Source organism: Eumetopias jubatus, unplaced genomic scaffold (assembly GCF_037043125.1).
Source record: "Eumetopias jubatus isolate StellerSeaLion01/CBP00866 unplaced genomic scaffold, mEumJub1_p1.0 scaffold_4, whole genome shotgun sequence".
NCBI lineage: Eukaryota > Metazoa > Chordata > Mammalia > Carnivora > Otariidae > Eumetopias > Eumetopias jubatus.
In genome coordinates, this window is record NW_028274810.1 from 28,540,971 (window position 1) to 28,662,061 (window position 121,091).

The window sequence follows — 121,091 nt, forward strand, 5'->3', positions numbered from 1 at the left end:
CAGTCTACACTTCAAGGCTGGTGTTTTGGGGAGATACGAGGAGAACCAAACTCTAGAACCCGGCAGAGGAGGGCAAGGCAGGTCACGCCATGTAAATGTCGCGGGGGATTCCGCGAGGCCGCGCGAATCGGCTCGCCGGGGTGGGGCCGCGGCGCCGCAAATCACCAGTTGAGGGCTGGAGCGCGCGCCGCGGGCTCAGAGCCGCGCCTGCAGCCGCCGGGGCGGGAGACGGAGCCGCCGGAGCCGCACGGGTGAGCCGTGCCGCCGGAGCCGCACGGGTGAGCCGCGCTCACGGGGCTTCTCTGCGGGCGCGCCCCGCCGACCATGAGCGGCCAGTGCCCCGGGAGCAGCCGCGGCTTGGGGGGCCGCCGAGCGGCGCCGCTGAGCCCCTAGCCGGAGAACCCGGGCACCGAGCGCCGCGCGGGGAGGTGAGTGTCTACCGCGCGCCCCGCGTCTCTTGTCCCGCGGGGCTGCTGCTCGTCCCGGGGCGCCTCGGCCTCCCCCCTCCTCTGGGAGGACGGGCTGGGAAGTTTGTTAGAGAAAGTTAGGATAGGGGGAAAGTTGAGCCAGCGCTCCCCCTGCCCCCAGCAGAGTTGGCGTTTAGGGGCGGGGGTGGCTGAAGTGCGGACGCCGCTTGTGCCCTCGGGGCCCTCGGAATTGGCTGATACCCCCCAGACGTGGCCCGCGGCGGGAGCCGCTCAGCGCCCAGCGGTGAGCATCTCTGCTCCTTGCTCTCGAGCGACATCTTCCTGGGCGCTGGTCTCTCCCGACCCCCACTCCCCACCCCCCCGCGCGTCCCGGCTACTCGGCCCGCCACCCTTGCTCGGCTGGTCCCGTCCTTCTTTGCCGGGGGTCGGGGGGCGCGGGGGCCTAGGGGCTCCGCTGGAAGCCCGGGGCTTGGAGGAGGCGAGTTTCTCCACTAATCTCTTGGAAACTTTGCAAAGAAAGCGAAGGCGCCTGCCCAGTAACTGTTGACAACATCCCCCTCCCTCTCTGCCTTTGTTGAGAAAGAATGAATAGTTGGTTGTGTCTCTCCCTCTGCGTCGGGGAGGGGAGGGAAGGGGAGGTGAAGAGAAGCACGGTGGACGCGACTGTAAGACGTTCAATCTCAGCCCCTCTTTCCCTAGCGGCAGCGGCTGCCACCACGTTAAAAGTTTGATCAAGTGTAGACGCTTGTCTGGCAGCGGTCGAGTGGACTCCGAAGCAGCTGGGCAACACGGTGGTTCGTGGCTGGGGTGGAAAACTCTGATTTTGGTATTAACTGCCTTGAAGAAAGGTGCGAAGGGGCAAGAGCGTTTGCCTCACCTCGCCTGTGCTTTCGCCCAAAGCTATTGGCTGGGATAGAGAGTGGAGCCAAGCGCTCAGAGATTTCTTTTAAACCTTGACTCTTATCTCCCAAGGCTACACAGATCTGTCCAAGGAAAATACATTGGCGGAGGGAAGGTCAGTTTGAGAGCGGATAATCTCCCTGCACGTTGCCAAGGACAGAGGCGGGAGGAAGAGGAGGCCTCGGTGCTGGGAGAGGGGGTTCAGCAGAGCATCCGGGCTTAATAGTGGAGAAGCCACAGGCCAAGCGGTTGTATGGGGTGTGCAGGGGAGTGAATGGAGTATAATGTAAAAGGCTTGCCATGCCAGGGGCTCCCTCACCTTCTTGACTCCAGCTTTCTCTAAACCTGCTGAGAAGCCTGGCATTTCCAATGACTAACCAAGATTTCAATCTCCTATTCATATAGAAAGGACTACTTGTCAAATGAATGCTAAGCTTAAGAACTTTATCATGTAAATTCTATGTTGTGTTGCTTGAAATACAATCCATGGAAGAATTATTCATCCTTCAATCACTTGGCTAGACTTCATAAATTTACTTCGAAATTAGGGATACTCTTAATTTCTGCACTGAAGGAAAACTTCATTCTAAGTGCATAAGCCAAGTTTTAATGTGTGGCGGTTCCATCTTCTCTTTCTGTCTGACTCTGCAGAGAGGTTATAAACCTATATATCCAAATGAAAAATTCTCTGTTGGGGTCATAATTGGGCAGCTGAGGCAGTTACATTTCCAGAGTTTCAAATATGACAGAAAGTTTTTAATGCCCACATCAGGTGACCATCTGTAAGTTTAACTGGGAAGTAGCTCATTTTAGAAATAAACTGGAAAAATCCAAACAAGTGGGCTGCCTGTCTCTGCCTTGACTTGCACGTGCTCATGCGTTTCTTGGGGACACCTGTGCAAAGCGAGCGGGTTGGGCTGCTCTTACCGAGCACTTCGAAGCACAGCACGTGAGCAGAACCAGGAAGGTAGCACAGAGATTGGGAGTTTGTCAGGCTCACTCTTGTCCCTATTGAGATTTCAGCTCTTTGACCATTCACAAAGGTCTCATATCTTCACGTCAAGATACAGAATCTTTGACCTTTGTATATATTCCAAGGTCTGGCATTAGACTGAATCAGGACACCGTGTCTGTTTACCTGCATGGTGGAGAGAGGTGACGTCAGGTGGCCAAAGTCTCACCTGGACTTTTCTTTTAAAGACTGCGTATAGGCTCTCTCGGTGTGCCTGTATGGGTCCGTGTCTATGTCCTACTTGGTTTGGTGTTTATGTCTATGGCTCTGAGTTAAAACATTTACCTCCCCATCCTTCCTGGCTGCAGTCTTTCCCAGAAGCAGTGACTTCTTTGTGAACTGTCTTTGTACTAGGAATACGATGACGAGCAAGACAGACCTGGTCCCTGACCTGCTGGGGGGAGACCTGCTATTTATTGAGTGCTTGCCGTATGTCAAGGGCTTTCCATACACAGTCGCATTTACTTTTCAGGGCAGTCCCACAAAAGAGGTATTTTTTAATCCATTTTTACAAATGAGAAACTGTCAGAGAGGTTGAGTAACTTGTTCCAGGCCAAGGAAAGAGCTTCCTAGCTTGCACACGGCTAGGAAGTAAATGGCAGAGTAGGGATTTGACCCCGTGAATGTCTTACTTCAAAGCCTAGGTTCTGAGTCACACCATGTTTGATTACAGAAAAAAAATCACATAGTACATAAGAAGTACGTAATGGCTAGGAACGTTGAGACAGAAGCATCTCCAAGTAGAGAAAACCTGGGAGCCAGGAAGTGGAGATTTGGGGTTAGTCTTCACCATGCTTTTCCAACTACATATGCCCACCTCATGACCTTCGATTTGCCCAGTCCCCTGCCTGGAACTCCATTCCCATCTTCTCTTGACCGGTTCTCTTTTTTCAGGAACCTTTTCAGAGAAGCCCTCCCATACCACCCTAATCTAAACTAGCTCTCCATCCCAACCAGTATGTTCTGTCATTTCATGCTGGTTTGTTGTTCTTTAGGACACTGACGCTGGGATACCAGATAATTCTGGTTTGTTTTCTTGTCTGTGTTGATTGGAACCGCCCCCCCAACTCTGCCCCACCATCCTACCCCATCACAACTTAGGCTCCATGAGAGCAGGACCTTGCCTAGTTGATTATGTCCTCATACCCGGTACACTGTGAGCCCTCAGACAATATATAGTGAGTGAATGAGCATTTACTTCCTTTCTCTGGGTTTGATTCTCTGAGATCCTACCTACATACAACACTCTGAGATTCTGCCTTGTGGAGTAAAATGTGGTTAAGTGGCTTTGCTCTCAAAAATGAAAGGTACTTGGGGCACCTGGGTGGCTCAGTTGGTTAAGTGTCTGCCTTTGGCTCAGGTCATGATCCCGGGTCCTGGGATCAAGCCCTGGAGCCCCAAGTTGGGCTCCTTGCTCCTTGGGGAGTCTGCTTCTCCCTCTCCCCCCACCACTCCTGCTCTCCCACTCTCCCAAATAAATAAAATCTTCAAAAGAAAATGAAAGGTACTTACCTTGGACCTAGATGCCACCTACACACCATGTACTTCTATCCCTTGGATTTGCCTTAGGTTTCTAGAGTCTGGAAAAGATAAAAGCAAATAAAGCACAAGTAGGAAATACAGGGACTACCCTGTAGTAAGGTTGTAAATGAGTTCCTTCCACCTATGGTTCCCCTTCTACCCTCTGCCCCCCTTTTAGCTGTATGTTTTAGAAGTTCTGTCTCTAATCTGCACCCACCTCTGCCACTCTTAGGCTTATTCAAGCTTGACATAAGGCCCAGGTTGAGCTAGTCTTCCAAGTGAGTACACACAGGGCAAGTCTGGATTTTAATGGGGGAAGAGTCCCAGTTTAGGGACAGTGGGTTGTAGAGGGGAGCCCAACTTACATATTTCTAATTTGTCTGCAGCTGAGACTTCTCTGGAGGTTTCAGCTTGAACAATCTTCTCCCGCCAGTTATTAAACTCTGCTTCACATCATCCAGCTCAGCATCGCATCCTCAGGGAAGCCTTTTCTGGCCACTAGCTGGGTCTAGACCCTGGGCCCCACTCTGTATGCTCCAGTAGCACTGGGAGTCACCTGCACGTGGTCTGTCTGCTTCCACCACCGAGTAGTAACCTCATGAGTACTGTTGTTTGACACTGTCCCCAATACCAGTCACAGTGCCCGCCATGTAGGAGGCCTTACATACATGTGTGGTGAAGAGAAGAATGAAGTGATGCTTCTATTTCCTGACCCCTCCTCGTTGTCATTCTGTTCTGTCCTCGGGTAGCCAAATCTGAGTGTACGGTGCTCGGTACCAAAGAGACGTGCTTATCCGGTGGTCTTCATCCTGGCTCCACTTCGGACAGTACTGGTGGCTTTCAAAAGATCAATGCCAGGGTCTTACCCACCAAGGTTCTGGTTTCGCTGGGTGTCGGCATTTTATTTATTGAGAAAGAGAGAGCGAGCAAGCATAAGCAGGGGGAGGAGTAGAGAGACAAGCCCACTCCAGGCTGAGCGCAGAGACAGATGCCGGGCTCGATCCCACCACCCTGAGATCATGACCTGAGCCGAAATCAAGAGTCAGACGCTTAACTGACTGAGCCACCCAGGCGCCCCGGGCGTCAGGATTTTAAAAGCTTCCCAGAGGATTCTTACATGCAACCAGCTTGAGGACTGCCCCCGCTTCAGGTTTTCAGAACTCAGTCCTTGCGTTGGGCTTGAAGCAGCCATGGTGAGAGAGAGCAGAGAGATAATTCATGGATATTGTATGGTTCCTGACAGTTTAAGAGGTACCTTCACACCTGTTATCACAGCTGATAATAACAAGCTAAGGGATCTACTCTCTGGTTTAAATATTCCCTTTATGTTGATGATTCTTAAAAAATCTACATCCTGTCCTGGCTTCTCAGCGAACATACCAGTATCTTACCTCCTAGACTGAACTGCCCCATCGGCTCCTCACACTCCCCAGCTCAGTGGCCGACTTGTCAGCCTCCCTCCCCCAGGAGTCCCCTTCTTCACCGCTTAGCATGTTATGGCGTCCTACTGTCCTCCGTGGGTGTGGCCTCAAGTTCCTCCTCCTTCCCTCTGTCCCTCCTTTGCCTGGCCACTGCCCGAGGACAGAGTTTGAAATCCTTCCTTGCTGCTTGTGGCCAATAGCTTGACTGGCCTGCCTGCCTCCCTTCTTTCCTTTCCAGAAGTACCAGAGTTACCTACCCGGGCACGGACTGGCTTCTGTTGCTCCCTTCCAGATCTTCTCTGGCACCTACAGTCCAGTCCAGACCCCTGGATGCAGTCTTTAAGACTTCATGATATAGTCCTAAGCTGGGCTTCTAGGAAATGCTTCTTGACGTCTCCATGTGAGCCACACAGCCCAACTTGTGGTTCGTGAGCCCTTGGAGGCACCTCCTTGCCTCTCTGCATCTGCCACGCTAGCATCCTCTCAGAAGGCTTTTCCATACAATTCTCGACCTTTCAAAAATCCCTCCAAAATGCTTCATCTCCAGCATCGCCCTCTCTGAGATCCTCCTCAAGTCATTCTGTTCAAAGTAATTATTCTTCCCTCCAGCATGTGAAGGGTCCCTATTGATGAGTCGTAGGATAGAGTTCCTAGTCAGGGATTGGGGCTTATACGGCATTGATTCTCTGAGTATCTTATATAGAGGAAGTATTTAAGTATTTGTTGAATTGAAAGTAGGCAGGGCAGGTGTTAACCCTCAACTCAGAGAATAAACTGAGGTATGGAAAACTCGCTGAAGGGCATTCTTGAGCACTTTGGCCCAATCTTGAAATCGAGATCTTGGATAAGCAGAGAGGAAACCTGTGGCCAGAAACACCAGAGCCAGGGCAACCTTTACCCATCATAATAACCTGGAAATAGTTGATGAACACTATGGCCCTTTGCATAGAAAGAGATTCTGTGGGCTGCTCTGGGCCTCCCCAGCAGGTTCTTTGGAATGATCTAGGCCTCCCTCTGAAGAGGGTGCTGACAGCTTGGACAGGCAAGCATTCACAGCTGTGGGGGACAGGTGTGTGTGTGTGTGTGTGTGTGTGTGTGTGCGTGCGCGCGCGCGCGCGCGCGCACAGGGTAAGGAAATCCTAGTCAGCTTACATCACTGTTGGTCAGGCGGGGAGGGCCAGGGAGCTTGGATTTCTTTTTAAATAATGATGACTAACATTGAGTAAGTGCTGACCGTGTGCCCGGTACTGGCCAGACCCGGGAGCGGCCCTCACGGGGACTCATAGCCCTATTGGTCTGCCCCCTCCGTGAGCCAGGCCTTCTGTGTGGTCACAGTTAGACGTGGAGCGTTCAGGCCCCAGAATGACCAGGTGTGGGAAAGGACTGAGGACAGCCTTAGGATTATATACCTTGAGTGAAGGATTTCCTGCCCTCCAGCCCCCAGCGCTTGTGTGTTTCTGTCTGTTGCAGGTGAAGCGCCCGCTTGTGGATGTTTTTGTTGTCTGCTGTTTCCCTTGCGCTACCTTTATCCCGGATCTGCGTGCTACCCATGAGCTTCTGGAGCAGTGTTCTTGCTTGTCTTCAAGCGGTGTCACAAGGCCCCAGTTCCTTTGTGGAACTGACTCTGCAGGGGTACTATTAAGTAATGATTTTCACTCTGAGCTGTCCTCTTCGCCCTGGAAAGGGTGGCCTGTGAGGAATGGGGGCTACGGGGCTTTGAAACAGACTACAGAGCAAAGGAATGTTCTGCTTCCCAATCTCGGGGAGGCCAGTGCATCAGGCAGGCCGAGTTGTGCTGCTGTGTTGTCCAGACCAGTCTGGTACCCTGGCGGGTGGGACAGATTCTGGATCCTTAATGTCTCCAGGGACTAGTTCTAATTTTTATTCAGGCATGTGTTTCTTCTCCTCTACACGCTGGCCTTAAAAATGACATATAATTTGGCTTAGGTCAAAACCATAGTTTGTTTATTGGAGGGAGGTGAGTGCGTGCTGTCTCTTGCTCGGGGCGAACATTTCTACTAGTGATCATAACTGGGCATAATTGTTGGGTCTGCTTTTGCATACGACCTAGTACACATTTTCCTTTTCCTTCTGTGCTCTCCCCTCTACCCTCTTTTTGTCTTATTTCTCTTCCTTCCCACTCCTCCCTGACTACACAGGCACCATGCGTGTTGCTTAACCCTGCTGGTGACAGGCAGGTTCCCGACCCCTCTGGGGGACAGTGTACATGGATCCCTCACCCCAGTGGCTTTCCTCTGCAGCTGAGTCCACTGATGTATGGAGGAGTGACCCACCTCCTCACCCCTGACCCTGGCCCGTCTTCGTTAATTAGAGTACATTGATTTATTTGTAAGCACCAGGTCTTTGCCGGAAAAATTCTGCCCCGTTGCCCTGGGTAGCACAACTGAGGGGTTGGTCTGGCACTGAAGGCCTTCTAGCAGCTGAGGAATTCCAATAATCTCCACCTGTTCTTATCGTGTACAGGGTGGTGGGAAGACATGAGCTAATTATCTAACATTTATACTGTGTTCTCTAATGTACTTATATCGAAACCTTGAGTACTTCCTCAATAGTCTTTTTTGTTAGTCATGCTTTTCCATCAGCTTCAGTCATCTGAAATAATAAAATGGTTCATGTGCCTCTGGAGTCTCTGAAACATGGTTGCCCTTTTCCATCCGGGGATCTGTTGCGAACCCAGGAGAATTCCTCTGTAGGATCAAAAAAGGGACATGAATAAACTTCCCATTTGTATTAAATTTCACCACTGATGCCATGCACTGTTTGTTAATGCTCCACGAACCTGTTCTTTTGTTAAACAGTACATTTCCATTTCCTTTTGTGAGCAGGAAGTCAGTTCTTGTGATGGTCTAAGATTCATGCCTTCACTCTTTCTTTTCCCCTTAGAGGAGTTGAGAGCCATGGCTGCGGGAAAATTTGTGAGCCTTCCCAGAAACATGCCGGTGAATCACCAGTTCCCTCTGGCCTCGTCCATGGACCTTCTGAGCAGCAAGTCCCCTCCGGCTGAGCATCACACAGATGCCTATCAAGACGTGTCTATACATGGTACCCTCCCACGGAAGAAAAAAGGCCCTCCTCCCATCAGGTCCTGTGATAACTTCAGTCACATGGGGACCCTGCCCCATTCCAAGTCCCCACGGCAGAACTCCCCTCTGACCCCGGCCATCATCCAGGAACACCCCCTGCAAGACTGGAAAGGGGAAACCTTCACCTTCGGGTAACTTCTTTCTTTATTGTTATTTATTTATTCATTTATTTTTTAGAGGCCCTGTGGGGAGGGGATGGGGTGGGTGCAGAGGGAGAGCGAGAATCCTAAGCAGGCTTCACACCCAGCGTGGAGTCCAGTGAAGGGCTCCATCTCACGACCCTGAGATCATGACCTGAGCCAAAATCAAGAGTCAGACACTCAACAGACTGAGCCACCCAGGCGCCCCTTCAGGTAACTTCTTTAATTCCACAAGTGAAAATGACTTGGCTTAAAGGGCTGTTTAAAAAAGCCTTTCTGGGGGCACCTGGGTGGCTCAGTCGTTGAGTGTCTGCCTTCAGCTCAGGTCATGATCCCAGGGTCCTGGGATCGAGCCCCGCATTGGGCTCCTGCTTGGCGGGAAGACTGCTTCTCCCTCTCCCACTCCCCCTGCTTATGTGCCCTCTCTCGCTGTCTCTCTCTCTGTCAAATAAATAAATAAAATCTTAAAAAAAAAAAAAAAAGCCTTTCTGTTAGGGAATATGTCAGCTGTACAGAGTAGAGCAAATAGTTTGACTCCCAAAGACCCACCACCCCACTTCAGCCACTCTGGGCCTGAGCCAGTCCTGTGTTGTCTGTACTCCCGCCCACTTTCCTTTCTCTGCAATTATTTTGAAGTAAATTTCAGCCCCTGTTTTCTCTGTAAATATTTTGCTATGTGTCTTTCAAGGATAAGTACTCTTATTTTTAAAAAAATATAAAAAACTGTAACACCTAAAAACTTAAACCATTTCTTAGTATCTAGTATTTGAGAGCATTTTTACAGCCAACTTCCCATAATATCACTAAGTCCCTCAAAAGGAAGCACAAGGGCATTTTTTTTATTATTATTATAACATCAGATTCTGAACTATGTCCACCCAATTCTGTGGAGATGCCAAGATGGCTATAAATTAGGAACTGCTTCTCCAGCATGCTGAAGCAAAATTTGGTATGGCTACATCATCGGGTCAGCTTCAGAATACTTTAGAACAAGGATTGATTTCTCCTACCCACAAGGGATCTGGGTAAATACGCCTTATGGTTATAAAAGCTTCTTGTCCGGGTTTGTATTGGGCCTGGCTGTGATTAGTTTCTGCTTGTTAGAGCTGGTTTAGAAACTGACTTCCCTTTCCTGCTGGGGAAGATCAGCAGTCTGTGATGTTATCTGTCAGAGAAGGGGCTGGTTCCTTCTGTTGTATCTCCTGGTGCCTCTTTTTGTCCGACCCTGCAGCAAAGAAAGCCACTTTGATGCTAGCTCATTTCTTTGTTCAATATCTATATATTGAGCATGTACATTGATTTTGTAAACACTGGTGCTTCACCAAGAAAATTCTGCCCAGTCCCTCTTAGTATCTGAACTGAAGGGCTGGTCCAACCTTGAAGATGTTCTGGCAACCACATCGTTTCAGCAATCTGCTCTTGCCCTTTTATAGGATGAGGAAGTATGTGAACTAACAGGATAGCAATGGGGCATCTGACATGGTGTCTTCCCAGAGCTAATATTTTAGTGAAAGGCCCAGGTAATAAACAAGTTAATCGCAGATTATATTAAGTGCTATAGAGGAAAGTGTGACAGACTGAAGATTTATTAGGCTTGTATCTTTTTTATAATGTGGACAGGTCTCTGAGGAGATGATATTCGAGCTAAGACCTGCATAATGAGAGAAGGCAGCCATGGGAAGAACCAGAGGAAAGTTGTCCCAGGCATAGGGGGAGCAGTGCAAAGAACTGGGGTTGGGAACAAGTCTGGCATGTTTGAAAAAACCCCAAACGAAGCTGGTGTGGCCTGTGGCTGGGGTGTAGCAAGTTGAGAGGCAGACAGTACAGATGTTGGGAGAGAACTAGGCAGGTAGGAGCTCAGAATTCGTTTTAGGTGCGTAATTGTTGTCGTACAAGAAGAAAATAAGTGGAGGCCCACATAGTCTCTGTAGAAAGCGTCGGAGAGCCCTGAAATGTTTCTGACATCAGCTCAGAAGGTTCCCCAGGGTGTCCTGGGCATTAGAAATCTCTGCACCGGCTCTGCAAAGTGTAGGTGGGTGACCTCCCAGCGCGGAGAGCTCACAGCCAGCCTGCTGGGGGCCCAGATCAGTGTGGAGGTGCGTACCTGTGCACAGTATTGTTCATATTGAATCACTGGCATTGAACAGGTAGGGATGCGGAAGGGGCACTGTCATCACTCCCTCTTGTGAAGGTCAAGAGGCAGCAAAGAGAAAGAGCTTCTGGCCAGCCAAAAACAAGCACTCATACCAGGCTGCACAAGGTGGAGTCGGAGCCAATGATTCCATGTCTTACTGTAGCCACTTTTTATTTGGTCAGTTAAACTCTGTAATGAGCTACATATCTACTCTGTGCCATATGGAGGTGATGCATAAACCCATTCCTTGAAGTTCTAAGGTCCTGGCTGGGTGTCAGCTCTCACAAGAGGGAAGCTCTGGGGAGCCGGGGCTGGCAATGGAGTTGCCCTTTCAATCTTGAGGAAGCTCTTGATAAACACCCAAGGTCCAAGCCGTCAACCTGCCAGGAGTTCAGAGCTTTTTGATTTGAAAATGACTTGGACAGAGGTCAGATCTCTGCAGAAGATCTTATCAGGAGGTGGGCACAAGTCCTGAGTTTGAAGTCCAGGCTGTGGAAGACTTAGCAAGCACCACTGGATTACGTTTGTTTATCATTCAGAACTACATTCATCCAAATTCACAACTTTTTCCCTTAACTTAAAAATATCTCATTGTTAAAGGTGAATACAGGAAGTAACAAACGCATATCCTTCAGGATTATGCTGAGTGAGAAGGTCATGTCAAAGCATCCTAAAATCCCATTCTGCTCCCTGGTCTTATTAATAGATTTTGTTATTTTTAAAGTTTGTTTACCTTTTTTTTGAGTAATTTTATTTATTTTACTTATTATTTCTACCCCCAACATGGGGCTCAAACTTACGGCCCTGAAGAGTTGCATGCTCTATCGACTGAGCCAGCCAGATGCCCCTATAATTTGTTCATGTAATACACTTTATTTTTTTTTAAGATTTTATTTATTTATTTGACAGATAGAGACATAGAGAAGGAACACAAGCCGGGGGAATAGGAGAGGGAGAAGCAGGGTTGCCGCCAAGCAGGGAGCCTGATGCGATGCGGGACTCGATCCCAGGACCCTGGGACCATGACCTGAGCCGAAGGCAGATGCTTAATGACTGAGCCACCCAGGCGCCCCCATGTAATACACTTTAAAAACTGTCTGGAGGGGTTCCCAATTTTGAGGCGTTCAGAGTACCTTGTATCATTATTTTCATCCTTTTAAATATTCCTAGTAAGATTATTTGCCTCAGTTCCTTTTTGGAACAAGCCACAGGATCAACGCATTAAGCTTGTGCATGTGAAAAGTAAGGGACAAAAGGTATGAATGAGAACCTGGCGCTCCGAAGAGGGAGGGAAGAGGAAGGGCTGCCGAAGTTGCCGCAACAGAACTGCTATCAGGGAGAAGTAGCATTTCTAGTCCTAACTCCGCTCTTATAGCTCAGCTGCTATGAAAACACCAGCCACCCTCCGCTCTTGCTCACTCACTCGCCACTGGAAGCTGGGAGCTTTTAATTTTTATTTTTTAAAGATTTTATTTATTTGAGAGAGAGAGAGAGCAAAAGCAGGGGGAGGGGGCAGGGCAGAGGGAAAGGGAGAAACAGACTCCTCACTGAGCAGGGAGCCCCACAAGGAGCTTGATCCCAGGACTCTGGGATCCTGACCGGAGCAGAAGGCAGATGCTTAACTGACTGAGCCACCCAGGCGCCCCATGCTGGGAGCTTTTAAAAAGTTAAGTTTTGCATCTTTGACCCCAGGGAGTGAGACTAGTTAGGTCTACTTTTAACAAGATTATTGATTTTTTTTTTTTTTTTGGCTTGTTTGAGGTAAACACTTTGGCCTTACTTGTTACTTTTCATAGTGAATTCAAAGGTTAATTTCAGCTGACAGTGACTTGCCCGGATGTCAAGTCTGAAAACCTTCCATTGTTGTCCTGTTTGGTGTTGGCATGATGATAGTGGGGCCATCTGGGAAAGCCCAGATCCACTTTTCTTATATACCCCACCTACACTCAGAGGGAAACCCACTAGACAACACCTTTCTGTCTTGTAAAATACTCTGATAAATTGCAAGTTTTCCTAACAAATATATTTAGCTCATTAATCATTAAAAAGTCACCTTTACTATAATTGCATATTAATGAATATCCACCCTGTGGAAGACCCCAGGCAAAGCAGAGGAAGTCTCCCCTTTGACCTAAAAATTTGTATTACCAAGCTGTCTTATAAACATGAGTCCTAGGCACAAAAATTACTATCTCTCACATTTTATAGTTTTAAAATAGCCTCAAGGATATGTTCTTAAATTATCCTGTGTGAACATCCTAAGCCTGTGTGAGAGACATGGCAGATTTTATCACGAGTAGCAGCCATACTGTTGCTCTTATTCACAGTCCGAGAAAGTGGTTCAGGGATGTTGAGGCACCTGAGATCACACCTAGTGGGACTGAGCTAGGGTGAGAACCCAGAGAGTACTGTGGGACCTTCCCCAGACACTGTGTTCCACAGCCTCCCGAGAAGGTTGGCCTCGGGTGCGGGCATCTTCTGAGCTGTCCTCTTGCAGGGAAAGCTTGCAGTCCCCAGAGTCTGAACCCAGGGCACCTTGGACACCCACCCTGGGGAAACGGAGTCTTGGCCACCAAGAGCCAGGCAGAAGGCAAGCCTGGAAGGGAGAGTTGGTCTCTCCTCATTTGGAGACTGGATCTCTTGGCTTTTGTTGTTGTCTTGGCTGCCCTTGGATGTACTTGTGGTTTTGAAAGGTGGCCAAAGTGAGAAGCCAGGGTGCTCTTAAACCTGCTGCTTGATGTCACAGAAGAAGCCTTTGTTCTGCAGGAGAGGTCTGCAGACAGGATTTCCTCCCGAGGTTAGCGTTTGTTTGACTGCTGTCCCTTTGATTCACTTATCTTCAAGGGTGAATTTTTATTTGAATCTGGGACCTTCCTTGGGCTGAGAGGGCACCGGTTCCTGTTGTTGAGATGTCTGTGCTGTCGGGATAGCCGAAGGATCAGCTCTGGGAGGCCGGTGCGGGTCCTCTTCCTGCCTGTGGGTACGTGGAGGCATGCATTCCTGGGAACAGCTGCGGGGTGCCCAGTTCCTTCGGCCCCTTGCGCCGTGGAGGCATGTGGCGGGACAATGTGATGTTTCATCAGTTTGCATGAGCGGAGCTGACTGACTAGTCACAAGTGTTTTAACTGACGGGGGCCAGAAAGTTGGCAGAATTATCCCAAATTAAAATCCAGTATACTTTCCTGGGCCGTAAGTTACCTACCATGTTACAGCGTCTGCTCTTGTAAGTAGAAGCAAAGTGGAAGGTACAGGGTCTGTGCAGACTCTTTTCAAAACACTAATTGATCGATTGATTGTTTTTTTAAAAAGATTTTATTTATTTATTTATTTGCCAGAGAGAGAGAGAGAGAGCACAAGCAGGGAGAGTGGCAGGCAGAGGGAGAAGCAAGCTCCTCGCTGAGCAAGGGGCCTGATGCGGGACTCGATCCCAGGACCCTGAGATTATGATCTGAGTTGAGCAGAGGCTTAACTGACTGAGCCACCCAGGCGCCCCTCAAAACACTGATTTAAATATCTAACTCTGGGCTGTATTAATGCCCTCACCCAAAAAATTATTTCATTTGTTCCTCTTGAGAACCACCAAGTTCTAGAACTACTGCTTTCTCCTTGACAAATCAAGATGTTTCCCCAGACGGGCAAATAAATCAGCCTTTAGCTTGCAGTTAATCAGAGGGATCTACAATGTAAAGGTTCACATGCAAATATCTGCCTTTTAGTTATACACAGGCATGTCTGCTCTCTGCAAATTGGAAGCTTTTCGTTCACAGAGGAAAAGTTGGGTTTAGAGTTGCAAAAGTGTATGTACTAGATTAACAGATTCCATTTAATAGAAGGCACATTTATTGAGTTAGAGTAACAGTCGCTTAATAGCCAAGAATGTCTCCCCAGGCAAGGTATAGTCCATTTGTTGAATTTTTATTTTTGAAATTTCAAGTTGCGTTTTACTAACATTTTGCAGTGCCCCTTGGTGTTTGAATGCAGCTGTTGTGGATGGGGTAGTGCATTCTGAGGAATGGTGCATGTTCAGGCCCTGGTGGCCCCTGGTGCTGAGCCGGGAGCAGCTGGGTCAGAGGTGAGCTCAGCCCCTGCTGGGCATCTCCCCCCGACCCCTGCCCAGCCCCCACCAGCACCAGAGGGGTGGGGTGGTTTGAGAGAGCCCAGGGACTGGGAAATGCCTACAGGTCCACCAGCTGCCTGACAGTGGTCCTCAATCCTCTACTGACAGGGGTGATTTGAACCTAAAGTCTGGGATCTGTGCATTCTCAGCTGTTCTGGGGAAAACTGAGAGTTTTTTTTTTTTTTTTCCTCAGTGAGTGCAAATGTCAACCAAGAAAACGATGAGAGAATTACACAAAGCAGTCCTTGTTGAGTGATGCTGCTCAACATCTTCTCTGCCCCTACCCCCAGGACTTATAAATCAGGGTTTCTTAGGCCTCCTGCATGCTGTTTGGGAAAGGTCGGGTTTTCAGTCTTCTGAGAGACAGAGACTAGGAGAGTTTTTCCACACCTTTCGGTATATGTAGAAACCTATTGTAAACAGAAGGTGCTGTGCGGTTACAAGTTATTCGTGTTCTTAACACATGTGGATTTGGGAGCCTTCGCAGCCTGGCCAGAGGATCCAGGCTGGAGAAGCTGTCAGTGCTGTTTTTGATGGGAAGGAGACTCCTTCATGGGGCACGTACTGGAGCCCCAGGACTGAGAAGCCGGCAGGCCACGGCACTCCCGCGGCTGCGAGCTTTGTGGTGCTGCCATCACGCAGTCTGTCCCCAGGAGACTAGCTGCAGAGTTGGTTGTAGAATTTCAGGCTGTCTCTCTCTTTTTAGAGCTCCCAAAGATAAGTGCATGGTCTTCTTGTTTTAAGGATTCTGATGTTATTTAAAAATTATAGAAGTCTGGGACCCCTTGGTGGCTCAGTCGGTTAAGCATCTGCCTTCGGCTCAGGTCATGATCCCAGGGTCCTGGGATTGAGCCCCACATCGGGCTCCTTGCTCGGCGGGGAGGCTGCTTCTCCCTCTGCCACTCCCCCTGCTTGTGTTCCCTCTCTCACTGTGTCTCTCTCTGTCAAATAAATAAATAAAATCTTAACAAATTATAGAAGTCTGAGAAACCTTCCACAACGGACCCAGCCTTTGTGCCCCCTGGACTGTCTGTGATTCCAGATGCACCTGCAGACGTAGTAACCAAGGCTAAAATAACCCCCGTGAAGAGGAGAACACACCAGGCTCCTAACCCAGAGGTCTCAGTTCAGATCCCTGTTTTTGCCACTTAATACGTGTGTGAACCGGGGCAAGTTCTAAATTATGAAATGAGGGTGAAAATGCCTCCCTCTGAGGCGTGCTGTGCAGACTCACTGCTCCCTGAACATGAAGGCTGCCCTGAATGGCAGAGCTCCGACTTCCGCACGTGCACCTGGCCCCGCCTTCTGGGAGTCTGAGGGGAGCGGGTCCCATCCTTGAGGCCAGCTCCCACCTGAGCACCAGCATTTTATTCTCCTCCTGCGCCGACTCTGCTGTGTGACACCTGACCTTGGAGGCCACTGATGCCTTTGCCGGGATGTTGACGTAGTCGTGGATATCAAAGAATGCTGCTAGTGACCTTGACGCTGATTCAAGCAACAAGACCCAGTAGCTTTGTGACCTTGTGTAAGTCACTTTACCTTTCTGATTCTCCACGTCCTCAAAGGGCAGCTATAAGGTCAGATAGAATCCCACATGAGGGTGCCTACCACGGAACCTGGCATGGTGAAGGGGCTCAGCTGTAGGTTTCTGTCCTTCCTCCCTCCTGGAGGTTCCTAATCCTTGTGTGCGTAACCTGAGACCACGTTCAATGCCTGCAGCTTCTGTGGGAGAAAGTTTCCCACATGTTGACGGAGTCTGGCTGGAATCCTGCTCCCTGGGTCTGCCCTCAGCAGTGTGTCTTGGCCACCATTCATGCTTACAGGTATAATAGCCCCGCACTGCACTAAGAGATCAGCACACCATTCATTTTACGAAGACACAAAACAGAGCCTTGTCTTTGGTGGATGGACCCAGCCCTTTCCCACTTGTCCTTGTACTTTAGTATTAGTATCTTTGCTATTTACTCTTCAGTAAATATTTATTTATTTATTATTTTTTAAAGATTTTATTTATTTATTTGACAGAGAGAGAGAGACTTTTTTCCCCCTTCGCTCATTTGTTCTGTTTCTTAAATTCCACGAGTGAAATCATATGATAACTGCCTTCCTCTGACTCACTTATTTCACTTAGCATGATACCCTCTACCTCCATCCATGTTGTTGCAAATGAGATATCATTCTTTTTGATGGCTAAGTAATATTCCATTGTCTGAATAACATCTTTATTCATATATGAAAACATAATTTTAAGTTTTCTAGTACCGATTAAAAAGAAATAGGTAAAATTAATTTCAATATCTTATTCAAAATACCATTTTAATACATAGTAACATAATAAATATTAATGAAGTATTTTACATTCTCTCTTTTTTTAAGATATTTATTTTTTTATTTGACAGGGAGAGACACAGCAAGAGCGGGAACACAAGCAGGGGGAGTGGGAGAGGGAGAAGCAGACTTCCTGCTGAGCAGAGAGCCCGATGCAGGGCTCGATCCCAGGACCCTGGGATCATGACCTGAGCCGAAGGCAGACGCTTAACGACTGAGCCACCCAGGTGCCCCTTACATTCTCTTTTTATATTAAATCTTCAAATGTTCCCTCCCTCAGAGAGACCTTCCCTCCACCCAATCAAAGGAACTCTTGCATCTCCTCATTTTGTGGTTCTGTATTTATTGACACATTTGTCTACATGCCCCCTAAACTGGGCACTGCCTAAGGACAGGGCCCGTATCTATTTCGATCTCTGTGGGCACTTGGTACCCAGCTTCATGCCTGGCACAAAACAAATTCAATAAATATTTACCGAAGAATGGGGCTCCTGGGTGGCTCAGTTGTTAAGCATCTGCCTTCAGCTCAGGTCACGGTTCCATGGTCCTGGGATTGAGCCCCGCATCGGGCTCCCTGCTCAGCGGGGAGTCTGCTCCTCCCTCTCCCACTCCCCTGCTTGTGTTTCCTCTCTCGCTGTTTCTCTCTGTCAATTAAATAAACAAATAAAATCTTAAAAAAATTTTTTTCATATGGTTTTCACATTGTATTTCTATTGGATGGTACTGGTCTACATCTTGGTGTGAGTTGTTTAGGTTTTCTCCTGAGGGCAAAGGGAAGCCTTTAAAGAGTTTTAAGTAAGGGAATAATGTGATCTGATTCAGTTTTTAGAATATCACTTGGCCTCTGCGGAGAAGAGATTGGTGGGGCAGAGGGACTAGAGGGGGGGGCAGGAAGTGGTCACAAAAGCACGGGAAACAGGCAGAGGTCTGTGCTAGGACAGTGGTGGAGGAGGTAAAAGGGGGGGGTGGATTCAAGATCTATTTGTAGATAGAGTCTATGGGACTTCCTGAAGGTGGGGTGTGGGGTGAGGGAGGGGTACAGCCAGGCATGGCTCAGGCAACTAGGTGTATGAAGTGGGGCCATTTACTGAGATTGGAAAGACTGGGAGGGGAACAGGGCTTCGTTTGTTTGGCTGCTTTTCGTTTGGTGGATGGCAGAGATTGAGACTTCTGTTTGGGGTGTGCTAAGTTCAAGAGGCACGCATGTCAAGTGGAGGTGTTAACCGGTCAGTATTATGAGCCTGGAGCTCTGGAGAGATCTGTGCTAAAAGTTACAAAGTTAGGAGTCTGCATAGAAGTGAAATTAAACCCATGGAAGCAGATGTCCTCACCAAGGGAGAGAGCTGTGTAAAGCATAAAGGGAAGGGACCCTAGGACCCAGCCCTGAGGAACCCCACCACATCTGTTCCAAGGAGCCAGCCATGGAAGCTGAGCCTTGGGTTTGGAGGGGAGCAGAGAAATGAGGCAGGAGCTACATAGGGGTACTAGTCAAAGGAAGGGTTTTCTTCTTAAGATGAGAGACAAAACTCAATAGGAAATGATCTAATCTTTTAAGCATATAATAAAACAAAACATATTTTTTCATTACTTGAGTCTCTTTAGAAAACGTTTTTGATTTAATTAAAGCAGACATGTCCCCAGGGCTACCCTCTCTATGGGCTTGTGTCAGCAGCATGGTGATGATGCTTCCCTACAGGGGTCCCACACGGTCCCCGATGACTCTATGGACAGAGGAGGTAAATGGATGACCGTGGGGGACCTCTTTTGCCCGAGGGGTGATGGCTGCTTTTCCAAGGTTTGGGTGGGCAGCCCACCTTGAGGATGGCTGCCTGTCCTGGAAGGCAGGTTGAGGGCATGTGTCGTATCTGTCTGGCTTGGTGAAATCTTTCCTTTTAGAGGTCTCGAGGACATTATCTCAAAGCCACACCATTCTTATTCTGCCTTTGAATTCGTTGAGAAGAAACCTTGACAGAGGGCGCCTGGATGGCTCAGTCGTTAAGCGTCTGCCTTCGGCTCAGGTCATGATCCCAGGGTCCTGGGATCGAGTCCCACATCGGGCTCCCTGCTCGGCGGAAGTCTGCTTCTCCCTCTCCCACTGCCCCTGCTTGTGTTCCCTCTCTCGCTGTGTCTCTCTCTGTCAAATAAATAAAATCTTAAAAAAAAGAAAAAAGAAACCTTGACAGACACGCTGTTTTAGAGAGGATGAGAAGCGGCCGGTGGGGGTGGGGGTTGGTGGGACTGGGGGAGTGAGGAAGGGCAAATAGACACCAGCCAAACAAAGCATCTGCTTTTATCAAAAGTGCTGTGTTTGACAGACTGAAGCCTGATGAGTCACTGATGCCAGACCCTCTCTGCCTGCCAAGAGACACACTGGCTGTGATACGGTTTTTCTTATTCTTAACTCTATTCAATTTGACCGACTGCTGCCAAGTTAAGATTTGAGCTGTAGCTTTTAGCTTAATGCTGTCACTGGAATTCTGCTGAGCACAGGTTAACTAACCTCTGACTGTGTCAAGTTTTTATCAACTAGCTTAGCCTTGGATTCCTGTATAGACTCACCAGAGTGTAACATGTAGGATATTGAAATGATGCCTTTTTTCACGTGATTAGGGAATCTGCCTGAGGAGGTGGTTTAATTGCCATCCTTTTAACATACATCATGAACACATGAATCAGGCATTGCTGTATTTTCAAATGAGGTAGAAACGGACTCACAGAAGCAGGAATTGGCTGCCGAAGTGAAAGAAGCAGGAGTATTATTTTAAGTACCCAGGCCTTAGACTCTCTGATAGCCAGGGAGGGAAATATGTCCTCATCTGGAGCGTACCCTGGGCCTTAAGAAGAAAGATTCCCAAAGTTGAAGGAAATGCTAAAGCTGATCGCACGGCCCGAGGCCCTGAAAGGGAAACACAGTTGAGGACAACCATAAATAGTGCGCCCAACACAGTTCAAAGGAGGAACAGGTAGGTGACCGTCCAGGTCGTTCTTGGTTTAAGGCTGTGTCTGCAGAACTGTCTAGCTGGGTCCCCATAATGCGTTGTGATGAGCCGGGGCCATTCTGATGAATTCATTCACCGGTACGTTGAACATGGCCTGTGTGCCTGGCTTTGTGCTGGGTGGTAGAGCTTGAAAGGCACACCAGGGGCTGTGTCTGTGTGAGGAGTTCCCAGCCCTAGGGAAAAGGGGCGCCCCTTTTGAACCCTCTGACCTCACCAGCATCTGTTCTTTCCATCTTCTTTGCCTAACTTCCCATCCATGGGGTAGCCCTTCGTACCACTTCCTAGTTCTATAAACAATTCTGCTTTTCTTGACCTCTGGACTTAACATAATTCCAGGTATGCACATCCTTGACTGGGTGGTTGAAGATGGTGCTTTCTAGATAACCATTCCCTCAGGGCCTGCCTGCTCTGTGCCGACACTTGCTCTGGGCTGTCCTGGCCTTGGACCCAGGCCCAGGAAAGCTTGGGCCATGCAACCTATGCAACCAAGGGCTTTATCAGAGGGTGGCTCCGGGCTATCAAAGAAACAGAGTGCAGGGTGAGCAGAGAATTGTGAAAAATGCTAAGGGTAACACAAAGGGCTTTCAGAAATTACGTTTGGAACAATAGAACCAGAGAGAGGGGCATGGGAGAGCAACCAAACTGCTGAGCCTCTGTCCAGCTTGCATTTTTTTGTCAAGGAAATGACTTTTCTGACTGGAAAGGGTAGGATCCGGGTAAAGGAAGAGAACTGTCAGCGTGGAGCAGACGAGGCCATGGCAAGAGGCTCTAAGGCCACCAATGAGGTAAAGCCCCGGGGCCGCAGAAGCCGGAGGGAGCTTGAGGCCGAGACCCAGACCATCAACTCCGAGGAATGCAGACACACTACAGGGAAGATGTGGACAGAGGAGTATTTCAATTTTCAAGAAAGGAACTAGAGAGGTGAAATTAACCTGTAAAATGATACAGTTGACCTGATCTCAGGAAATATCTTAAAAAGATTTTTAGGACAATGAGTTTTGCATATTTGGTGGAGGAAACAGCAACTATTAGTATGTTAGCAGGGCTTTGCCAAAAGCAAGTCATACCAGATTAATTTCTTTCCTGGGGTTATTTGTTGGGAGGTTAAAGGAAGGTTGAGAAGGTGTGTAAGCAGATGTCAATCACTGGTCATAGTGTCTGGTGAGGGGCAGGCCAGGTGGTAGTAGGTGAAGTGTGCTGTGGGCTGTGTCCTGATTGACCCACGTCTTGGACCACTCTAGCCAATTTTTAAAAATCGTTTAGACAATGATACTGACACACAGATCACATTGGTGGATGACATGAATCATAGAAGAAAAATATGTCAAAATGACAGAAATGAGATCCAAAAAAGATCTTGGTGTTTGGAAAGAGTAGACCCAATCTAATTGGATAAGACTCGAGTGAGAGGCAAAGACTTACACTAGAGTCCAAAAACAAAGTCAGAGTGTGGGGTTTGGGTTATAGCTGCGTGTGAAAAATATATGCAGGATTTGGATAAGTGCAGCTCAGAATGAGTCAGCAGGGAGTTATGGTTGTTAAAGAAGCGAATGTGATTTTAGGAGCGTTAATTGAAGTTTAATATTCGGACGAAGGGAAGTGGTCACTCTTGGCTGCCCAGATCACAAATCTGGCAAATTGTTTTTAGCTCTAGACAACCGGAAATGGAAGATGCATTCCCCTAGAGCAGTGAGCTTCTGCTGAGGCCACTCCTCTGCTCTGAAGCAGATCTTTTGGTTTAATCATTAAGGAATATCCCTGAGGTTTAATGTACTGGTGAAGAGGAACTTCTCATGTCATACGTTAACCCTGGGAGATTATAAAATATGCACCAACCTTAATCCTGTCAACTCCTAGTGAAGTCGACTTTAACAAATAAGGTCAATAAATATGTTGTGAGATGTGGGAAACTCTCTTCTCATTTATTTTGCAAGGTGGTGAAACCAAATATATTTTCCTAGGTGCACATCTAGAAGTGTTATAGTTCTCTGTTTTTAAAGCTACATCCCTTTTAAAATTAGCAAAGACTTGGGACACCTGGGTGGCTCAGTCAATTAAGCATCTGCCTTTGGCTCAGGTCATGATCCCAGGGTCCTGGGATCGAGCCCCACATCAGGCTCCCTGCTCAGCGGGGAGCCCGCTGCTCCCTCTGCCTGCCGCTCCCCCTGCTTGTGCGCACTCTCTCTCTCTGACAAATAAATAAAATCTTAAAAAAAAAAAAAGACTATATACATAATATGCCCTGCCTAGAGTAGGAAAGTACCTCCTTCCTACTCTTTGGGACAGTTATGTGATTCCCAGCATCAGTAAGGAACCTGTCCATCTAATCACGTACTAGTTTGAGATTTTTCCAAGAGACACCATCTCTCTACTCACCAGGCCAGCCCTGTTTTAAGCATCCATTTCTTCTCATTTTCCCAGAAGCCGATGGACACGGCCCTGTAGTAAACTCTCTGTCCTCTTGGCGCTCTCCCTGATGAACTTCAAACATGGCATTTCAGACATGTCCAGAGAGATTCATTTTCAGCAGGGAGAGCCAGCCCCTCGATGTCACTTTGAAAACATCTGGTGTCGGGCTGGGGAGCCAGGAACAGCCCTGACAGCAGCATTGATCCACAGCCGAAGGGGTTCTGCCTGAGCACCCCCCCACCCCCCAGTTCAGGCACAGGCTTGTGGCTAAATTATCTCCTTAATGTGGAGGCCCATCAGTTAAAAACATTTCTGTCTTGTTTCCTCTTGTTCCTTCTCTCCTTCCAATGTTACCCTTCCCTTGGTGAACCCAGGGATTTGTGGCAAAGGGAAGGGTTGGGGTCTAGGCCTTCTGCACAGTGGAGAGGAAACATGCGCGCACGCGCACACACACGCACATACATACTTGTTCATTCCTTCATTCAGACCAACACTTAGCAAGCCACTGTGCCCTGGGGATACAGAGGTGAATAAAATAAAATAATAGTCCCTGTTCTCAGCGAGCTCATAGTCTAGTAAAGGAGATGGACAGGAGTACATGTATTGTTTTGAATTATTATTTGTCATAAGGTTTTATAATTTAAAAGGAGGGCTGGGGAGCTATTCTTTGAGTTGTAGGGGGCAGGGGAAAGAGTGGTCAGAGGAGGTGGGAATGAACAGGAAGATGGTGGGGACTCAAAGCCTCTTGGTTGAGGGAATTCTAAACAATTTAGATTTACTGGAATGTAAGGAGCAAGGTGAGGAGTTGAGGCTGGTGAGATGGGCAAGGCTTAGCAGCATGGATATCATCTAATAAAATATAAAATGAGAATGCTAGACTGTTCCACATATTAATTTTACCTAAAAGAACATGATCTAGTAAGAAATATCATCCAGTGGACACAGAATCCTAGGAGATTTAAAGCCTATTGCCAACTCTTCCTTCCTGCAATCCTTCCATCCCCACTTCTTCCCAGCCAAGACCCTGAGATGCTGATGGTACTTTGCGATGGAGAATGGAAGATGAAGGTTCTAGATTCCAAGGCCATATCCACACGCAAGTGGGCTGCAGCCACCAAGTTGCCAGTGGAGGGCAAACTTTGTCCCAGTTGTTGGGTTCACCTTCGCTGATTGTGGGGCAGGCCCTGGTCATGAGTTGGTTAAGAATGGTAAACCAGTAGACCTCGAGGGTGCAGTGATTTCTCCTCCTTGGCCCCACTACTTCGGGTAAATGGAGAGACTTGACCTACTGGTCCCACATATCTCTTTGTCTTGCATTTCTGTTAGTTGTTCTAGGAATGAGTTCATTTGTGATCAGTCAGCACCCACAGAGCAAGAACTCCAACTTAGACATACAAGCCTTTTAGCCCTGACCTTCAGTAAGTTTTAGATAGAAGATTTTTGCACGGTGCTTCATATCCAGGAACTTTGTTCTACTTCCTTATAAGGTCTGCATGGATTCTTTGTGTTCTAATGCAGACAGTGAGCATTTATGAATCATGACAGTTTTGTTCTCCTTTTTCTGGTTCTTATACCTTTTTATTTCTTATTTAACTGTACATGCTAGGACCTCAGGACAAGTGGTGCACAGAAGAATGGACATCCTTGTCTTGTTTCTGACTGATGGCTTGATTTTAGTAATGATTCTAATACTTTGCCGTTAAAAATGCTTCCTGAGGGCTTTCATAGATAACCTTTGTCAGGTTATGGAAATCCTTCTGTATTTCGTTTGTGAAGAGTTAGCTTTTTCCCTGCTAAGATCCTGGAAGGATGATTTTTTTTTTTTAAGTATTTTTTTCTCCCATTAATTAGATGCCTCAAATAATTTTTCTACTTTAACATGTTAATGTGGTAAGTTGTATCAATAGGTTTTCACTATTAAACTGATCCTATATTCCGGGAATGAACCTAGTTTGATTATGGTGTAGATTTATACATTATTAGAATTAGTTTCTTAATATTTTATTGAGGGTTTTTTAAAAAATACCTATTCATGTGCGAGATTACCCTATACTTTCCTTTTATTGACCTTATCTGCTTTGGGGATCAAAGTTAAAATATCCTCTTTTCCAGTCTCTTGAAGCTTTTATATCATTTTCTTTTTTTTTTAAGATTTTATTTATTTATTTATTTATTCATGAGAGAGAGAGAGAGAGAGAAGCAGAGGCAGAGAGAGAAGCAGGCTCCCCAAGGAGCAGGGAGCCCAAAGCGGGGCTCAATCCCAGGACCCCAGGATCATGACCTGAGCCGAAGGCAGACAGCCAACCATCTGAGCCACCCAGGTGCCCAATTTATATCATTTTCAAGTAACAATTCCAACATTTGGCAGAACTTGCTAGATAATAATACCATGGAGGCCTGTGGGAAGATGTTGAACTACTCATTCAGTTTTTTTCTTTTTTTTTTTAAAGATTTTTATTTATTTATTGAGAGAGAGAATGGTAGAGAGAGAGCATGAGAGGGAAGAAGGTCAGAGGGAGAAGCAGCCTCCCCACTGAGCAGGGAGCCCGGTACGGGACTCGATCCCGGGACTCCAGGATCATGACCTGAGCCGAAGGCAGTCGCTTAACCAACTGAGCCACCCAGGTGCCCCTCATTCAGTTTTTCAAATGGTTATAGGGCTATTCGGGTTTGTTTCTTTTTGAGTCTCTTTTAGTATTTTTCTAGGAATTTGCTCATTTATGTTAAGTTTTAAAATTTATTGGCATAAAGGTGTTCATAGGATTCTCTTCCTGTGCTCTCTTGCATCTATGGCAATGCCCTCTTGTCATTCCTATATTGTTTTGTGCTTTCTCTCTCTTCTCCCCAGATGACATCTGTCAGAGGTTCATTCTATTAGGCTTTCCAAAGAACAAGGCTTTATTTATTGTTCCCCTGTTGTATCAATTGTTTTATATTTAATTTCTCTGCATTATCTCTGTTCTATTTTACGTTTATTCTTTTAATTTAAGCTGGACATTTAATTTCAGTCTTTTATTAACCCTAAAAATATTATGGTTGTACATTTACTTCAAAATACCACTTTTATTGTATCCTATATGTGTTATATTCTACCTTCTGAAAATCTGCTTTGTGAGTGTAACCTAGTTAACGGTTACTGTGTTCAGTGATATGCAGTGTTTAGGCTTATAGTTTCCTCTTATTCTGTATGTCTGTACATTTTTTTAAACTATGTTTTTTTTAATTGCCTTATTTTGTATTTTTAAAAATACTCTATTTTTCATTTAGTGGTTACTTTTTAATACAATTACTTTATAAAACATAAAGTAAAACAATACCTTTGGTGTCCCATTAGTTTGTCTTTTAAAAAAAATTGTGGTAAAATACACATAATATAAAATTTACCATCTTAGCCATTTTTAAGTGCACAGTTAATGAGTGATGAGTTAATGAATGATATTAAGTCCATTCACACTGTTGTGCAGCCAGCCTCCCCAACTCTTTTTATCTTGCAAAACGAACTCCGTACCCATGGAACAACTCCCTGTCTCCTCCCCACACCCCAGCCCCTGGCAACCACTATTCTTCTTTCCGTCTCTGAATTTGACTACTCTAGGCACCTCGTGTAATTAAAATTGTCCAGGGGCACCTGGGTGGCTCTGTCAGTTAAGCATCTGACTCTTGATTTCAGCTCAGGTCAGGATCTCAGGGTCGTGAGATCGAGCCCTGCATCCGGTTTTGTGCTCATTGTGGAGTCTACTTGCCCTTCTCCCTCTATTCTTCCCCCTACTTGTGTGTGCGTGCTCTCTCTCTCTAAAATAAATAAATAGAATCTAAATAAATAAATAGAATTGTACACTGTTTGTCCTTTTGTGGCTGGTTTACTTCACTTAGCACAAAGTCCCCTGTTGTAGCCTGTGTCAGGGTTTCCTTCCTTTTTTGAGGCCAAGTGATATTCCAGTGTATATGTATACCACATTTTGTTTATCCATTCTTCTATCAGTGGATGCTGATTAGGCTGCTTCCACATTTTGGCTTCTGTGAAGAATGCTGCTAAGAACACACGTGCACAAATATCTCTTCGAAATCCTGCTTTCAGTTCTTTTGGGTATCTACTCAGAAGTAGAATTGGTGGATGATATGGTAGTTCCATTTTGAATTTTGTGAGGAACCGCCATACTGTTTCTCCTAGCAGCTGTACCGCTTACGTTCCCGCCAACAGTGCATAAGGGTTCCGATTTCTCCATCTCTTTGCCAGCGCTTGGTTTTTGTTTTTTTTTTAACTCCACAAATGACTCATTTGTCTTGTTCTGTACCATCTGTGCTGGTTCGTAGTCACCTACATGTTTACCAGTTACTGTGTGCATCATTCACTCTTAGATCTTAAGCTATTCTTCTGGTATCCTTTTCATTCTTCCCAAATGGTGTCTTTATTTATCTAAAATTGTCTTTATTCACCCTTGTTCTTGGTAGTTTCGCTGGGCAGGAAATTTTGAGCTCCTCACTTTCTTTCCCTTCTGGCTGATGAAGAGCCGCTGCCGACCTAATCCTCATTGCTCAGAGGGCAACCTTCCTTTGCTCTTTGGCTGCTTTTATCATCTTCTCTCTGGTTTCGAGGGTCTGTAGTTTCCCTGCAGTGTGTCTAGGTGAGAATGTATTTTTGTTGATACTGCATAGGATGCATTGGGATGCCTGAATCTGAGAATGGGCATCTTTCGTTTATTTTGAAGATTTCCCATCATTATTTCTTTGACGATTGCTTTTTCTCTCTCTCGATTCTCTTCTTCTGGAGTTCTGGTTAAATGTAATTAGGCCTTCTCATTCTACCTTCTACATCGCTTTTATATTTCCCATCACCTTTCCTCTCTGTGCTGTGTTTTGTATAGTGTCTTTTTATATTTGTTTATAGTTTCTTCATAGATTTGTCATATTTTCTTAGGTCATGTTTAACCTGTTATGTAGCAGATTATATATTTTAATCAGTTTTTAAAATTTTTGTAATTGCCTGTTTAGTCTGAGATCACTTTTTGATTCCGTCTTTTTTTTTAAATCATACATTGTTATTTTATAGCCTGTATCTGATATTCCAGTATCTGAAGTCTTTGAGGATCTCAGTCTATTGTTCTTTCTGCTGACTTCAGTGGTTGGGGCTTGCTTCCTTGTGTATGTGGTTATTTCTGAAAGGAAATTTATGTTTGACCACATTTGTGGATATCCTGAGTGGCATTCGGTTGACAAAATTTTCCCCCCAGAAAGTATTTACTTTTTCCTCTCTAGTGGCACCACCAACACAGAAACTTTAATTTCTCAGTTTGGGATTCTCTGTCAAAGCACGTAGTATACATTTGAATCCCAGCCAACATGAAGGCAGATCTGCAGTTACAAGTTCTTAGGGGAGACTCTTCTTACTGTCATTTTTTCCCATCAGAATTTGTGGTGGAGACAGTAGGTTTCCTTCCTGGTTCCCCTTGCTAGAGAGCAAGTTACCTTCTTAATTTTTATGTATGTATTTATTTTTGCACATTCTTTCTGTAGGGGTGGTTTAGTCCCATTCTGATGGCTTCGTGGTTAGCTGCTGACTTCTGTGGACCCAGGGCTTACCCTCCCTGCTTTGCTTTTTACCCTCTTGTTGTTCATGTTTTGTGTTCTTGATGTGTTCTCTGTTTCTGTATCTGTTTTTTATATGTCTATGTTTCTTGAGGACTTATCTTTCTAGTGACTTCTGCAATGCACTTGAAAATATATTTGTAATCTATCATTTAGTTTTCAGAGTATCTGGTCTCCCGTATTAAGCAAATCAGAGTCCCAGAATAGAAATTTCTAATTTTCTGAGGCTTTTTTTGGACTATATACAAAGGTGGTTTTTTTGTGGTTTAAATTTTCATTTGTCCATTCTTGCCCTTGTTTATTAATTGGCTGCTATGTGACAAATACAGTTTTAAGAGCTTAGTATACATTGGTGAGCAAGACAGAAGTAGCCCCTACCCTCGTGGAGGGTACAGTCCCATGGAAAAGACATAAACAAGCACTGGTTGCTCACAGTGGTGGTGGGGCTGATGGAGAAGACCAAAGGGTTACGGAAAACAGGTATTCTCGGCTGGTATCTACACAGCTATCTTGTTTTGTTCTCTGTTTCCTTCCTGAGTTGACTATTTTTGTCCCTGTGAGGGGATCCCTTAAATATTTGTTATATTTCCTCATACTTTATGGGAAAGATTTACATGTTCATAATTTGGAAGATGTGAACAACCCTTCTGAAAGTAACTTACCAGTTGAAAAGGAAGGGAGTTTATCTGAGACATTCAGTAGCTGAATGGCAGCAATCATATGTGCGCTGCTAACCATGGAAAAAGGGTGGTAATGGGGCAAAGTCTTATAGATAATTCAGATCCCGGTATAGTCTTAAAAGTTTGTGTAGTACAGTGCTTGAAGCAAAGGTTTTTGCTAGTTCATTCTTAATGAGCATATTGAGATGTGCTAGGCATCATCTACTTAGTTCCCTTAGAAAGAATTCAGCAAGTGCTCTCTCTCTTCCCTTTCCCCCACCAAAGCCAGTCATTTACCACCATCTGTCTTTTCTCACTTAGAACAGTCTCCTAAATCTGTACACCATCCCCGCTCCCTCTGTCAGTATAGCCCAAGCCTCACCCTGTCACCTAGACCTCTCTAGCATCCTCTCCTTTTGTCTTCCTGACTCTGTCTTGCCCCCCATGAATTTGTTTTCCACACCAGTGCAGAGGGATTTTTCTAAAACACAAATCTCTGGTTCTTCTGCAGCTTAAGATTTTTCAACAAATCCCATTGCTTTCCTAAGTCTAGACATGTTTACATGGCATCCAAGCCCCTTATGCTTGGCTCTGCCTCTCTTCACCCTGATCTCCCAAACCCCCACCACTCCTGAGCCTCCTCCAACCCTATGCTTCCATTACTTGTTCTTTTATTCATGAATTCAGCAAATGGTTACTGGGCAACTGCTGTGTGAAGAGCACAGGGGATACCAAGGTGAATAAAGCAGAGAAAGCCTCAGTCTTGCAGGATTATATTCCAGAAAAAAAGACCATGAGCAAATAAACGTTTCATATAATATCAGATAATATGGGAAAAAATAAAGCCAGATAAGGCCAGAGAGGGTAGTGGTGGTGCTTATTTAGATAAGTGTTTAAGGAAAGCTTCTCTGAGGAGGTGTTGTTTGAGCAGAGACCTGAATGTTGTGAGGGAGTGAGCCCTTGAGAACCACAGGGAGAACGTTCTAGGCAAAGGAACAGAAGTAAATGCCAAGCCACAGAGGCAGCGACTGGCTTGGCATGTTTGAGCACCAGAAAGAAAAGTCAGTAGGCCTTGGATGGAATGAGTGTATTAGTATGCTTTTGCTGAGTAACAAATTGCCAGAAACGTGGTGCCTTAACACCTGTTTATTACCTCACAGTTTCTGTAGGACAGAAGTCCCACAAAGCTCAGCTGGGTTCTTGGTTACGGGTCTCAAACTCAAGATGTCAGCAGCTGGGCTCCCATCTGAGCCTCTGGGGAAGAAGCTGCTTCCACAGTCATTCGGGTTGTTGGCGGATTTCGGTTCCTTGTGGTTGTAGGACTGAGATCTGTTTCCTGGAAATCTGCTGGGGGCAGCTCCCACATAGAGGCCACCTGAAGTTCCGTGCCATGGGCCTTCTCACAGGCCGTGTTGTAACGTCACACCACCAACAGGCTCCTTCATGTCCAGGCCCCCCCTCACTCTGCACGTGAGGTGAGGTTGGAGAGCTGGCGGGGACCATGCCAACCAGGGCCTCGGAGGCTCTGTTGAGGACTCCAGGGTTTTGTTCTGATCGGATGGAAGTTATTAGAGGATTTTGATTTGGGGAAGGATCATGCTGGCTGCTGTGGAGACGGTGGAGCTGGGAACGTGTTGCAGGCGTCCTGGCGAGATGTTGGTGGCCTGGGCTAGAGTGGAATTACTCCTGAATGCTGTGGTTTCCCAAGTGCACCACAGTGTCCCATGTCCCCATGTGTTTGCACATGCCTCTCCCATTGCCTGGACATTTCTCATTACCACCTCCCTCTCAGTTTCTTCACCCAGTGAGTCCCTACCCAGCCCTCAAACCTTAGCTCAAAGGTTGCCTGAAAGGCCCCTCCATGGTATTTCCTTCCCACTGACACCAACTTGAGTTGTGATGGGTCTGTTGATCAGTCTTCCCCACTGGCCTGCAGCTTCTCCGGGAGCAGAGCCTTTGTCCCTGATTCCTCTGCTTCCATTGTCTAGCCTACAGCATAGCATGTTGGAGATGCCAGATGATGTTTGTAGGATGAATGCAAGAACTATGGAGATACTGGGAATGAAGTAGACTCGCCACTACTCTTGGGTTGCTTACCTTGTTGAGGCGAGACCTTATATAAATAAATATACAATAGAATAAACCAGAATGCAAATACCATGCCATGTGCACAAAGGCGGGGTGCCCACTCTGTGGATTACTGGCGTGCATGGAGTTTAAGGGGAACCTTTATTCTACTCAGTCTGGAACAGTTGGATCTAGTTTCTCACATCCCTCTATTGCATGAAAGAATCCTCTTACTACAAATGATTCCTCTTTGTTATATCCAGAAGGACATTTGTTTGGCAACACTGTTAGCCATTAATTTATTCCATAATATTTCAAGAAGTCAAAACACTCATTCATTTAAAACATTCTATAATTTAAGACAGACATAGGGTAATTCATTCCTCATCTGTATTCCAAGCGTTCAGAAAAGATCTGGTAGTGAAGTTTGGCTTGTATATTCAAGAGGGAGAACCTCTTAACTCAAAATAGCAAATGTGTAGATCAAGTGTCCTTTTAAGAGGGAGGCACTATTAACCTGGTTACTGATGAGAAACCAACTAAAATAGTAAATACATCATTTCTGTGACTTCCAACTACACATCCCTCAGAATGAACCTAAGGAAGCGGGACCCTGGAAAGGCTGATTTAACCGGAGTAAACACAGTGATGTTATTTAAAACATAATAAACATAAGAACAAAATAACAGGAGGGTCCAGTTTCATTCTGCCACTCTCCTGCAGTCTGTGGACCATGCGCTGTAGGGCAGCATGCCTGACAGAGGGGCCGTGGGTGTCTGCCAACCTCACCAGTTGTAAAGGGAGATACACAAAACATCATGGATTCACAAGGGTAGGGATTCATAATTTGCATAAGCAAAAAAAATTGTTTTTAACTTTTCTTTTATATTGCCAAGTTCCTCTGTTTGTTTTCTAGTGATCTCTGCTGGAGAATATAAATCTGTGGCTTAAGGAGTGTTTGGTGCACAGACTTGTATGAATAATTGGATATTCTCTTTCAAATTAGAGGCTAGGGCTACAGGGCCAACTGCTATGTTTTCTAGCTCACATCTTTTGGCCAGCTGGAATGAAGTGGGGGCTGAGAAAGGCGACACAGCACTTCTGCATTTAAACATAATTTTTTTTTAAAAATTGAAAAAAATAAAAATAGGAGCTAGCTCTTAAAAATAAACATAATTTAGTTCAGGGCAATGATTTTTAAAGTTTCTGGACTTGTAACACACTCTTGGTTTTATTAGACACTCTCCTGTATTCCTTCCTTGCCTGTCTAAAAAAAAGGATGAGGAGAACGTGAGGATCCTCTAGGGCACCCCTGGGAGCCCTGAGTTGGAATTTTAGGACATTTGGATTCCCCTCTGCTCTTGTGGCAGAATGAACAAGGCTCCCCTAGCAGAGTTCATCTGGGGGGCAGGGTCGAAAGGGGACTTCAGGTTTATCTCTCACCAGAGCCTTCCAGTTTCCTTCTCTTCTGCTCAGAGAAGTGTGTGGTAGAGGATCAAAGAGGAATACAGGAGGGGCGCCTGGGTGGCGCAGTCGGTTAGGCATCCGACTCTTGATCTCAGCTCAGGTCTTGATCTCAGGGTCATGAGTTCAAGCCTTGTGTTGGCCTCACGCTGGGTGTGGAGCCTACTTTAAAAACAAAAAAAAAAAAAGAAGAAGAAGAAGAGGAATACAGGAGGTTCATCTAAGGTGGGGGGCATTTTGGAGAAGACCCCAGGCTCTTTGGTGCTGGGCTCTCTGGATGGGAGAGCACGGGCTGCCCTCCTCTAGGAGATCTTGTCTCTGCGTGGGGACTGTGCTAACCAGCGCTGCCTCAGGAGCCACCAGGCCCAGAGCCTGGCCTGGTCCCTGTTGGTTATCCCACCTCTTCCCAAGAGAGCTTGAAGGCTCTGTTCTGAGAGAACTAGCCCAGAGAGTTTTTAGGTACATCTCTAGAGAAAGGAAGAAAGGAACGTTTCAGCTTTCAGAGGTGAAAGGAGAAGGATTTTAGAGCTAAATCTGGTGAGCAGAGCAGATCCCGAACAAAATTCTAAAAAGAATTTACTAAAAGAATGACATTCGAGCACCTAAAAAAGGAGAATTAAAATGACAAACCATGACCCTATGGTCTTGGTATTTGGCAAATGTTTTCCCAAAAATGAATGAAATGAAGCTCAAGGAAAATATTTGACAGTGTGCTAGCTGCCAGTGAAAAAGTTCAAGCTTTCAAGTGAAAATTGGAAGTTTGAAAAATATGTAGCCTCCACCATGCGCTTGACACTTCCCGATGCTTAGTGACTTCTGATGAGATCAGCGACGACACTGACAAATGTGATTCTTTTTTTATATTATGATGAAATGTGTCAAAATTTAGAATATCTGCATTACTCTGTGAACCAGTATTTTCCCGGACAGTGGATACAGAATCACACATGGATAAAAGGTCCAATCAGAGTGCAGGAGAGAGATGCTGAAGAGTAAGAAGCGTGGTTCAAGATGCTGCATTACAACTAGCCTTTAAGAAATTATCACTTGTTTAGTTTTGGTGTGGTATCAAAGAAGAATAGCCATAATTACCTGAAGAGTCTAACGAAATACCCCACCCTTTTCCAGTTTCATATCTATGTGAGGATGGACTTTTTTCTAAACCAAGACATAACATACTGAATGCAGAAGTAGATATGAGAGGGGCGCCTGGGTGGCTCAGTCGGTTAAGCATCTGCCTTCAGCTCAGGTCATGATCTCGGGGTCCTGGGATGGAGCCCTGCGTTGAGGGGAGGGGCCGTGTCCCTGCTCAGCAGGGAGCCTTGCGTCTCCTTCTGCCTCTCCCCTCTGGTCATGCACGTGCACTCTCTCAGATAAATAAATAAAATCTTTAAAAAGAAAGAAGTAGATATGAGAATTCAGCTGTACTTCTAAGCCAGATGTGAAAAAGATTTGCAAAAATGTGAGTGTCACTCTTTTCACTAAATTTTTATTAAGAAAAAATAACTATTCGTAATAAAATTGTTTTATATAAAATATAATGGGTTCCTTTTTAAAACACTAATAAATATTTTGAAAATTTCCGTTTAATTTCTAATATCAGTGATCAGTAGATATAACCCACATGAACAAAAGCTCTTTGGGGTCCTTAGTAATTTAGAGCATAAAGAGATCCTGAGACCAAAAAACATTTGGGAACCACTGATTTCAGCCCCCCATACCCATCCTGTTTATCCATGCATTAATACATGGATTATGAATGTATATAATGTGCATTTTTAAATGTGCCTAAAAAATTTTGAAGATGAGAACAGCCTTTCAGTGGTTGTAACATCTTCCTGCCTTCCCAGGGCCAGACCCTGGGGCCAGATGATTAGCCTAAGACTGGATGGCTATACGCCTGAAATGTTAATTCAGTAGAAAACCAGGGGTTCAAGAACTTAAAAGGGAGCACAGCCAAAGTGCTGCCAACCAAGTTTTTCATCACTAGCCGGTGGTTCCACGGATGCAAAGCCTGATGACATCGACACGGTGTCCAGAGCGTGTGGCAGAAGTGGTGACCAGGCACAGGACAGATTCCAGTGCTTTGGGAAAAAATGCCTGATAAACGAACTTGAAGGCAGAGAGTTGTAAGGCTTTGAAAGACTGGTTTACACCCCTCTTTGATGGGAATGCGCCCAGGGACGGTGAGCTTACGCTGTTCTCAGATCCTTTGTCCCTGTGAGGGTCTCATTCCAGAACCTCATCCACTGACATGGAGAGGAGCATCTTGGATGACAGCCTACCCCCGTGCAGGTGCCCCCGTGTACCACCCTAAATGGACCGTCACACCAAGCCAAGCATGGACTTTGGGGGTTGTATCCATTTCCACAAGACGGTGGTATCCCTGAGCCATGGGGTTGGGACTCCTTGTGCTCCGGCAGTGACCCTCCCTTATCCCAGGGAGAAGTACTGCCATCTCTGGGGGTCGAGCCCACCCTTGCAAAGGAAGCGGCCCATTGGGGGGACTTGTGAGACACCCGTTCTTTCTGTAGATACACTAAGACCCTCTCCATGGAGAAGACTATTCTTACAGGCTTTAGAGCCATTCTGTCCTCTCAAAATGATGCCATCTCTGCAGGGATGTGTTGAGTTTTTGAAGTTTAAGTCTCTCAAGGCAGCTCGCTGTCTTTTCACATCCTCTGTTGAGGGGGCACCTCGCTATAACTCTGCAAGCACTGAAAATGGCCGCTCTCACATCTCCCGCTCCTCTCCTTTGCCCTAGTCGATTCTCTTCGTTTCTGTAGGGAGTCAGCCTCCTTAGGGCCACCTGCTGCTGTTTAGTTTTAATTGTCTGGTTAATCCCAACGTCATATTATGACAGACATGAGCAGACATTAGATGGGGGAGAGAACAGTACTGGGGCACCAAAGGAAATGAGGATGAACTGCTCTGCTTGACACCAGGGGTGGGGGTTAATCAAGGCAGTGATTTTTAAACAAAGAGGAGGATGTGGTCTAGGAGGAGAGCTAGGTTTACAGACTCCATCTTTTGCCCCCGCGACTGGGTGACCTTGGGCAGCCGCCGGGCCTGCGTGAGCCTCCATCTTCTTCTGTCAAAGAGGGCATAACACAGCTGTCTGGTCCAGAGGACCCCTCATCTGGGCATCCAGTCCTGCTTGACACCCACCTCTATCCTCCTTGCTGTTCTGTGCTTCAGATTTTTAGGCTAATATTTTTTGCTCAAGTGCATCTAGAATTAGCACATGAACTAGTCTAACATTTGGAGCCTGACTCTGATGAGAAAGCAGGTGGAGCTTCTAGACGGATTATGGTGGTGTCCTACCCCCTACCCCTGCCCCCAGCAGGGATCTGTATCTGTTCTAACTTCCTTATCTGTCTGCCGTGAGGATTGCCTGGGAGGTGGGCCCGTCTTCATAATTTGAATGAAGAGCGTGAACATGACGTTGGATACGTTTTACTCAGCACAAGAATGCGTTGTTCCCAATTGTTCTCATACTTATGTTTTCTCTTTCCAGGGATCAGCATCTTCTGGACCCAACTCTGGAATATGTGAAGGTAGGAAACCAGGATTTAAGGTGGAACTAGGACCCTGTGTAATAGATTTCCCATTTTTAACAGTGTTGCCAAATAATGCTGCAGTCTGGCTTGTGTAGGAAGCTGCTCAGATTGGAACAACCAGGGGGTAATTTGACTCTCTTAGGCCTTCAGTTACTTTTGTAGGGGTCTTATGTCATCCTATTAGAGGTCTACAGTCTTTTTCCTCCTATCTGAAACCCTTGGGGTTAGATGGGTTTTAAAATTCAGAATTGTTTTTGGAAGGTAATATGGTACACATATATAACATCCTCAAAGGGGTCTAGCTAGGGCCAGCACTCAGACCCAAACTCATTATTTTAGCAGTGAGATGTAAGAATATTCACACAAAGTGGGATAAATAGACTGCATATGATTTTATGTAGCTCAGCTCACGCTTTGCCACCAAAAGAGGTGAGGTTTGTTTTGCTGCCAAATGACTTAAAATTTTTCAGTTTTCAGAGTGTTTTGGCTTTTGGGGATAGTAGATAATGAACTGTGAGCCTGCGTTTATCTTCCGTGGAGGACTGCAGGCTCCCTGAGGTTTTCTGAGTCAGCCTTCCGTTCCGACAGCCACTATCCTGTGTAGTAGCTCATCTAGGACCAGGAACTGTGGTCATATGCTGCTTTCCAGTGGGGCTGACATTCAGTGCTTCTAAATAGTCAATACTCTGAAACAATAATGTCCTTCTGAGCAGAAAGAAAAGATGCTTTTCACCACCACCACCCCTATTTTTGGGGGGTGTATATGTTTGCTTTATTTTATTTTTGAGAACTGAAATCTGGTACCTACTACAGAAGAGAGAACTCTGATTTGTCACACTGTGTTTCTTGGATTTATGACAACATACATCCTTAACTTTTAGGAGAAATCATGGCATGTGTTAAATTTGAAGGTGCTTGTGTCCCAGGAGCCACATTCCATCCTCTTTATTCTAAGGGCAGTGTCGCAGTTTGGGGATATTTAGGCCTGTTGTTTTTTCATGTTTTTTTTTCTCTCTTTAGACCAGAGGATGGATGATAGAGGAGAAACCTACAGTAGAATCACTGAGTGGCTTGAAGTTGTCGTAGTAAACCTTGTTGGACGGAAGTGGGTATTAGTCGTAGTAAAGCTTGTTGGACGGAAGTGGGTAGTAGTCGTAAAGCTTGTTGGACGGCAGTGGGTAGTAGTCGTCGTAAAGCTTGTTGGACGGCAGTGGGTAGTAGTTGTCGTAAAGCTTGTTGGACGGCAGTGGGTAGTAGTCGTCGTAAAGCTTGTTGGACGGCAGTGGGTAGTAGTCGTCGTAAAGCTTGTTGGATGGAAATGGGTATTCTTTTTGCCGCCCTCTCATTCCCAGTCTATGTCTGAGCTGTAGTTATCACTGCAGCAAATGTACAGTCCTAAGCCAGCATGGCTGTCATGTCAGAATCACAAGAGAGCTTTATAAATGATGTCTAGGTGCCTCTGGATGCATCTTTTTATGCAGGTTGTACACTGCAAAGCCTTAGAGGGGTGCTATTCACGGAGACTATGATTTGACTTGAGCACGACATAAAAAAATGTGCCCTAGCATCAGGCAGTGTGTAAATCACGGCAGCCCTTTAAAAGCCACCCATGCCATGTTTCCAAAAGTGGCTGTCCCCCGCGGCGGGCTCGCTGCTGGCTCCCGCACTCCAGAAACCTGGTTTTCCTTTCTCACTGTCCAAGCCTTCAAGATAATCCGGTGATGAATTATAAAGCTAAGCATAGATTCTGGAATGATCTGTTTTAGTATTCTTTAAGCTGTTGTGTCGCATTCATGAATGTCGGTCATTCTAAGTTGAGTTGTGTTGGGTAAGAAAAGATACTGGGGTTCTCAGTGGTGTCTGTCTTGCTCGGCAGTTTTTGCCTTCCCCAGCAGTGAGAGGTGATGGGACCGTCCTTGGTGGCTCGAGGGTACTTCTTTCCAAGGACCTGTTGAGGTGTTCTGAAGGTCACTCTTTGCTCCCAGCCTTGTCTCAGTCTAGTTAGGGCTTTATAAATGAACTCTCTGTGCTCCTCTTGGATGCATATACGCATGCATATATATATATTTTTTTTTAATTTTATCCTCATTTTGCCCCTGGTTTGGAGGGATGGTTTGGGGATTTGTTGGGCAAATGTGGGGTATTTTCATTTGCTTCTATGGTCACTGAAGCTCTGAAAGCACGTTCATGGAAGCCTTTGACCTCAAGGTCTAAATGGACCCATGTGTCATGCTTCTTGGGCCAGTGCAGGCTCATCCTAGCCTTTCTCAGACTTGGCCACCCTCTCGAGCCTGGCTGACAAGTCCATGTCATGAAGGCCTTGTAAATCGGTGCCAGCTGGTGCCTAGTGATTTGGAGGGTGACAGAAAATAAGGGAGGTGAGATAGTTATAGATAAACTGGGATGCAGTTTGGTGCCCCCTGACTTTGAGCTGTTACTTCCCTCCAAGCCCTTGGTGCACTTAATGCCTCTTGGGCATGTAGAAAAGTAGAGATTCTTTGTAAAATTCATTACATCACGTAGGGTCCCCTTCTGGTATAGTCAGATTATCAGCCTAAAAAACCAAGATGCAAAGGAGCACATTTTTAGGGACCTCATAATGGGGGTAGTCTGATCTCTGATGGAGAGCTCTGGGTCTCTGTCTTGAAGTGCCTTCTCCTTCCCATGGGAGACTTTCTAACCATCCTCACTTGGTTTTCCCAGTGTCAGGGAGGGAGGGAGAGAGGGAGAGATCGATCTGTCTATCTGTCTGTCTGTCTGTCTATCTATCTATCTATCTATCTATCTATCTATCTATCTATCTATCTGGGACTGGCTTCACTTCCGTGGGCCTGGGGGAACTGAGGCACTGGGGGTGGGAGGCGCTGGGGCTGTACTATGGTGGCCGAGAGAGCTGGGTAGAGAATGAATCCAAAATTCACTTCTGTCCAGTTTGGATTCTGTGCCCTCCTAACACCGGGTGCAGTTTGTAAGGAAACGCATTAATCCCGCGTGAAAGGGGACAAGTACGGTCAGCGGTTGCTAGGCTACCAGGAGCTCCTCTGCGCGCGGGGTGGGGGGGGGGTGTAGTAGTGGAGGGAAATGTGCGCGGGGGGGGGGGGGGGGGGGGCTGACGGAAGTCCTTTCCCTTTCCGCTGGAGCCTCCCCACAGCACCTAGACCCTACTCGCTGAATTCCATGTTTGGATGTGATAAGAAAGTTAGAGCAGCTCCAAACCGGCCAGAGGATTTTGGAATCTCATTCACCACTGTGTCTCTTTAATTCTGACTGTTAGGGGAGTTTTGTTTTTTCTTTTTCTACTTTTGCCTTATTTTTCGAGCCCTCACTTCTCCCTACTCCCCACCCCACCACAGTAGCTCAAAACATGATCATCTTGAAATTCTGATTTTAACTGTTTTGTGTAATCATGAGGTCCTTTTCTGTAATGAAATACCATGGATTGTCTTTTTCACTGCACCCGAAAGAAACCACTTCTTCCAGGTTGGAAAGCGGAAACGTCCACAGCGGCTCCACCTTCCTTTAATCATTTGTGACTTTGCTTAGTGGTGTACAGCGCTGGAATTTTCCTCTGTGTACCTAGCATACCTTACTGGAGATAAAAACTTTTTTTTTTTTAAACAGAGGAAATAGTTTTTGGAGGAGATAGCCCTAGGCAAAATTGTGAGGAAGGCTTTATTTTCTGGGCTCTTTTACTTGCTCGCTGCCCCATTCGGTTCTTGCCATATTTTTACCCCCATTACAATGTATTTATTCAGTGTTGTTTCTTAGACCTATGTCAGGTAACTGCTTAGAACATTTGATGAAATAATTGTACTAAAATGTGAATGGGTGATAATAGCTCAGTGTGTTAACCTTTCCAGATGGCATTCCAATAGCACACTCCAAGTTACACAGCCCTGAAGAACCCTCAGGGAGGGGAGCCCAGCCCACTCTCTGTGACTGTGGACTTACCACCTTCTTTCTGTGGGTCCCATCTTCTCACAATTAGAACATCAGGGGATGGGTCAGTGTCCTTTGAACATTTTTAGTATTCTCTATACCTGTGATAGGCTGGAGGGGAAAGTTTTTTTAGCAAGCGGGAAGAGGTTCTTAATCTATCAGTCTTGATCATCTGTCGCTATGAGCAGAAGTGACATATTGGTTGGAACATGTGTCTCAGACATTAAGACCAAGGATATGAGAGCTGGTAACTGCCCGTCCATCATATTACCTCAAAAAACTGGGCATGTACCTCAACACTCCTACATGTGCTCTTACCATCCATTATGCTTTCACTTTTGTAACCCCTTCTTGAACCTATGAAACCTACTTTCATTTTCACTCATTATCATTCTTTTCACTCTTTTCCTGGGGCTACTTTTTTAAGTTTCCAGACTTGCCCCCCCATACACTAAATTTTATAAACTTACATTATTTTTCGTCCTTTCCCCCTTTAGACCTATCTTCCTTGTAGACTGAAGATTATTTCTAGCTTCTTCACATACGAGCCTTACAGTCATTTTAATAAAGCATCTCTTTCTGGGAATGGTTTAAAAATATATTTTTTTAGGGGAGGTGGTGATTGGGGCAGAGCTGGGTAATTTTTCTTTTAAAAGAAGTGTTTATTATAGATTTTGCATTTTTAAATGCCCTTAAAGAAAGATAAATTGGAAAATAAAGACAAGTAGAAAAGGAAATCAGGATGACTGTTTTTCAAATTAGCCAAGATGTAGGCAAGCCCCTTTCCACGGCCAGGCTGTAAACAGCACCATGCCCGCCTGTGGACAAAGGCCTGCTCTCCAGGCGACCGCAGTTAGCAAGTGTCAAGACGGAATGCAGCCTTTTGTGTCTGGCTAGCCTCCTAGTGAACAAATATCCTTTCTTTTATAGGCAGCCTGGGTGGATTCTTGCTAGAACCACTTGTGAGCTTTTATGAAATGATTTGCAGTTTCTGAGCTCCTTCACAGGCTGGGAAAGGAACAGGACTGAGGCATTATCCTGAGTGGGGACCTGCACCTCCTTCCCCCACCTCCCCCGCCTCAGCCCCCTCCCCCCCACCCCCATTGCGCAGGAGCAGCTCCGGAGCCCAAGTGCCTTGGCAATCAGTCCTTTATGGGGTTAATGCACTGAAATGCTCTTTCTGAGAGGGCCTTGCAGATATGACAGGCTGCCCCAGGCTCAGATCTCAGCAAGGCCTCTTCCTGCGGCCAGGCTGGGGCTACATTAGGTCACCCAGCAGATTAAAAGAGGAGTAATTATGCGAATTCCAGCGCCAAGAATAAGCGGGCCTGCGATTGGGGAGCTCCTGGGAGAGGGGCCTGGGAGGCTGCAGCTCTGCTTTGTGCTCAAGATGGCTGCAGCCATGGCCACGGTTAAATAGCTGCCTTTGACGAACGTCTTTTCTTCCAGCAGGGGAAACAGGCCAGTCTGCTCTGAATTAGCCAGCTAACAAAGTCATGAAAGGGACTTACAAAAACAATGGCACGCTGTACATTCCGTGCGATTTTAGCAAGTTATATGAACCAAATAACGGCCCGATTGGCTGGCTCTGCAGGTTTTTGCCTGAGTGTGCACATCCGCAGAGCCAGCATCGTGCCCTGTGGGACCAGAAGATCAAACGCTGCCCGTGGTGAATGTGAAACAGCCCCGGGGCTCACATTCAGAGGAGCCGGAGAGAGCGCCTGCCTGTCCAACTTCTCCCACTCCACCCCGAAAACGTTCTCTGTAAATCTTCTTGGGAGGTTTAATGTTACTACAATTTAAAAACAATTTGCTGAGGCAGGGTGGCAAGACACAAGACTAGGGATGGAGGACAGTCCCTCATTCAGTGGAACCCTTTCCCGCAGGGGCTTTCAAAATGTGGGCATTTACAAGTGAAATCTTGTCATGAAAATGTATGTTCATTTCAAAATCTATATGTGAATGTTGATGGTGACGTTATTTATAATTGATAAAAACCGGGAACAGTTCAGATGTCCTTCAACTGGTGAATGGAGAAACTGTAGCGCACCGTACAATGGCGTGATAGCCTAGAAAGGAATGGACTGTGGGATGCGTATAAAAACTTATTAGTGACAGAAAACAGATCAGTAGTTGAAAAGGGGTAGGGAAGAGGTCCACCTCAAAAGGAAACAAAAGAACTTTTAGAATGATAGAAATACCTTGACTGTGGTTGCTTCCAAGCTCACAGGACAGTCCTCAAAAGGGTGACTCTTAATGTATGTAAATTATACCTCAGTGAGCCTGACTTTTAAAAAGCAAACTAAAACCTTATCATATTTTAGCCCTTAAGTGCTGCCACCCCCATAGGGGAAATGTTTGGTTTTGAGACAGGCCACCTCAGACTGCTGATCACACGGAGAAAGTGCTGAGCTTGTGGATATTTTGCAGCCCTGGCTCATTCAACAGATAGTTTGGAGCATATACCATGTGTTAGTAATTGCTCAGTGGAGCGAGGGATGGGAGCCAAGTGTTATCAAGAGCCTAACCTTAGATAGTGGCAGTGGGCATGGAAAGTCAGGGCGGGGGCTGGAGGCCCTTTAGAGAATTAAGAGCTATTTTATTAGGTGAGTTGACGGCTCCATGTGGACTTAACTGGAGGAGGTGAGGGAGAGGAAGCTGGGGGAATTCCAGAGTTCACAAGAGTGTCTGGCATCTTGCCAGAAGCCAGTGAATATTTTAAGGGAGGACAGGAAACTTCCAGTTGGAGACCTTATTACCCCAGTGACATTATGTTAATTGATGAGCATTTGGGGATATCATTAGACTGGGAGGATCAGCAAACTACAGCTGGAGGAGACCAAATCTGGCCTACCGCCTGTTACGGTACGGCACAAGCTAAAAATGGATTTTACAATTTAAGTTGTTTTTTTTTTTTTATCAAAAGAATGTGAAAATTGTAAAAATTCAGATTTCAACATAGAGAAAGCTTTACTGAAACACAGCCACACCCATTCATTTACATATTGCTGCTTTCTCACCATTACCGTGGAGCTGAGTAGATAGGACAGAATGGGCAGCAAAGCCTGATGTATTTACTGTCTGGCCCTTTACAGAAAAGAGATTTGCGGACCCCAGATCTAGACTATATACATATACACTCTCCCTGTTTTACCTCCCAGTAATGCGTAGCGGGCTTTCAGCAAAAATTTTCATGCCAACACTTCATGGTGCTACCTTGCATCACTGACGTCACTTTCATCTTGCCTGATGACACAGCAGTGAGTCCTTGTGCAGGTTGTGAGACCTTGCACAATCACAGAGATGATGCTGTGGCGGCACTGCACGATTTGGACACATCTCAGCAGCTCGTGGGGTGGACCTGTCTGCTGTGAGCAGCGGCTCCCCGCTGGGCCTGTCACATCTGCCATCTTCAGTTCTGCTGGCTGAAAGGCATGTGGGGACAGCACAGGTGCTTGAATCGTGACTGTTCTTGCCTGGGGCTTGTCTGGATAATGTCCTCAGGCCAGATTGCTCTGCCAGTGCAGCCTGAGATGGGTTCTCTCGGTGTCCCAAGTCAGAAGTCAGTTCGCCCTGGGCCTCCTGAACTTGATGGTTTGACTCAAGGTCAAACCCTGGAGCTGCCCTCTAGAGGTGCTCCAAGGAGCCTTGTCTGGCCTGTGAGTGGGATAAGGCTAGATTCCTATTTGTATTCTATGCTGCAGCCTTCATCCTCGACGGAAAGTAGAAGGACACCTCTGAGATCCCAGGCAATGGCAGGTGGAGAGGTGACAAAGAGACTGGAAAACGAACATGCAAGCAGGAATTCAAGCTATGGCGTCAGACTAGACTCCATGTTATAATTGGACCTTAGAACCCTTTGTGTGTGGCCGGCCTGTCTACTCCTAACCTCATCTATTACCATCTGCCTTAGTCACTGTTCCCCCCCCCCGCCCCCGCTGGCTTTTCCTACTGCCCTGGCATGGAAGTTTCTTTTGAAGTTGAGTGGTTTAAAGTGAGTGGAATTGTGTTCCCCCAAAAGACATAGCGAAGTACTAACCCCCTACTACCTAAATGTGGCCTTATTTGGAAATAAGATCTTTGCAGATATGATCACACTAGGATGAGATCACACTGGATTAGGGTGGGCCTTAATCCAATGCCTGGTGTTCTTAGAAGAGAGAAAGTTGTGCACAGAGACACTGACACTCAGGGAGAATGCCATGCGACCGCAGAGGCAGAGATTGGGTTGATGTGTGCACAAGCCAACACCACCAAGGATTACAGCCATCACGAGCTAGGAGGAGGCAAGAAAGGGTGGTCCCCTGGAGTTTTCAGGGAGAATGTAGCCCTTGCTGACACCCTGATTTTGGACACCAAGCCTTCAGAACTGAGAGAATACATTTCTATTTTCAAGCCCCCAAATCCGTGGTACTTTGTTAGAGCAGCCTCATAAGTAACACAGACACAAAGCTCTAACTTAGCCATTTCTCGGTTGGGTGACTTCAGGCAAGTTTCCAACATTTTCTGGCACTCAATTTCCTTAACACTAGATGGGAGAATGTAGGAATTGAATTAGTTGATACATGTAAAGTTGTTAGCACAGTGCCTGACATGTAGATAGCACTCAGTAAATACTCATGTAGTAACTATCACCCTAGTTCTTTGTGTGGCTGGTCCTTCTTGACTCAGATGTCATTGCTTCAGAGGGACCTTCCCTGACCCCCCCTGCTAAGAGCTGCCTCACCAAGTCACACTATTTCATTACTCTGTGTATCATCCTTATAGCACTTGTCCCAAATTCTATTTGTTTATTTAAAAAACAAACAAACAAACAAAAAACCCCAAAACCTCTTCTCGTTAGAATGTGAGTTCTGAGGGCAAGGACCTTTTCTTGTCTTCTTAATGTTTAGTGACTGCCTGGCTGACTGATGACCATGTAAAACCAGATGCAAAGGGCATTTAAATTGAAGGAAGAAAGAATGAGGTTTTTCTAAAGATCTTGAAGTTTCCCAAAGCAGGTAACATTCCCATCTCTAAAAATTTTCCAGAAATTCCTCAGTGATTTTATTTAAGGAAAGCAGGGAAGTTCCTATAACTAACCTCAGTCTACCTTCTCTTGCCAACCTGGTATAGGACAAACACGGTGGGGTCACTGTTATCACCTTAAATACTCACACATTTAGGCAGAGGTATATATACTTTGTAAAGGTGTAGTTCTGACAGCCTCTGGCTCAGACCTTTTAGTTCCTCAGGAGATCTTGTCATCAGCTACACGGTCCCAGTAACTCTTCAGCTCCCAATTGGGAGGCCAGGCTTGTTAGCATTGGACTCGTTTGCTGTTAAATTCTGCCCTCTAGGGGTAATAAAAATGTCATACTAGTGCAGCATTTGGCTACAGTTACGTCTAATTATTCTGGGAGCTTTCGATATTAAATTATTAACATATTCACAACCTCAGAACCAAGGGCTGTGTTTAAAGTATATTTTATATGGTTTTTGTTGGCTTTATAGAATACAGATTAAAATCATTAAGGCATTTTATTAATAGAGTGAATTGTCTTACATTCTTGGGAAAAAAAGGCTCTAAGATGCTGTGAGACGGTATGTAGATTTTGTGCGAGAGGGGTTGGCATGGATCTGAAGTTTAACCTGTGGTAACCAAGAAGTCTCCTTGGAAAAAGTTATATGTGAATTGCAATTTGACAGCTGAAAAAAAAAATGTCCAGAAGGAAGCGGGTATTAGGTGAAGCAGAAAACAGATTATCGGCATGTTAGAGATTAATGGGGAAGACCCTGAGCCTATGGGGTCATGTGTACCCAGGCGGAGTGGGATAAGAGTTCGCTTCTTCCACCAAGGAACAGCCATGAGGCCAGAGGGGCTGGAAAGGCAAGTGTGAACTTGAGCAAGAGAGAGTAGCAGAAGCTGATGTGAGACAGTGATGAGGGGACACGGCAGATTGCATGGGTCCCATATGTAACTTTTGTGGAGTGAGGTGGGGAGCCATGTAGGGATGACATTGGCTTCTGTGTTGCTAGCAGACTTTGGGGGGCAAAGGCGGGAACAGGAAGAGAGGAGTTGGGAGGCCGCGGGGACTATCCAGGTGAGTCAGGGTAGTTTGGACCTGTGACTGCAGAGGAGGTGGTGAAGAAGGGACATTCTGGTCTCATATGAAGGCAGGGTCTTTAGGATTTCCTGCTGGATTGGCTGTGCGTGGGAGCACAGCGGAGCGAAGCACCATACTGAAAAGGGGTGCCTGGGTGGCCCAATCAGTTAAGCAGCCCACTTTTTTTTTTAACATTTTTATTTTTATTTTTTAAGATTTTATTTATTTATTTGAGAGAGAGAGAATGAGAGATAGCACAAGAGGGAAGAGGGTCAGAGGGAGAAACAGACTCCCCGCTGAGCCGGGAGCCCGATGTGGGACTCGATCCCGGGACTCCAGGATCATGACCTGAGCCGAAGGCAGTCGCTTAACCAACTGAGCCACCCAGGCGCCCAAGCAGCCCACTTTTGTTTTTGGCTCAGGTCATGATCTCCTGGTCGTGGGATGGAACCTGGCTTTGGGCTCAGGGGGGCGTCTGCTTGAGATTCTCCCTCTGCCCCTACCTGCCCCCCACCCCGTGCTGTCTGTGTGTGTCTCTCTCAAGTAAATAAATAAATCTTTAAAAAATACTGGAGAGATGGCATTGCCTGCAACTCAGACAGCTTGGTGCACATTTGTGAGAATTTCTGTAAGAGACAAACTGGGAGTAGCATGATTGAGTGTTGAGTAGTAAGTCAAAATTAATTTCCTGGCAACTAGGGAGTTTTTGTTCACATTTCTCTCAGTTTCCAAATTTTCTCTATAAGTGTTAGTGTTTTTATAGTAGAGTTATTTATTAAAATAAAAATAGCCCTCTGTTAGTCTACTTCATAAATATGCTAAAAACTTGAGCTTCAATCAAAATTATGTAAAATGAGTAGCTCAGGTGTATTAGAGCCAAAGTTCTTAAACTAAGCTCAGGACCCCTTTTCACTCTTAAAAATTATTGAGACACCAAAGAGTTTTAGTTATGTGAGTTTTAACTATTGGCTTATTGTATTAGAAATTAAAATATAGGAGTTTTTTAATATTTAGTTAACTCATTTAAAAATAACTACTTATTTTTGTAAAAAATAATCATTTTCCAAAACAAAATTTAATGAGAATGGCATTGTACATTTTTGCAAATCTCTTTAGTGTCTGGTCTCCTAGAACACACTCATGTGTGATTTTGTACCACCATGCATTGGGCATTTGAGAAATACTGGTTTTCTGATTGTGCAGATATTCAAAATGTTAACATATTTCATTATACAATATTAAAAACTCACTTTTGTTTATTATCACCACTTATCAGAAAAATTACTAAAGTATCGGGAAGCTGTCAAGCTCATGGTCATGAATACAAGTTTCCCCAAATTCTGATTTTTCAATTGAATGCTCAGGTTTCATCCCTGGCAACAAATACTGTCCATTGTTCTGGAAGTGACAGGCTCACTTTGTTCCTTTTTTAGAAAATGCCTGCCAGATAAATACCCACATCTGAATAACCACAGTTTGTCAGACATTCTTTGAAGTAGAAATGGTGTTCCATGAAAAAAGCAGCTAGTTGAGCACACAGTCGCTTTCCCTCAAGACAATGTTGTACTTGGGTCTGCTGGAGAAGGGCCACGTGTGTGCTCCAGATGTGGCCGCAAGAGTCCAACTATGATTTAAAGCAGGTAATTCTTACTGCGTCGTCAAGGATTTCTTCAGCGAAACCGGTGATTTTTTAGAGAAATACTTAATTGTGTTTTCAATATTTAAAACATAATGTTTTTCTAAAAAATGGTAGTTAAGAAATACAGTGACCCCTTATCCAGTGTGGTGCCTCTCCCTTGCTTTGTGCTAAGGTCCTAGCAGTGTGACCCATCATTGCTTTCACCTTATTGGCGGAAATGTCAACCCAGTGAAAAAGGCAAAAAAGTCTCAGTATTTTTTTTTTTAAGATTTTATTTATTTACTTGTCAGAGAGAGCACAAGCAGGGAGAGTGGCAGGCAGAGGGAGAAGAGCAGGGGGCCTGATGTAGGACTCAATTCCAGGACCCTGGGATCATGACCTGAGCCGAAGGCAGATGCTAAACCGATTGAGCCACCCAGGCGCCCCAGAACATCTCAGTATTGTTATGAAAATAGTTTTGGCCTTATGGACTCCCCAAAAGGCCCCTGCAGGCCCATAGGCTGCACTTTGAACATCACTGTCCGAGAGGGTCTCCTGCTACTTAAGAGCTGTTATAAAGCCACAGAAACACTTAGAACAGGAATCATCATCTCCTGTTGATCTAAATCCATATTTTTTCTCTAGCTAAGTGGGTTTTTTAAAAAATAATAACACTTACATTTAAAAATAGTGATTATTAAGACAGAAGAGACATTAAATTTTCATTTAAAAATGAGAAAAGATTGAGAATCTATCCTAGAAATAAGAGCCTATTCTTTACAATTGAGTGGATTGTGAGGCCTCAGTAAATACTCTGTTTCCTATGATCGAGTTGCTCATTATACACTGTGAGGAGCTGGTCCAGAAACAGTTGCTGTTCTGCTCTGTTTGCTTTATATTAAAACCGTGAAAACCCAAAGCTTGGTGAGGCCAAGGTCTGGTTTATGGCGGAGATGCTCAGCTTGGATGTGAAAGTGCAGTTAAGGGATAAATTTACTTGAGGCAGACTGAATATGAACATTCTCCTGGTCCTCAAGCTTTTATTAATTGCTGCCACATTTGCCCATTCTGTGCTCCCAGTGTGGATTAGCTGGCCAAGCTCCATCCGTCCTTTATGTCAGTGAAGATAAGGATGTGTCAGACCCTGGGAACAAGAACATGCTGTTTGGCCCTGCGAGGCAATTTCCTTTTGAGTCCCAGCTCTCTCCAGATGGCATCTAATTGTTTCTTGAATGACCTCAGTGTCCAGGCTGCAGGAACCTGGTCTGAGAGGGCATTTCACATATTTATTAGCCCGTGGATGAGAACTTAACTACATAAAGCCCCCATTCACACTCTCAAAAGAGCGTTTTGTTCAGAAGCAATGATGAAGCTGATGGACTATTTCCTGTGACCACCAGGATCCAGTTGGATTCTCATTTTTTCCCAGGACCAGGTGGGTGTTTTTCTGAAGCATCTGAGTCCATCATGGCCAACTGAGTCCATCGTGGCCCAGTCTCCTCTCCTCTGTCTTCTCCGGGTCTTTGCTGGACAAGCCAGGGCAGGACAGGGCTGCACCCTCTTACCTCCTGGTTTGCAGAGCATTCAAGGATTGCTTGTGCAGGTGGTAGGAGTTGGGAGTCATGTGTTCTGGGAGCCTCTCTCCATTTGGAAATCCAAGTAGCTCACAGTGGAGAGTAGAGTGCTTTTGAGGGGCTGAAGAAGGGACCAATCCTAATCCAGCTGTAGGGATGGCAAGCCTGGTTCAGCCAATGAGGATCATAATCCTCGTGTGGCAAGTCATGTCTTAGGCCTCTGTAGTTCTGAACTATTTGGGGGGGGGGGTCCCTATCTCTTTGCAATGGGAATGAATAAGAACTGTGTCTAGAAATATGCATCTGTGCTTCTTGTGCATCTTCTTTCCAAGGTATTTATGGGCCCAGATGGACAATCCCTGTGCTTTCTCCAAACATTCTCTGGCCCCTATCCTGTTCAGGCACTGGCCCCAATCCTTCTGGGCATTGGAGTGTTGACAATGAATAAGACAATAAGTCCTGAAGCAAACAGACAAGGACACGGGTCACTTTAATGAGAGCTTCAGTGTGGGAGCTGGGGCCTTCACTGGGGTAAATAAAGCAATAGCAGTAGGTGAAGGAAGCCTCGTAGGGCCACACAGACCGAGAACCAGGGCTCCAGGGCTCCGAGGCTCCTTCTGGGCCGTGTTCACCAAAGGACTACATAAGGAGTAAATTGGGGAAGATTTGAATATATTTGGGGGATAATGCAAATTTCCCTTTCTTTGACCTACAAAGAATCATGAGAGTTGCCCTCCCAGGTAATCAGTTGTCACTGGTAAAGTCCATCTGACCCTAATAAGGTACTGTCTCAGTACCTCTGGGTTAGGTCCTCTGTCTTTCCACAAAACACAATAGCCTTTGGAAATGTCCTCCAGGAACTTAAGAGGGTGCTGTTGCTGCATGAGCAGGGTTGAATGAGCCATTTGTTAGTGGTTTCCCCTAGCCTGGGAGGAGTGCTGGGTGTGGGAGCAAAACTCACACCTACATTCAGTGGCACAAGACATTCCAACTCCATGAATCCCTCTCCCTTTTCCTGGAGGCAAATTCATGTCTGCTTCTTCCTTGAGAACTCAAGGCAACTCTTTAATGGAACATCCTTGCAGTAGGCTGTGAGGCACCATTAATTTCCACCCATCACTGAAACACGAGGGAACAGCCCTGTTATTAATGGGTGTGCATTATACATGTTTTCATGTAACATCAGTTTATGTTGGCTCTTTTTGAGAATTTCTCAGATAGAGAGATCATCTCTCATACATGTGAACTCCAGTAGAGCCCAGCACAATGCGTTCTGTCTCAATCTCAAATTTTACTTAATCTCACATTGGTAAAGTCTGAAACTGATGATGTGAGCTAGGAGATTTACCACTGGCAAGGACAGGGGTGGAGTAGCCTGGCTTGATGACTATTCTGGAGAAGGAAGGCCTGTCCAGACTCTCAGTCCTTGTACCTGCTTCTCAGCACATTGGCCACATTCACTCCGATCACTTTGTGTGTATAGTGGGGACACATGGCCGTAGGCTGTACTAGGTTTTCATCTTCAAGTTTATGGCCCAGTGGGGAAAGGAGACCTCTTCCTCTGCTCTGGTTTGAAAAATCCCAGGGAAGGACTCTGATTGGTCTAACTTAGGTCCATTATGTCCACTCCTGAACCATTCAGTGTTCGGAATTCTGATTGGCTCACATATCCAAAACAAGTATGAATGTACATGCCACGGGGTAAAGCTTTTAAACATAATAACCACTATCTGCTATTTACATCGGTTTTTTTCCCCTGAATTTTCAGGATCAGAAGTATAGTGGGCTATATTTCTAATTGTGTCTACTTGGGGTACATATGTGAAATATTGACACATGAGTAGTATGTTGTGCCGAGGTACTTTCTTTTTGGTCTTTTCAAACCCTGTACTCCTCTTTCTCTGGTTTTCTCCTATGTGCTGGATACCCATTGCCTCCCAGTTTAATTGTCAGATCCACGCCGTTACAGAGAAGTCGTGGGCAACAGAGCAGAGGGGCTGTGGATTCCCCTTATAGTTTGGCCTTGGAAAAATTCCCGCATCTGCTGTCACAAGTACCCTGGCCCTGAGGCTCCTGTGGTGTTCTTAGCGATTGGGGCAGGTGGGTTCCTGCTGCTCTCTCTGGTGACTCTCCCTTCCTCCATCCTGCCCTCCCACTCCTCTGGGTACACACTGCAAGGCCAGGGATTGTATTATCCTTTGAATCATTGACAAAAGGAACCCATTGTCCCACCTTGGGCACCAGGAGTGTTGACCGTCTGGATGTCACTTCTGTAGGCGGCATTGTGCTTGGCACCTGAGTACTTAGGGAAGTGAAGAAACTGGCTGGTAATCAGTATGGTCCTTTCCATGCAACAGTCGTGTGAGTCAGCCTTTTCTTGGAGAAATACACCTAGATGGTGTTTCTGTATACACCAAGGCAGTCCCTGAGCCCTGCAGTCATCCCCTGTGCTCTAGGGCTTTGCTACCTCCTGGCTCTTTGCAGATTCTGCCTCAGCATCCATCTGTCCATGTCCTGCCCTTTCCCATCAGTAATGAATGAGGATCTCTGATGGGATATTTCGGATGAGACCTGCCGCCTCTGTTGCTAAGGCTGTCTGTCCCTCGGTGGGGCTGTGCCTTGGGGATTTGCACAAGATAAGGTACTCCAGGCAACCAGGTGGTAGCCATGCTTCCATTATCACCTCCCATCGATCCAGCCATTCGGATTTAGCGTTGGTTTAATGATTAACTCTGAGTCCTGTCTGATCTCGCATGTGACATGGAGATAATAGTCCGTGTGTCCTGGTGTAAGTATTAAAGAAGACACTACGGTGAACACTCTCTGTATAAATGCTGGCTCTTGGGGGCCTTGCACGGGGTAGGGGGGTGAGGGCAGCTCCCACTGGCAGGTGGGGTGCCTGTGACGAACACAGCCCTGAGCCTGTGGTGGGGGAGGGTGGCCGCGAGTCCACCTTGGAGCGCTTCTGCGTTCAGCTCAGCCATGACACTGAGTGCGGTGGGCAAGCGAGGCCCCGGCCCCAGCTGGGGAAGTGTTCCCCTCCTCTCACACGTGTTTAAAGCTGCTCCAACGGCAGCAAGGAAGACGGCACTGCAGGCCTCAAGTCTTTCTGTCTGCCCCTCTGGCCGCCTCAGCCCTGCGGGGCCGACCTGATCATGGTAGCTGCAGCCTCCACCTGCCTTTGCTCATGTCCACAGTGACCAAGGTTTTTCCCTCCCTCTTCTCCCCACTAGAACAAAAGATCAGGTAGGACCCTCAGAAGCCCCATCTTGAAGAACCACTGAAAGTCCTTCTGGATCAGTGGGGATTTTTAGGTCACATCACTCTTTGAGAAATGGGTAAAAGCCATGTTCTCCTCACCTCAGTGAACAGATACTCACCCAACTGTTTGCATGCAATTTCCAGTAGCTCATGGGAGCCCCACTCCACCCCAGCTTAACAACGCGTGGCCTGGCCTGCTTCTTCTAGCTCTTCGGGCAGGAGGCAGAATGCTCCACTATGTCACTGATGATAAGGCCCACGATCAGTTTATAACCATGAAAACAAGATATTTTCCCACCGAAATATTTCACTTAGGTGGTTGGAATTTGCATGAAAACAGAAGGGATTAACACGCTCATTTCCTGATGCACTTCAGCCAGCTTTCAAGGCTGGAATGAGTGCAGCTGGTTCTGCCTGCACCTTTCACCTGGGGCCGACCCCACCACGCGCCCCAGGATTCCAGCCCTCTCGGGCATTCCTTGATGCCTGTTTCATGCACTCGGACATTTGGTAGCCTCTCTAAGGTGGAAGAAGGGCACGGAGTGGCATTGGAAGAATGCACTGTAACTCTGACAGTTCCTGCCGCTAGGGTTGAAAGAGGGGAAGGGACATCGAGGCAGAAGGCAGAGTCTGGGTGGACACTGGAAATCTAAGCATCTATACCCGGCCCTGTTCTAATTCTAGAAATGGCTGGTATCAGAGGAGCCGGTGAAGAATGAAGAATGAAGGAGTCAGGACATGGGAGGTGGTCTTCTGGCGACTCTAGACTCCTGTGGAAGGTCTAGTCCTAGGGCAAGACCCTGGAGGGCTGGGCAAGGGGGCGAGGTTGGAGGAGCATCAGGCGGGACATCCAGGCAGGACAGAGGCTGGAGCCCAGCTCTGCAGCAGCCAACTCGGTATGGGGGCAAGGCAGAAGGAGGGGTGCAACACAGATCCTATTAGGGGGTTACGGGATCCCCAGTCAGACTGGCTGGGATGAGATTGGGGTGTGATATCGAGAGCTCAGTAGTTGTGGATGGACCAGGAGTTCCCCTGGGTGAGGGCCAAGTAGGCAGATGCTGTGGACATACATCCTGCCTGTTAAAACAAACAACTCTCCAAAGGACAGCAGCTCTGCAGTAGAAAATCATCTGAGACATCTGAGCAAGTGTGATTAAAACCATATGTGCAATTTTAATATGGGATCTTAAAATTTAAAGGCTAGAAATATTTTAAGACTGAAACAACTCTTAAACTCCTCCTCATTGTTCCCTGGCATTCAAGATTCAAGAGGCATTGCGGTACCAGCCTGCCGGTCAGTGGCTCAGGTGGGAGCTGGCCACGCTCTGGCGGGGGGCATGGCTCCCGGGGCCCCACAGGTGGGTGAGACAGGGCGTATGCCCTGCAGGAGGACCCAGTGGGGAGGGGAAGCTCACATATGCTGAGTGCCTACTCTGTTGGGTGCCCAGCTCTTTTTGTGTCTATCTCACCGGATCCTCACAAAGACCTGGTCAACTGGAGGAGGAAACTGAGGCTCAGAGAGGTTAAGAAATTTCCCAAGGTCCCCCAGCTTGCTAGCGGCGCAGTGAAGACTTGAACCCACCCTGGCTCTCCTTCTAACCTGCTACCTCGAGCGTCACTTCTGAGACGTGCAAATCTGTGTCTCACAGCTCAGTTTTGGAAGATGTCATTTTGCAGAAGTTCTTATGAGTTGGGAGAGCCAGGGGCGGTGGAGATGGGAGACAGTGCAGGTGGTCCCGGCTGGTGAGCCTTCCCAGTGTTCTGGCTGTGCAGATGCCCCTCGGCCCCTTTCTGCAGCTCTGCATGGGAGGGGCATCTGAGGGGCATTCGTGGTCACTATTAGTTGCTTAGATAGCTCACACCTACCAAAGTGGAAGGAAGGAGAAAGAGAAAAGTACACAGTGCAGAAAACGTAGGAGCTATGATAACCAGAAAAGCAAATGCCTGCTCTGGGTGAGGTGCACACATCATGAGGGTAGAATGGAAGGAAGCATGCAGAGGCCAGGTCATTTGGATGAGTAAGACTCCCAGGGTTCCCCTAAAATTACACGTAAAACATTACAGTATGTGCTCTTTGCTAGGGGAGGAGGGTCGATGGTTTTCATGGACTCTGAGGAAAGACGGAGACCGCCAGAGACTATCTTAGCCTACTGGTGGAAAGGCTGGAGTTACGCCCCACGCTTGTTTCCATTTTTGCCTTAATGCTAAAAACAGAAAAGTAGGTGGTGGGGTGGGGGGGGGGGAACGTATGGGATGGAATTGTGTGTGATAGAGCAAGAAAGCAAAGTCCAGGCTGGGCCCTCACCTGATTTAGCTGCACATGGTCAGTTCTACAATTTTAATAGCCAGTTAGAGAAACGGAAATTTATTGACTGGGGGCGGAGGGGGAGCATAAGACCCAGTAGAGAGAAGTGTGTTTCTGAGTACTGCCCTTTGTTCCTTTGTTGATGCGCTAGGCAGATCAATACTGCTTCCGGACAAAGGCCACTTAGCAGCCATACTCTCACCCCCGTGAGGAATCTGGGGGACTGTCAGATGGAGACGTGCACAGCAAACACTCTTCAGTGCACCCTCTGTATTCCCGGGCTCAAGTGAACATCTTGTCCACAGCAGTACACAAAGCGGCCTCCTCCTGCTGAGTCCAGGGTGCATTCCCTTCTTGAGCAAGAGGTAAACTGCGTATGCATATAGGAAAATGTATCCAGCGGTCTTTGGCGGCTTATGCAGCTGCTGAGTCTGGCGTGAGGGAAGGGGACTTCCTCCCTGACAGCCTCTCTTCATCCTCAGTGGTCTTGGGAGACCTCCTTAAGCCCTGAGGTCCTGTGGCTTTTATGGGAGGGTGGGTGCTCTGAGCCGCAGGAGCTCCTCCCCCCCACCCCCCACCCCCCACCCCGCCGCCCTCTGTGCTCAGAATCATGCAAACGGCCAGGTGCCTGGGAAACTTTGGGAGACAGGGTTGCAGAGAAACACACTTTCCCTGGCCCAGGGCTTCCCAGGCATTTTTGCCTTACTGCTTTTCAAAGGGCCGAACCTGCAGAGGGCAGTCTTGGATATTTAGGATTGGGCCAATCCAGGCTAATCTTCCCTGCTTCCTAGGACACCAGGGGAAATGCAAGTGGTAGTAGGATCGGTCTTACCCTACGTCCCCACCCCCCCCCCCCCCCCCCCGCAGCTCATTAAAGCTGTTTTTGTTCACCCAGCGTCTGATCACTGGGGTTTAGTGGAGGCAAAAAGCCGGGAAAGAGAGATCTTGCTGAGGAGGTGGAGTCTCAGTGGTTGCTATGAGAGGTTGAGCTGTTTTGACCTCCACGGCTAGTGTTCATCCCTTGACTGATGCTCTGAGTGTGTCCCTGTGGGCAGGGATGAGCCAGGCCTTGCAGCCTTAGATCAGTGCTCTCTGGTGACAGCGTGCTGTCCTTGGACTGTGGGACAGTGACCAAGAGCACCTCAGTGCACCTAAGGCTTGATGCCTTGATTCTGGGCCGGCTCTGGGGAGGAGAATGGCAGAGTATTGGCAGCTTTGTTTTCCCGGTTGCCCTGAAAACAGGTAAAAGCAAATAGCTGGTAGGCACCTCTTTCTCCCCCACAGATGTCTCCCCCAGTGTCAGGTCAAAGAGAGGGTCTGCCTCACTGGGAGCCGGATCTTCTAGTGAGGACTATAGCTCTCTGGGAGAGGGACTCTTGCACGCTTTCAGCCTCTCTCAACCCAAGGGCTGTTGCCAACAGGAAGCACGCATCTGCGGGATATGGCTGGCAGGCTGCTCCCGTTTCCATGGTTACTAAATAGGGCAGGTTAGTATTAGGGCTGCCCAAGGGAAAAATGGCATGGAGCAGGGGCCTTCCTCTGGCGGGCTTTAACCCTCTTCCCGGATGGGGTGGGCAACATTTGACCTGAAGGCATGGGAGTCTCCCTCAAGGGTCTTCCTGGCTGCCCTGCCCTGGCTTTTTTCACAGGTGTGTCCCTTGGTGCAGAGGAACAAGTCTTCCAGGAGGCCAGAGGGGGGCGCTACAGAGCGCAGTTTCCCCAGAGTTTTGTGGGCTACCCAGCACCACTCCCTCTCCATCAGTCCCTGGGGCTGCGCTGGAGATGCGGACCCCTGTCCTGAGAAGAGCACGGTGTGTAGAAAACCCTGAATCCAAATTTGGTCCTAAATCACATGCACCAAATCATCAGAGAGTGACCCCCCTGCCCCAGGTCACCACCTTTCCATGGGGCTGTGTAACAGGTTTAATTATAAAGACATTAAAAAATCTATTTGTGTTTCTGTGTGATTACAATACCAGGTTCTGCAATCACAGGCTGGAGTCCCTGGTCCTTTGTCTGTTCTCTGCTGAGTGACATGCCGTCCTGGTTTTCTGTTTCTTTGTAACTGGAAGAGAATAATCACTATCCGGAGAACGTGGGAGAATTGATCAGTGTGGATGCAGATATTGAAAAACATAACAAGTCACTGAAGGGCACTTTGCAAATTCATGCAATTATCATCTTTAGTTGCAACAACAACACGTTATTTTAGTCTCCCTCCTTGGCCATTTCAGGAGAAACTTATTAAAACCTTTGAGTGCAGATTCAGAAATTATTTTTGGTGAGGAACAAAAAAATTAAAAAGTGACAGGGCTCCTGGGTGGCTCAGTCGGTTGAGCATCAGACTCTTGGTTTCAGCTCAGGTCACAATCTCAGGGTTGGAGCCTGTCTGCTTCTCCCTCTCCCTCTGCTGCTCCCCACCATTTACGCGCAGGCGTGTGCGCACTCATGCTCACTCTCTCTCAAATAAATCTTTTTTTAAAAAGTGCTTGGGAAACAGTTCCCTAATAAGATTAACCCATTCTTTAATCCTGACAAGGAATTCTTTGGGCATTTGGGGGACATTTCTTAGAGTAAACAGAGAAAACCTCAAGTGACAAGAACCATGATTCTACAGTGACCTGAGGATCTTTTGTGTTGCTTTTACCTTGGCCCCAGAGCACTTGATGACATAATTTTCGGTCATTTACAAGTCTGAATTATTTGCATGTTTCTTTCAGGAGTATACGTCATTCAGACTTTCTGGGGGGAAGAAGGAGTTCAGAGGCTTTGGGCAATCTCTGAATTTTTGTGGGAGATTTAAGGAGCTGCTTTCTTTCCTTGTCCCACACTGGGGATGGCGCTTTTTTGTAGCCTCTCGGGGGTTTTTTAGCCTGGTGGAGCGCATCTCCTGCCAAAGGGGATGAGCAGGTGAGTAAACTGGGCCCCTTACCTGTTGACTGTAGGTCTCATGGATGACTCATCCCCACAAGTCATAGGCCCTGACTGTTCATGTGGACTCACCTTTGAACCCTCTCTAATAGAAATCAGGGCAAACAGCAAATGCTTGCTCATGGATACAGTATATGGATCTTGGAGGACTGTATCGACCCCAACTGGACCAAATCCAAGGGCCCTGTGAACTCTACCACCCTTGATGCTTGCTTCCAGGTTCTTGGGTAGACTTCCCCGGACCCAGGAGCCCCCAGGACTGCACATCTAGCCTCCAAAGTCACAGAGGAGAGGGACTGAGGGAGCACAGGGGAAGTCAGCTTCCCCTCCCCCATCATTCCTGTGGTGACAGACCCTCCGTAGCTCTGTCCCTGCATCCTATGTATTTATTAGGCTGCCCCTCTGCCCCCTTCAGGCTGTGTTCAAGCACAGAGGCTGCTCACAGGCATTGAAAAAACAAGTCTCTATTTTTACAGGCCGACTTGACCTAGTCCAAAGGCCGAGGCCTCCTGAGATTTGACACTAATCCTGTTGGATATTTCTCATACCTCCCTCATGCCTCATCTGGTGTTGTTCCTTTCTGGACTGAATAGGTTCTGTTTCTTCCTCATTACAAGTTTCTGCCTGTGGAGTTTCAGAAAGCTTCAGGACACATTCCAATTTTGAGTGGCCGAAGCCATAGAAAGGTAACGTCTGGACCAGTAGGAGAGGAAGAGCTACAGGCAGAAACCTGGGTTTGATAAAAACCAGAATTGTTGAGCATCCACTCTGACTGGAATGCAAGAAGAGAAGCATTCCCCTCCGGGACACGGGAGGCTCTGGGTGGGGGCGAGGGCCTCTTAGCACAGGAGAATGGCTTGGCTGCGTGGGCCGCCTGGTCTGAGTGCTGGGTCTGGGTTCGCCAGAGAGGAGAAGTGAATGGAGTATTTGAAGTGAAGGAGGGAAGTGAGACAAAGAGTCGAGTCAGAAGAGGGTGTACAGCCTGACCCCCGGCCTCCCAGCAGACGGCGCGGCCAGGTGGGGCGGTATGGGGCGCCCAGGGTGTTTGCCGACAGGCCTGCTAATTAAACACCAGAGGACCAGATTGCCCACAGTGATGGCCAGGCCCACGTTATCAGCTGCAAACTGGCTGCCAGGAGCATTCTAATGAAAAATAAACAGTACTGCGGGTGGGCTGGGGAAGTGGGGACAGGGACCCTGCCCCCGTTTCTTCGGACTTCTAGGATTGGTCCTAAGGAAAAGTCACACCCCAGTCACCTTGTAGGTCCTTTTCTCAAAGGAGCCTTTGTCTCATCACAAGGTGGTGTGATGTGTGCTTCCTTAACCCTTAGCTGCTGGGGTGACGAGCAGACAGATCAAGCGTCCAGGAGCTGAGTGCCTGGTGCCCTAGCCCTGGGAAGGACAGGCTGTCTGAGGGGGGTAATGATTTCTGCCGGGTCTCTAAATTGAGGGGACAGCTAAAGCCCAAAGCTCTTCTACAAGAGGTTAGAATTTCATCAGAAAGCAAGTCTGGTCACATGAGGATTTCTGGCACTGTGTGCCTGGCAGGCTGGACACCAGCCTGCCAGAATTGAACGAGTGGCTCGTATTGGCTTCAGCGGAGGGGTGAAGTCCCAGCCTGGCCTGTGAGAGTGGCTCGCTCCCCCGGCCGGCCGCTGGACTGCGGGCGGGAGCAGCGGGCAGGAGCAGCAAGGCTGCCCGTGGCGGGCTGGGGCTCTGACGCCCAAGCCCTATTTCTTTTTAACCCTAGAAAAAGGAAAGTGTGTGGTCCAGGGACCGGACACTGAAAGATGCCTAAGGAATGCAATGCCTTCCACGCCCTGTCGGCAGTCCTGTGCTGCTTCTATCACCGCAAGCCATTCCTGGGAGCCAAGGTAGGTGCGGTGTTGAGATAAGATGCATTGGAGATTCTTTTGGGAGCCTTGAAAGCCTTGGTCTTCCAAAAGGCACCAGGAAAAGTTTGCAGCCTGCTGGCTGTAAAAACAGAGGCACTTTCTTTGGCCGGTAGAGCAGGCTAAGCCCCTCGTGATGTGCCTCCCTCCCCTGGAAACGGAACCCAGCTGCACAGAAGGGGGCTCCAAGGCTGCGTTTGGGGAAGCAGCTCTGTTTTTCAGGACACCGTCAGTCTCCTTGGGTGGAAATTCTGTACCAAAGTAACTCGGTAACACGGACCTATTTTTCTTCCTTCTCTCTGTGTATCTCTCTTCCCTTGTTCGCCGTGGCTGTGAGCTGGCTGAGCCCCTCTCTCTGCTGAGCCTGCTGGGACATTATGTCAATAATGTATGTAACCTACAGAAGCCACCAAATACCGCCTTTCCAATCTCAGCTAGGTTCTGAAACATTTCAGTGTTTGGAACTGTGTTGTCTTTACTGCTCTCATTTTGAACCTTTGTTACAAGACACCAATGCCAAGGGTTTTGCGTAATAAGTCAACACACTATTTTGATGAAAATACTCGAAGAACCTCATTTGGCTAATTCAAGACAAGACCTGTGTTCTATGTTGCCTGCCTGTGACCACACTAAGAGTGAAGGTTAATACAGGCTCTCATTGATCTGCGGGTTTGTCTGCCTTGGAAAAAATCCTGTTGGCCCTTAGCTTGACCACGGACCTCCCTTATCCGTGGGAAATAGGAATCTGAAGTCTCATGCCATCCCTCCCACCCAGACGGTGGGGCTCTGTCTCCGGAGGGACTGACTGACTTCGTGCAATTGAAAAAGCTACAGCAGCCTTATGATGTTCGGCTTCCTTCTCAATAATGCTTAAAAGAATTCTCAGGAAAATGTAACAGGAAAACCTATTAAAGGGAGAAAGAGCCCTTTGTAGAAAAATAGACCCTGAGTGAGAAGAGGTTAGGTTTCTTCTGATTTTACTGCCCTCTTGGAGTGTTCAGAGTAGCTTTCTAACCATTTAGCAAAGTTCATTTTTGTCTCTTTGTCAAGGAGTTTGGAGGGGGATGAGCAATTAATCATCAGTTTAAAAGTGTTTCCTCCCTGATTGAAGAGCCCCTTTCTGTCCTGGAGCCCAGTGGGGTGATGTGAGGACCATGTGGTTTCTGGCCTAAATATGGATCATTCTAGCGTCGGGTAGATGAAGTCATGCCATTAATGGTATTTTAAAGCTGTCAAAGATAGACCAGGAGGTCCCAAAGGGACTGTGTGCTTCAGATTGGCAGTAGGTTTTCACTCTAATAGAAGTCCTGCCATAAGCCAACTTCTGCTAATTCAGAAAAGTGCAACTCAGCATTGGTATGTGAGGAAACAGCTGCTAAATATCTGGGTCTGAGTGACGAGATTCTGTGTGGATGTCCCTGTTCCTCTGCTGTTATGTCCTTCAAGGCCTGCACAGAAAGGCCACAGTGACATATGGGGGTACAGCCGTCCCTCCCTGGCCTCCCCCTCCCCTCAGCTTCTCCTTCCCTGGCCTCCCCTGACCACTCTTGGGGGTTGACTGGTCGTAGAAACACCTCCTTTCCACCCGGGGCTTCTCACCTGGCCCCCAGTTTGGTCCATCTTCCTAGCGCAGAGAGAGGACCCGGCTTGCTCGCTCACCAGACACGGATGAGCTTCCAGACCCAACCTCGGTCCTGCACAGAGCCTCGCAGTGCGCTTCCCTGCTCCGTTTTGCTTCGGTGGTTACCTGGGAGAGAAAGTCCTCCTGGGCTTAACTCCCTGCCAGAGTCGCCCCAGTGATAATGCCACGTCGCTTTATTGACTCCTACTTTAATTAGGGGTTTCAGGTCTTGCAGCTCATAATTAGTTTCCACTGCAGTTAGGGTTTCAAAATTAAATTGGGATTGATTGCCTGATAGCAAAGCGGAAATACAGCTCCAGTTCTTGACCGTGTGTGCTGCTTCCCTTGGCATGAATTTCTCAAACCAAAAATAACACTCTGGTAGCCATGGTAACTTTCCATTTGGTCTAATCCATATCATCTCGGGAGAAACTAGAATGTTATTAATAGTGTTTGTTGTATGGGAAGAAAACTAAAAATATAAAAGCTTCTTCATTACATAGGAGACCAAAACACTGGCACTTTGAGGGAATAAAATCTTACTTGCAGACATTTGCTGGAATTTGGAATGTATTTAGGGGCCTCGTGTGGACTTGCATATTAGGGCCCCGGAAAGGAGTGAGGCCAGGGTGGGGGGTGGCAAGGATGGAGAGGAGAATTAAGGGTATGCAGTCCTCGCTGGCCCCCAGGCAGCTGAGGCCAGAGATGCGATGTTCCAGCCATATTGAGGGTCATGACCTTAACATCCCAGGTGCAAAAAGGAAAGGCTATTTTGCTTATGCCCAGTGGAAAAGAGTTTGGAGTGAAGATATTACTGATCCATAACATTACTGGGGCATGTTCAAGTTCAAAAATCCCTGAACGTGGAATGTAGTAGCCCATCCATGCATAAGCACTCTTTGTGGGGTGGCGGCGGGGGGGGGGGGGGAGGTTGTTGATAAATGACAGTGGAGGCCCAGCCCCCCTGCTTTGAAGGACTTACTACAAAAGCATTAGGTCATGGTGTCATTTTGTTACATTTGCAGAAGTCTCTCCAGCTTCCCTCTGAGTTCTTTCATAAGGAATGCAAGTGCGTTGTCTTAGTGGAGTCTCAAAATGAGTGCTCCAAGTTTGGCAGGGCACCAGTTTACCCCTTCCCACAGAGGCTCAGGGAAACGACCTACCCAGAATCATTTATGTCCTTCAAGGCCTGCACAGAAAGGCCACAGTGACATATGGGGGTACAGCCAAGGGTTGAAACCGGGTTCTACCTTCATCTGGCTTCAAGCACAATGTCTGTTCTACGATACCATGTTAAGACCACTGAAACCGAAAATGAGATGATACTGTATATATTAATACTTTAGTACACAATGTGGCTGGGGAAAAACAGTGCCAACCTCAGTTTTCAGGAGAGGCCACAGGGGGGATGTCGAACTGCTTTTCGGAAAATGGGTAATCCTCCTGCAGGCAGTGGCGGGACCACCTTGGGGTCCCTCGTGAACCCCAGAAGGAATTTGGTGAGAAGCACAATAGATCCATTTCTAGAACGAGCAGTAAGAACAAAACTCCACTTCTTCTTGTCCCTGTGTCTCTGATTTTTCTTGTATGGGGACAGGGGGAAAGGAGCTGAATTTTGCCCGTTTACCAGCGGCCACCCCTAGGAAGAGCAGTGTGGTTTTAACCCAAGAGGTGGGAGTTACCTGGCAAGTACAGAACAGCCACATTTCTGTAGGAGCCTCAACAGAGCTGTTGGAACAGAGTCAGTGGATGGATGAGCCACTGAGTCTCGGCTAACCAGCCTCTGAGTCCAGTGGCTGTGGTCTTGCCAATGAGAAGTCATGGCTAGAAGGCAGTGGGTTTTAAGCACATGCTTTCCTACACATAGATTTGATCATCCTTGGGGCCGTCAAGTGCTCTATAGTGGGAAGAACTGAAATCGGGCTGTTGGCTACAGTTGTGTTGTGTTTTGCTTTCAGTCGTTGCCTTTGCCCCCACAAAAAGGATTGGGAGCCTCTCTGAATGCACATTACAGCCCGAGGGGTCCCATCTGCCCATCCCTAGAGGATTGGGTTCCTGGAACTTGTTTTCATTAGAAGCTGCCTTCCTGTGTGAATATGGTAGAGCCAACCAAGGTCCTGCTTGCCTTCCCTGTGGCCAGTCCCTTGGTGTGTTTGCTGTTGTGACAGCTTGGGCACAAGCTGATGGAGTTAGTCCTCCATCCTGGTGTTGATGACGGCCTGAGCTGTCGTAGTCAGTAGGGCCGATGCACCATCAGCATGAGCTGGTGCAAGGTGGAAAAAGCCACTCGGGAGATGTCTTTCCAAAGTGACTCAGCCCCTCCTTGTGGCAGCTGCTAGTTGCTCATTTATCTCTCCTGCCCTCCCCTGCCCCCCCCCCCAAAAAGCCTAGCACAGCTTTTTTGTAAAGAGACCTAAATGCATTCCATTGGCATCTGGGAGCTTGGGGGATCTGGTTTCAGCATCAGGGAAAGGAAGGACATGCCTGACGGCGGCTGGGTCCCAGCATCCCCTCTCCGCAGACCCCGGAGCTTGGATCCTGGCCGAGGCCTTGTTTTTGTTGGAGAGACGTGGGTGGGAAGCAGAAATGAGACTGGGATCCTGGGAAAATTCTGTTAGTGGGTTTATCACCTCCAGGACCACAGAGAAAGGGGCCTGTGCCAAACATCGGGGAGGACTCTGGAGAGTCAGGGTGCTCAGGCCACAGAGATCTTCCTGCTCTGCCCCATGAGAGATCTGCAGTGCGTGGAGGACGCAGGGCCCTGTCACTGGGTTTAAAGATGTCAGAGACAGCTCTGGGGTCTTTTAGTTGATGCATATTTGAGATGTCTCCAGGCCAGCAGAGGAGACTCAGGCTGCCCTGGTTGGGGATAGGAGGGGATGGGAGGGGAGGGGCACCTCATGGGTGTGGACTGCGGCATCTCTGTCCTCATCTGGATCTCCACTGCGTGTCCACAGCCCCAGGGGCTACTGCTGGAATCTGGCTCTGGCCATGAGAATGTCACGGCGTATTTTTCTGGCTTATAAAAGAGCCACGATCAGTCTTTTAGTTTGTATGGGCAACAGCTCTCCTCAGTGTCTGCTCTGAAACATGGGTGCCATTACAAAAGCGGTTCCGCACCAAGAAGCCGGAAGCTAGAATCCCGGTTTCGTAATAAGATGGGATCTGAGAGACCGTGAGCCAGCCTCCTACTTAGAGTTCATCTGCTCCTCCGCCACCCCCACCCCCACGCCCAGGGTGTGTGCTGAGGGGCTGCTGGGTGCTGGGCCCTGGGGAGACGCTGCAGGCTCTGTCCCTGAAGGAGCAGTTCCAAGTCCCCTGGGGAGCTGGGCGTGCACGCGGCTCTCTCCACGGTGCCTGGCAGGTGCGGGGCAGGCAGAATACCCAGTGTTGTGGGACGCCGGGCCAAGGCACTAATCCAGCCCTGGGTCAGGGAACTTCCTGGAGGAGGTAACACTGAGCGGCTGCTAAAGGAGCAGTAGGTGGAAGAGGCATGGGGGGAGAGAGAGAGAGAGAGAGAGAGAGAGAGAGAGCAAGAGCGCGCGCGCGCGCACGCGCATACAGGAGCCTCACACACTGGACCTCAGGCTGCAGCGGAAGGAGAGATGGTGGGCGAATGGATCGTGCAGACCAGCGGGGCCAGTGAACAGTGTGGATGGGGAGCGGGGAAAGTCTGGGGCTTGGTCCCTTTGCGGGGAGCATGAGCTTGAGGATCATAACCAGCATCTCCCCCAGCTCATGCTTATGTCCTTGAAGCCTCCTGTCAGCTCTGCTTGTCCCTGCTCAGCTCACTCTGGTCTGCCTCCCTCCACCTTCTCTTTAGGCCCTTTTTAAACACTCAGATCTTGTTTCTTCACAGCAGCAGTTAAGACCATCAGGCACAATATTTTCCCGTCCCCACCCCTGACCCCACAAGCCACAGCTATATCCAGATCCAGATCCTTGCTTCCTCCGAGGATGAAGCATCCCTCTCCCTGACCAAGGCTGGCCCGGCCACCTGTGCCCATGACCACCCCCTCCTCAAAGACTCCTCTCCATTGGTCTCTCCTCAGGGACCTTCAGTCTGTCTTTCTCCACCAACACTTGCCTCTTAGTTTGTAAACATGCTTCAGTCTTTCTCAGTCTAAAAATACTACTTATTTCCATGTCTTCATTTTCTGGTCCCTTTCTTCCTCCACCCAAACACTGATGAACACAGTCTCTGCTTCCTCACTTCCCAATGGCCCCTCAGCCTCTTTCACCCCACCAGCAGCCTTGCCAGGTCCAGTGGATGCCGTCCAAGTCTGATTTTATTGGAACTCTACTGCACTTGGCATTATTGGCTCTTCTTTCCTGAAAGTCTCTTCTCTTGACCGCTAACACACCACACTCTACTTATTCCCCGGGATCCTTCCTGACCATTCCCACCCTATTGCTAGGGACTAAATCTTTGTGTGCCCCCAAAATTCACATCAAAATCCTAACCTCAAGTGTGATGTATTGGGAGGTGGTAGGCGGAGCCCTTATGAACGGGATTAGTGGTCTTACAAGAGACCCCAGGCAGCTCTCCTGCCCCTTTTGCTAGGTGAGGACATGTGGGAAGAGAGCTCTCTAGAACAAGCAAGCAGGCCACACACCCAGTCTGCCGGCACCTTGATCCTAGACTTGCCTCCAGAACTGTGGGAAATGTATGTCTGTGGCTTCAGCCCCTCCGTGTATGGTATTTTTCTCATAGAAGTTCTGATAGACTAAGACACTATCTTCAGTTTCTCTTTCTGGCCTGCCTCTTAATTTTTTTCAAGATTTTACTTATTTATATGACAGAGAGAGAGCACAAGCAGGGGGAGCAGTAGGCAGAGGGAGAGGGAGAAGCAGGCTCACTGAGCAGGGAGCCCGACGCGGGGCTCGATCCCAGGACCCTAGAATCATGACCTGAGCCGAAGGCAGACACTTAACCGACTGAGCCACCCAGGCGCGCCATCTGGCCTGCCTCTTAAAATCCAGCGTCCCCTAGCCCTCTTCTGATATGCCCTCAACATCCCATCTCTTAGGTGGCAGTTGAGATAGGCTCCCCCTCAATTCCGAGGATTCCCCAGCTCGCACCCAGTCCAGCCCTTCTCCCCACAGAGCCACGCCCACAAGCACCTCAGGCTGTGCAGCCTCTTCCACACACCCGCTCCCTCTGTGCTTCTGTGTTGGCAGTTGGTGGCTCAGCATCTTCCAGGAGCTCCCATGCCTCTTTCCCCCACTCTTTATTTTCAGATCTCATCAGTTATGCCTTATGATTTTACTCCTAAACATTTCTGTCGTCTGTCTCTTCCTCCCTGACTACCACCAGTACTGTGCTAATTCAGGCCTCGCCATCTCTTGGTTGAAATTCTGTAGAAGGCTTCTAACTGGTCCTCCTGCCCCAAATCTTCATAGGAAATTATTTCACCCTTACATTTGACATTTCTAGACACGGGAGCGGACTGTGCCCTTGAGGCAATGCACTCCCCACCCCCCACGCAAACAACTCTAATTGCTAGAAGGTCCTTCCTTGCATTGAGTCAAAGTCTGTGCCCCTGCAATGTCTACATTATTCTGCAGCTAAGGGGGCATCATAGCCCTTCAGATGCATTTCTTCCCTTGCATTACTGTGAGCATGTCTATTCTGAGACCAAATTGGCTGGTATGAGTGAACACTTAGAAATAAAACTGTGTGTATGTGTTGAGGGGCTGATTCTAGATTAGTTTCCCTAGGGACTTCAACCAAGAATATTTGACCATCATCATGTGATGGCAACAGCCCAAGCCTTCAGCTATTTCCACACAGCCCTCATGTTTCTCTTAAGTCTGTGCGGTATGGACTAAACATTTCCAGTTCTTTATATACTTTGGGAGACTTGGATTCTAGTTTTTCCCTTATTCTGTAAGTCTGAGCAAATCATGAAAGTTCAGGGCCTTCACCTGAGGTTTTCTCTTGGGAGATAGAAATCTTACTACCTTTTTAACTCCAGGGATGTTATACAGATTCATCAGATCTGAGTTGTATTGTTTTATGTGTCTTGGTTCTCTGAAGTTCAGCTGCTGTTTCCCCATTCCTGCCATGAGCTCTAGCATGGTGATTGTGGTTTTCAGAAGCTTGTTAAATGAGATACGTGAGTATCAAGTGTTTTGAGCTCCTCTGGGAGAAATAAACCTTTAAAGTGATGTGTGAGTTGTCTGTTGGAGGTGGTGGAGTCGATACTTGGCCAAAACCCATCTTGTGATGAATCATTTGGTTTTGCTGAGAACCTACTGTGTACTTGGCCCTGACATATGATGTGCTTTATTCTAACACAGATGTCTGAGACAGTTGTTAGTCATGGCATGCTTTTGGAGAGGTAAATTTGGAAAAAGGCATTTATTCTACACTCCACGCTGGAAAGGTTTCTGAATCTTTGGATTTTCCTCCATGTGTTTGGCATATCTCATTTTTTCTTCCAATTACATCTCCTCGTGTCTTTCAACCATGATGCGTTTTGTTTATTCAGTGGTGCCTCATTCATTCAAGGTGAACTAAGAAAAGGATGCTACAGTTGACCCTGAACAACCCCTCCGTGGAAAGTTCATGTGTAAATTAACTACTAAGGGGGGTGCCTGGGTGGCCCAGTTGGTTAGGCGTCTGCCTTCGGCTCGAGTCGTGATCCTGGGGTCCTGGGATCAAACCCCGCATCGGGCTCCCTGCTCAGTGGGGAGCCTGCTTCTCCCTCCCACTCTGCTCCTCCCCGCCCCACTCACTCTTCCTCTCTCTTCCTCTCTCTCAAATAAATAAATAAATAAAATCTTTAAAAAAAAATACTAAGAGCCCACTGTTTACTGGAAGCCTAACATAAACAGTCAACTAATGCCTATTTTGTGTGTTTTATGTATTATACGCTGCATCCTTACAATAAAGTAAGCTAGAGAAGAGAAAATGTTAAGAAAGTCATGAGAAAGAGAAAGTACATTTATAGCAATGTGCTGTATTTACCCCAAAAGCTCTGCGTGTGAGTAGACCTCCACCGTTCTCACCTGTGTTGTCCAAGGGTCAACTGTATTTGAATTGAGTTTTGATTTTCTGATATTCTACTGAAGAGCAAATAAGACATCTGTTTTGGAGAACAGCTATGTTCCACCAAATCACTCCTAATTTGGATCGAGATGAATTAACAAAGTTGAATTACCAGCGGGAAAGATTTTTGGCTTGCACCTCCTTGCATTCTGAACTTCAGTCAGCTGGTCTCCAAACCCTTATCCTGGGTCTGCCTTAGCCAGGGTGGTCTCTGTTTCTCCTTTCCCCATAGATGGTAACAAAGGACTTCTCTTACTGAATGGAATCTCACTGCCAGACCCAGTGATTAATGTTTCACTTCATTGTCTCATTTAGCCTATGTGCCGACCCGGTGAGAGAAGTATTCTCGGAAGCCAAGGACACGGTTAAAGGGAGCAAAGCAGTGGACAGGGGGTTGTCATGGGTCGATTGGTACTCAGCTTTTATTCGAAACCTTTTATTTCACAGACCCACTAAATGATTAAGTGCAAGTGGTGACCTTCAGCCTTCATCCTAAGTGTGGCCATCCGATTTCTCATTGGGCAAAATCAGAAAACAGGACTGCCTCATGGGGATGATTTGGCTGTCACTTCTCTGCAGGCTGCCCCAGGAAGTCATCATCTCAATTCGATCGAGAGGGGAAGGTACCTTGCCAGCTTTCAGTAGGGCAAGATGCTAACAAATGGCTTGTTGAAAAATGTGATTGTGTTTCAGCTTATCTTTTGCCAGGGAAAGATGAGAGCCCCCCTTGGAGCTGAGCACTGAGTGAGTCCATGGGTGCTTTGTCGAGAGGGTAAGAACATGATGGGCAAAGCCACCGGGGCAGGCAGCGGGGGAAGGAGATCTTATGGTGTAAGGAGGGTGTGGAGCAATTTCCTGCCTGTGTAGGTAACTATCGTGAAGGAGACAGCCACATCGGTTGGGGTGGGGCATGCCGCATGCTGTCCAACTTCGAATTCCTCCTACAGTTTTTAAACTCATCAGTCTCCTGTAAAAAATAATTTTCAGTCCCTTGGTGTTCCATCAAAATAAAACCAAGCGTCAAAAGCAATAACGTCATGATCCTGCACGATGGGAAGGCATATGGAGAATGATGGGGGATAAAAGGCAACAGGGGTTGAACATCTAGGGGAGCTACGGGGCACCCGTCAGAATGGGGAGCCTAATGCCATGAGTTAAGCCTGAGGGGGATCAAGTTACTTCTGCGCCTAGGGGGTGCACCGTGTTAAGACTTCAACCTGCACAATTTAAAATGAAACTAGTCTTTTTCATTCACACACAGAAAGCAGAATTTTAATGGAAATTTCTCAGAACCTTCATAAACAAAGGAGTTCCACAGATGTTCTCTTCATATTTCCTATTCATGGTTTATGAGCCTCTTTTGATAAGTGTTTGATAAGGTTTGATAATGAACAAAAAAGAAATCTCTTGGATTTGGGCTCTCCGGTGGGTTTGATGGCAGTTTCCTGTCTGTGCCAGGGTCTGATGGCCCCCACATCATCGTCTGTCTATGAAAAGAAAAATCACATGTGATAAGAAAACGAAGCATCTTAATTCAAGAGCAAATTGCAAATCTGTTTTTAATGGCACTGGAGTAAGAATCTGCTGTTAAGTGTGATAAATTATACAGGTTTAATTATAAAATGGTAAAATGGCATCAAAAGCCATCTGCAGAATCTTTTCCGAAGATGAGATTCTTTCTAGGATTCGGAAAGGAGGAATTTATGCCATCAAGGTGCTTAAACATCAACATCAAATTAATTGAAGTGTTTCAGAATGCTAAAACTTTCTGAGATTTTATGAGCTGTCTTCGCTACTGATTCCTTTCTCACAAGGGGCTAGACCTCTCGCTGACCTCACATAAGCTAGAGAACTCTGAGAACTGCACCAAACTGCTGCTCTTCAGATGTCTTGTCCCCTCACAGAGTCTGTGACCCATCAGGCCACGGAGTCATTCTTAGTCATGCCCGCATCTCCCAGCAAATCTAGCCCCAGGTTTCACTGAGCTTTAATTTAAGGATTGAAAGGAGCAGGCTCAGGGAAAGGGGCCCCGGTGAGACCAGAGGTCCCCATTTGTCAACAGCCCAACACTTAAAAGATGGGGACATGCTCGGAGTCTCTCCCTTCTAGCCCAGAGAGCACCTGCGCGTGAACTGGAATAAGGCACCTTTCCGCAACGACTTTCTTGCCATCTGCCAGTCAGCCGTTGCAATCATTATGGAGATTTTCTATGGCTGTGTATGAGGGGCGCCTCCGTGGATACAGTGCCACTGTGTGCCACACACTGGGCTGGACCCGGCTTAAATGCCCAATTGCCCATGCCACCGTTTGCTTTTGTCTACTAAATGGGATATTTAAAATTTGAATTTGACTTTTTTTTTCCTCTTTGGGCTTTTATTTACAAAGTTAATTGTTTACTTAACTAAAGCCTTTGGCTTTAATCACAGTTATTAGCACGGAAATGCTGTTTGTCTAGCCTAGCACCCATCGGGAGAGCTGCATCAGTACATTCAAGCCTTTCCTCATTTATCTGTGCAGTATAATAAAATATTTTAGAAAAAAAGAAAGTGTCGATAAAAGGTGACACAGAACCCAATATACAAATTGTTTCATATCAAGACTTGAAGATTGCTACCAGTGCTACTTTCTCTCCTTCCACTCTGCCTCCGATGAAAACATCTGCGGGCTCTTGCTCAGGGTTGCTGGGCTTAAAGCTCGGGGAGAACTGGATTTTTATTTTTTGGCTGGTGGGCAGGGTTAAAAGTGGCAGGAGTAACGGATTTATTCATCCTGTGGGTTCATGATCATTTTATGCAGGTTTTCAATGGTAAAAAATAGCACCCGATCTTCTAAAAAGCCCTTGATATACTATGGAATTTGATTATAAACTAGTCCATTGCTTGAAATTCAACACAGGGCAGGGACTCAAAGGCGCCGAGTCCCTGACATCTCCAAAGAATCTCATTTTTAGGCAGATTTACTTGCAGGACGGTCCTGTGTGTGGCAGCCTCAGCAAGGCTTCAGAATGCTTTGTGTCATGGTTATCCAGTGTGTGCTTTTTTGACAGTGGGAGCTCAATGCCTTCGTATGTTCGTGCTTATTTCGGGATTGCCGTGACGCAGGCTCCAGGGCATTACAGGTTCGGTGGATTCGAGATGAGGGTCTGTCCTTTTGGACTCCCGCATCGTCCCATCTCGGGCCACCCGGTGGCCACTCAAGGCACGTCCCTGAGGGGTTTCTCAGGCAGCTCACAGGAGGATGCAGGCTTCTCTCAGAAAATAAACCAATTTTGTGTGACGATCCACAACACCAGGCACACTTACAGTGTTGTTTGTGATCATAATTTCTAGATTTGATTTCCAGAATCGAATTGTTTGGTGCTACTTGATGAGAGGCCTGGACTGTTGACCTCTCCCTCAAACTGAATAAACCACCCAGGGCAGAAGAAAGGAAGCTTTTGTTTGAGAGCCGGTAGATTCTGGGTGCTCTGGCTCGCCACTCCTGACTGGGATAGAATAGCCCAGAAGCTTGCTTCCCTCTTCATTCTCTCTCCCTCTCTCTCTCCCCTCCTCCCATGCCTAAGGAGAAATCGGTTCCAACTTCTAGCTTTTTTATTCCATCAGAACTCAAGTCTCAGACGCCAGTTACCTCTAAAACCTTCCGATGGATTTCATAAGTCTTGAAAAACAAATTCTCCAGTTAAGTAACTTCCCATTCTTGTGGCTACCAGCGTGCTTGGAAAGGGCTTTCCAATTCTACATCATTTCAAGCCAGCACCTGCCGGGCACGAGGCCAGGTGCTGTTGCCCGTGCTTTCTGTGCCTTAGATCAGGGAGTCCTGGGGAGTGAGATCTCTTACCCTTTTGGCGCATACAGAAGCAAGGTAGGCAACGTCTAGAAAGGTGGCCAGGGTCACCTGTTCTTGACCGACCTCCAAACTCTCTTTTTCTCCCCACCCGGTGACAGGAAGCTTGGCTCCAGTCAGTAAGTGTTTACTGGGCACCTGCTGTGTGCCAGGCACGAGGCTAGGCTCGGGGAGCCAAAGGCAGATATGGCTTGGCCTCTGTCCTCAAAGAGTTTATGTCCTGCCGACCATACTGCCTCGCTGGTTAGCCATCATTAGTGGATTAGAGAAGAACAGATTGGCTTGGTTAGGCCTTCAAGGTTCCTGCCTACCTCACCCAGCTCCTACTCTGTCCTCTCCCCATTCCCCAGCCTGGACTCCTGCCAGGAGCCTCTGCAGGGGTGACCCTGCCGACTCATGGACTCCCACTGCATAACAGCAGTACCCTGGCCCGTTCCACCAGCGCCCCCCGACCCCCGCCCCGGTCAAACCTCTGCCAGTTACTTTGTCCTCACATAGGTATCCATAGCCCTCTTGTGATCTGGGCCTTCTAGCAGATTCAGACATGGATCCCGGTGTGCAGTGTCAGTATATTGCAAAGGGGTGGTTCACTTCACTGGGGTTAAAAGAAATGCATTCAGAGTTCAGGGGTCTAGGAGGACAGGGAAGGATAGGGGTCTGTGTCCCCCAGGAACCAGGTCTGAGCCCTGGGAGAGTAAAAATCAGGCATAGGAACCCATCAGGTTTTTTGTGGGGGTGCTAGAAGAGTCTCTGGATCTCCTGTCAGCCCTCGCTGGGGCACCCCTTGACTAACATCTCCGAGCCGGGAATGCTCTGATAAGTGCGTGGCCTCATAGTGTAGGAGCAGAGACAAGGGTAGGGAGATTGTTATGAGGCTACTGCAGAAGCTCAGGGAGAACAGAACAGGGTAACCTCGGTGGGGATTAGAATGCATTTGGTAAGAGGAAGAATCAGGAAGTTCTTGATCGATGGAGCCTGTTGTGAGGGTTCTCATTTGGGTCATGAGGGCAGAGGTGCCAGTGACCAGGAAAGGGGGAAGAAGGGCGGGCTTTGCAGAGATGAGTTCCGTTTATTTATAATTCAACATCCAAGTTCCAGAGTGGATTCTGGTCAGTATCCCAGCACCCACCCCAAGGGCTAGAGAGAGAAATTTGGCCATCATCAGCACATTTCAAAAGTCTTGAACTGGCTTTGTGCCCCGGGCCCCAGCCGGGCCCTTCTGCCCACTGCAGCCAGATTGATCTGTCTAAAAGCATCTTTTTTTGTACCTGTTGCCTGTTGAAAATCTAGGCAGAGATTTTCGGTGACTCACTATCTGGAATGTGAAGGTCTAACCCCTCAGTGTCCGACTCCCCTCCATCTGATCCCTGCCTTTCTGGATCAGGACTCCTTTGGCACAGAGCAAAGTAGCTTAGGTCACAAGGGGAGTTTGCTGGTGGATGGAGTCAGCTGGGGCTTAGACGTGCGTGCTGCTGGGACACCCTCCATCTCTTGTTCCTCTTCTCTTTGTGCGCTGATTTCGTTCTCCACCCAGTCTGCTGCACATGGTGGGTCAGTGTGAGGTGCAGCAACTGTATGCTTCTAGTCTGGTGGCGCAACCCCCACACCCCCCGCGTGGGGCCACAGAGAGGTTTCTCATTGGGACAGGGAAACCCGAAGGCCAGTGAGATGGAGTAACTTGCCCAGGCTCCAGAGCAGAAGGGCAGGGATAAGTTCCGGGCAGTGTGTCTCCAGAGCTCAGGGCTGAGTTTCAACTGTTGCTCTGCGTGTGGTCTTCCAAGAGCACTGTACCCTCCTGATTGTAGGGCCCAGGGTGTCATCCCCTGCTGGCAGATAAGTTGGCAAATTGCTTGGCCGTGATTGTTGATGGCCACACAGTGGTGCCTTTCCAGTCTTTCCTGGGTGATTTGCACAATTTACAATTCTATGGGAACTGGGAAGCTTTTCTTAGAGGTAGGAACAGAGTAAAATAAAAATTATAATGCAGATGACATCTTTTTCTAATCGGCTCCACTGTCTTCTGCATACAAATGAGTGTCTCGCCTTCTCTGGGGCTTTCCCACAGCTTACTGTGTGCACACCCTCCCTCGTCCCCCAACTTAGGAGCGCAGACCTCCTCTGAGGAGGCCCGGTCCTATTGTTGTGCCTGATTTGAAATGCAGGCTCTAATGTCAGGCAGCCCTTGCAAGAGGAGACACCACACTCCATTCCTCCTGGGCTGGAACAGCTTTTTCTTTCTGGGAGAGCTGTTGAAATGTGGGTTTCCGTGTTAATCAACGTTCCCAGCACGTTTGTAGAACTGGCTCTGCACGTCCAGAATGTGTTTTCCGACCATCCCCTGGGCTCTGGCTGTTGCAGCCTGTCAAGAACAGACTTGCTCGGGCTGTGTGGGGCTGCAGAGACATTCAGTCCAGATTCAGAGCGATAGGCATGATTTTTGGAATGGGCCGCAGCAAGCTCGGACTGGTCCTGGCGGTGTAGCCGGACCAGAGGTGCTGGGCGGGCGGGCATGCGAGGCAGCCCGTGGACACGCGGCTGGTTTCCTAAACTGCTTCCCTCCCAGGCACCCACCCCCTACGCATCCGTGCATCAGACTGAAAGCACCTCCGGGGTGAAGTGTTTCTTTTCTATAACCAGATGGGTAGCATTCTGGTGTGTCTCTGATAACAGTTAACCGTGCCGTCTGTGTCCCAGGGATGTTGTGAGTGCTTTCCCAAAATGGACCCGTTCCATCCTGATTAACATCTCGTCATGTACTATCATCCCCATTTTGCAGACCAGGTCCTGAGGCTCTGCAGAGAGGTGAAGTCATTTAACCAAAGCCACACAGCTGGTCAGTGGCACGTGGCCCATGGATGGAGGGAGAGGGCTGGCCATGCTTACGTACTGTGCTGTGGCATCAGGGTTATTAAGAGGCTAGCAGCAGGAAGGAGGTAGCTGGACTCCGATTTCCGTGAACGAATGAATTTTCTAACTAAACTTCAGTTTGGTTGGACAGGTGTGGGCCTCATCCACCCCCTCCACTTGCCCTAGTTATCAACTCACCTCCCTCATCTCAGCCCCCAGAAGTCATGACTGAGACAAGATGAAATTTTGGAAGTGGAGCCATGTGAGTGGGAAACCATGATATAGTAGTTACTAACCCTCCCTCCCTCTCTTTCTTTCCTGCTCAAGGTATTCTTATTACTTAATTTACATCCATAGCCCCTTTTCTTGCACCCCTCCCCTCCCCCAAAGAGAACTCTCAAATTTCTGGTGGATCCAATTCAGGCAAAGCCTCCTAGTAGGAGACGTGGGGCCCGCCCACATCTTTCTCTCCTGGGGGCCATGGGTGGATCTGGTCACTTGAATGAACCTGGCAGAGCTCACAGGCAGAATGTTCTTGATCTAAAGCCCAGCAGCTCCGCTTTCTCTGGAGGGTGCACCCCAGCTACTGTGGGGGGTGGGGGAGCTCAGGATGGCAGGATCTGGAGCCTGCGCTGGGGGCTAGAGAAACTGGACTCTGCCTCCAGCCCACCCACTGCCACCTCCTCTCCTCAACATAAGGAGCTCGGGTAACACAGAATCAGACTTGCCTTCTAGCCATGAAGTTCCAGTTCAGGGGTAGCAGTTAGAGAACTTGAGCATGGAGGAGAAGGTGTGTTACTATAATGTGCTTGTTAGTAACATTTATAGCATCTGGGTGAGATAGCAATTATTCGTGGGTTTTCTTGCTGTCTGTCTCTCTGGTAGTTGAACATAAAATCCAAAGGGCCAGTGAGGACTGCTTTCCATTCAGTGTAAACTTGCTGAGAGAGCCCGGCTATATTGTACTGGCTCTGGGGTGCCACAGTGCTCTGTCACAGATGCCCACTGGCCTGTGCTCACAGAAGACAGAATGACTTGGGTCCAGTCTTTGAGGTACATTGCGTTCATAAGGTGTCTGCAGAAACAAATGTGAGAGCATTGGGAAAGATGAGCTGGGAGATGAGCCTATAGGAATGGGGACAGATTGGTCTGAAGGGGCTGTGTGCTCTTTACTCTCCCGAGATTGGAAGGCGCTGGAGTGCGGGGACCTGTACTTATTCTTCGGCTCGTCTCATGCATAATTCTGGGCCGGGCATAAGATAATGATGCATGTAACTATGGGAATAGGGACTTCTCTCTTCTGCTCCTTCCTCAGAAGGTAATCTCAGGAGGGCCAGGAGGCTTCTTAGGGCATTAGTGGAATCAGAACTTCAAAGGACACCGGTGACGACACTGAAGAGATAAAGCTATTGCTAAGGGCAGGGGTACTGCTGTGTTACCCTAAATTGCTAGAATTTCTTTTGTGGCCCCAAAGACCCCAAAACTAGCCTAGGCCATGCCTGAAATGGCTGCATTTCAGGGGGACATTCATATTCAGCCCAGATGGCTGTAGTTAAGTGGACAGGCGCACTGTTAACAGAAGTTCTGGTCGTTGGGGGCAAGCCGACAGAATTCTGCCGACGTCACAGTCCCATGTGACCTATCCTGTGAAGCAGGAATGTCGTGCTTGGTCCCTAAGGAACACAAATATCCATCACAGTGCTCTCAAAGATGCAAATGGATACATTTTGCCCAATTTTCCTATATGGTCACCGTTCACCCACCATGAAGTTGACAGCCCATCAAAGTACTTACATGTAGTGGCACGATCGTAGTTGGCAAGGCTCACAAAATATAGGCACTTCGGAAAAATAATTAGATGCATTAATGTGTATGATTTAAAGAGTATGTGAAAGTTCTAGAAGGCATTCACCCCCAAAATAACTACTAATTTAATCATGAGGGCGACCCTATGTGGGTGACTTTTGAATTGCCTTGTTCAGCTGTTTGAGAGATGTTGCCCACATCATCTGCTGAGGTAGAGGCTCCCGGAGGCCAACCTGGCTCTTTTTAATGTAGTAGAACCAGCTCTCACTGGTTTGAAATGAGCCCTTGCTTGCAATTGCTTGCTTGCTCTGGATCTGTCTCCCTCCCGCCCTCTCTTCCTCCTTCTCCCCTCTCCCCCAAATTATAAATCTAGTCAATTGTGTAACCTCCTAACTTTGCACAAATTATGCAAGAGCTTAAGGGCACAGTTTTTGAAGTCTGAGTTTCCATCTCAAGGGAGGGTCAGTCTTCCTGACTCCCTTTTCTCTCCTCCCTCGGTACTTTCCTGCAGTGCCCTATCATGCCCCATCTCCACAGTCCACAGTGGGCGGAGAACAATAATTGTGGATTTCCCTCTAAGGAATTAGGGCAAAAGTAACAAGATAGCAGATTTTGTATTTCTGGTAACAAGTGTACTGCAGTATTATTTCAAAATCTGGAATGCAGGATTGTTGTTTATAAAATGCTAAGAAATCTTGCTATTTGTGAAGGATGCTGAGAAGGAGAGAGGGGGTGATGGTGGGAAGTGGCCTGGGAATTGGGCATCAGGGAGGAAGGACACTGGCTGTAAAGAGAAATAAGGGAACAGCTTTTTGGGTCTGGGTGAGTACAGTTTGAGTGGAGGGCTACACGGGGCGTATGACTCCTGATGACTACATTTTCAGGGCTTGGGCCAAGAAGAAGTGGGCCCAGGACACAGTACAAGGGATTCAGGCTCTGTGTAAAGACTGTCAGGGTGGCCAAATAGAAGCTAGGGTCACAGTATGGGTTAGAATTTTAGTTCAGCTGCCAGTAAACAGTAGCAGCCAAAATATGGGCTCAAACAGGACAAAAGATCACACGAAATCTCTGGAGGTGGGCAATCTGGGACTGTTGTGAGGGATCTGGGCCTTTTGGGGCCCCTGCTGCCCCATTTGGAGGATGTGGCTCCCTCCTCCCGTCCAAGATGGCGCCGCAGCTCCAGCCGTCACATCTCAGCTTAGAAGTCCCGCTAAGCAGCAGTGCACCTTTCCTTGGCCAAGGAAAATTGGGGAATGACATCCTTTAGTTGTGTGGCAACATGCTCAGCTGACATGGGGCTTCGAATAGTTTGAGATTGAAGAGGAGAAGCTCCATAATGAAGAAAAGGCTAGAGAGACCTCATCTTGGGGTACTGGTTCATTCAGTGACTCCAGAGAGCCTAATGTGTTCAGGCATTGCTGGAGGGCGGTAGGGAGGAAGGCAGATGGGTTTCTGTTCTCATGAAACTTAAAATCCAGTGGGAGGCAAGACAGACAATAAACTATCAGTGAATGCGGCCTGGTGGACAATCTGCATTCTGGACTCAAGTCTTTCCAATGAGCTGTGTTCAGATGTGACTGGACTTAATTAATGATGGATGTGGGATGCTGCGGACGCCTGTGGGCAGCTGGCACGGCCCACGTGGGCATCTCTGCGGTGCAGGAGTCTGCTCTGTGGGGCAGAGTGGTGGCAAAGCCGAGCTGGAGAAGTGAGCAGTTGGTAAACCAGAGCCCCACCCTGAGCGGCCCTGAACCCTCTACAGCCGGCGCCCTCCTGGGCCAGTGTGCCCACAAAGACTTGAGGGCTGTAAAAATCCCAAGTCTGTTTCCTTTTCCTTGGGTGCAGAAGGATTTGGGCCTCTTCCCTGGCTGAGGTGCAGAGCAGTTGGATGAGAAATCGGTGATTCCTAGAGGCTTTTGAGGCCAAGTTGCGGAACTTGGGAAAACACAAAGACCCAGCGTTTTCCTGCTCCCATGACCTTCAGCCAGTGATCCGTGAGCCTGGTTTTGCTGGGAACCAGGCAGGTGTCCAGGTTCAGCTCCCATGTAAGTGGGCGTGGATTCTAAATGAAACCTGGAGCCAGTGAGGCCCTCCCGGACTCCCGCCCCAGCCACCGTGCGGCGACCTATATCCATGATTCTCAAACCCTCAGAGGCGAGACACCAGTTTTTTAAGTTTCAAGTTCTAATCTGTCATAAAAATGAAATATCAGAAAAACGAAATTAAAAAGACAAAATACACAGAGTCAGACTTGTGTTGCTAGATTCAAGAGACAAAATTCTTCTGTCCGCTTGCTCTAAATGTTTCTAAAGGCGAACTCAGTTCCTGACTTGCAGTTTGCCAGTAGCAAAGAATTAGGGGCCATTACCGTCGTCAGCCCGGGGACTGCACTTTGGACGGCTGTCCTTCCCGGCTCTGGACCATGGGCCATCTGAGGATGGCTGTCCTTCCCGGCTCCGTGTGTGGACCGTCTCCGTGTGTGTCCCCAAGGAGAAGGAGGAAAGTCCCCTGGCTGAGTTGTGCCTCCCTCCCCGCTCATCTCTCTCTGGCGCCCCCTAGCCAGCGCCCCTTGTCCTCAGCGGCTCTCGGAGCCCACTGATAACAGGAACAGCTCACCCGTCTCCTCTCATAGTCCCCATGTGTAGCTGAAAATGTTACTACATACTTGCAGCCGGAGAAAGGAAAGGTCACAGCTAATTGTAATCATTATCCAGGCTCCCCTACCTGCACGAGGCTTTTGGCATATCCTGGCTTGATTAGCCAAGCAGCCAACCGCGAGGCAGGCGGGCCTTTCCAGCTGGCGGGCCTGGCCGTCCTGGGCAGGGCGGGGGGACGTCACCGGTGACCCTGTGTTGCAGTTCTCCAAGGAGAGGCACGTCATGGACAGGACCCCCGAGCGGCTGAAGAAGGAGCTGGAGGAGGAGCTGCTGCTGAGCGGCGAGGACCTGCGAAGCCACGCCTGGTACCATGGACGCATCCCCCGCCAGGTACCTGTGCCTTCCTGCCAGTGTGCGCCCGGCCGGCCTCAAACGCCACCACACTGCCCACCCCGTGGGCTCGCCCTCCAGCGCCCCAGCAGAGCAAGCCCCAGTTCAGCTAAAAGCAAATATAATAAAACGGACTGTGGTAACATAGGCCTGTCTCCAAGGAGACCTTGGGAAGAACTAAGGTCAGGAACCCAAAGCACATGTCCCTGGGCCCGGGAGGTGGATGGAGGAAAGGCCGGTGTTCTGTGGTCTGCAAAGTCGGAGCGGGCCGGAGGCCGTGGCCGCAGGGGGAGCATCTGAGGAGGTACGAGGCTGGCCTGTGGTTCAGATCACTAAACTCCTGGCCGGCTGCCTGCAGCCTCCTACTGTCTGGAGCTTCTCTCTTAAGGCAGTAGTTCAATTTCAGGGGAAGAGAGCATATCGTCAGGGTGGGTGGCACAGGGCAGCAAGGCCACCCGTGCCCTCGTGGGGCTGGTGACTGTTCACACTCCATCCCTCTCCTGCCTGGGCCCCTGGCTGCAGCTAGGAAGTAGAGGAATTATACCAGCGACCCTAGCACCCCACCCCCCGCCCGGGCCTGGAATGTACTCTGTGTGATTGTCTTTTGGGGTGATAGGTGGGAGTGGTTTTTTTTAAGAGTATAGAAACTGAAAAATGTAAGTGCAGAATCAGGGTGTAGAATTTCTCTTGGGTTTTTATCGTAACCTGATCTGGCCAGTCATTCACCCAGGACAACATGACCGGAAATGGATGGGTGGGGGGTGGGGGGAAGGGCATCATATTGTGACAGTTTTTTTTAGTGTAGCAGATTTGTCAGCACTATCAAAGAAATAATCCCTATTCTAACTTCCTTTTTTTAAATTTTTTAAAAATTTTTAAAGATTTTATTTATTTATTCATGAGAGACAGAGAGAGAGAGAGAGAGAGAGGCAGAGGGAGAAGCAGGCTTCCCACTGAGCAGGGAGCCCGATGCGGGACTCGATCCCAGGACCCTGGGATCATAACCTGAGCCGAAGGCAGACGCTTAACCATCTGTACCAGCCAGGTGCCCTCCTTTTTTTTTTTTTTTAGTTTAAAATTGATTTACAGTTGTAGATTGGGTGGCTCAGTTGTTAAGCATCTGCCATGATCCCAGGGTCCTGGGATCGAGTCCCGCATCGTTCCCTGCTCGGCGGGAGGCCTGCTTCTCCCTCTCCCACTCCCCCTGCTTGTGTTCCCTCTCTCACTATCTCTCTCTGTCAAATAAATGAATAAAATCTTAAAAAAAAAATTGTAGACTATACAGAGAATAAAATGAAGAAAACGAAACTCTCACCCATAAATCTCTCTCCTGGAGATAGCCACTCTGAACATTTTGATATGATTCCTCCTCCCAGGCTTTGCAAGTATGAGATCATACCACATAGACTTTTGCAGCCCATTGTCTTCATTTAATGATGCGTTCCGGGCATTGTCTCCTGTTGTAAGATAGTCTTCTACACCAGCCTACGTCGTGTGTATGTTCATTGTATGTGTGCCCCACTCTTTGGTGGGCACCTTCACCAACATCCTTTAGGATAACTACTATGTTTATAACTATAATTATTTCCTCAGGCTCAATCCCAAAAAATGGAATTTCTGTGTGAAAACATATTTTTAAGGCAAAGATACAATTTTAAGGTAACCATGGTAGCACACTCTTCTACGCAAACTGATCCAGTGTTGGAATATCCTGGGAGAAATGTCAAAGTTTTATAAAACTGACGACTGTCCCCACCATCCTTCTCTTTATTGTGATCATAAACTTTGTTTCCCACTTGCAACGAGTATCGATTTTCAGCCACACATCATTTCAGGTTGTCTGACGGCACACTGTAACAGCAATAATGGTAGTTACAGCTAACACTTTACTCCGTTAAATCTTTGTAGCTCCTGCGTAGGTGACATTATCCCCACTCTACAGGGGATGTAACTAAACCATAAAGAGATGTAACTTGTCCAAAGTCACCCAGGAGAGCCAGAATGCAAACCCAGGCGGTCTGGCTATAGGAACGACCATCTGCAACACAGTATAGATCCTCCTTTTGCTATAAACATCAGCATCTCCATAGTTAACAATTTTTGAGCACCTACCGTGTTCCAGGCGGCTGTCTGGTGCTTTGCGTAGATTATGTATGCAAATATATAATCCGCCAGTGAGATGAGACACGGAGCTGACTTGGTGACAGGCCCTCCAGCGAGTGGCGTGCCCAGCACCGCACTCAAGTCTCTGCTTCTACAGTGCCTGGCCTCCCTTGCGTGTGGACCCCTCCTGCCAGCCAACAAAACCCGCTCCTCCGCCTGCTGGGGGTGGGGAGGGCTCAGGCTCCCTGGCCATGCCTTTTCTTCTTTCTTTCATTTGCTGTCACTTTACTTGCTTCAGGTCTGCGTACATGTCTTCTTCTTATCACACCCCCCGTGACCACCGTGTCTCAGAGAACAGCCCTCGTTCCCCTCCCAGGCACTTCTTATCTCCCTTGCCGGTTGACTTCTTCCTTCCCTTTCCAACACCTGACGTACCATACCTGCTGCTTGCGTATCTTCGCCGACGCGGCAGCTCTCCCGACGCGGCAGCTCCGCCGGTGGGGACGCCGGCCCGCTTCCCTCACTCCCGGAAGCCCGGCGCCCGCAGTCACTCGGCACACGGTAGGTGGGCGGCTAATAGTTCTAGGTGCAGGAACGGGTCTTCTAAGAATTTGACGTTCGAAAAACTGAAGAGCCGACTGAAGAGGAAGAGACAGAGTAGCATTGTCCTCTGTTGGGCCCAGAGAAGCGGAGAGCGGTGCCGCTTTGAAAAGGAATGTTCGCGGGGCGCCTGGGTGGCTCAGTTGGTTAAGAGACTGCCTTCGGCTCAGGTCATGATCCTGGAGTCCCCGGATCGAGGCCCGCATCGGGCTCCCTGCTCAGCAGGGAGTCTGCTTCCCCCTCTCATGTGCTCTCTCTCTCTCATTCTCTCTCTCTCCAATAAATAAATAAAATCTTAAAAAAAAAAAAAAAGGAGTGTTCGCTTGCCTTTCCGACTCCTCACCATTTTGTCCCCAAGGTGTCAGAAAACCTCGTGCAGCGGGATGGCGACTTCCTGGTTCGTGACTCTTTGTCCAGCCCCGGAAACTTTGTCCTGACCTGTCAGTGGAAGAACCTGGCTCAGCACTTCAAGATCCACCGGACGGTGCTGCGGCTCAGCGAGGCCTACAGCCGTGTGCAGTACCAGTTTGAGACGGAGAGCTTCGACTCCATCCCCGGCCTGGTGCGCTGCTACGTGGGCAACCGCCGGCCCATCTCCCAGCAGAGCGGAGCCATCATCTTCCAGCCCATCAACAGGACGGTGCCCCTGCGCTGCCTGCAGGAGCGCTACGGCACCTCCCCGGGCCGGGCCCCGGACGGCAGGCTCGCCGACGGCAGGCCGGACGTGAGCAAGAGGCTGAGCCTCACCGTGGGCGGCGTCCAGGCCCGGGAGCAGAGCTCGCCCAAGGGAAACCTCCTCAGGTGGGTCAGGGCCCCGTCGGGGGTGGGGGGTGGGGGTGCTGGGACCGACAGGGCCACTCTGGACGGGCCCGGCCTTAGTGAGGCCGGTGAGGAGCTCACCCGGGAACCGAGGAACAGTAAAAGATGTTACTAAGAATGCCAAGTGTTACTGGAATAGCTGTCATGAGGGATGAGTTCCCGATTGAGTTGGTGCCCACATGAAAGGACGCCGTTGCTGAGGAAGGGGAGGGTTGGCCAGGAGAGATTTGTGAAGAAAGGAGGATTCCGGCTGGTCTGAAAACTGGGGAAAATTTGGACAGACACTGCAAAGGGGAGGGTGTTCCTGGTGGGGGCTCAGTGTGCGCATGCGTGGGGCAATAGGCGAGGATGAGAGTTGCTTTGAGTGGGTAGGTCGGTGGGGCTCAAGCAAAGGGCCCACGTAAGGGGCTGGTAGGGGCAGACTCAGGAAGGTGACCCCAGCCAGATCATGGAGGCCTTAAAGCCGGGCTAAATGGTTTGAGGGAACCTCAAAGACGTTGACATGGTGAATGTCCCGAGAATAGAGCAGGGTGGCGATGTGTTGGAGGGGCAGGGAGGGAGCTTGGCGCAGGAAGACCAGTCAGTGGGTGGTGGAGGGTCGGGCTGTACAGGGGTAGTAGAGGGAGAGCCTGGGACCTTGGCTTCCTGGGACTGTTGTGCGTGTGGGGAAGGTTGGAGAAGGGGGCGTGGGAGACCACAGGAGGGCTCAGAGGGGATGGACTTCGGAGGAAAAACCAGTTGCTGCATTGGAGACTCGACCGTAGGCTTGTCTCTGAGTGCCAGTGTCCAGCAACAGTTTGGGGGTTCGGGAGGGGAGTTCAGCCTGAAGGCTTAGATTAGGGCTTGGTCCACATGGAAAGGGTGGTTGACTCGGTGAGAGAAGATGAGATTCCTAAGATGGGAGACACTGAGAGACTGGGGGGCTGTGCCCTGAACCTGGGGGTGGGAGAGAGAAGATTCCAGAGAACTGGATGCCCAGCTGAGGCGCCCTGCCCTCGATGACCAGCGGCGCATGCTGTCTTCACATAGGACCTGTCTCTCACGGAGCTGGGTGCCTGGGCTGCTCTCTGACCGTTCCAGATGGGAAAGCAGGGAAAAGGTGGGCCTGGCAGGGTGTAGACGAGCTCCAGCCCCTGGGTGACACAGCCCCCCTTCTCTGGCTCCCTGGCATCTAAACTTACACACCTAAACCAACATGTTTTATTGCATGCACTGGTTTTCTTTCTGGACAGGAAGAAACGTCATAAACTGTAATTGGTAGATTGCAAAGATTCAGAAGCAAAACACAGGAGTCTGAGTAATACAGACTAGGCCGTGTGCCGCTACAGAGCTCCCGGTCCCTGTTAGTCAGCGTCTGGCTGTGGACACTGCCTGCCTGGCCACAGATGCTGGTCCGCCACTGATCAAGCTACTTACCTTCTCTGGGCCTCACTTTCCCCAGCTGGAATGATGCGGTTTGTGAGGGTTAAACGATCCAAGACTTGCAAAGTGCTTAGAACAATGCCAAAGGGCTAGTAGGTGTGAATAATCATTATTCAATAATCATTAATATTATCTTCTGGAGGGCAGTAGAATGTAGGACTCAGTTGCAGGGAGGGAGGCAAGAACTGATACATAGAAATTCTCCTTTTCTTAGTAATAAGAATGGACTGGAGATCCCTTAAAAGTATTAAAGGGGTACTTCTTCCTCTGTTTCTTTTGTGAGTGTGGGGATTGGCTGCTCAACGGAGGAAGGAAAAGGTAATGTCCTGACCAGAGCCAGGGAGTATTGGGCAATGCCCAGAACCCCTGCCCAGTGCGGTGCTGGGCAGGAAGGCCTGCCTCCTGGTCTGCCTTCAGTGACCCGGATTTAGAATAGAAATTTATTTTTTAAAGATAAGACATGAAAGACAGACTGAGAAAGCCTCTTGGTCAATGAGGCAGGCCTAACAGAGCCAACTCTTCTGATTGCCCAGTGAAAGCAGGGCTTTTTAAGCCCTGCCACTTTTTGGGCAGCCGCAGGCCTGGGAATGTCTAACCGTGGGGGCGGGGTGGGCTCCGCAGGAAAGCGCCTCCTGCTGCCAAGCTCCCTGCCCTCCCCCTTGCGCCCTCGCCCTCAGGCGCCCACACCTTCGCTGACGTCCGGCCCGCTGGTTGGCTGGCTGGCGGGGTGCGCCCCAGGTGGGGGTTCTGGGCCAGTGGAGTCTGGCTGCTCTAAAGATCACTGCAGAAATACCGCTTGGCCGAAGCCATCGCCTTTTGGAATTTGCCCTCTGCCCTGCCTTATCTCTGAGGGGTTGCTGGAATTTCTCTGTTGCTGGGAGTTTGGGGGTTTTTTGGGGGGTTGTTTGCTTTTTCCTTTGGTGCTTGCAAAGGTAGGAAAGAACTTTTTGATTTCTATAACCTAAGCTTGTGGGAGGGCCCATTAAAGTTCATTACAACTTGACTGGTGTGGTGCAGTCTCTTCTAGCAAAGAAGAGATTCTGTTTGTGGGGGCTAGAGAAACTCCCAGTCTGACTAGGCAGGGAAGCAGAGGGGTGCCAGCAAATTGTGTGGAAAGTGACATCTCCGCTTCCGTGCGGGGCTGCACCCTGTGCCTCCCGGCACCCGGCTTAGTGAAGGCTCGGGCCCTTCCCCAGCTCAGCAGGAGGCCGGCTGTGCGGCCCTGGTCCTTCCGGGAGGATGAGAGTGGCTGGCTCCCCCGGTGATCCTGCGGATTGTCTAGGGGACATGGTGACTTGCGCTGAAATGCAGACTGCCCCACAGCTTCCTTCCTAACTGACACCACGAGGCATGGTGGAAAACGCATTTTAGTTAAACAAGTCACTCCTTCTGGGTCTGTAAGTAATTTTAAGCTCTGTTAAAAGTACACATTCCAGTTCATCAGATTTTCCTGAGAGGATCATGAAATCTTTGCTCTGCTCAACCAGCTGGAAGGGCTCAGAGGAGGCAGCCTGGGACCTGACTTTGCTGGTCCTGGGGACGCGGGGATGGAGCCCAGGGTACAGTCCTGTGTTAACCGCCCCCAGCAGCAATTTCCTCCTTCAACTGACATTACTGTTGGGATGTGCTGTACCACTCGCCTTCTAAGCAGTCTTTTCTCTTAAAAACTTTCCATGATGCTGCCTAAAGGTTTTACGATTTAATGACATGTTTCTGCTCCACTTATCTTCTGCTTCAGAAATAAAGAGAAGAGCGGTAGCCAGCCAGCCTCCCTGGATCACATGCAGGACAGAAGAGCCTTATCCCTCAAAGCGCACCAGTCGGAAAGTTACCTGCCACTTGGTAGGTCTTTGGGACTTTTCTGGGAGGAGGGTGACAGTGTTAGCCTGATTTCCTTCAGGCTCTTTCCCTGCTCTGTCTGGTCCCCTGATGTGGGGACAACACAAGGCTGGAGGGTAAAGGGTTTGTGCAGCTGTATCCAGATGAGGTCACTTTATGGGTGCTAGCTAGCTTTTAAGCCTCATAACAAACCTTCAGAGCGGGAATGATTATCCTCTTCTTGCTGAGGACACTGAGGCACAGAGGTGAAATAACTCATCCAGTTACCCGTCTTGCCCGTGGTGAAGCCAGCATTTGAACCCAGGTTTTCTGACCCACGCTTACCCGCTAACTGGTAGCCTTCACGACAGAGGTGTGCTCTCTCTGTGCCCTCCGGGGGCGGAGGGGGCTGGCTCAGTGCTGGGCTTCCTGGGGGACCCCTCCTCCTCTCCATTCTCCGTTTGCAGCCAGAGAACGAGGAGCTGTGGGATGTGGGCAGACCTCGTAAGCAACTGTGTCAGTGAGTGATGTGGTGGTTGTTCATTATTTTTATAACTGACCTTCCTTGGGACAACGGGGTGATTTTCCTAATGCCCCTTGGTGAACCACTTCTATGTGGGTTAGCTCACCATCTTGTCCCCCCGTCCTGGGGTGCCTCTGGCTCTCCCTCAAGGCTGGCTGGATCCGCCCTGGCTGTGAGAGTGACTCAGGCCCTCATGCTATGTGACTAAAGACTAGATTACTCACTGACCTCCAGGCGCCATGTCTTGTCCTGTTCTGACTGGACTAAGCTTCTCTGACCATAAAATGACACTGCAGCCCAGCTGCTGGAAGTCACTGGGATTTAGAATCCCCCCAGAAGTGGGGTGCAGCCAGCCAGCCCTGGAAATGTTCTGGACTGCGCTAGATTGGGCGTGGGGCAGTCCTACCGAGTTATCTTTGGGAAGTGAAAGTTGAAACCCAAGGGCATGAATGGAGAGCTGAAGTTGTCACTCCAGTTTTGCTTTGTGCTCCCCGAGCAGCTAAGCTTTTCCTGACCCTCTCTTTTCCTCCACAGGCTGTAAATTGCCCCCTCAGCCCCCAGGGGTGGACACAAGCCCCCGCCCAAACTCACCGGTTTTCAGGACGGGCAGCGAGCCCACCCTGAGCCCGGCATTGGTTCGGAGGGTCTCCTCGGACGCTAGGGCAGGGGAGGCCCTGAGGGGCTCAGACAGCCAGCTGTGCCCCAAGCCGCCACCCAAGCCCTGCAAGGCACCCTTCCTCAAGGCTCCCCCGTCTCCATCCACCTGGCTCAACTCAGAGGCCAACTACTGTGAACTGAACCCAGCCTTCGCTGCGAGCTGCGACAGGGGGGCGAGGCCCCCCCTCTGTGCCCAGGACAGTTACGTGGAGCTGCTGACGGCCAAGCAGAACGGGGTGCCGGGTCCCCGGAACTCCGGCACCAACTACTTGATCCTCGACGATGACGGGGCAGGGCCTTGGGCGGCGCCGGCCGTGCAGACGGACCAGGGGCCAGAGGAGGATGAGGCCCAGTTTGTGCTGCCCCGTCTGGAGACGGCCTCCTCGTTCAGACCCAATGACTTTGAGTCGAAGCTCCTTCTTCCTGAGAACAAGCCCCTGGAAACAGCACTGCTGAAGCGGGCGAAAGAACTGTTCACTCAGCACGACCCCAAGGTCATTGCCCAGCACATGCTGAGCACGGACTGCGTGGTAAGTGGCCAGTCAGGTGAGCTTGGTTCTGGCTTCGGAATGTTTGGAAGGAGTTGGAAGGCTGGCCTCCCTCCACCTCACCCCTGAAATGCGTGGCTGGGAGAAAAAGTCAGAAGATAACCTGGGCGGGGATGTATTTAAAGGGTAGGAAGCACAGGCCTGGGACAACCTTTGCCCGGGCTAGAAGCTTGCGGAACTCCCCTCGGGCAGAAGGATGGCGGGCCTGTCCCGCCTCAGCTGGGTCAGAACTGGGAAAGTCAAGTCCAAGGAAAGAGGACTGTAGATGAAAATGTACTTTCTGGCGTCACAGAGCCCAGGTTATTTTTATTTTATTATACGTGATGCATTATATATACATATACACACCCAACGTATATTTATTGTTACTAAAATGGACTTAATAGACATTTTTAAATTTACCCTTGATTTTTTTCACAAGTAATACTTGGTCAATTTAGGAAAATTATAAAATACAGTTTAAGAGAAAAGAAAAAAATTATACAAAGTGTACTTTCTTGATGATCACCATGGTTAACATTTGCTCTGCAAACAGATACATGTAAATAATTTCATGCGCATGTATGTGTTTACCACAGGCCTAAACAGATGATTCTGTTTTATTGTATTTTTTTCTAAACATACTCTTTTAAACCCAGTGTCTTTGATCAAACAACATAGCATGACTATCTTTTCATGTGACTAAATATATGTTTACATCATCAATTTTGATAGGAAGCATTTCTTTTAGATATGGGCAGCTTTTGTTCATAAGTGACCCCATGGCAAGGTTATCCTTCGGACAGATCTTTCTAGAAAGCAAGTGTCTCAGGCTGGGAGGGGCTCATCCTACCCCTCAGTTATAGAGAGATCCGTGTGTTGGAGTGACAGGTAAGGCCTTAGTGAGATTTAAACCCCTTATTCATTTGTAGCTCATTAGTTAATTACCTTCAAAGTTCAGGGCCTGTCAAAGAACTGAATTTTCCTAAATACATTTCCTGGGTCATGACTCACGGCAGGAAATGTAGTCCCTGAGCACCCCTGGGAAGTCCCTAGTTGACGGACCTCTTAGGGGGACAGAAGGCCTCTCAAAACAGCCTTGAGGAACTTGAAGCAGGTGCTAGCTGTTTTGGGCTCCACAAACCCAGCACCTGGAAGAGGCCTGGGTGATGGTCCCCGTGTGTGTGTGTTGGAGGGGCGGGGGCGCTCGCCCTGGGGAAAGAACCAGGAGAGGGGCAGTGCTAAAGAATAAGGATTTGTTCACATGGTGGGCTAGGTGTCCTTGGGCAGGGCTCACAGGTCATATTAAATGCTTACCTCACTTGAAAGCGGGCTAAATCCGTTTGGGCAGTAAGAGGATTTAAGATTCCTGTTCTGGTGGCTGGCCTGGGCCCTGGTATGCCAACGGGCCAGGAGTCTGGTGTGAGTCTGCCTGAGTTCTCCAGAGAGGAAGCTCCTTGTAGAAACATGGATCGGGATTGACAGAAGAGCCTTATTCCCAGGAGGAAATGAATCCTTCTTCCCTGTGACTTCAGTGCTTGGAGGATCTAGGAGGGTCTAGGTGGAGGTGAAATGCCTGAATACCCTCTGGCAGGAGGGTCTAGAACGTTCCCACCACCTTGGCAGCCATGAATCTAGAGCTCAAATCTGTTCTCGACTGAAGGAACATGAAGCCTGCCCTTTTTCTTGTTTGGTTTCTTTCTTTGCATTTTGTGCTCCTGGTAGGGCCCATCTCCCCTGTTTGCCTTTATTGTTATTTTTATTGTTTTTTTTTAAAGATTTTGTTTATTTGACAGAGAAAGACAGCGAGAAAGGGAACACAAGCAGGGGGAGAGGGAGAGGGAGAAGCAGGCTTCCCGCGGAGCAGGGAGCCCGACATGGGGCTCCATCCCAGGACCCTGGGACCATGACCTGAGCCGAAGGCAGACGCTTAACGACTGAGCCACCCAGGTGCCCCCGTTTGCCTTTAGGCACCCCTGGAAGAAGGGGTGGGTAGAGCCCCCTGGCAGCAAGGAGGAGACCTGGAGCAGAAGTCCACCTGACTCTGCTCACCTTCAATCTCCAAGGGCAGGGCTGTTTATAGTCTCCCTCCCTCCCGAGTCCACTGCCATTTCCTTATTCTCTTCCTGGAACCACTGGCTTCAGGGCTTTGCCAACAACGCAGGCACAATCAGTGTCTCTGAGGGAAATAGACAGGCTGTTGTTACCCACTCCAGATGCAGTGACCACCAGACAGGGCCTGTCAGAAGCTGAGAAGAGACACTGGACAGCATTTGGGCCCAAGCGCTGGTTCCCACCCCATGTAGAGCCCGGGGCTGATGCCCAGGAAGGCCGTCATGACAGTGGGTGGTCCTGAGTGCCTCAAGGCTGCCCGTCCTGCAGTGTCTGGCCCCTCCTGGGCATGGTTGGGGTGGGCATCCACTGAGCCCCTCTCACCCTGCAAGTGGGCACCGCTCTGGCCTCACCCAGAGTGCAGCATGTCTCCTGCAGTATCATGCAGTATCTAGAAGTGGGGCCCAGTAGGTAAGAGTTGGCCTCTGGGGATGAAATCGCTGAGTCTAACCTCAGGCTCTCAACTTTCTGGTTCTTTCTGCCCCCACTATAAAAGTAAGAGAACCATACCAGCTACACAGGTGGTTGTGAGGACTAAGACCAAATAAAATAACTTATGTAGAGCCCTCCACACACCATGGCTGGCCCAGAATGAGGCTTAGGTGTTAGCGTTGGGTATTGAGCCTTGCTTGAGCACCTAACTGTGGGCCTGGCTGGGCTGTGGTGGGGGACGTGGCGGGTGACAGTGATACAGGACTTCAGACCACAGCCCAGGTGGGACATGCTCCTCAGGGGAAGGCACAGGAGCTGGGGGGCCTCTGAGGCAGGGTCTTGAACGTGGGGGAAGGACGAGGGATCAGGGAGGGGATGTCTGAGATGAGTTTTAAAGGCGGAATAGGAATTGACCAGACGAAGAATGCAAAAACCCCGGTCTTCTGGGTGGCAAGCAGCAGGTGCGCAGAGACTCTGCTGTCAAGGGTTTGGCGTACAGAGGACTCGCTGTGTGGGCAGTGAAGGTGGGGATGGGGTGGGGGGAGGGGAGGGACTCACAGGTCTTTCCTTGGATGCTAAGTCTCTCCTGGGCTCATGCCAGGTTGTTGCTTCAAAGCTGCTTCAAAGCACTTTGCAGTTCAGTGAGGGAGACAGGCCCTTAAGTGCATAGAGCAGAGCAGAGTCCTGTGCTGAGGGCAGCAGAGATGGTGGGCCGAGCCAGGCAGTCTCTCTGCAGTTCAGAAGATCCCTTGGCAGCTGGGGGGAGGGCCAGGCCCCGCCAACACCCCCATAAACCACTGCAGCAGCTCCCTTGGGCAGTTTGGCAATCCTGCAGAGCGAGGGTAACTGAGATCAGAAGAGCAGAGCGGGGCTGGAATGCCTCATTGGGGAGCGCTGATGTTGCATGCCGGGTCCGTCTGATAGTAAATGCTCCAGAAGTGTCCATCCCTCCTCTCTATCTCTGATCTGCATGGCTCTGGGCCTTTTCCCAGAGGCCCAAATCCAGGTTCTGCAGCATGAGCTCAGGATCCCCTTGTCCTTACCTCAGCTTTGGGGCAAGCAGGTGTCGGCGTATCCTGGCAAACCTCCAGGAATGTGACCAGGGGGTTGCGTGTTTGTACTGAAGGAACACCGACTTGGAGGCTTCTCTCTCAGAGCAGTGATCACTCGGGTCACTAGTGCTTCTGGCACAAAACTGGATTGTGTAATGAGCCTTTGAATCTCATTACACAGACGGTGTGTGAATTGGAGGGTGCCCACCACCCAGAGGCTGAGCTTGGAGCTTCTGATGGGGCAGCTGTCTAAACAAGCAAGCAAAGTGTGTGTGACCGCAGGTGGCTGGGGTATACATCTGGGCCGTCTGGCCATGGTCAAGGTGTAAATCCCTTTCCAGAGGGAAATTCTTCCCTGTTCTACATGCCAGTGGTTCACAACTCTTATTTTCAAATAGCTTTAAAGTCATTTGATCCTTTGCAGAGTCCTTGGGAGAGGCGAACTTAGCAGCTGCGTTAGAGAAGGGAATACTGAGGCCCAGAGAGCATAGTAGGAATCCTGCACTCTGCTTCCCAGTCTGCCCCTGGATAGCCAGTTCCTGCAGGTCCATTTCCTCAGGGCTGACAGTGGTTCCTTTGCTCAACCACAGAGGTTAAGGGTTAGCGTTAATAATATCAGCCAAACTTCAGATGTTTTTTGTGGCCTGTTATGAAGACATCTGGACTGTTCCGACGCCTGGGATGATTATAGTCGAGGACAACTCCAGCAGATGGAGGAGAGGAATCGTCCTGTGCCGGCCACGTGTCCAGGGTCCGTTAGACGCACTGTGTCTGCTGGCTGCACCGTTAGACGTCAGTATGCTGCAAAGCGTCATTAGCCTGGTGCTCGAGAGGCAGTGAGTCGTTTGTAACAGTTCGAGGCAGCATGTATTAAATACAAATGGTCGGCTAATACCTGGTGTCGATGGCCTGTGATTACACACTAGAAGCAAGACGGGAGAGCTGGCTGGGACAAACAAAGATTTTCTTTAAGGAAGGCCTCCTGGGGGAGAAAAGGGTGTGCTTGAGACCTCGGGTTTCAAATCACTCTACGTGTTTCTAAAGGTTTCCAGACGTATGGTGCCTTGACTGAGCCCAGGAGAGGGGTAGTTAAGGATACCTTAACAGCCTGCCCGGCCGTTAAGTGAGGACACGACCAGCAGAGTCGGCAGCAGAGGCGCGGGTGCTCGGCCGCAGTCGCTGTCCCGGCCTGTGGTGGCCAGGAGCTGGGAGGGCGACGCCGTTCTCCTGCCGGCCAGAAACACCGGATCTGCAGATTCTGCAGGCCGTGCTAGGTGCTTTCCTCCCCGGTCTTAGATTCCAGGGGTGTCCTAGAATCCTTGAGATCTCCTCTAAAAAACTGTGCGTGGGGACGCTGCTGCCCCAAACGAAACGCGGCAAGTGCATCCACACCGTCCCAGTTCCGTGTGTTTCTTTTCACGAGCTGCGGTCGTGTCCGCGGCGAGCCCACTTCCCGATCCAGTGTGTTTCAGCCTGTGTTCTTGACAGGTTGCGAGGATACTTGAAGTGTCGGAAGAGATGAGGAAGAGCATGGGCGTGAGCTCAGGGCTGGAGCTTGTCACCTTGCCTTATGGCCACCAGCTGCGCCTGGACATAATTGAAAGGTGAGCAGTGCCACCCCCTGCGTTTCGGGCCCGTCGCACAGCAGCTTCCAGAACAGTCCGACCCAGCCCGAGCCCTTCCCTTCTTCCGGAAGCCTTAGCCACAGAATTCCTAGAGAGGCACAAAGACATAGCACAGAGGAAGTCCGGGCACAAAGAACACGCTCCTGTCCCTGCTCCAGGAGGGAGTGGAGGACAGAAGAGACCGCTGGCCCGCGCTAGCCCAAGTCACCCCTGCGCCGGCCTGGGCCCTGGCTGGGCGGACACCTCGCCACCCGCAGCCCCACCTCCCTGAGCGGCCGTTGCTCTGTCTCTCTGGAGTTCAGGATCGCACTAGGAATAAGTGGGAGTTCGTGGGAAGGGTTGGGAAGAACAGAGTCTGAACAGTGTTTTCTTTGAGAGGCGGGCAGCGGACGATGGTGCTCAGGCCCCCTGGCCTCTGCGGCGTTCACTGCCCCCTTCTCCCAGTCTCCCGAAAAAGCCCGCGGAAACCCACCTGCCAGAGCGCTGGAGGCCTAGAAATTAAAAAGACAGAAAGAGCGAGGCATGTTTTTAAAAGAAGTGCTAGGCTAGATGCCCATATCGCCGCAGACATTGGACTTGACACACCTGGAAAGACCATTGATTTTGGGCAAGACTGTCTTGTTATCTTAAGTATCCTGTTTTTTCCAGCCAATTTCCTAATTGTCATGACACAAACGTGGGTTGTAATGGACACACGGACATTCTAGGTCTTTAGTGCTGTCCAGGCCATCCTCTGTGGCGGCTGAAATGTTTTTAGCTCATGACAGTAGCCACTAACCACAGGGGACTATCGAGAGCTTGGAATGTGGCAATGGAGGGACACACTGTTGTATTTTACTGTTTGCTGCTTAAATAGCCATATGTGGCTGGTGGACAACGCAGTCCTAGGAGGTCAGCCCCTAGAAAGTAAACGGTGCATTTCAGGGAGCCTGGGGGATCTGCCACTTTCGAGGTTCCCTGGCCAGAAAGCAGATGAGCCGGCCCCCATACCGCCATGACTCTGGTTCCCAGCCACAGAGAGAAAACACCCGGAATGCTGAATGAAAGGCTTCTGGGAGGCAGGAGGTTAGGAAATGGTCCTTGGCTTTGTTCAAGCATCCTTGTTGTTTAATGCCTTTGGAGAATTGTGTGAATTTTCCTCCTTTTCCTACAGGCTTTCCTAGATTCTAGCCTCTCTCTGCAGGCACCCTCTCCCCTCCCCAAGCCCCAGGGGCCTGCTTCTCCGCTCCGCTAGCTTTGCCCTCTGTTGTTGCTGGGCCAGTGGTCACCGTTTCAACAGAGGTGAGCCGTGCTGCCACGCGGCCCCATTCCTCATGCAAGGCACGTTGGCGCAAATCCCCCAGGTTGCAGGCCTTACTTTATCCCTGCCGTTGGGTATGTTGGACGTGCACTCAGGCCCCGGTGGAGGTTGGCCAGCTGGGGGCTCCTCAGGGCTGTTTTCCGACTTCCTCGCCTGTCTACATCTGTTTCCTCTTTCTCCTGATCGCCACTTCCCTGGGGACTCTCTCCTCGCTGTGCTTCCTGGCCAGGGCTGACCTGGGGGACCTGCCTCCTAGAGCCTGGGGAGCAGGTTTCTTCCTTACAGCCTGTGTACTAAATAAAGGCCAAGGTGATAGCCATTTCGAAGGGTCAGATGACATCATCTTCTTGTGTTTGAGAATCGGATACAGACCACTCTTTATTTTTAGCTTACCACCTCACCCATCCCAGGCCTGCTGAGTGGAGATGTCCTTTGTATAACATTCAGTGCCTCTTCTTGCCTCAGACCTGCCATGCTGAGTAGTTTTTCCTATAGTGCTGTATGAGGGAGGTTTTAGGCACAGGGTGGTTGAATGAATGGATAGAATTACTCCGTTAACCACTGACATGATGCCAGAGGAGTAGAGAACCTGTCTTTTATTAAGGGCCGTTTAAAACACAGGAAAAAAACAGTGAACAGAAGAATCAATTGACGGCAACACGGGAAGCCAGTTTACTGTCAGTTAAAAGAAACATTGGAAATGCTCAGCTCAACCTTAACACTTTGCAATTAATAAGCAAGAAAACTCTTCAATAAATTCAGCAGGCAATAAAAATATACTTTGTTAGAATCCATTTATGAAGACCTCAGGAAGAAGAAAGAAAAAAAGTAGATAGAGACAGACTGACAAAATGGACCAGGATGCAGAGCAAGTTGTGCACATAGAGACAGTTGTGGTCACAACCACCCTTTGCTAGGGTCCTATCAGCAACGGGCACTCTAGTGATTCTGACACCCCCACACCCTCTCTCTTTCTCACAACAACCCTTGCTCCCATTTTTACAGTGAAGAAATGGAGGAGTGGAGCAGTTAGGTAACAACCTGTGGTCACACACACACACACACACACACACACACACACTCGGAGACAGCTGAGCTCATCACGTATTTCATAATCGCTAGAGAAAGTGGTAGGGCTAGCCACTTGATGAATCATACCACCGTTGGCTCAAGGCACTGAGAGCCCACCACTGTGGGCCTCTGTGGGCAGAGAAGAGTATGGCCATGGAGTGACATCCTTGGCTGTGAACTTTGAGAACAAGATGCCCCAGAGTGTCAAAGCCATGTTGTATTTTGGTAACCATACCTGTGGATGGGGGCTTTACCTCTGCCACTGGTACCATGGCCTGAGGGAAAGTTCATGGAGGCCATTCTGGCCCAGTGCAGTCAACTCTCTGGTCCTGACTAAGAGAAGGAAAGGATTGCGGTCTGTGCCGCCTGCCATTAGCAGAGACTGCTCTGCGACCCCGTTCACATTAGTCCCATTGTCCTGTGGAGAAAAGATCCCTCTGCTTCCTGTTGTGGGTCTGTGAGCTTGATCCGGGTAGTACAGGATATGAAAAGCGAGGATTGTTGGCAGATACAAGATTTCTCTTTTATTAGAGTCTAACTTGACAGGGAAATTCCTGTCGGTCAGCCATGCAGTCTTTGTCCACATCTCCATTCACCTTCTGGCCTCTTGACCAGAGGCACAGACTCTCCATTCTTAGTTCCTCATTCCTTCTTAAGTTCCGAGACCCGTGTCTTTGTCTTGGGTCAAGCATATGCTCTCATTTTTCTGTTCCTTCCCTTCCCCAGTCCAGGGTGCACAGTGGAGGTGGCCCAGGGCTTCCCTGAGGATGGGATTCCCCAGCGTGTTGAGGGACCGGGGGTCTCCCCAGACCTCTCGTGGTGGAAGGTACAAGGAGCCCCGTGTACTTCTGAGTAGCTTCACCCCAGGAGGACCTCTTCAGGCTCCAGATGCAGGGCCGAACGTGGCCCTGTCCTGCGGCATCTGTCCTTTCTGACTCTAAACAGTGCATCCTCTGAGGCCTAGCCTGGGCCCTGCTGCTGTCAGCCTGTGGGCGGGGGGGCGGGTCTCACCACTGAAATCGGCCACTAGATTGAGCTGCCAGCGCATCACAAGGCGAAATGGCAAACAGCACAAATCGAGTCCTTTTCCAGGCTGGTTTGCGTTCCTTTCCCCCTAGTCCTATCTGCCCTGGGCCTGACCACTGATCTCCTCCCTCCCAGACACAACACGATGGCCATCGGCATCGCAGTGGACATTCTGGGCTGCACGGGCACTCTGGAGGACCGAGCGGCCACCCTCAATAGGATCATCCAGGTGGCGGTGGAACTGAAAGACTCCATGGGGGACCTCTATTCTTTCTCGGCCATCATGAAAGCCCTGGAAATGCCGCAGGTAAATTGCCCCTGGATCGGTGCACCCTGCGTGCCTGTGTGGACTTCTGAGTTCTGAAAGGGGGTCTGCAAGCCCAGGCTTAGGAAACCACCCACGCTTTTAGTCGATCTCAAAAGGTAGACTATATCTTAGTGAAAGCAGCTTTGGTTAGGGGGCAATCCAAAGCAGTGTCCTGAGTGTTTCAGCTCTGTTGTTTTTTTTTAAAAAAAACTGGATCGTTGTCGACAGTGCACACTTTCTCTTTGGTGTTTTAAGAAGAGCCATCCTCAAGAATGATTGGTTTTCCTTAAGAGCCAATTAGCAGATACGTCTGGCTAATGTGTGTCGTAACAGAAAAGAGACCGTTCCATCTGCATCACCAGACATTTGGGGAGCTTATCTCTGAGGATCCCCAGGGTGGTTTGTCTCAAAATTATATTCCTTGGGTCACCTAAAACAGACTTCTGTTAAACAATTCAGATTTCTAGCCCCTCTGCCATTTAACCCCCTAATTAGAGTTTCTGAAGTTGGGCACTTTGAATTTATCTGCTTGGATGGGCTGTTTTTAGGATGAGTGTCAAACCTGAAAGCCTGTATTTAAAATCAGATGGATGGACCTTATAGAGGAAAGTCATTCTGTCATCTTGATTGCCCAGAGTCAGTGTTCCCATTTCTGTTCTGCCCCACAAGCCCTAGATGTTTGTAATCTCGCCCTCAGGGGCCTCCAGTCCTATAAACCCAATCTGCAACCGGTAATACCAGAACCACTGGTCATTTAGCTTGGCTCTTTGCTAACTACAGACTGTCTCTGAAAGCCTGCTGGGGGGCGCTCACTGAAAAGACCCCGCAGTCACATGTCCTGCAAGTCAGAGCATGTTAGGAACCTCATTTCCTGGCATTAAAGCAAGGTCACCTTAAAGACAAGCTGAACAACTTAGGGCCTTCACCAGGAAATTTTGAGGGGAATCAATTCCAACTACAATATCCTAAGAGTTTGAAAACTCCTTAATGCACTGGAATTTTGTAGGATCCATATTTGAAATAAGCAAATCCAGCTGTATTTTCATGATATACGGACTCCTGTAATAACGGGGGTTATAATTTTTCATTCACGTGTTTTTAATTTGCATCATGTTTATTTCTTCTTATCCCAAACGGCCTCTAAATTTGGAAGGCCGAGGCACCAGGCTAAGCTGTGTGTAGCCCTCCAGCCCAGAGCTTCCTCTGAGAGTAGTGAAGAGGAGGTTTGTGGGATCATGTGCTTGCCATCCATGACCTCACACCCGGGTTAGGGACCTCTCCCAGTGCACCTTAATGTGCCTGTGCAGGGGGCTCCCTCACCTCCTGCAGCCTCAGACTCTTCCCTGCTGGGGCACCTCAGCAAGGAGGGCATGCAGTCCTCCAGGGTATTCCGGCCCCCCACAGTGAGCTAGGGCACTGCGGCGGGGAGGGAGGTGGCAGACCCAGGGAAGGCTGAGGGGAATCACATCACTCCTGTGTGTCCTTGTCCCCATGTGATCCTCTACTCCCGGCTCACGTGCCTTCTCTTCTCAGCTTCTAGTATCAAGAAAGAGCACCCAGCAGATGGGCCCAGATGAGAGGCCAGGGCTGCTTTGGGAAAGGCAGATGCTTCAGGGAGGGGAAGAGAACGGACAGTGAGAAGAGAGAGGTGCATGGGGTGGGGGTGGGGGTGGGGGAGGATGGCCAGAGGAAGACAAGTTGCCTCCTTTCTGTCCCAGCAGACCTGCTGGTGCCAGTTGCTTCTCCCCTTCCTCTGGGAAGATGCAGCGCTTAAAGGCCAAGGGAATCAGTCTCTCCTCTGTCACTTACCAGCTATAAAACCTGGAGCGAGTTAACTGTTTGCTTCTGGGTTCTGATCTGCAAAATGAGGCCAAAATACTGCCTCACAGGGCATTGGAGGATTAAATGAAATTCTTCAAATACCCGACAGAGAGTTGACGCTCATTCCCCAAATATTAGTGCCCTTCCTCTTTCTTGTTTCACGTAAAAGAAACTTCAGACACTCGGGCTTGCTGGTTTTATGGTGTAGGTGGGGGTTGTGTGGGGGCAGTCAGAGGCAGTGGCGTATGTCAGCATTGACTAAATTGTTCTAAAAGAAAGAAAAGGAGCGAGTAGAGTGGCATTGTGTGGTCTGGGCAGTCTTCTGTGTGTCTCAGACATTATTACGAGGAAACGAAAATGCTAGGAAATGTATTCCTACGTGCTTTCATCAGTGTAATCTCTGTGGACAGTTGGCAGTTCCCATCAATGTTTAAAATACGTGTATTCTTTGACCCAGTGGTTCCTTCTGGAAATTTATCCTCCAGATATTTTCACACACATACACATTTGCAAAATCTTCCCAAGGTAATTTCATAATGGAAAAAAAATTTGTAAAACTCTTCTCTATGGGAGACTAGGTAAACTTTAGTTTATCAATAAACTGGAACATCATACAGAAGTTTAACAAAATAAGGCTGTTCTTTGCTGTTTTATACGTACTTGAATGATTTCCAGGCAAAAAACTGAAAAATGTGTAAAGTGTGATATGCCCTTTATTTTAAAAGTCGTATATATGTGTGTATGCACAGATACATGGATGCATAGAAGAAACTGATGAGTTGGCTCTGGGATGGGCCATTAGAACAATACAGAATGGAGGGGCAGGGCAGGCATTAGCCTTTCTCTATACACTGCTTTCAACTGCTTTGACTTGATTTTAAAAAGAGCCTCTTCCAGAATGATAACACCTTTCTTTCTTCCAGATCACAAGGTTAGAAAAAACGTGGACTGCCCTGAGGCACCAGTACACCCAAACTGCTATCCTCTATGAAAAACAGCTGAAGCCTTTCAGCAAGATCCTGCATGAAGGCCGAGGTGAGCACAGGGTCAGCACAAGTGGGCATGGTGGCCGCCCCACGTGTGTTTGTGAGACCATTAGGTCCAATCTGCTCTGCTTTGATCAAAGCCTTTAGCGGGACATTTCTCGGAGATATCTGTAGGACTGTTGATGAATCATCAGGCTTTCATCAGATGACAGCGTCATTTCTAGAAGAACTACAGTTGCTAAAACAGGACATGGGCTACCAGTCACCTTACTCCGTGCTTACCTTTCTTAATTGAGGTGTAATGTATGTAACATTACATTAGTTGTTGGTGGATGATGTAATGAGTCAATATTTTTATATACTACAAAATGATCACAAGCTAATTAACATCCACATCATATACAATTACAAAATTTTTCTTTCTTGTGATGAGCGCTCTCAAGATCCACTCTCTGGGCTACATGCAAACATGCAGTGCAGTATTGTTAACTATAGTCACTGCACTGAACATTACCTCCCCACGACTTACTCACTTTATACCTGGGAATTTGTAGCTTTTGACCCTCTCCACCCACTTTGCCCACCCTTGACCCCCAGCCTCAAGCTGTTCTCTATGTCCGTGAGCTGAGGGGTTTTGGTTTTTGCTTTTTAGATTCCACATACAAGTGAGATCACTTCTTTTTGTGATATATTTCACTTAGCAGGATGCCCTCAAGGTGCATTCATTTTGTCCAACAGCAGGATTTCATTTCTTATGGCTGAACGATCCATTGCGTGCGCATGTGTATGTGTGTGTAGTTATGTGTAAGTATCCCACAGTATGCATTCCTCCATTGCTGGACGCTTTGGTTGTTTCCATATCTTGGCTATTGTAAATAATGCAGTGAATGTGGGGTGCAGATATTTTTTTGAGTATTTTTGTTTTCTTCAGATAAATAGCCAGAAGTGGAACTGTTCGATAATATGATAGTTCCATTTTTAATTTTTTGAAGACTCCCCATACTGTTTTCTCTAGTGGCTGTGCTAGTATACATGCCTGCCTACAGTGTGCACAAGTGTTCTCTTTTCTCCACATCCTTTCCGACATTTGCTATTTCTTGGCTCTTTGCTGTAGCCATTCTAATAGGTGTGAGGTGGTATCTCAGTGTGGTTTTGATTTGCATCGCCCCCATGTTGAGAACCTTTCCATGTGCCTGTTAATTATCGGCATCTCCCTGGCAAGATGTCTATTCAGATCGTCTGCCTTTTTCATTGGATTTTTTTTTCTATTGACTTATGTGAGTTTTTTTATATATTTTGGATTTTAACCCCTTATCAGATAGATGATTTGCAAATATTTTCTCCCATTCAGTAGTTTGCCTTTACATTTTGTTGATGGTTTTCTTGGTTGTGCAGAAGCTTTTTAGTTGGATGTAGTCCTACTTACTGATTTTTGCCTTTGCTGTCTTTGCTTTTGGTGCCAGAAAAAAAAATCATCACCATAACAAATGTCAGGGAGCTTCTGCCTATGTTTTCTTCTAAGAGTTCTGTGGTTTCAGGTCTCACATTCAAGTGTTGAATCCATTTTGAGTTGATATTTGTGTGGTGTAAGGTAGCGCTCCATTTTCTTTATTTTACATGTGGCTCTCCAGTTTTCCCAGCACCATTTATTGAAGAGACTGTCCTTTCCCCACTGTGTGTTCTTGGATCCTTTGTCATAAATAAATTGGCCGTAGATGCATGGGTTTATTTCTGGGCTCTCAATTCTGTTTCATTGATGTAGATGTCTATTTTTATGCTAATACCATACTGTTTTGATTACTATAGCTTTAGAATCTAGTTTGAAACCAAGGAGCATGATGCCTCTGGCTTTGTTCTTCTTTCTCCAAACTCCTTTGGCTATTCAGGGTCTTCTGTGGTCCCCCCATATTTTAGGATTGTTTGTTCTATTTCTGTGAAAAATGCCATTGGAATTTTATAAGGATTGCATTGAATCTGTGGATTGCTTTAGGTAATATGGACATTTTAACAATATTAACTCTTCCAAACCACAGATATAGAATATCTTTCCATTTGTTTGTGTCTTCAATTTTTTTCATCAGTGTCAGATAGTTTTCAGTATATAGGGCTTTCAGCTCCTTGGTTAAATTTATTTCTAGGTATTTTATTCTTTTTCATGTAACTGTAAATGGGATTTTTTTAATTTCTCCTTCTGATAGTTTGTTGTTAGTGTATAGACATGCGCAGACTTTTGTATATTTTGTATTGTGCAACTTGACTGAATTTGTGTATTAGTTCTGATATGTCACCTACAAATAGTGACAGTTTTACTTCTTTCCAATTTGGATGCCTTTTATTTTTTTCTTGCCCATTTGCTCTGTCTAGGACATCCAATAATAATATTGGATAAAAGTGGTGAGAGTGGGCATCCTTGTCTTGAAATTGATCCTAGAAAAAAAGCTTTCAGCTTTTCAACCTTGAGTATTAGCTGTGGGTTTGTCAGATATGAACTTTATTATGTTATGATATGAGGTATGTTCCTTCTATACCTATTTTGTTGAGAGTTATCATAAATGGATGTTGAATTTTGTCAAATCCTTTAAGTTGATCGTATGATTTTTTTTATTTGATTTTATTTGAGAGAACACACGAGCAGTGGGGAGGGGCAGAGGGAGAGGGAGAAACAGACATCTCACTGAGCATGGAGCCCGATGCAGGACTCGATCCCAGGACTTCCAGATCATGACCTGAGCCAAAGGCATACACTTAACAGACTGAGCCACCCAGGCGTCCCTGTATTCTGTTGCTTTTGGATGGAATACTCTGTAGTATATATTTGTGAAGTCCATCTGGTCTAACATGTTGTTAAGGCCAATATTTCCTTACTGATTTTGTCTGGATGATCTATCCAGTAAGTGGAGTATTAAAGTCTTCTGTTATTGGAGCGCCTGGGTGGCTCAGTCGTTAAGCATCTGCCTTCGGCTCAGGTCATGGTCCCAGGGTTCTGGGATTGAGCCCCATGTCAGGCTCCTTGCTCAGCAGGGAACCTGCTTCTCCCTCTCCCTCTGCCCCTGCTTGTGTTTCCTCTCTCACTGTCTCTCTCTCTGTGTCAAATAAATTAAAAAAAAAAAAAACTTAAAAAAAATAGTCTTCTCTTATTATTGTGGTGTTGTCTGTTTCTTTAGGTCTGTTACTATTTGCTTTATATATTTAGATGCTTCTATGTTGGGCAGATAAATATTTACAAATGTTATATTCTCTTATTGGATTGACCTCTTTATGTAATGCTCTTTTTTTGTTTCTTATTACAGTCTTTGTTTTAAAGTCTATTTTGTTTGATAAAGTATAGCTACTCAGGCTTTCTTGTGGTTTCCACTAGCATGATTATCTTTTTCCATCTCTTCTCTTTCAGTCTGTGTGTGTTTCTTGCATCTGAACTTAGTCTCTTGTAGGAAGCATAAAGATGGGTCTTTTTTTATCCAGTCAGTTACTGTATGTCTTGATTGGGAAATTTAGTCCATTTACATTTAAATGCTGAGAGGTATGTACTTCTTGCCATTTTGTTCATTGGTTTCTGGCTATTTTATCCTTCCTCTCTACTCATTTCTTCCCTTGTTCTCTTCCTTTGTAGCTTGATGATTTTCTTTAGTGCTATGCATGGATTCCTTTCTCTTTATCTTCTGTGTATCTACTGTAGGTTTTTGCTTTGTGGTTACCATGAGGCTTACATATAACAACTTATAACAGTCTATTATTGAAGTTGATACCAAGTTAAGTTTGAATGCATTCTAAATCTGTACATTTTTACTCCCCACAACACTTTGTTTCTGATGCCACATTTTACATCTTTTTATGTTTCCTAATTATTGTAGTTAGGTTTACCACTTTTGTCTTTTAACCTTCATACTAGCATTGTAAGTAATTAATCTACTTTTACTGTCTCTTTACTTTTACCAGTGAAATATGTATTTTTACGTTTTGTTACTAATTAACGCCCTTTCGTTCCAGCTTACAGAAGTCCCTTTAACATTTCTTATACAGCCAGTTTAGTAGTAATGAACCCCTTTATCTTTTATTTGTTGAGAAAACTCTTTATTTCTCCTCCAATTCTGAATGATAGTGTTGCCAGATAGAGTATTCTTGGTTGGAATCTTTTTTCCTTTAGCACTTTGAATATATTGTGCCAGTCCCTTCTGTCCTCTAGAGTTTCTGCTGAAAAATCTGCTGGTAGAGTCTTATGGTGGTTCCTCTGTACATTACAGGTTGTTTTGTCTTCTTGCTTTTAAGATTTTTTTCCTTTTCTTTAACCTTTGACATTTTAATTATAATGTGTGTTGGTGTGGATCTTATTTGTAACTCTCTGGGCTTTCCTGGATCTGGGTCTATTCCTTAGGGAGGTTTTCAGTCTCTTTTTTCTTCTAGGACCCCTATAATGCAAATGTTAGTTTAAGGGACTTATGGAACATCATTAAGAAGACTATCTTCACTTTTTTCATTCTTTTTTACTGCTCTGATTGTATGAGTTCCATTATCTTGTCTTTGAGTTCATTAATCCTTTCTTCTGCTTCATCTAGTCTGTTAAACTCTCTACTACAATTTTCAGTTCCGTTGTTTTCTTCAGCTCTGTGACTTCTATTTGGTACTCTTATATTTTCTATCTCTTGAAGTTCTCGCTGTGTTTATCCTTTTCCCAAATTCAGTGAGCATCTTTATGACCATTATTTTGAACTCTTTATCAAGTAATTACCTATTGCCATTTCATTAAGGATTTTTCTGAGGTTTTCTCTTATTCTTTCATTTGGAACATATTCCTGTTTCTTCATTTTGCTTGACTCTTTGTGTTGGTTTCTGTGCATTAAACAGCCACCTCTCCCAGGCTTAAAGTGGCCTCACGTAGGAAATGAACCTTATCATTCAACTATGATCTAGTTCTTGGTCATCTCCCTAACCTTTGTGATTGTCTAAGCAGTCTTTTATTTTTAATGGCTCTCAGTAGTTGAGGATATGCCAAGACCTGTCAATGTCCCAAAGGGGAGGGTCTCAGCCAGTTCCTTGATTCAGGCCAGTTGGAAGCCAGACCCTCAGGCATTAGTTTTAATTATGAAAATATATATAGTCCTGTGGGAATGCAAGCATAAGCCCCACTGGCCATCAGAGCCAGGTGATGTGGAGGTGTCCCATGGATGGCAGTTGCAAAAAAAAAAAAAACAAAACAAAACTTCAAACAAGTGTATTAGCTAGCTCCCTTCTAGGCAGTATCAGGAAGCAGCAAGGCAGAGGGAGAGTGCAAAGATGGTGCCCACCAGCCTACATTACCTGAAAGCATCTCTGTAGGCCCCCAGTTGTGTGCCAAAAGTAAAGCCTTCCTCTCGGGCTAAAGTTACAGGACAAGCAAATAGGCCTCTTTCACAGAAAGACTGGGGTGTGTTTCAGTCTGCTGTCTTTGCAGCGCCCTGGGGGTGCCTGCATAGAACTGTGTTTCCGGTTGTTACAGTTCTGTGAGACACAGGATCACAGTTCCCCTAGCCTTCACAGCCAGGTGATCAAGAGTGTATCATGGGGAGCACCCGCAAAAACTGAGGCACCAAATGTGTGTAAAAGCTCCCCTCTGAAGATAGTGGCACTGTGCAGTTTGGCAGAGGGAGAGCATATAGATGGCACCTGCTGGCTGGAATAAGGCAAAGAAAGAGCATGAAGATGGTGCCTGCCAGCACACCAGCGGGCCCCTAGATGTGTGCTAAATTAGCCTGCCCCTCCAGTCAACGCTTCAAGATTAGCAAATGAGCTCCTCTCAGTCCACTGCCTCCGTGCTGAGCTCTGGTGCAGGTGGGTACACAAGCCCTTTAAGAGCCTTTCTTAGTTTGTTATAGTCCGTGGGTCTCATGGATGTGACAGGGTTGATTTTCAAAGCTAGATGTTTTAGGGGCTTATCTCTTAGGTGCAGGTTTTAAAGTTGGGGTGTCTAATGTGGGGTTCAAACCCTTCATTCCTCAGGGAGAAAGCTCCAAGTTTTGAGTTCTCTCCCAGTAGTGCCAGGATTGAGGTTTATGGTGAGATTGGGTCCTGGCCTCTCCTACCTGCTTTGATGTGGGCCTTGTTTACCCGCTGTGTAGGAGTTGCTCAGTTTTTAGGGTTTTTTCAGAGGAAGTTCCATATTTAGCTGCAGATTCGGTGTGTCCACTGGGGGAGGGGAGCACAGGCTCTTCCTATGTCACCATCTTGAATTGGAACTCTCTTTAACTTTGAAAAAAAAATACAACATAGAAAACTTTACCCCATTTTTCAGAGTCTACGTGTGTTCCCCCCAACAAAATATCAGTCCCCCTATTGATGCCTCTTGTGACCTTGATGGAGCGCCAGGCTGTCACTTTTGAAGGAACTGACATGTGGGAAAAAAATGACGAAAGCTGTGAGATTATGCTGAACCACTTGGCCACAGCCCGGCTCATGGCAGAAACTGCAGACAGCTACCGGATGAACGCTGAGAGGGTCCTGGAAGGTAAGAGCTGTTTTCTGTAAGCTGCTCCCTTCTCTGCATAATAATTAGAATGAAGGAACAAAGAGCATGGATGCTCTCAGGAAAAGACAAAGTAGGAAAGATTAAGGCATGGAATTCCCTTTCTTATGATTGATCATTATTTCCTCTTAGTCCCTAAGTGACTTGAGAATCCTGTTTCTCCTTCTCTGTGTGTTCTGTTGTGTCAGTGGCATAGAATAAACTGAGAGGGTCAAGAAGGAAGTGGTCAGCCCGCCTACCATTAGTACTTCTGATTGGAGCTATGTGAAGGTGGGCTAACAGAAGGAGTTAGAGTTCTATGTGACTTCATTTATCCGCATTCATATTTCTTCCCACATTGGGAGGTGAGCTCCCCTGCTTTTAGCAGCAGAGGGTCCAACACAGGCAAAGGCACTGCTGAGAGAGCTGTGAGAAAAGTATAAACCACCAGTACTCAGGTTTGGATTAGTGTAAAGTGTGTCTTAAGGAATGACCAACTAGGCTGAAGGAGGGGGATATAGCTGGGAAGGCCTTCCATGCAGGACTCTGGCTGAGGAAGAGCCTGTGAAGGGTTTTAAACATGGGATAGTGTCATGACGTGGGCAGATTTATGTTTTAAATATGGCATCTGTTTGTGGGAGGGCTCAAGGCTTGCAGGCAAAAAGATCATTTAGGAAGCAAGATAAGAAGGAGGGCTTTACCCAAGATGGTATCAGGAATGATTATTTTCTCTTCTTCACTGTATTTTTAAAATTCTTCAAGGGCCCAAAGTTTCACCCACAAGGTTAAGAAAGAACTACATAGGGCAGGAGAGGCCTATTTATTTCATCCTAAAACAAAGTTGTTGCTCCAGAACCAGAATTTGGGACTAAACAGTTGACACTCTATCTGCTGTAGGTTTAAGAACTACACACCTCTTTCAATTTTTATCTCAGAAAGTTATCTAGGGTTGGCAGTGTAGGATTCAGAAAATAAACCACCTAATTTCAATTCCCCAGATATTAGAGTGCCTGCTTATACAAGCTAATAACTATATTACGTTGGATGTTGCCTAAGCCAATATATTAGGATGGGTTTTGAGAAAAGGGTTTTAAGCTGCTTTATAGCAAATCACTTTAAAGGTATCTAATGGCATTTCTCAGTTAATCCTGCTACAGGTTTATGTAGCAAGTTTCCACTGCTGGAAGTAACTATGACCCCAGTAAGGGTAGAGATTTTCACACCAATATATACCCAGCCCAAGACAGGGACTCAAAGCATATTAATTCAATGATTGGAAGTCATTGTTGAGCCTCTGGTGTGTTATCTGTCAAAGATATTCTGGCATCACAGGAAAAGTTGGAGTGGAGGGCTTCTATTATTTTCTCAGAAAGATCCTATAAATCTAGATGGTAGAAACAGATTTAAGGACAGAGCAGATTAATCCAGCAGGAACCAAGGATGAGAACCACGTGCCTGTATGACTCTTTGTCTGGAGTTTTCTACCTCTCAAATAGTTGACTGAATAGCCTTGGCTTTAAGTAGACAGATCTTCTCTTACGTTACAGAAAAGAGTCATGAAACAGATCACGCATATATGGCTGTCCATATATTTTTGAGAATGGTGCCAATGTAATTCATTGGATATAGTCTTTCAACAAATGGTGTTGGAATTATTGGCTATGCTAGGCAAAAGAAAAAATGAATCCTGGGCGCCTAGGTGGCTCAGTCGTTTAAGTGTCTGCCTTCAGCTCAGGTCATGATTTCAGTGTCCTGGGATCGAGTCCACATTGGGCTCTCTGCTCAGTGGGGAGTCGGCTTCACACTGTCTCTCTCTCTCAAAAAAAAAAAAAAAAGAATCCTGATCCTTACCTCATACCATACACACTAATCAATCCAAAATGGATCATAGGTCCAAATGTAAGAGCTAAAGTGTAAAGCTCCTATAAGATAACATAGGGGAAATTCATTGTACCCTTAGATTAGCAAAGCTGTTTTAGGAAACAAAAAGCATGAACCATTAAGAAAAATTTTTAATAAAATTATAAATTTTGCTCTTCAAAAGACACCATTAAGAAAGTAAAAAGGCAAACCAGAGACGAGAAGAAAACATCTGCTAAACATTTATCTGATAGAGGATTTATATCCAGACTATATAAAGAACTCTTACAACTCAATGAGAAGACAAACCTGCCAGTGACAAATAACTATATGGAAAGACATTTAAAGCATTAGTCATTAGGGAAATGTAAATTTAAACCACAATGAGACAATACCACATACTGTCTAAAAGAATGATAATACTGGGGCACCTGGGGGCTCGCTCAGCTGTTAAGCATCTGACTCTTGATTTCAGCTCAGGTCTTGATCTCAGGGTCATCAGTTCAGGCCCCATGTTGGGCTCCACACTGGACGGTGGAGCCTACTTAAAAAAAAAAAAAATGACAATACTAAGATCTGGCAACTTATAGAGAAATGAAAACACATGTCCACACACAGACTTACATACAGATGTTTACAACATCATTCATAACAGCCAGAAACTAGAAACAGTCCCAATGTCCATCAGTTGGTGAATGGATAAACAAAATGTGGAATGTTCGTATAACCAAATGCTACTTAGCAATAAAAAGGAATGAATTGATAACCTGTGACAATATGGAATAGTCTCAAAAACATGGTGCTAGATAAAAGAAACCAGACATAAAGTCCACATTGTATGATTCCATTTATATCAAGTTTCTAGAAAAGGCAAAACAATAGCAACACAAAGCAAAGACGTACCAGGTAACTTTCTAGGGTGATGGAAATGTTCCAAAACTGGTGGTGATGATGTATAACCTGTATAGGCTTACTGTTATATATCACACTGCAGCTACAATAGGTGAATCATGACACATAAATTATACATCAATAAAGCTGTAAAAACAAAACAAGGTATTTTGAACACTCCTTCCCACAGTGGCTTGTGCACACGGATTTTATTATATGTTTCAGTGAGTTTACTTGGTATTCCTTCTCCAAAGGTGCTCAGGTCCTTGAGGACTGAGCTCTGCCCTTTTCTTATATAAAGCAGAGCCTATAGCTTTCTTTGGGGGCATTTTTAAAGTTCTGCTAGAAAGTGAAGTTCATTTTGATCCGACTTTAAGCAAGTAGGTTTTCAGTCTGTTGTTGACATTACGTTTGAAAACTGAAGTAACTGTTCTTTTTTTATTAGGTTTTCAACCAGATGAAGAAATGAGTGAAATCCTCAAGACTGAATTTCAAATGCGATTGCTATGGGGCAGCAAAGGTGCACAAGTGAATCAGACAGAGAGATATGAGAAATTCAGCCAGATTTTAACTGCCCTCTCACGTAAATTGGAACCTCCTCCTGTAAAGCAGGCAGAGCTTTGATAACTCTCCAGAGAACCTTAGGCTATTATTTGAAGCTTCTCCAGTTTCCTCTTGGGGAAGGCTTATCATTTGATAAAGTAATAATGTGCAAATCTGACAGTATACAAGCTTTTAGTATCCACAGGATATTAAACGTGTAAATTGCACAGGGCACACTTATTTATGAATTGTTTAAAATTACTACTGATTTTAAAATGAAGATAATTTATTATGAAGGTAACTATTGCTAATGATCAGCAAATTTAAGAGAAGACCTAGCTATGTTGGCTGGTTGCTTTCTTTTTCTAGGTATTTGACCATTTTAAATTCCTTGTCAGATAAGTGTAAATAGAAGAGTTTAAAAGCATGAAACATTATGGAAGGTATCAGTTGTATGATATTCTTTATGAAAAATGTAAATAGTCATATGAAAATATATCTTTTTGTGAACTAATTGTGTCTGGTCTCTTTAATATTAAATAACTCATCATAGTACAATAATTATACCTCCTACCTCCCTGAGGTATTCTCTTCCCTAGATACTCTATCCTAATAATAAACCAAAATGGATGAGAATGATATGGAAAATTTAGTATTTGTGGCTTGGGAGACAGTGAATAGTGATACAAGGTAGACCTGGCTCTAGAAGACCTAGGTTCAAAGTGAAGCTGTGGTGCTTGCTAGCAGGAACCTCATCATCTGTGTGCAGTGCAGCACCTGGTATAAGGTGAGTACCAGATGCTAGTACACTTCATGACATCACTTCATGCATTTGAAAATAACCGACTGCTGAGCTTCCAGTTCAAGATGGCAACATAGGAAAACCCTGAACTCACTTCTTCCACAGCTACACCAAATCTATACCTATTTATAAAGCACATCCTCCTAAAGAAGTGAGGGCTGACTGAATAGCTTCCGCACAACAGAAGATAGACCACACAGAGAACGGCAAGAGGGATGGTGACGCAGTAACAAAGGAAACCCCTACTCCCAAAGCTGCAAACTGCAGTGGGGACGGATGGTAATGAAGGACCACGAGCAGATTTGTTTGCCCTGGGGTACAGAAAAGCCATGGTTTAAAAGGGCAACTAGAATATAAAGGAACCAGCCCTAGAACCCTGCCAAATAGTGGGGGAGCTGCTGGAACTCTAGAGGGTCAGAGGGACTAGTGAGCACCACAGTTTGTTTCCCCTTCACCTTGACAGTGCAGATAGAACATGGTCCTGGCACCAGAGCTGGCCTGCCACCTAAGTGAGCCCCAGGCCCCTAGCCCACACCAGCCCCAAATGCCTGTGGTGCAGATAAAAGCCATAGTTTATAAGAGCAACTAGAATATAAAAGGTCCAGCCCTGGAACTCTACCAAAAGGCAGAGAGCCGCTGCAATGCTCTCTGGTCAGAGGAGCTGGTGACACTGTTTCCATTCTCCCTCCATCTTTATAGCGTGGAAGGGAGCAGCCTACTGCTTCCACAAGCCCCTGCCCCTAGCCCACACCAGCCCAAGCCATCCCACCAGAGTAGCCTCAGTGTGCCACATACTGGACACGCCTGATCAGCACCCCTATGGCTCCAGCTGTCTCAGCAAGGTGAGATATTCCAGGCCCATGCCACTTTGGCTCCAAATGACTCACTAGGACAGAATGCTCCAGGACCTCCTGGCACATGCCCTTTATGGCTCAGGGTGTCCCCTGTGTGAAATGACTTGGGACATTAGACTGCACCCCACTTTGGATCAGTCACCACACCAGGGCGCCTCCTGTGCAGAACACCCTGGGACACCCAAGCTTACACCCACTTGAGTTTCAGCTGCCCTGCCAGGGCACCCTCTGCAGAGTGCCCTGGAACCCAAGGCTTGCACTAATTTCAGCTTCAGCTATCCTGCCAGGTGCCCTCTACACAGAAAACCCTGACACCACCCTGGCCCACACCCACTTCAGCTCTGGCCATGGCACCAGGGCAGCCCTAGCAGAGAGTGCCCAGGACTCCTAGCCTGTGCCAGCCACAGCTCCAGCCAACCAAAATCACCAGGCACACACAGTTTACACAGGGGACAACAATACACAAGACCATTCCTTCAAATTTAGGAGAAATAGCTGTTCCATCTAATTCATAGAAACAAACATAGAAAGTCAACCAAAGTGAGAGGAATATATTCCAAACAAAAGAACAAGACAAAACCTTGGAAAAAGAACTAATGAAACAGAGATAAGCAATATGCCTGATAGAGTTCAAAGTAATGGTTGTAAAGATGCTCACTGGACTGGATAGAAAAGTGGATGAATTCAGTGAGGATTTTAACAAAGAGACAAATATAAAAAAGAACCAGAGTTAAAAAATACAATAACTGAAATGAAAAATACACTAGAGGGAATCAATAAGAGATTAGAGAATGCAGAAGAATGGATCAGCAATCTGGAAGGCAGGTAGTGGAAAACACCCAAGCTGAACAGCAAAAAAGAAAAAAATCAGGATAGGTTAAGGGATCTCTTGACAACATGAGGTAAAGAAGTATTCTAAGGGTCCCAGAGGAGGAGAGAGAGAGAGAGAGAGAAAGGGGAAGAACACTTAAAATAACTGAAAACCTCTCTAACCTGGGGAAGGAAATACACATCCAAGTCCAGGAAGCAAAGAAAGTTCTAAGCAAGATAGACCCAAAAAGGTCCACATCATGACACATAATAATTAACATGTCAAAGATTAAAGATATATTAATTCTACAAGCAGTGAGAAGCAACTAGTAACATACAAGGGAAACCCCGTAAGTCTATCAGTTGACGTCTCACCAGAAACTTTGCAAGCCAGAAAGGGCTGGCAGGATACGTTCAAAGTGCTGAAGGGAAAAAAGCTACAACCAGGAATACTCTGCCCAGCAAGGTTATCATTCAGAATTGAAGGACAAAGAGCTTCCCAGACAAACAAAAGTTAAAGGAGTTCACCACCACTAAACCAGCCTTACAAGAAATGTTAAAGGGACTTCTTTAAGTGGTAAAGAAAAGGCAATAATGAGAAGGAAATTATGAAAAGAAAAAAACAACACAAGTAAAAGCAAACATACAGAGAAGGTAGTAATCACTTATAAAGCTAGTATGAAGGTTAAAGACAAAAGTAGTAAAACTGTATCTAATCAATTAGTTAAAGGGGACTCACAAAATAAAAATATGTAAAATATAACAACATATACATAAAACATGGGAGGGGAGCAGATGAGTAAAAATGAAGTTCTCTTATAATGTGTTCAAATTTAAGTGACCATAAACTTACACATATGACAGCTATATACTTAGGATGTTACATACAAATCTCATAGAAACCACAAACCAAAAACCTATGATACACAAGAAATAAAGTGAAAGAAAGCCAAGAATAACACTAAAGAAAGTCATCACAAGAGAGCAAGAGAAGAAAACCACAAAATCAGAAAACAATGAACAAAATGGCATTAAGTACATACCTATCAATAATTACTTTAAATGTAAATGGTCTAAATGCTCCAATCAAAATAATTGACTGTCACCTTTTCCTCTAGCTGGTTAGGTATGAGTTTTCTAGGCTTACTTTCTAGGCTTTTGGCTTCACAAAGGAGATACTTTCTAGTTTATCAGTACCCCTCTCATTTTTTTTCTAATGTAGAAAATTTGGAATACAAGATTTTAAAATAAAATAAATTTCAATCACTCAGCCACAAAGTGCAAACACTTACCAATTTGCTTTTTCTTCCTGTCTTCTAAATAATTTGGGTATCATACAGAATATCCAACTTCTCTCAAATTACAAAAATTTCTCCATGATGTTAAATAGCCTTTGAAAAAATACAATTTATTGGTTACATAAGTTACACTATAATTTAAGCCCTTTCTTTCCATCTTAAATATGCCTACTAGAACTAAGTATGAGCCTCTCATTATGGTCTATTTGTTATAAGGGAAATATTAGTTTTGAATCCTGAGTCTCTGTATTTCCATTAACGTGACCTAGGATCATGAGGCCCTCTCCCATTCTTTTAAAGGAGCCATCACAATACTATTTTTTATTTGCTAAAAACAAACAAACAAAACCCAAAAAACAAAAAAACCCAAAAGGACAATTCTACTTCTGGAAATATGGTGGTTTAGGTGCTCTTAGAAATCCCTTTCATTATAACTAAATCAATAAATGCTAATAAACTTACCTTTTAATGCACTGTTAAACTTGACAGAATGAAAGGGAAATCCCCAAGAAATAATCCTATCCACCCCACCTCACCTACCAAAAGGATCAGCAAATACAAACTCTTAAGAAAATTTAAAAACCTGGGTGGCCCCCTAAGGCAAATACTGACATCACCTCAGTGAATGGGAGAAGGTGTCTTAGGTGAGCCAAACATGAAATATCTCCATTAAGCAAGGATCCTTAAAGAGTCCCTGTTGTTAGGCTGAAACAAAACAAAACAACCATTTGCCAGCAAAGAGAGGTTACCAAGAAATAGCCCTCTTTTATGCATAGCTACAAGAAAAGAATTGTAATGATAATGGTCTTTAGTGAGGATTTGCAACTATAAGCCTATCCTCAAATAGATCTAGAGTAAAAACCCAAAATCAAATTGATTTACAATGGTCCTAGGTTGCTGGCATCCCTGGGGCCTAGCAGATAAACCTATCCTCTCACCAGGAAAGCATCCAGTATACTGATAAAATAAATTTAAAAATGAAAAAAATGTTTAAAACTAAATATATATTTATATATGAATATAAAATCAAGCAGAAGCAATGCTATCATGAATAAAATGCTGGGGAAAAAAAGATTTAGAACCTCAATGACTTCAGATACTAGAATTATCATATTTTGAATGCAAACATATATGGTTGTGTATAAAGAAAAAATGAACCCAAACAGGAAACGAGTATTAAAAAATGATCACATTTTGGGTGCCTGGGTGGCTCAGTTGGTTAAGCGACTGCCTTCGGGTCATGATCCTGGAGTCCTGGGATTGAGTCCCACATCAGGCTCCCTGCTCAGCAGGGAGTCTGCTTCTCCCTCTGACCCTCTTCCCTCTCATGCTATCTCTCATTCTCTCTCTCTCAAATAAATACAATCTTTAAAAAAATAAAAAAAAATTTTTAAAAATTTTTTAAAAATCACATTTTAAGAGAAACTTAGTACATCCTTTAGAAATGTATAATAAACTAAAAAGTCACTGGATGCTAATATTTTTTTAAGATTTTTTATTTATTTATTTGAGAGAGAGAGAATGAGAGATAGAAAGCATGAGAGGGAAGAGGGTCAGAGGGAAAAGCAGACTCCCTGCTGAGCAGTAAGCCTGATGTGGGACTCAATCCCGGGACTCCAGGATCATGACCCGAGCTGAAGGCAGTCGCTTAACCAACTGAGCCACCCAGGCGCCCTCAATGGATGCTAATATTAAACAGAAGATTAGATCTTGGGGCACCTGGGTGGTTCAGTTGGTTAAGGGTCTGACTCTTGATTTCAGCTCAGGTCATGATCTCAGGGTCATGGGATCGAGCCCTGTGTCAGGCTCCGCACTGGGTATGTATCATGCTTGGGATTCTCTCTCTCGCTCTCCCTTTGCCCCTCCATGTTCCCAACCATGCTCATGCTCTCGCTCTCTCTCCAAACAAAAAACAACAGCAAAAACCCAGATTAGATCCAACTGAAGCTCTAATGAACTCTGAAGACCATGCCCAGAATACACAGAGACAAGGAGAGGAAAAGTAGAAGACAGAGATGAAAAGATTTAAAGGACCAAAACAGAATGACCCAAAGCATCTCACCAGAGCTCCAGAAGGAAAGAAAGTGGGGTGGGGAGGAAGCAATTCATCCAGAAGAAAGGATAGAGATTTAAGGACTGTTGAGCAGTGAAATGGGTAAACTTTTAGGTATATTGAGACAATAGTGTCTACTGTGTAAAGTTAAAAAGGCAATTAAAACAGCACAAACCAGGAATGGGGTGATCATTTACTAGAGTTCTGATAAAGTGTTTTCTTCTAATCAGTAGGAGGATTAAAGATACTGATTAGCTTTAAGTATGTAAAATGTCAACGGTAAATGCTATAAGAATAAAAATTGGGGTCAGTTTCAAACTAGTAGATGAAAAAATGGAGAAAACAAAAAATATATGTAAAAAGACAGTAAAGTGAGATGAATAACAGGCACAGAGATGTCAGAAAACACTCCAAACTTAATCAACAACCACTCTAAATACAAATAGACTGAACCTGCCAGTTAAAAGTCAGAGATAGCCATCTAGATTTAAAATAAAACAACCTGGGGCGCCTGGGTGGCTCAGTCGGCTAAGCATTCAACTTTTGATTTCAACTCAGGTCATGATCTCAGGGTTGTCAGATCGAGCCCCACATGGGGCCCCGTGCTGGGCATGGAGCCTGCGTAAGAGTCTCTCTCCCTCCCCACCCCTTGAGTTTTCTCTCTCCCCCCAAAATAAAAAATAAAACCTATACTCTTTATAAGAAACAAAGTATAAAAACACATAAAAATTTAAAGTCCATATAAAAAGGTCAGAATTATGAGGGAACAGGGTGTGATTAGGGGGATGCAGTATGTGTCTGGAATGCTGGTAATGCTTTATTTCTTTTTTTTTAAGATTTTATTTATTTGAGAGAATGAGAGAGAGAGAGAGAGAGCATGAGAGGGGGGAGGGTCAGAGGGAGAAGCAGACTCCCCGCTGAGCGGGGAGCCCTATGCGGGACTCGATCCCGGGACTCCAGGATCATGACCTGAGCCGAAGGCAGTCGCTCAACCGACTGAGCCACCCAGGCGCCCGGTAATGCTTTATTTCTTGACTCAAGTGTTGACTTTCTAGTAACTTAATGTGTACATTTATGTTTCATGCATTTCTCTGAATGTGTATTTTATAACAAGGTGTTAAAGCATTCGTAAAAACGTGATACCTAGGAATTTCAAAAGATGTACAAGAATTTGGTGAAGAAATTTTTAAACTTTAAAAATCTGAGAAACGCTTTAGAAAAATAAACAGGAACATGATGTTCCTAGACTTTAAAACTTGGTATCAGAGATACTACTTCTTAAAATGACCTATAAACTCAATGTAATCCCCAAATCCAACAGGATTGCTCAAGCTAACTTGATAAGGTTTTCCCAAAATTTACACGGCTAGAAATAGTCAAGACCATCGCAGGAAGATAAAATGTAGGAAGGGGGGAAATCTGTTCTACCAGATATAAAAGTTCATTATTAAGCTATAGTAATTAAATTGTCATTGGCAATTTGATAGGACAGAAGTAACATTGGCAATCAGTGGGGAAAGGGGTAACTTTTTAAATAAATAACTCTTGGACAATTGGTTAAGCAAATAAAAGGGGAGGAAAATGGCCCCTTGCCTTCTATCATACACCAAAATAAAAATCTAGATGAATTAACAACCTCCATGTGAAAGACAAAACCATAACACGTTTAGAAGGAAATCCAGAATATCCTTTTTACTTAGAATCAAGGAAGAATTTTTTAAACTAGACAGAAAAAGCATTAACTATACAAGATTGATCGGTCTACATTAAAACAAACTCTAGTCATCAAAAGATAACATATCATAAATGCAGCCGCCAACATTGGCTACTGCTGTTCCCTGCCACCTAATATTCACACCCTTCTGTTGTCCCCTCCTATACTGCACCAGGTTTGCTCTGCATCACTAAGTAAATACAGAAGTCATGGTATATTATGTCTGAGATTAGGTTATAAAAACTACAGCCTCTGTCTTGAATTTTTTCTCTTGGATACTTCACTGGGGGAAGGAATATGCCATGTTCTGAGGATCTCTATGAAGATGTCCACATGACAAAGTCCTGAAACCTGCCAACAATCGTGTGAATTATCTTGGAAGTGAACTCTCCAGGTCCACACAAAGCTTTGAGGTGATTGCAACACCAACACCTTGACTGCAACCTCCTTATAAATTGAGCCAGTCACCAGCTATACTACATAGCAAGATAACTAATTAGCATCCTTAATGTATAAAGAATTCCGATGAACGAATATGGAAAGACAATCAACAACAAAAAATGGGCAAAAGATATAAACTGGTTTTTCACAGAAAAGGAAACACAAAAGATTCTCAACTTCAAAACACAGGGAAAAGCAAATTAAGACTACAATGAAATGCCATTTTCATTCACTGAATTGACAAAAATGGAAAAGTCTAACTCCTGTTGGCCAGGATATGGAGCATAAGTAACCCTTATACACAAGTTGTAGGTGTGTAAAACTGTTACAATCACTCTGAAGGAAAATGTGATAAAAATTGAAGATAAATATAACCCACAAACTAGCAATGCCATAACTTTTGTTATCAATAAACATGCACATGGATGTACATAGCAGCACAAGAATCAGGAAAAAGTGCAAATGTCCATCAACAGGAGGATGGATATATTGTCTATTTATATGATGGAATACCATACTAAAATGAACTATACATAAACACAGATAAATCTTAAGGGCGCTGAGTGAAAAACAAGTCTCAGAAGATACCATGCAATATTCAAAATACTTAAGAGTGGGATATTAATAATATACAAATCATATATGAACCAATAAGTTAATATATGTCAATGTGCAAATAAAGTAAAATAATCCCTTTTATTCTTTAAATAAACTACATAATAAAACTTAACCTAAAGTGATGAAAGTAGCACAAATCATTCAGCAACCACTAATCACTTCGAACAGCTTGGCTGATACAATTTGTTTGACATGGCTCTCCCCAGCTAAATGATACCCTCATTATTTGACATAGGACTGCAAACTCTTCCAGTGACTCCCCCCATTCAACTGATAGTCATTAATGTACTACTGTGAGGTTTGGCATGTCCCTGAAGAGAAAGGAACATGCAGCTGACCCCCATCTTACCTCATCGGACAGGATAGTGCCATCTGGGTGCTGGCTCCATGCCAAGAGCCAGTGGTAGGAACTCCTAGTTAGAGGAAAGAATGGTGGGGTTGGGGGAGCGAAAGAGTACTAGCTGGGTGGGGATTGATGATCTTGGTTGCCAGAACTGGGAACTTGTGTTTTATGTCTGTCTCACTGCATACCCAAAACGGGGTCCCACATTGGCCAAACAAGAACCAATGACTGGTCAGATGATTCAGGACAAAGAAATAAGGGGATAAGTGAAGAGAATTAATAACAGGGCAAGTCTGCCAGAGCTTCTGCCGGCCCTGAGACGGAGCAGCTCGGTCAGACCAGTGAGTGTAAACTGGTAGAGATGAAGAGGGTAGACACATGAGATACTCCTGTCTATAGACAGGATGCGGGAGAAAAGAGCAGGAGTTGTGCTTTCACCTGGGGAGAGCACATTCTTTACAGTCACTCTCCTCACACCTCTTCAGTGCACAAGGCAGGTCACCCGCCACCACAAAATAAGCTGTCAAAATGTTTAAAAAACCATCTGCACCACAAAGGGTTATGTCCCTAACACTTGTGCCTACCCACACTTTCAATCTTCCCAGCTGCTACCAGAGCTTAGATACATCTCCCCTTGAGCAGGATGAGGCATTTCTTTGGGAGGATGAACAAAAGAGATCTTCTTCAGCTTGGTTGCCCAGGTTCCTCTTCCACTCAAGGGCTTACAAAACCAGAAAAGATTTCCCCAAACCTGAAATAATAGTAATCTATAGTAAGCCCTTCAGCTTTTGTCCCCATTACTCAAACCAGAAATACATCACAAAGTATCATGTATAGTTTCTGAGAAACCACATGTTCTGGAACTTGATTTTACTAGTTTCTGGAATTACTGTTTACCAATCATCATGGAAATATTTCAGTATTTAGCGTTAACCATGCCTTTATCAGTGTGCACTGACTCAGTATCAGGCCTGCACAGAGTATGACAACATCTTTACTCAAAAACATGGATAGCTAATCAAGTTTAGGAAAAAACACCCCTGTGGTAACATTAAGAGAAACTAAGAAAACAAAAACTAAGAAATTCAGGATAGTGGTTATCCTTGAAAGAGAGGAAGATGGTAATTTTCTATTAAATTGGGTGACAGACTTGCATTTATTATGTATGGTTCATAACATATACATATTTTCCACAGGAAGTTTTCCTCAGGGTTGACATTCTGGGTTTACCATATTAGCTCGTTGCAAGCTCCCATTTTCTACAATGCTATCACCATCTTTTTACAAAAATGAGTTAAGAAATCCTGTCAAGTCCTCAACTTGACAAGACTTGAAATTGTGCTGAAATAAAGACATTTATGTCTCTTGAGTTTCCCAATTGTATCTAAAGAAAGGAATGAGGCTAATTTGATGTGGCTTGTTCTTAGGATCTAGGTCAGTTGCCCATTACATTTTCTCCTAAATGTTGACAAAATTACCCAGTATTTTTGAGTTGTCAAACTTCCAGAATTTACTGTTCACATTTTGTATTTTCCCACCCCTAATCTTTTGGCACCTCTTATATTTTCTGTAGTTTCTTATTCACAGTAACTATACTTGGGAATATATTTGACCCCAGGTATATGAGCTCACTGAAACAGGTTTGGTGTTTCTTTAGTATTTTTTTCATCTGAAGGAATACCTTCTCACAAAGAAAATCTATCCTTTTCAACAAGTCTGGAGATCCTCTCTCTCCTGTTAATATTGTTGTAAGGATGTTATCTTTCCCTAGCAAGTAGGATTTGACTTCCCTGATCTCAATTCAGATAGTAAAAGCCCTTTTCATTGTTTTGAGTTTTTGTTGTTGACACTGTTTTCCTGCTATTTTGTATGTGTCCCTACTTCCAAGCTTGGCATGGATCTCTAAATTTTAATCACAACAATTGCAACCCATCACTGTTTAGGATCAACCCAGAGTTTTATAGTATTTTCTGGGATTTCTAGAAGTTAATAGTCATGATTTCATATTTGTCCTTTTAAAAAGCTGAGCCTTCTGAAATGAAGACTTCCTAAAACGACGGATGTGACACTATTGTGACAAACACTGCCTTTCCATGTTTTGACATGCCAGGAAGATACAGGTGCTCTCTGACCAGGAATTCAAGCAGAAGCACAGTAAATGCTGACCGGCATGTGGGTAGATCAAGCTATGTGGTACAGGGACTTCTTATGGATGCAGAGGATAAGATGGTGTAAAAGTCGTCTGTGTAACATAGCTACGGTAAAATAAAGATTAAAAAATCCAAATTATTACACTCAATTTAAAATTACTCTAAAGAAAGTTAACTTTTCTTACCTTTAGGAAAGCTTGAAAGAAACTAAAACTAGAATAAAATTTCCAAAACTGTTTTGCAAAAAATGTCACCCAACAGATGCTTCCACTTACAGAACTTGTCATCTACTTTGTATCATCAGGAATTCAGCACAACCAAGAACAAAATCATTACATCTCTTTAGTTCACATAGGAATAAGAGATAACACACTATACACCTTAACCGACCATGAAAAGATTGTTTTATTCTGTGAAAATATTCT

General features: G+C 46.9%; 1 protein-coding gene across 1 annotated transcript; it reads left to right on the top strand.

Annotated features, from left to right (window-relative positions):
• The first annotated feature begins 271 nt into the window (after positions 1–271).
• Positions 272–110,097, top strand: BCAR3 (BCAR3 adaptor protein, NSP family member). The gene is made up of 12 exons (XM_028087680.2): positions 272–428; positions 8,187–8,517; positions 35,807–35,846; positions 79,485–79,613; positions 82,675–83,117; positions 86,296–86,399; positions 87,433–88,085; positions 93,167–93,282; positions 96,836–97,007; positions 99,752–99,863; positions 106,080–106,292; positions 109,486–110,097. Exons 2-12 carry the CDS (start codon positions 8,201–8,203, stop codon positions 109,662–109,664), a joined length of 2,478 nt encoding a protein of 825 aa, XP_027943481.2. The 5' UTR covers positions 272–428; positions 8,187–8,200; the 3' UTR covers positions 109,665–110,097.
• The last annotated feature ends 10,994 nt before the right edge of the window (positions 110,098–121,091 follow it).

Bases quoted from the DNA above. Each gene is read 5' to 3' on its own strand.
- BCAR3 (XM_028087680.2), top strand. From the start codon at position 8,201: ATGGCTGCGGGAAAATTTGTGAGCCTTCCCAGAAACATGCCGGTGAAT. The intron at 93,283-96,835 runs GTGAGCAGTGCC...CCTCCCTCCCAG, and splicing joins CGCCTGGACATAATTGAAAG to ACACAACACGATGGCCATCG. The intron at 97,008-99,751 runs GTAAATTGCCCC...TCTTTCTTCCAG, and splicing joins AAGCCCTGGAAATGCCGCAG to ATCACAAGGTTAGAAAAAAC.